Source organism: Nicotiana attenuata, unplaced genomic scaffold (assembly GCF_001879085.1).
Source record: "Nicotiana attenuata strain UT unplaced genomic scaffold, NIATTr2, whole genome shotgun sequence".
In the NCBI taxonomy this organism is placed as follows: Eukaryota; Viridiplantae; Streptophyta; class Magnoliopsida; order Solanales; family Solanaceae; genus Nicotiana; species Nicotiana attenuata.
Window position 1 is genome coordinate 411,508 of NW_017670294.1, and position 144,179 is coordinate 555,686.

General features: G+C 41.1%; 1 long non-coding RNA gene across 1 annotated transcript; it reads right to left on the reverse strand.

Annotated features, from left to right (window-relative positions):
• Window positions 1–64,539: 64,539 nt before the first annotated feature.
• LOC109237380 lies at window positions 64,540–67,668 on the reverse strand. The gene is made up of 5 exons (XR_002069625.1): window positions 67,272–67,668; window positions 67,103–67,152; window positions 65,755–65,862; window positions 65,599–65,673; window positions 64,540–64,704 (listed from the first exon to the last, which is right to left on the reverse strand). It is a non-coding gene; the product is annotated as an uncharacterized LOC109237380 (long non-coding RNA).
• Window positions 67,669–144,179: the final 76,511 nt, after the last annotated feature.

Here is a 144,179-nt window from a genome sequence, read left to right on the forward strand (position 1 = left end):
GAACCTATCGGAGCCATCGAAACACCATTTCAAGGTTGTTTTCACAAAAGTCAAACTTTGATAAATGTTTCTAACTTAGGCTTTCTGAGCCAAGAACCAAAGTGGCCCAATCAACCCGAAACCTTTTCGGAATGAAACAATTCAGCCCCGTAAGTCATAAAGAAAAAATTACACTTGTGTGAAGCATCAAAATGGGAAAAAGGACAAAAATACATAAAACAATTAGTCGGGTCGTTACATTGATATTATTAAGTCGTTTCTGGCTAGAGTTGAGCTGAGCGGAGGTGAAGTTTAGAGGAAAAGCTATTTTTGAGTGTTGACTTGGCCTAATTGAGGTAATTATTTTTTCTAACTTTGTGTGGGAAAACTATCCTTAGGATTTGGGTTGTTTGTAATAATTGAATTACACGGGAGACGTGTACACGAGGTTACGAGTGTGTACATGGGCTCATATGTGGTATTTTGACCGGTTTAGAGTCTTAGGTTTCTTTCATACATTTAATTGGAAGTGTAATATCATGTTATATCTTTCATTGTTTATTTTACTCTAACATGACTTGTTTGGCGTTGTTATTACATGTCCTATCTCTTATTGTCATGTTACTACTTTTATTGTTGAATTATTTGTATTTGAAGTTTTCATTACGTGTTCCCTCTCTCATTTGTTGTTTTATCCCTATTCAAAGTTGTTATTACATGCTATCTCTTTCACTATTAATGTGACGACCCAAAGGGTAATCACCTGTTTTCTTACTCATCCCGTGCTTTCGAGGCCTCGAAAAAACTCATTTAGGGTTGCCGCGATTTGCGTGCGCAGTCCGGGCGCGTAGCCGGAAAGCTTAAATATGAATTCTGTGTGAAAAATGCTAAAATTTGATATTAATATGAATATATTTGACTTCGGTCAACAATTTTGGTAAACGGACCCGGACCCAGGATTTGACGGTCCCGGAGGGTCCGTAGAAAAATATGGGACTCGGGCATATGCCCGGAGTCGAATTCCGAGGTCTAGAGCCCGAGAAATGAATTTTTTCCGTGAAATTGTTTTTCTGAAATTACTAAGGAAATTGAAAATAAAATTTGATTAAAAGACTGTGGTATCGGGCTCGTATTTTGGTTCCGATGCCCGGTACAAGTCTTATATATGGTTAAAGCGCTTTCTGGAAAATTTGGTTGAAAACAAACGTCGTTTGACGTGTTTCGGACTTGAAATGGAAATTTGATGCCTTATGAAAATTTCAAAGAAAAACATGAGTTTTGAGGCTTGATTCGATGTATATGATGTTATTTTGGCGATTTGATCGCGCGGATAAGTCCGTAGGATGTTTTTGAGGTTGTGTGCATAATTGGTTTGGAGCCCCGAGGCCTCGGGTGAGTTTTGAATAGGCGTCAGATTGCATTTTTCATTTTTGGAAAGACCTGGTATCAGTTATATGCAGGATTCGCATTTGCGAAGCCTGGATTCGCAAATGCGAAGGTCCAGCTATCGCAAATGCGAAGGCTGGTTCGCAAATGCGAAACCAGCCCAGGCAGGCGAAGGTTCGCAAATGCGAAGCCAAACCTCGCAAATGCGATGGTCACTGGTTCGCAAATGCGAGACCAATTTCGCAAATGCGAAGGTCCCTTGGTAGACCTGAGTTCGCAAATGCGGACAGAAATGTCGCATTTCCCAAGCCTGCAGCGTTCGCAATTGCGAACCCAACTTCGCATTTCCCATATCCGAAGCCCAGCAAATTTTATACTTAGTCGAAATTTCATCACTTTTCACCATTCTTTCAAAACCCAAACACCATAGGCGATTTTTCAAGAACAATCTTCATCCCAAATCATTTGTAAGTCGATTTTTACTCAATTCTTTCAATCTTTAACATCATTTAACATGTTTTCCACTTAAAATAAAGGATTTTCATGGGTGAAATTGGGGTTTTTGGGTAGAACCTAGGTTTTCTAAAAATTGTGGATTTGTACCTCGGTTTGAGGTCCGATTTAAAAACAAATTACATATTTGAATTCGTGGGGGAATGGGTAACCGGGTTTTGCTTCGAACCTCGGATTTTGACCACGTGGGCCCGGGGGCAATTTTGGATGTTTTGGGAAAAACTTGGGAAATTCATTTTTTATGCATTCAAATTGATTCATATAGTGTTTATTAAAGTAATTGAGCAATTTGTGATTAGATTCGAGCGAATTGGAGGTGGAACCGCGGGGTAAAGCGATAGTTGAGGATTAAGTGGACTTCAAGGCTTTGAGGTAAGTGTTTGGTTTAACCCTAGCTTGAGGGAATAGGAGTTGAGTCTTGTTTGCTAATTGCTAAATGATCGAGTACGATGTATAGGCATGGTGACGAGTATTTATACATTGGTGTCTAGTATGACCGTGAGTCCTCATAATGTGATTATCATGATTTGGTTGTGATTTCCCTGTTTATTGGAGGATTTCTATATGTTGTGAATAACATGTGAACGATGATATGATCATTTGATTCCTAGGAGCATTGGCTCGAATTGTGATACAAATATTGAAAGTGTATGAAATGACTTGATTCTTTGGAGCGTTGGCTCAAAATGGTAAAGTGGATTATAACGTAAGAAATGAAAGAAAGAGAAAGCTTTGTTGGTATTTCCCTTGTCGGGACGTTGTATTGAACTTGTTGGTTTCTTTTCCCTTGCCGAGATTCCTTCCAATATTTGTTTAATTTTATGCCCCTTATTTGTGACTATTGTTTGGGGAGCTAGACTGTCGAATGGTATGGATCGGGTTGCACGCCGCAACAATGATAAATGATATTTGAGGACCGGTTGCGCGCCGCAACAATGTTAAATGAGATATGAGGATCGGGTTGCGCGCCGCAACAATGATAAATGATAAATGATATGGGTCGGGTTGCACGCCGCAACAGTGGTATTTGTGGATCGGGTTGGACGCCGCAACAATGGTAATTGTGGACCGGATTGCACGCCGCAACAGTAATTGATACAAATGTGTTTATATTGAGTATTGTTTCCTTGTTCATCGTAAATTTAGACTGCTTTAGATTGTTACTCTGGATTACTGTTAATATTTCCATCTCCCCATAGCATGTTTCCCATCCCATATTGTTAATTGTTTGGTATTTCGATTCCGTTGTATATTTATAATTGCACAGGTTTATGTGGTGTCCAGTCAAGCCTCGTCACTACTTTGCCAGGGTTAGGCTAGACACTTACCAGCACATGGGGTCGGTTGTGCCGATGCTACACTCTGTTCATTTTTGCACAGGTCCGGGTTTTGAGGAGCAGCAACAACATTAGCACGGGAGCAGGCTTTCATTATCACGAGACCGAGGTAGCCTTGCAGGCGTCCGCAGGCCCGGTGTCTCTCCCTTATTTTCTTATCTATACTGTTGCCTCCTTGTTTTCGAGACAAACAGTTTATATGTTTCTTTCAAACCTTTGTATTTAGTAAACTCTTAGCAGATCGTGAGTAATGTGACACCAGTCTTGGGTAGAGGCTATTGTTGACTGTTCCGCGTTTTGATTTAGATCATGATTCAGACTTCCGCTATTATTATTAAATTTCATGTTCTATATTGATGTTATAAATTGTTAAAAGATTTGTTAGCAATGGAAGAGTAAATGAGTAGGCTTGCCTAGCTACCACGAGTAGGCGCCATCACGACCCCGAGTGCGGAAAATCCGGGTCGTGACAAGTTGGTATCAGAACACCAGGTTACATAGGTCTCACCACTCACGGACAAACTCAGTAGAGTTTGAGGGGTCGGTACGGAGACGTCTGTATTTGTCCCCAGAGGCTATTGAGTTAGAAAAAATCTCTCATTTGTTCTTTCTTGTCGTGCGATTTGGTTTCTCAACATTGATTGAATTTCTACTCTGTTCTTTTTCAGATGGCGAGAACATGCGCTTCCTTATCTACCGATCAGCAGTCCGAGCCCCAGACAGATCCCGCTAGGGGCAGAGGACGTGGCCATGCTAGGGGCCGAGGTAGGGGCAGGACTCATCCCCAAGCAGCAGCACTAGTGGCGGAGCCTCAGGTTGACCTTGAGGAGGAGGTTCCGGCCCCAGCCGCAGCAGTTTCGGTGGGCCCAGCTCAGGTCCCAGAGGGGTTTATTGCTACCCTAGTTCTTCAGGACGCTTTGGTCCGGTTGGTGGGCCTCATGGAGAGTGTCACCCGAGCAGGATTGCTTCCTGTAGCACCAGCCACTTCTCAGGCTGGAGGAGGGGCCCAAACTCCTGCTGCACGTACTCCGAAGCAGGTAGTTCCCCAGGGTCAGATTCTAGCAGCTCAGCCAGCTGCGACAGTTCAGCCGAGGGTAGTTGCACAGGCCGGCGATGGAGCGGCTATCTCCGCAGATGCTTTATGGAGGCTGGACAGGTTTACCAAGCTCTTCACTGCTACATTCAGTGGAGCTTCTTCTGAGGACCCCCAGGATTTCTTATATAGCTGCCATGAGGTTCTTCGGAACATGGGCATTGTGGAGTCCAATGGAGTTGATTTTGCTGCCTTTCGTCTCTAGATCCGCCAAGACTTAGTGGAGGGATTTCTGTTTAGCCAGACCAGTAGGGTCGTCGTCTTTGACTTGGGATCAGTTTTCAGAGTTGTTTCTGGAGAAGTTTCTCCCCGTTACTCTGAGGGATGCTTATCGGAGGCAGTTTGAGCGCCTCCAGCAGGGGTCTATGACTGTCACTCAGTATGAGACCAGGTTTATCGATCTAGCTCGCCATGCCCTTGTCATACTCCCCACTGAGAGGGAGAGGGTGAGGAGATTTATTTATGGTTTGATCCAGCCTATTCGTCTTCAGATGGCCAGAGAGGCGGGGAGTGATATTACTTTTCAGGTGGCGGCCAATGTGGCCCGGAAGATCGAGATGGTTCTACCACTAGGGGGTGGTCATAGAACAGACAAGAGACCCCGTCACACAGGTCGGTTCAGTGGTGCCTTATTTGGGGGCAGGGATTCTTATGATAGGGGTCAGCCTTCCAGGCCTTTCTACTCAGCCCTCCGGGCCTTTCCAGTCAGCCCTCCAAGTTTCTCAGGGTGCCCCAGGTGATCGTGGTTCCCGTGGGCATTATTCTGATCAACAGTCACTCAGTGCACCGCCAGCTCCCATCAGTGCACCGCCACTTCAGGTTTTCATGGAGGTCATTCGGGTCGCCAGGGTCAGCCACAGCGTTCGGAGGGATGTTATGAGTGTGGTGAGTATGGTCATATCAGGAGAGCTTGCCCGAGATTTAGGGGTACTCAGTCTCAGCAGCAGGGTTCCCGTCCTATGATTCAGGCACCAGATGCCCCACAGCCAGCCAGAGGTGGAGGCAGAGGTCATAGAGGTGGAGGTAGAGGCCATAGAGGTGGAGCTCAGACCGCCAGGGGCGGAGGTCAGCTAGCAGCAGATCGACCTAGGGATACAACTCAGGGTGGTGGGGCCCAGCCCCGTTGCTACTCCAGGCTAGACCAGAGGCAGAGGCCTCAGATGCGGTGATCACATGTACGGTTCTTGTTTGTGATCGAGGTGCTTCGGTACTATTTGATCCAGGGTTTACGTATTCATATGTTTCCTCTTATTTCGCACCATGCTTGGTTATGCCTAGTGATGCTTTGGGTATTCCTGTATATGTGTCTACACCGGTGGGTGACTCTATCGTGGTCGATCGAGTCCATTGTTCGTTTGTTGAAGTGATTGAGGGTCTTGAGACCCGTGTAGACTTGTTACTCTTAGATATGGTGGACTTTAATAACATCCTGGGTATGGATTGGCTATCACCCTATCACGCTATCTTGGACTGCCATGCCAAGACTGTGACTTTAGCTTTACCGGGTATGCCTCGCTTAGAGTGGAAAGGGACTCCAAGTCATTCTACGCGTAGTGTCATATCATACGTGAAGGCTCGACGTATGGTCGAGAAGGGGTGCCTGGCCTATCTGGCCTATGTTCGTGATTCCAGTGCTGCAGTCCCTTCCATAGACTCTGTGCCTATTGTCCGGGAGTTTCCCGATGTCTTTCCTTCAGACCTGCCGGGTATGCCACCCGACAGGGATATAGATTTCTGTATTGACTTGGTTCCGGGCACTCAGCCCATTTCTATTCCGCCGTACAGAATGGCCCTGCCGGAGTTGAAGGAGTTAAAAGAACAGTTGCAGGATTTGCTGGAGAAGGGTTTCATTAGACCTAGTGTGTCTCCTTGGGGTGTGCCGGTGTTATTTGTCAAGAAGAAGAATGGGTCAATGAGGATGTGTATTGACTATCGGCAATTGAACAAGGTAACGGTCAAGAATAAGTACCCACTGCCGAGGATTGATGATTTGTTCGACCAGCTTTAGGGTGCCAGGGTATTCTCCAAGATTGACTTGCGATCCGGGTACCATCAGTTGAGGATTAGGGCATCCGATGTCCCTAAGACAGCCTTCCGCACTCGGTATGGGCATTACGAGTTCCTGGTTATGTCATTCGGGTTGACCAATGCCCCAGCAGCATTTATGGAATTGATGAACCGAGTGTTCATGCCATATTTGGACATGTTCGTGATAGTCTTTATTGATGATATTTTGGTGTACTCCTGCAGCCAGGAGGAGCACGAGCAGCACCTTAGAGTGGTTCTTCAGACTCTGAGGGATAGTCAGTTATATGCCAAGTTCTCCAAGTGTGAGTTCTGGCTGAGTTCGGTAGAATTTCTGGGTCACGTTGTATCAGCTGAGGGTATTCAGGTGGACCCGAAGATGATAGAGGCAGTCAAGAACTGGCCTAGACCAGCATCAGCGGCAGAGATTCGGAGTTTCTTGGGGTTAGCAGGCTACTACAGGCGATTCATGGAGGGATTTTCATCTATTGCAGCCCCGATGACTAGATTGACCCAGAAGGGTGCCCAGTTCAGATGGTCAGATAAGTGCGAGGCGAGCTTTCAGAAGCTCAAGACAACTCTGACTACGGCACCGGTGTTGACCTTGCCCACAGGATTAGGGCCCTATACAGTCTACTGTGATGCTTTCCGTGTGGGACTTGGAGCAGTGTTGATGCAGGATGGCAAGGTCATTGCCTATGTTTCGAGACAGTTGAAGATTCATGAGAAGAACTATCCAGTGCATGATCTAGAGTTGGCAGCCATTCTTCACACCTTGAAGATTTGGAGGCACTACTTGTATGGTGTGGCGTGTGAGGTGTTCAGTGATCACAAGAGTCTTCAGTACCTATTTAAGCAAAAGAAGTTGAATTTGAGGCAGAGGAGATGGTTGGAGTTGTTGAAGGATTATGATGTCACCATTCTTTATCATCCGGGAAAGGCCAATGTAGTGGCCGATGCTCTGAGTAGGAAGTCAGCCAGCATGGGTAGTCTTGCCTATATTACGGTCAGTCAGAGGCCGTTTGCCTTGGATGTTCAGGCTTTAGCCAATCAGTTCGTGAGACTGGATGTTTCTGAGCCCAGTCGAATGTTAGCCTGCACGGTCGCTCGTTCTTCATTATTGGAGCATATCCGTGATTGGCAATTTGATGATCCCCATTTATGTGTCCTTAGAGACACGGTGCAGCGAGGAGGTGCCAAGCAGGTTGCTTTAGATGCAGATGGAGTTTTGAGATTGCAGGGGCGAGTTTGTGTGCCCAATGTGGATGGGCTTCGAGAGTTGATTTTAGAAGAGGCCCATAGCTCCAGGTACTCTATTCACCCGGGCACCGCAAAGATGTATCAGGATTTGCGGCAGCACTATTGGTGCCGTAGAATGAAGAAGGACATTGTAGCACATGTGGCTCGTTGTTTGAATTGTCAGCAGGTTAAGTACGAGCATCAGAGACCCGGTGGTTTGCTTCAGAAGATTGAACTCCCCGAGTGGAAGTGGGAGCGAATTACCATGGATTTTGTTACAGGGCTTCCGTTGACTCAGAAGAAGTTCGATGCGGTATTGGTTATTGTGGATAGGCTGACCAAGTCAGCGCATTTCATTCCGGTGGAAGTCTCCTACTCATCCGAGAGATTAGCCGAGATTTATATCCGGGAGATTGTTCGCCTTCATGGTGTGCCGGCATCTATCATTTCGGATCGAGGTACGCAGTTTACCTCGCGCTTCTGGAGAGCAGTTCAGCGAGAGTTGGGCACACAGGTCGAGTTGAGCACAACATTCCATCCCCAGACGGACGATCAGTCCGAGCGGACTATTGAGATTTTGGAGGACATGCTCCGGGCTTGTGTTATTGACTTTGGGGGCTCATGGGATCAGTTATTGCCTTTAGCGGAGTTTGCCTACAATAACAGCTACCAGTCGAGCATCCAGATGGCTCCTTATGGGGCCTTATATGGTAGGCGGTGTCGGTCTCCGATTGGATGGTTCGAGCCGGGAGAGGCTCGGTTGATAGGTATAGATTTAGTTTAGGAGGCCTTGGACAAGGTCAAGATCATTCAGGACAGACTTTGTTCAGCTCAGTCTAGGCAAAAGAGTTATGTAGATCGTAAGGTTCGAGATGTAGCTTTCATGGTTGGTGAGCGGGTATTGCTCCGGGTGTCGCCTATGAAGGGCGTGATGAGATTTTGGAAGAAGGGCAAGCTTAGCCCTAGGTACATTGGTCCGTTTGAGGTTTTTGATCGAGTGGAAGAGGTGGCTTATAGACTTGCATTGCCACCTAGCTTATCAGCCGTGCATCCAGTTTTCCATGTGTCCATGCTTCGGAGGTATCACGGCGATCCTACCCATGTGTTAGACTTCAGCACTGTCCAGTTGGACAAGGACTTGTCCTACGAGGAGGAGCCGGTAGCTATTCTAGACCGGCAGGTCCGTCAGCTGAGATCCAGGAGTTTTCCTTCTGTTCGTGTTCAGTGGAGAGGTCAGCCCCTGAGGCATCGACCTGGGAGTCCGAGTCTGATATGCGGAGCCGTTATCCCCATCTTTTCCCCAACTCAGGTACTTCTTTCTTTTGTCCGTTCGAGGACGAACGGTTGTTTTAGAGGTGGAGAATATGACGACCCAAAGGGTCATCACCTATTTTCTTACTCATCTCGTACTTTCGAGGCCTCGAAAAACCTCATTTAGGGTTGCCTCGATTTGCATGCGCAGTCCGGGCGCGTAGCCGGAAAGCTTAAATACGAATTTTGTGTGAAAAATGCTATATTTTGATATTAATATGAATATATTTGACTTTGGTCAACATTTTTGGTAAACGGATCCGGACCCGTGATTTGACGGTCCCGGAGGGTCCGTAGAAAAATATGGGACTCGGGCATATGCCCGGAGTCGAATTCCGAGGTCTAGAGCCCGAGAAATGAATTTTTTCCGTGAAATTGTTTTTTTGAAATTACTAAGGAAATTGGAAATGAAATTTGATTAAAATACTGTGGTATCAGACTCGTATTTTGGTTCCGACGCCCGGTACAAGTCTTATATATGGTTTAAGCGCTTTCTGTAAAATTTGGTTGAAAACGGACGTCGTTTGACGTGTTTCGGACTTGAAATGGAAATTTGATGCCTTATGAAAATTTCAAAGAAAAACATGAGTTTTGAGGCTTGATTCGATGTATATGATGTTATTTTGGCAATTTGATCACACGGATAAGTCCGTAGGATGCTTTTGAGGTTGTGTGCATAATTGGTTTGGAGCCCCGAGGGCTTGGGTGAGTTTTGGATAAGCGTCGGATTGCATTTTTCATTTTTGGAAAGACCTGGTATCAGTTATCTGCAGGATTCGCATTTGCGAAGCCTGGATTCGCAAATGCAAAGGTCCAGCTACCGCAAATGCGAAGGCTGGTTTGCAAATGCGAAACCAGCCCAGGCAGGCCAAGGTTCACAAATGCGAAGCCAAACCTCGCAAATGCGATGGTCACTGGTTCGCAAATGCGAGACTAGTTTCGCAAATGCGAAGGTCCCTTGGTAGACCTGAGTTCGCAAATGCGAACAGAAATGTCGCATTTCCAAGTGGGTTCGCACGAACCCAACTTCGCATTTCCCATATCCGAGGCCCAGCAAATTTTATACTTAGTCGAAATTTCATCACTTTTCACCATTCTTTCAAAACCCAAACACCATAGGCGATTTTTCAAGAACAATCTTCATCCCAAATCATTTGTAAGTCGATTTTTACTCAATTCTTTCAATCTTTAACATCATTTAACATGTTTTCCACTTAAAATCAAGGATTTTCATGGGTGAAATTGGGGTTTTTGGGTAGAACCTAGGTTTTCTAAAAATTAGAGATTTGGACCTCGGTTTGAGGTCCGATTTAAAAACAAATTACATATTTGAATTCGTGGGGGAATGGGTAACCGGGTTTTGCTTCGAACCTCGGGTTTTGACCATGTGGGCCCGGGGGCGATTTTGGAAGTTTTGGGAAAAACTTGGGAAATTCATTTTTTATGCATTCAAATTGATTCATACAGTGTTTATTAAAGTAATTGAGCAATTTGTGATTAGATTCGAGCGAATTGGTGGTGGAACCGCGGGGTAAAGCGATAGTTGAGGATTAAGTGGTCTTCAAGGCTTTGAGGTAAGTGTTTGGTTTAACCCTAGCTTGAGGGAATAGGAGTTGAGTCTTGTTTGCTAATTGCTAAATGATCGAGTACGATGTATAGGCATGGTGACGAGTATCTATACATTGGTGTCTAGTATGACCGTGAGTCCTCATAATGTGATTATCATGATTTGGTTGTGATTTCCCTGTTTATTGGAGGATTTCTATATGTTGTGAATAACATGTGAATGATGATATGATCATTTGATTCCTAGGAGCATTGGCTCGAATTGTGATACGAATATTGAAAGTGTATGAAATGACTTGATTCTTTGGAGCGTTGGCTCAAAATGGTAAAGTGGATTATAACGTAAGAAATGAAAGAAAGAGAAAGCTTTGTTGGTATTTCCCTTGTCGGGACGTTGTATTGAACTTGTTGGTTTCTTTTCCCTTGCCAAGATTCCTTCCAATATTTGTTTAATTTTATGCCCCTTATTTGTGACTATTGTTTGGGGAGCTAGACTGTCGAATGGTATGGATCGGGTTGCACGCCGCAACAATGATAAATGATATTTGAGGATCGGGTTGCGCGCCGCAACAATGTTTAATGAGATATGAGGATCGGGTTGCGCGCCGCAACAATGATAAATGATAAATGATATGGGTCGGGTTGCACGCCGCAATAGTGGTATTTGTGGATCGGGTTGCACGCCGCAATAGTGGTATTTGTGGATCGGGTTGCACACCGCAACAATGGTAATTGTGGACCGGGTTGCACGCCGCAACAGTTATTGATACAAATGTGTTTATATTGAGTATTGGTTCCTTGTTCATCGTAAATTTAGACTGCTTTAGATTGTTACTCTGGATTACTGTTAATATTGCCATCTCCCCGTAGCATATTTCCCCTCCCATATTGTTAATTGTTTGGTATTTCGATTCCGTTGTATATTTATAATTGCACAGGTTTATGTGGTGTCCAGTCTAGCCTCGTCACTACTTCGCCGGGGTTAGGCTAGACACTTACCAGCACATGGGGTCGGTTGTGCTGATGCTACACTCTATGCATTTTTGCACAGGTCTAGGTTTTGAGGAGCAGCAGCAGCATTAGCACGGGAGCAGGCTTTCATTATCACGAGACCGAGGTAGCCTTGCAGGCACCCGCAGGCCCGGCATCCCTCCCTTATTTTCTTTTCTATACTGTTGCCTCCTTATTTTCGAGACAAACAGTTTATATGTTTCTTTCAGACCTTTGTATTTAGTAAACTCTTAGCAAATCGTGAGTAATGTGACACCAGTCTTGGGTAGAGGCTATTGTTGACTGTTCCGCGTTTTGATTTAGATCATGATTCAGACTTCCACTATTATTATTAAATTTCATGTTCTATATTGATGTTATAAATTGTTAAAAGATTTGTTAGCAATGGAAGAGTAAATGAATAGGCTTGCCTAGCTACCACGAGTAGGCGCCACCACGACCTCGAGTGCGGAAAATCTGGGTCGTGACAGTTAAGTTTATGTTATACACTTGAATTGGAAGTGTCCATTTGATGGGAATATTGTAACGACCTGGCAGGTCGTTTCGAGTGTTAGAGCCTTAATCCCCTATTAACTGCTTCTCCGTATCTATTTCAGCTATTGTGATTTGCCGGGATGATTGGTTTTGAGTTTCGGAGTATTTTGGGACACTTAGTCCCTAAATGAGAGCTTAAGTCTCAGAATTTAGACCGCAGTCAGAATAGTGTGAAGACGACTCTGGAATGGAATTCTGTCGATTCTGTTAGCTCCGTTGGGTGATTTTGGGCTTAGGGGCGTGTTCGAATTGAGTTTTGGAGGTTCGTAGCTCATTTAGGCTTGAAATGGCGAAGGTCGAATATTTGGAGTTTTGGACCGGTAGTGGAATTTTTGATATCGGGGTCGGAATCTAATTTCGGAAGTTGGAGTAGGTCCATAGTGTGAATTATGGCATGTGTGCAAAATATGGGGTCAATCGGACATGGTTTTGTTGGTTTCGGCATAGGTTGTAGAATTCTTAAAGTTTCAAGTTCTTAAAGTTTGGATTGGAGGGTGATTCGTGATTTTAGCATTGTTTGATGTGATTTGAGGGCTCGTTTAAGTTCGTATGGTGCTTAAGGATTGGTTGGTATTTTTGGTTGAGGTCTCGGGGGCCTCGGGTGAGTTTCGAGTGGTTAACGGATCATTTTAGACCATGGAAAGGTAGCAGATTTTTGCTGGTATTTTGTTGCAGAAGTTTTGTTCTTCGCGATCGCGAAGGTGTGGCCAGTGGAAGCATCGGGAACACGAGGAGCATGTCGCGATCGCGTAGGGTTGAGTGGACCAAAGCTGGGCCACGTGCTTGTTCATCGCGAACGCGATGGTCAGTTCGCGATTGCGTAGGTTTGGTAGTCAGAGCATCGTGTTCATGTGGAGTTTTATGCGATCGCGTAGAGTTATTTTTCTGGGCAGCAAAATTGAGTTTGCTATCGCGAGGCTATTTCCGCGATCGCGATTAAGGAATCACTGGGCAGAATTTAAAGTTCAAAAATGAGGGCTTGAGTTCATAACACAAAATTTGATTGAGAGCTCGGTAGAAGGCGAAATTTGGAGGGATTTTTGGAGGAAGTTATTGGGTAATGATTCCTAACTCCTTTATGATTATATCCATTAATCTATGCTTGATTTCTTCATTTAATTCGAATTTGGGGTGAAAAAATTGGGAAATATTGAGGAAAGTTCTTAGGCTAAATTTTGAGGTTTTGATTGAGATTTTCGTTTAGCATTTGAGCGAATTTGGTAAGGTTAGACTCGTGAGTGAATAGATGTTCATAATTTGTGACTTTTACCCAATTCCAAGATGTGGGCCCGGGGAGGCTTTTTTGGCATTTTTCTATTTTTCTTGCCTTAGCTTTGATTTCATTAGCTAAATTAGTTTCTTTTAGCTATATTTACGTTATGTAATTGATTTGGCTATATTTGGGCCATCCGGAGCCGGATATTCACGGAAAGAGCATTGTTTCGGATTGAATTAAGCTTGGTTCGAGGTAAGTGGCTTGCCTAACCTTTTGTGGGGGAACTCCCCTTAGGATTTTGGTACTGTTTGATATATGGGCGCCGTGTACGTGAGGTGACGAGTACGTACACAGGCTATTTGTTGTAAAACTCCATTTTTCACTAGGTCTTAACCTGTTTTTCCTTGTTAAAACTACACTAGCATATGTAATTACCTTTTCTAGATTCAAAAAACAGGCCTACATGTTTTAACTGTTTACTTGAACTCTTTGCAACATGTCTAGCGAAAATTACCTGTTTTCTTTGATGTGAACTTAGTCTAAATTGTAGACTTGTTGAAATTGCTGTTTATATTGATTGAGCTGCATATTTACTTTGGGAATACGGAACGGTATTCCAAGAGATCCCCCCTGTACTGCATATTTACTTTGGGACTACGGAACGGTATTCCGGGAGATCCCCCGGCACTACATATTTACTTACTATGGAACAGTTTTCCAGAAGATCCCCCTGCACATTTACGTTTGGGACTAGGGACGGTATCCCGGGATCCCCCCTGCTGCCATTAGTGTATTCTGAGATGTTATTTCCATTGAGTTCTATTCCTGTTCGATTTCTGTATTTAGTTTACTGTGATATTATTTCTATCTTATTTCGTTATATTTATACCAGTAGGGCCTGACCTGATCTCGTCACTACTTGACCGAGGTTAGCCTTGGCACTTACTGGGTACCGTTTTGGTGTACTCATGCCCTTTCCTGCACATGTTTTCCATGTGCAGATCCAGGTACTAGCTATCAACCTCGAGTCTAGTTGTGTGGTTGCTGCTTCAGGAAACTTCAAGGTATATTTGCCCGCGTCCGCAGAGCTCGGAGTCCCCTTCTATCCTTTATGTTAATTTCCCTCTTGTTTTCTTCAGACGTTGATGTATAGAACAGTTAGAAACTCTTAGAAGCTTGTGACTGGCGACATTCCGGTTTTCGGGAAAGATGATTAATGTATATGCCGAGCGGCAATGTTTCTGCTTATTAACTATATCTGTTAGCTATTATCCTTATGTTTTCATTTCATTTTCCACAATGTTAGGCTTACCTAGTCGTAGTGACTAGGTGCCGTCATGACAGTTCACGGGGGGAGAAACTGGGTCGTGACAAGTTGGTCTCAGAGCTCTAGGTTCATAGGAGTCGTGAGTCACAAGCCGGTTTGTTAGAGTCTCGCGAATTGGTATGGAGACTTCTGTACTTATCTTCGGGAGGCTATGGAACACTTAGGAAAATTCCACTTCAGTTGATTCCTTGTCGTGCGAGATTATTGACTTTGAAATTCTAAACTTCTTTCTTCTATTCTCTCACAGAAGGTGAGGACATGTGCTACCGGAGATGACCAAGCACCCGTGCCCCCTACTGGAGCCGCCCGAGGCCAGGGCCGGGGTAGAGGCCGAGGACGTGCAAGTGGTGCAGCCAGAGCACCCCTGTGAGCTGCTGCAGAGGAGCCACCGGTAGCTCTAATCGGAGAACAGGCACCTGATACGCCTACTACTACTAATCCAACTCTTGAGGAGACCCTTGCCCAGTTCATGAGAATGTACAACACTCTAGCTCAGGCAGGGTTGATTCCCCTTGCTGCAGCCACATCTCAGGCCGGGGGAGGAGCATAGACTCCCGCCGCCCGCGCCCCAGAGCAACGGGTTCAGGTTGATTAGATTCCAGAGGTTATACCAGTACAGCTTGCAGCCCCGATTCAGCCCGAGGGTAGGGCAGCAACTTCAGAGGAGGTGCAGCGGAGGCTTGAGAGGTACAAGAAGTATGACCCTCCTACTTTCAGTGGTCTATTATCAGAGGATGCTCAGGGATTTCTGGAGGAGTGCCACCATATCCTCCACTCTATGGGCATAGCAGAGTCGAGCGGGGTTTCTTTCACTGCCTTTCAGCTTCGAGGAGCAGCCTATCAGTGGTGGCGAACTTACGAGTTGGACAGTCCGGCTGAGGCAGCTTCCCTTACATGGACTCAGTTCTCTGACATGATTTTGAGAGAGTATGTCCCTCAGAGCCTCAGGGACGCATGGCACGCAAAGTTTGAGAAGTTGCGCCAGGGTACTATGACTGTTTCAAAGTATGCCGTTCGTTTCAGCGACTTGGCCAGACATGCACTGGCCTTGGTTTCTACAATTCCGGAGAGGGTTCGCGTTTTATTGAGGGGCTCATTCCCAGCATTAGAACTAGCATGTACCGGGAGTTAGAGATGGATATCGCGTATCAGCATGTGGTAAGTATTCCTAGGAGGTAGTGGGCATACTGGCTCAGGATAGGGAGGAGAGAGAAGCCAAGAGGTCTCGTGAATCGGACCATGATTCTAGTGCTCGTGCCCCAGCTGTAGTTTGTCATGGTAGGGGTTATGTGAGTTGCCCTGTTCATTCGGCTCTCCCAGCAGCCAGTGGTATTCGAGCTCCTCCTAGACCTCAGGAGCCTTATTATGCATCCAGTATCTAGTGTGCCTCCTGCACGGGGTACTATCAGCGATCAATCCAAAAGACCTGGCCTGAGTCATTCACAGCCGCCATGCCCTCCCAGAGCCTATTTTAAGTGTGGCGACACTCGCCATATGGTGAGGGATTGCCCCAGACTTAGGAGGGGTGCACCTCCATAGACTTCTCAGCCACAACGTGCTCCACCAAGTTCTCAGGCTATAATTACAGCACCAGCTGCCACCTCACCTGCTGATCCAACCCGAGGTGCAGGTCGGGGTGGTAGAGGTCGTCCTATAGGGGGAGGCCAGGCTAGATACTATGCCCTTCCTGCTCGTATAGAGGCTGTTGCTTTTGATTCTGTCATTACAGGTATTATTCCGGTCTGTCATATAGATGCATCGGTTCTATTCAATCCCGGCTCCACTTATTCTTATGTGCCATATTATTTTGCCCCGTATTTGGGTGTATCTCGAGATTCTTTGAGTTCCCCTATTTATGTGTCTACTCCTGTGGGAGATTCTCTTGTTGTGGACCATGTGTATTGGTCGTGTTTGATTACTCTTAGTGGTTTTGAGACCAGATCCGATTTGTTATTGCTAAGCATGGTAGATTTTGATATTATCTTGAGCATAGACTGGTTGTCGCCCCATTATGCTATTCTTGATTTTCACGTCAAGACTGTGACGCTGGCTATGCTAGGTTTACCGCGATTAGAGTGGAGGGTACCTTAGATTACACTCCTAGTAGAGTTATTTCATTTCTTATAGCTCAGCAAATGGTTGAGAAGGGGTGTTACGCGTATCTAGACTATGTGAGAGATGTCAGTATTGATGCCCCCCAATAGAGATATTGGTTTTGGCATTGATTTGTTGCCGGGGACTTAGTCCATCTCTATTCCTCCTTATCGTATCGCCCCTCCTAAGTTGAAGGAGTTGAAGGAACAGTTACAAGTATGCTTGATAAGGGCTTTATTCGGCCCAGTGTGTCACCTTGGGGTGCTCCTACCTTGTTTGTGAAGAAAGGACGGTTCTATGCATATGTGCATTGATTATCGCCAGTTAAACAATGTTACAGTGAAGAACCGGTATCTTTTGCCTCGTATTGATGACCTATTTGATCAGTTACAGGGTGCCCGAGTGTTTTCCAAGATTGATTTACATTCAGGTTATCATCAATTAAAGATTCGGGAGCCAGATACCCCGAAGACGGCTTTCAGGACTCGGTATGGTCATTACGAGTTCCTTGTCATGTCACTTAGGCAGACCAACGCCCCAGCATCATTTATGCATTTGATGTACAGTGTATTCCGCCTTATCTTGACTCGTTCGTCATTGTCTTTATTGATGACATTCTGGTATATACTCGAAGTCGGGAAGATCATGAGCAGCACCTGAGGACAGTGCTTCAGACCTTGAGAGAAAAGAAATTATATGCAAAGTTCTCAAAATGTGAGTTCTGGTTAGATTCTGTGGCATTCTTGGGTCATGTGGTATCGAGTGAAGGGATCAAGGTGGATCCAAAGAAAGTGGAAGCAATGCAGAGTTGGCCCAGACCATCCTCAGCCACAGAGATACGGAGTTTCCTTGGTTTGGTGAGGTATTACCGTCGATTTGTTGAGGGATTTTCATCTATTGCAGCACCCATGACCAGGATTACCCAGAAGGGTGCTCCGTTCAGGTGGATAGAAGAGTGTGACGAGAGCTTTCAGAAGCTCAAAACAACTTTGACTACAACCCTAGTATTGGTATTGCCTTCAGGTTCGGGGTCTTATATAGTTTATTGTGATTCCTCGCGAGTTGGCCTAGGCGCGGCGTTGATGCAGGACCGTAGGTTGATTGCCTACGCGTCCAGACAGTTGAAGGTGCATGAAAAGAACTATCCTGTTCACGACCTTGAGTTATCTGCTATTTTTCATGCCTTGAAGATTTGGAGGCACTATTTGTACGGTTTCCCTTATGAGATCTACACTGATCACTGATGTTTGCAGCATCTGTTCAAGTAGAACGATCTTAATTTGCATCAGAGGAGGTGGTTAGAGCTGCTTAAGGATTATGATATCACCATTTTGTACCACCCGGGGAAGGCTAATGTGGTGGCCGATGCTTTGAGTCGCCAGGTAGAGAGTTTTGGGAGTTTAGCTTATCTACCAGCAGCAGAGAGGTCCATGGAGTCGGATGTTTAGGCCTTAGCCAGCCAGTTTGTGAGATTGGATATTTTGAGCCTAGACAAGTGTTGGCTTGTGTGGTCACTCAGTCTTCTTTTTTTGATCGTATTAGGGAGCGTCAGTATGATGACCCCCATCTGCTTGTCCTTAGGGACATGGTCCAGAACGGTGATGCCAAAAAGGTTGCTCTTGTTGATGATGGTGCATTGAGTATGCAGGGCAGGCTTTGTGTGCCTAATGTTGATGGTTTGCGTGAGTTGATTCTTTAGGATGCTCATAGCTCGTGGTACTCTATTCATCCGGGTGCCGCAAATATGTATCAGGACTTGAGGCAGCGTTACTGGTGGAGGAGGATGAAGAAAGATATAGTCGAGTATGTTGCTTGGTGCCTAAATTTCCAGCAGGTGAAATATGAGCACAGCGAGCGGGTGGATTGCTTCATAAGTTAGGGATTTCCTAGTGGAAATGGGAGCGGATCACTATGGATTTCATTGTTGGACTCCCACGGACTCAACGAAAGTTTGATGCAGTTTTGTGATTGTGGACAGGCTGACCAAGTCAGCCCACCTCCTTCCTGTGATGACCACCTATTCTTCCGAGCAGTTGGCTCAAGTTTATATCTGTGAGATCGTCAGACTTCATAGCGTGCCGGCATCTATCATCTCTGACTGGGGCACGCAGTTCACATCACGTTTCTGGAGAGCCGTACAGCATGAGTTGGGTACTCGAGTGGAGTTAAGCACAATATTTCACCCTCAGATGCACGGGCAGTCCGAGTGCACTATTCAGATTCTTGAGGATATGCTCCGTGCTTGTGTGATGGAATTTGGGGGTTCTTGGGATCAGTTCTTGCCCCTTGCGGAGTTCGCCTACAACAACAGTTATCGGTCCAGCATTCAGATGGCACCATATGAGGCTCTATATGGTAGGCGGTGTCGGTCCCCAGTGGGTTGGTTCGAGCCGGGTGAGGCCAGATTATTGGGTACGGACTTGGTTCAGGACGCCTTGAAGAAGTTAAGGTAATTCAGGATAGACTTCGCACAACCCAGTCTAGACAGAAGAGTTATGTGGACCGGAAGGTTCGTGATGTTTCATTTATGGTTGGAGAGCGGGTCTTGCTTCGACTTTCGCCTATGAAGGGCGTTATGCGTTTCAAAAAGAGGGGCAAGTTGAGCCCAAGGTTTATTGGTCCCTTTGAGGTGTTGCGGTGTGTTGGGGAGGTTGCTTATGAGCTTGCCTTACTTCCCATTTTGGAAGGGGTTCATCCGGTATTTCATATTTCGATGCTCTGGAGGTATCACGATGATCCGTCTCACGTGTTGGATTTCAGCTCAGTCCAGTTGGACAAGGATCTATCTTAAGTTAAGGAGCCAGTGGCTATATTGGACAGCAGGTTAGAAAGCTGAGGTCAAAGAGCATTGCATCAGTGAAGGTTCAGTGGAGGGGTCAGTCGGTTGAGAAAGCAACTTGGGAGATCGAGTAGGATATGCGCAGCTGTTATCCTCATCTTTTCACCACTTCAGTTATGTCTCTATGCCCGTTTGAGGACGAACGAATGCTTTAAGACGGGAAAGATGTAATGACCCGGACGGGAAGGATGTGACTAGCCGAGATGATTCATTTTTAGTTTCGAAGTGGTTTTGGGACACTTAGTTCCTAAATGAGAGCTTAAGTCTTAGAATTTGGATCGTAGTTGGAACAGTGTGAAGACGGCTCCCGAATGGAATTACGTCGATTTCGTTAGCTTCGTTGGGTGATTTTGGGCTTAGGGGCATGTCCGGATTGTGTTTTGGAGGTCCGTTGCTCATTTAGGCTTGAAATGGCGAAAGTCAAATTTTTGGAGCTTTGGATCGATAGTGGAATTTTTGATATCAAGGTCGGAATCCGATTCCGGAAGTTGGAGTAGGTCCGTAGTGTGAATTGACCTGTGTGCAAAATTTGGGGTCAATCGGAGGTGGTTTGGTTGGTTTCGGCATAGGTTGTAGAATTTTCGAAGTTTCAAGTTCTTAAAGTTTGATTGGAGGGTGATTCCTGGTTTTAGCGTTGTTTGATGTGATTTGAGGGCTCGGTTAAGTTCGTATGGTGTTTAAGGATTGGTTGGTATGTTTGGTTGATGTCTCGAGGGCCTCGGGTGAGTTTCGAGTGGTTAACGGATCATTTTAGACCATGGAAAGATAGCAGATTTTTGCTGGTATATTGTTGCAGATGTTTTGTTCTTCGTGATCGTGAAGGGGAGCTCGCGATCCCGAAGGTGTGGCCAGTGGAAGCATCGCGAATGCGAGGAGCATGTCGCGATCTCATAGGGTTGAGTAGACCAAAGTTGGGCCACGCGCTTGTTCATCGCGATCGTGATGGTCAGTTCGTGATCACGTAGGTTTGGGAGTCAGAGCATCGCATTCGCGTTGAGTTTTATGCAATCGCGTAGAGCTTTTTTTTGGGCAGAAAAGTTGAGCTTCGCAGTCGCGAGGCTATTTCCACGATCGCGATTAAGGAATCACTAGGTAGAATTTAAAGTTAAAAAATGAGGGTTTGAGTTCATTACACAAAATTTGATTGAGAGCTCCGTAGAAGGCAAAATTTGGAGAGATTTTCGGAGGAAGTTTGTCACGACCCAAACCGATGGGCCACGATGGGTGCCCGAGTCCTACATGTCGAACACCCCTGAGCATGCGTATAAGATATAAACATGAATTACATCTGCTGAATTACGAGAATAACATACATGAGGGAAATCTTCCCAAAAGACATATGAACATATACGTGCAGAATACGTAGGGCGAGCCGACAAAGCTGCTATAGACAACTATATACCCAAAACTGGAAGCCGGAAAGGCCACATACTATCCAAATATACATACTGTCTACAGACCTCTATTAGAATATACAACTCTACAAGGACGGGATTGTGCCACGTCATACCCATATATGTATGCAAGCATATCGTACCAAAATAAAAAGCAACTCCGGATCAAATGGAGCACGCCAACCCTCGGTGATCAAGGATCCTAAGAAGGGGGACCGTCAGCTTGTCTACCTGCACCCGCGGGCATGAAACGCAGACCCCGAGAAATAGGGCATCAGTACGAATAATGTACTGAGAATGTAAGGCATAAAAATCAGTACATAACAGACATAGATGAAACATGGAATTATGAATTCCGACTAAGTCTAAATCACTTTGTAAATCCTGAAAAATTTATAATGTCATGCACGTGCATATAAATGTCATGTACATAACATCATCAAGCCTCTGAGGGTATCTGTGGGCAAAATCATCAACATATACCAGCTGATCAGGTGCTGGTGCGTATATAACGCCGTAACCTTTTCCTGTATCCCATATACATAAAAGTACATAGGTATAAGATCAATATACCTTTCGAATAAACTTTATCAACTACGTATTTTTCTGAGACCCATGAACAGAGGATGTAATAATAAGATACATGGGAATTCAAGAACATAGGCACCTCTTATACTTCTATGAATAGAGTCATTTATGGAAGTTGTGCATTTACTCGTTTCATTTGTATCGTAGGGATCATGCCGAAAAGAAAGAAGGGATAGCCTTAACATACCTGAACCGATTCTCTTAGAATTTGCAATTCACACTTTACAAAATCAATCAACCAACGTTATCAATCAGGGTCCTCCACAGCAACCCATACATCAAAATCTAGTGCAAATGGATCAACCGATGGAGGAAGAGGTGAATCCTGTCAACTTAATACCATAAAACATAATGGAAGATTCAAACCTCGATGAAATAAAGGTGTTTCTATTCAAGGAGATGCAAGAGCAGAGGTAGATTCTTTACTGTGCAGTGGTGCTTTACAAGGGCACCATGGATATAAGGCCTCCAACAGACCCAGCTGTGGGTCAGCATGCTATGATTCTAGTGCCCTTTCAAAGGAGGAATCCGATACTCGCAACATGGGTGAGGGAGAATGGAGACATACACAACCACAACCTCAACATGAATAGAGCCACTACCTTCATTATATGGAATATTCGTGGAGGAAACAATGAAGACTTAGGCTAAATTTTAGAGAGTTGGTTGATACACACCATCCCAGCATGGTCACCCTTCTAGAGACCAAGATGGACAACCATCTTCCTCTTCTTAATCCGTTTGGGTTCTCAGATATGATAGAAATACATGCAGACGAACAGTCAGGTGGTATGGTGATCCTCTAGGACTACACTATTGTTAATGTGCATAGCTTTGTGCATAGAAGCCAGGAGATAAGTTCCATGATTGAGGTAATTTCTACAAAAAAATCTTGGCTATTTACCTCTATTTATGCTAGTATAAAATGTGGCAAAATCTTATAGACCAACATGCATCCTACACAGGCCCTTGGCTTGTGGGAGGAGATTTTAACGACGTCCTAAGTGAAAATGAAAAAATTGGTGGCAGAACTATTAATAAAAAACGTACAAAGCTTCTGTGGGATTGTATTAACAATTGCAACCTCATAGACCTAGGATCTAAATGTTGCAATACCCGGTCAAATCTTAGGAAGAAAAATAATGGTCTAATCATGGAAAGACTTGGCAAAGTCTTTGCCAATGAGGAATGGATTAGTCTATTCCCTAAGGCCACCGTAACGCATCTTCCTAAAACTCACTCCGACCATAATCCTCTCCTAATCAAAATTACTCCAAAAACGCACTGTAGTGGCCAAAAATATTTTAGACTAGAAACATTTTGGTGTAGACAACCCCAGTTCATCAACCTTGTGAAAGATAGCTGGAAAGATACGTGCTACACACAAGCATCTAGCAACTTCCTTATAAATATTAATGATTGGAAAAATAAGCACCTTGGAAATGTCTTTAGAAATAAAAATAAAATTTGGCCAGACTCAAAGGAATCCAAAACTCTTCAAATTATACTTCCGGTCCATTCCTTCAACAACTAGAAAATAGTCTCCAAATTGAATACAACAATATCCTAAAAATTGAAGATGACTATTGGAAACTTAGAGCTAGAATATCCTAGATCCAAGAAGGAGATGCAAACACTAAATTCTTCCACACTATGGCTTCCAATAAACACCGTAGAGATAAAATTACCTTTTTTAAAGATAACCAAGGTTATTGGATAAATGACCCTAACCAATCCTTGTACATACAACTCAATACTTTCAGAACATGTTCACTACCAACCACAGTATGACAAATTGGTCAAGCATAAAAATAGACAATCCTAATTTCAATAAAATAGATCTCTCAATACTTGACAAAAAACTACATCCAATCGAGGTGGTCAATGCCACCTTCTCTCTAAAACCATACAAAGCCCTAGACCCCGATGGCATTCACCCATTTTTTTACCACAAATATTGGGACATAGTAGGTCGCTCTGTCATTGATCTCTGCCTACAAACTTTTAATACCCAAAATCTTCCTCCTGGTATCAACAACACTTTTATCTTCCTAATTCCTAAAGTACCCAATGCTAACAACTTAAAAAAATTTAGACCTGTAGGCCTCTGTAACACAATTTACAAAATAAATACCAAGATAATTGCAAACAGGCTACAACCACACCTTAAAAAAATCATTAGTCCTTTTCAGGCTAGTTTTATTAAAGGAAGACTTGCTTGTGATAATGCGATTATTATCCAAGAAATTTGCAGCTATCTCAAAAAAATGAAGGGCAAGAAAGCCAACATGATTCTAAAATTAGACCTTGACAAAGCATTTGATAGGCTTGAATGGTCCTTCATTTATAGAACCCTCAGCTACTTCAACTTTCCTCCAAAAATGAAAAACTTAATAATGGAATGCATTTCCACTTGTCAGGTTGCTATCCTGGTTAATGGGACAACAACAAAATTCTTTAGCCCTAGTAGGGGCTTAGACAAGGATGCCCTCTCTCCCCCTATATTTCCATCTTATGTATGAAAATTCTATCACAAATAATTCTCAATCGTGTGGATACATATGTGGAATCCAATACATCTAAGTAACAAGGACATGGGCATATCCCATTTATTTTTAGCCGACGACCTTACTCTTACGGTGAGGGCAGATTTAAAAAATTATAAAACAATTGACAACTGCTTAAAATTATTTTTGTTATCTATCGGGAAAAAAGAGCAACCTACGAAAATCCAAAATTATCTTCTCCAAAAACTGTCCTATAACTAAGGCCAAAGACATTGCAAATGGCTTCAACATCAAGATTAGCCAATCTTTTGGCAAATATCATGGTTTTCCAATCTTGGATAAAAATCCCAAAGCAAAGGACTACCAATTTATTATAGACAAAATGCGTAATAAGATGACAGCATGGAAAATAAAGTTTCTAAATATTGCTGGCCGAACAACACTAGCCCAATCAACTTTGAAGAGTATTCCAAACCATGTTATGCAATACACTATTATACCCACCAAAATTCAAAACAAATTGACCAAATTCAAAGCAACTTCATTTGGGGCACTACTAATGAGGGGAAAAAGCTCCACCTTATTAACTGGAAAACTATTACAAGCACTAAAGAACTTAAAGGCCTTGGTCTAAAAAATGCTAACTCCAAAAATACTACCTTGCTGAGTGGATTAACTTGGCATATTCTTTCTAATCCAACCACCCCTTGGGCCAGCATATTAATCAACAAATATAGTTCCAAATCATCAAAGAACCATTTACTCATTTGGAAGGGTATCCTAAAAGGATGGACCATTTGTTCTAAAGGGATTTTATGGCAACCAAGCCGCAATTCCACTCTTAACATATGGGACACCCTTTGGATCCTAAATTTCCCCTCCCCCCTATTAAGAAACTGCACTGAGGGACCCCTCCAAGAATCTGAGAACAATCTTCAAATAAAAAATATCTACCACAATGGAAAATGGTCTTTTTCAAGAATTTCCTTCGAAATGCCTACTAAAGTGGTAAACAATATTAAAGGCATCCCTCAAGCCCTATACTACGGGAATTATGACAAACCACTATGAAGCCTCAATAATAACGGCGACTTCACCAGCAAAAGTTGCTACCAATTAATCGATAACACCAACCCAAGGACCCATGACTTCAACTGGATATAGAAGTTATATTGCCCGAACAAAATCAAATTCTTCCTGTGGCAATTTCTCCATTGTAGATCCCTAGTCGTCAGTATCTTTATCACATTGGTATTAATATTGATCCTCAGTGTACTATATGCCGAAGAAATGAGAAAATATTACACACATCTTCCTAACATGCCCTAATGTTGAGAACATTTGGAAATCTTTAGGCATCAACATCCAAAATATCATAAGATATAACCATTGGCTGATCAATCTAAAAGATCTAAAGATAGTAACCAACTCGCCTACAATGGGATGGGGTAATCTTCTTCTTTTCATCTTATGGAAAATTTGGATTAACAGGAACAAAAATAATCATACCAACACCAACTTCCCTCCAACAGTAACAACATTGATAGGCCAAGCCACTGAATATAATTTCCTAAACACAAGGGGTGGCCTACCTCAAACAAAATTGCCTATTAATATAAGTTGGCATAAACCCCAACAACATTGGTATAAACTAAACACTGATGGTGCATACAAAGTTGGTGCACAAATATCAAGTTTAGGTGGAGTGATTAGAAATCACATGGGTAAGTGGATCATTGGCTTCAAATGCAACACACAACAATTTCTTCACTTCATATGGGGTTATAGGCAATCCACGAAGGTCTACTAATTGCAAACAAATACCAACTCTTTCTGCTTGAAGCAGAGACTGACTCAACTGAAGCAATCAGGTAATACAGCAGGACCATTTAGTCTATTCTAACCTTGTTCTTGCTTGCAGATCATCAATGCACCACCACAAGGACCTCCTGCTGCGACATAATTTTCGTGAAGGCAATCAAGTGGCGCATCTCCTTGCAAAAGACGCCACAAAAGGAAACTACAAATAACTTTCCCCTCAGTATCCAAAATTCCATGCAACACCTCCTCTTTATGTGAAGCAACAACTGACTATGGAAGAAAATGGAGCCTGTCTTATCGTGAAAATAGTAGCATCTGATGCTTGTAATATGCTTAGAACTTTAGGCAATCAAAGTATTGCATGTGACAGCCCACCAATAGGTGGTAATTTTCCTACTATCTTTAACCAACTGAATGTCCTCTAGTTTTTATAATATATGTGTCGCTATAATAAAAAAAAACTCATGTTGTGTAGAAATTACTTACCTCAAAGTGCTAGGTGAAAACCCTCTTTCAAAAGCTCCAAAAATCGCATGTCGCATTAAATAAGCTGTTCACGGGTCTCTAATGTCGCATTAAATAAGCTGGGCACAGGTCACTGATGTCGCATTTGCGACACCATGTTCGCAAATGCGAAGGTCGCAAATGCGACGAATCTCTCGCAAATGCGGACCCTGGGCTTCAGCTGCTAAGGTCGCAAATGCGACGAAAGTGTCGCAAATGCGAACACTGCTGAGGTCCTAATTACGGCTCAGGTATCGCAAATCTGAACACTGCCCCAGGTCGAGCTTCTTCGCAGTTGCAAGGCTCTTCTCTCAAATGCGAGGCACGTAAATGCGAACAATTTCTCGCATTTGCGAGACCAGCAACACCAGCAATAAACACCAGAAAACTTGAGTGTTTTCACATCCTTCCAACTGTTCGAAACTCACCCGAGCCCTCGGGGCTCCACACCAACCACCCACACAGGTCAAACAATATCATACAAACTTGCTCGCGCGATGGGAACACCGAACTAACATCAAAAACCACGAATCGGACAACAAAAGCATGGATTAGCTCATGAACTTAAAAACTTCTAAAAACATTTCCGCATCCGAGTCCTATCAAATCAACTCGGAATGGTGCAAATTTTACGTGCTTGTCTTAATTGACATTACGGACCTCCTCCAACTTCCGAAACTAGAATCTGAATCCGATATCAAAAACTCTACGCCCGGTCAAACTTTCTAAAAACTTCAATTTCTAACTTTCGCCAAATGACCCCGAAACGACCTACGGTCCTCCGAATCCACTTTCGAACGCGCTCCCAAGTCCAGAATCACCATACAGAGCTATTTTCAGGCTCGGAATCCCAAACAAACGTCAAGAATGTAAAAATCCATTTCAACCCAAACTTATGGAATTTTCTCAAAATGCCAACTTTCACTATTAGGCGCCGAAACGCTCCTGGGTCGTCCAATACCCAATCCGAACATATGAACCTATTGGAACCATCAAATCCCAATTCCGAGGTCGTTTACTCAGAATGTTGACCGAAGTCAAACTCAACCTTTTAAGCCAACCTTAAGGAACCAAGTGTTTCGATATCAACCCGAACTCTTCCAAATCCCGAACTAACCATCCCCGCAAGTCATAAAACAACAAAAGAATGTAAGAGAACTCTTATTTAGGGGAACAGGGTTCTAGAAAGAAAAAAGACCGATCGAGTCATTACATTCTCCACCTCTTAAACAAATGTTTGTCCTCGAACGGGTTTAGAATCATACCTGGAGTGCTCAATAAGTGTGGATATCTACTACGCATGTCCTCCTCGGACTCCCTGGTCGCCTCCTAGACTAGTTGGCCCCTCCACTAAACCTTTACCGCAAAAATCCTCTTGGATCTCAACTGGCGATCCTGTCTAGCAACAATGGCGACTGGATCCTCCTTATAACCCAGACTCTCATCCAATTGTATAGTGCTGAAGTCTAACGCATGTGACAGGTCGGCATGATACTTCCGGAGCATAGACACGTGAAAAACCGAATGAACTTCTAAAAGGCTAGGCGGTAAAGCAAGCTCATAAGCAACCTCCCCAACTCGTCTTAACACCTCAAACGGGCCTATAAACCTTGGGCTCAACTTGCCGTTCTTCCCGAATCTCATGACCCCCTTCATCGGCGAGACTTTCAAGAGAACCTTCTCGCCCACCATAATCGATAAATCACGCGCCTTATGATTTGCGTAACTCTTCTGTCTAGATTGTGCTGTGTTATGTCGCTCTTGAATCAACTTTACCTTTTCCAAGGCATCCTTCACCAAATTAGTATCATATAACTTAGCCTCGCCGGGCTCAAACCACTCGATGGGGGAACGACATCGCCGACCCAATAAAGCCTCAAACGGACCCATCTCGATGTTGGACTGATAACTGTTATTGTAAGCAAACTCGGCTAGAGGTAAGAATCAATCCCACTGCCTTCCAAAGTCAATCACACATGCTTTGAGCATGTCTTCCAAGATCTGAACTATTCGCTCTGACTGCTCCTCGGTCTGTGGATGAAATGCTATACTGAGCTCTACACGGGTTCCCAACTCACTTTGTACGGCTCTTCAAAAATGTGAAGTAAACTGAGGGCCTCTATCTGATATGATGGAAATAGGAACACCATGCAATTGAACTATCTCCTGAATATAAATCTGGTCCAACCTCTCTGAAGTATACGTATCACAACCGGAATGAAATATGCCGACTTGGTCAACCCGTCGATAATGACCCACACCGCATCAAAATTTCGCAAGGTCCGCGGCAGCCCAACTATGAAGTCCATAGTAATGCGCTCCCACTTCCACTCCGGTAGAGTCATCTGCTGGAGTAGGCCACCTGGCCTCTGGTGCTCATACTTAACCTGCTAGCAATTTAGGCACCTAGATACATACTCAACTATGTCTTTCTCCCCTCGCCACCACCAATAATGCTGCCTCAGGTCACGATTCATCTTCGTAGCACCTGGATAAATGGAATATCGAGAATTGTGTGCCTCCTCTAGAACCCTCCCTCCCAAGCTATCGACATCAAGAACACATAGCGACCCTGGAGTCGTAGAACACCATCCTCGCCGATAGAAACCTCCTTGGCACCACCCTGTAGTGCCGTCTCTCTGAGGACCATCAAATGCGGATCATCAAATTATCGAGCCTTGAGCAGCAACGCATGCAAGAACTCGGCTGGGCTCTGAAATGTTCAACCTTACAGGTCTGTTAGCCAAGGAATGTCCAAAGATAGTGGCCTCTCCTCTGCAGTAATGAATGCCAAGCTACCCATACTCTTTGCCTTTTTGCTCAAGGCATCCGCGACTACATTCGCCTCGCCCAGATGATAAAAAATGGTGATGTCATAGTTCTTCAGTAACTCAAGTCATCTGCACTACCTCAAATTGAGATCCCACTACTTGGACAAATGGTGTAAGCTGCAATGGTCAGTGTAAACCTCTCATAACACCCCATAAAGATAATGCCTCCAGATCTTAAGAGCATGAACAAGCGCGGCTAACTCTAAATCGTGCACAGGGGTAATTCTTTCTCATGGATCTTCAACCGACGTGAAGCATATGCAATAACTCTCCCCTCCTGCATCAGTACATATCCCAAACTGACACGTGAAGCATCGCAATACACCATATACATCCCCGAACCGGAAGATAACACTAGAACCAATGCTATAGTCAAAGCTGTCTTGAGCTTCTGAAATCACGCCTCACAATCATCGGACCAACGGAACGGAGCACCCTTCTGGGTCAATCTAGTCAAAGGTGCTACAATGGGTGAGAAGCCCTCCATAAACCGGCGATAATAACCTGCTAACCCTAGGAAACTCCTGATCTCGGTCGCCGAAGTGAGACGAGGCCCACTCTGAACTGCCTCATTCTTTATGGGGTCCACCTTAATACCCTCACCTGACACAATATGCCCCAAGAATGCCACAGAATCTAGCCAAAACTCACACTTGGAGAACTTAGCATATAGCTTTATTCTCGCACGGTCTAAAGCACCACTCTCAAATGCTGCTCGTGCTCCTCCATACTACGCGAGCAGATCAAGATGTCATCATTGAAGAAAATGACAAACGAATCAATATAAGGCCTGAACACCCTGTTCATCAAATCTATAAATGCTGTTGGGGCGTTAGTCAAGCCGAAGGACATCACCAGAAACTCATAATGGCCATATCTAGTACGCAAAGCAGTCTTTGGAACATCTGAGTCCCGAATCTCCAACTGATGGTACCCTGATCTCACGTCAATCTTAGAGAACACCCTAGCACCCTGCAACTAGTCAAACAAATCATCAATACACGGCAACTGGTTCTTGTTTTTGATGGTGACCTTGTTCAACTAGCGGTAATCAATGCACATCCACATAGTCCCATCTTTCCTCTTCACAAATAACACTGGTGCACCCCAAGGTGATTAACTTGGTCTGACAAACCCCTTTGCTAAGACCTCCTCAAGATGCTCCTTCAACTCCTTCGGAGACACGGTACGGTAGGATAGATATAGGCTGGGTCAGAAGGAAATACATCGACGAACTACCGAACTACTAGCACTGAATCAATCACCGGAGACGCGGTAGTATCCCGAACATAAGCTAGGTAAGCCAAACAACCCTTGTCGACCATATGTCGAGCCTTCAGAAAGGAGATTACCCGACTAGATGTACTGATAGATGAACCCTTCCACTCCAATCTCGGCAGCTCTGGCATTGTAAAAGTAATAGTCCTGGCATGGCAATGAAGGATGGCGTGATATGGGGATAACTAGTACATGCCCAGGATGACCTCAAAGTCGGTCATATCAAGCAACAGAAAGTCTGCTCTACTCTCATAACCATAGAATGTGACCACACAGGACCGGTAGATCCGATCCACAATAATAGAATCACCCACAAGAGTGAAAACATAAACTGGAGTACCCAAGGACTCACGAGGAATATCCAGGAAATGAGCAAATAGAGATGACAAGTATGAATAGGTAGACCCTAGATCAAATAAAACGGAAGCATCCCTACCACAAATAGAAATAATACCTGTGATCACAGCATCGGAGGCCACTGCATCTGGTCTAGCCGGAAAGGTAGAGAACCTAGCTGGAGCACCGGCTGGCTGGCCTCCGCCTGACTGAACAGTAGCTGGCTGAACTTCCCCTGCCTGGCCTCCACTTCTAGGAAAGCCCCTACCCGCCTGCCCTCCGCCTTTGGGCTGCCGGATAGTTGGTATTGTAATCATGGGCTGCTGGCCCTGCTGCACTGCCTTGCCCCGAATCCTGGGCAGAATCTCCCCACATGACTAAGATCTCCACACTCAAAACAACCTCTCGGTGCGATGATCTGTTGCCTTGAAGTCTGATCGTGATGGCCTGAATACCTACCAGAAGAACTCTGAATAGCTGGTGGGCGGTACGAACTCTCTGGCATGGCACTGTTGTAAGCACTAGAAGAACCCTGATGACTCGAGTACCCACTAAGAGAGTCTTGAATGGCTAGTGGGCGGTATAAACTCTCTGTCATGTCACTAAAATAAGGTCACGCCGGAGCACCCGGAGGAGGTGGTGGTGCTGGATATGTGGGCTTGCTAGGCTGACCCCTCCCAAACTGACCTCGGCCCAGGGCACCTCTAAACTCTCCAGAATAACGGACCCTCTTGTCCCTCTATATCTTCTCTCTAACCCTCAACCGGTAACTCTCAATCCTCCGAGCTATCTCCACTACTAGCTGATAAGAGGTCACCATCTCAACCTGCCGGGCCATAGTCGCATGAATACATGAGTGCAACCCCGCAAGAAACCACTGTACTCTCTCTACGTCAGTAGGAAGTATCATAAGTGCGTGGCGAGACAACTCTGAGAATCTCGCATCATAATCGGTCACAAACATCTGACCCTACTTGAGCTGCTCAAACTGAAACCGGAATTCTTCCCTTTCAGAGGGTAGGATATACCTATCCAAGAATAGGCGTGTGAACTAGTCCCAAGTCATGGGAGGAGAACCTACTGGTCTGCCAAGAAGATAAGACTGCCACCACCTACGGGCCCTGCCCTCCAACTGGAAAGTAGTGAAATCCACCCCATGGGACTCCAATATCCTCATGTTGTGCAGTCTGTCCCTGCACCTATCAAGGAAGTCATGGGGATCATCATGTCTTGCACCTCCGGAGACAGAAGGTGTAGCCTAGTCCATCTATCCAATAGCTTCTAAGGCTCGCTGGTCGCAGCTGGTCTGGGCTCAGGTGCAGCTGCTGTTGATACCCAATTTTTCCCTATGTATTTTCATACTCAAAAATACTTTCAAAATAGCATGTGTATGCATATATAAACATGCTCACGAGTTTTGGTACTTTTCCCAAATTCTAAGATTTTTAAAATTAATTTAGTGTCTATTTTAACGATGCAAAATCCAATAATTGCTCCCAGGATTATCATTTTGGGAATAATTTATTTATATTCTCATATTTACACCAAAGTATAATTAAGGTGATTTTCTTGCATATTTTTTATAAATTTATTTGATAGTTTTTAAGCTAAATGGCATAAAATTGCAATTATAGCCTATTTTACGATTAATAAGCATTTTACGATTATAAAATTATTCCCAGTATTTTTAGATTAATTTTTATATATTATTAATTAGTTCAGTGTTATTAATTTATTTTTTGAAAATCAGTTTAATTATTTTATAAAAAATTAAAAGGGGAGAAATTTGTTATTTAATACATAGCCATTTCCAATTGCAATTGTAGCCTCAATTGACCCCTATTCCACCTAAATTAAACGACCCAATTTCATTTTTTAACCCGACCCCTTGACCCAATTTATAAACCCGTCCGGTTTTCTTTAAATCCTGGCCGTTGATCATTTTGATCAACGGCCATAATTCATTCTTTCCTTTTTTAATCTCCTAACCCCCTAACCCTAATTCATTTACCCAAAGACAGCCGCCCTCGTCTCCCAAATCCTCTCTAGCCCTCTCCGAAACCCTAACCCTATTCCACCGATCCCCGTCTCATTCCCACTAGAATCCACGGCAATACTGGCCATGGATGGTCTGTGCTCGCTCTCCCTCACCACTAACTTAAGCTATTCGAAGATTGGAGGCCTGACTTCCATGGTCTCCTTTAGATCTGCCTCAGATCTACAAGATCCATGGCCTCTCCGGCCATTTTTCGGCATGTTCAAAGCAATATGAGTCTCTCCGAATCAAGATACGACTTTCCTCAAGACCTTCTCATTCTAGGGTCTTCTCTGTCATTTTTAAGCCTTCAAAGGTTCTATACTCGTTCATTTCTTTTAGATTTGTGACATGCTTGGTCCTTACTTGATGTTTTAAGGGTTTTACCCAAATTTTCTTTCTCAAAACCGTTCAAATCCAATTTTTAGGGTTTCTGGAAAAGTTTCTTTAAAATATTTTCTGACTCTTTTGCTCTCTCTTATGTGTGTTTATACTCGCTTGTTTATTTCTTATTATGCTCAAGTTTGTTTTCTTATTTCGATTTTGCAAGATCTTTTTGCTGTTCCTTTTTCACATGTTAACTAGGTTGTTTGTCGTTTACTCTTGGCTATATGTTCGTGCTCTTTGATTTTGTTTCACTTTACTGAGTTTTGTTGGTATTCCTGCTAAGTATTGCTCTTACCTGCTTTGTTTAAACTTCTGAGATCTGTTTTGAATTCCAAGATTTTCTCAAGCATGTCTTTGAATCAATGTGTTTGCTATCGCGTATGTTTGCCTCTCTCAATGATTTCTCACTTCTGATTCTATTTGAAACCCTAAAATTTGGGGGTTTCTCTTTGGGTAGATGGCACTAGGGTTTCACTTTGGAACCCTAGTTTTCCAGACTCACGGTGAGCTTGTAATCGAACTCAAATCCTACTTGCCTGTGGTTTTGAAACTTTCATTGTTAGACTCTTCTTTTGTTTGAACTGTTTGCTTTTTATAGGAGAAAAACTTCCCTTCCAAAAGATTTCACCAAGGACTGATTTTGAAATCCCTTTAATCATGCTAGTGATTCACCACTGATTTCTTTCGATTGAACCCCCTTTTTTTTCTTTACCCTACTGGCTGTTTATTTTTGATCCTTTTGTGTAAAAATCCTAGGCTTGCGATGTTTTCCTTAAAAAACTTGGTCTTGTGTATTTCTTCTGGGATTCTGTACCAACGTTTGAATTATTCTTTCCTTAATTACCTGAGGTTCTTTGTGATTACAATAGGATCCGGGATCCTTTTGACTAATTTTCAAACTGATACCTTATTTTTACTTTATAAAGAACACTACTATTCCATCTTTCCTTAATTACCAACTATGTATTTGACCCTATTCGTGCACTACATGGTTTCCTTACCTTAATCGAGCCTTAGTAAACTGATTTTTTCTCCTTATTTCATCTCAATTAGCCGTTTGACCTAGACCCCCTAATTAAAGGAGTCTAGTTGTCTTAATTGATACTAATTGATTGGTTTCTATGTTTGTGCACTCTTTGCCTGCCTTACTTGTTTTCAAAAAACTATATAAGGACCTAGTCCTCCCTCTTTCTATCATCAGGGAATTCTCTCATAATCAGAAACACATGAAAATACACCACTCACACACTGAATTCACTTTTCGAGCAATACTGTTTTTTTTCTAATCCCGCTTTACTTGAGATCTTTTGGAACTGCTGTTTGCAATTCGGCTTTTTAAGGCTACTATTTCTTACTTATTTTTCTTTGAAACTAGTATGTCATTTGTTTAAATATTCTGCTTCACCCCTTATGTGTTTACTTTACAGCTTCAGGCTTCTTGTTTACTTTATTTCTTACATGTTGTAATTTGTGCTTCATATCTCTTTTCTTTGCTTCTGTTTCTGTCATGGATCCCTATCCCTATTCCCTTCTATGTGCTGAGTTAAGGTCTTGGCCTGACAGTATCCTAATTACTGCCCAGGCCATGACTTGATCCACAATGGATCCCACCTCTCAATGTTTGGCTAGCAGGCTGGTCAGGGGTGTGCAAGCATCCCAATTGTTGGGCATGACCACCAGCCTGTCGTGTCTCTCCCTGATTCCCTTCCCCCTATGCACTTACACTTACTCTTACATTCTAAGTTCTGCCCCTCTCTTATGAGCCTTGCTTTGGGACCCTGAGTTCCCTCTGAACTTGGACATCCGAGAGCTGGCCTTTCCACACCGCACTATGCTCTTGATTCTGAAATGCTTTTGGGGTGTAATCACTGCCCGGAGTCCCTTTGAGATTCTTGGGAACTTTGACACACTCCAAATATGAGAAAGTCTTTTGGAAGTCTGATCCTGGAAGCCGGTTTATCTCAGATTGTTGGACTTTGAGTCTGAATTAGGCTGATTAGATGTAGCTGTAACCGCTGCTGTAATTTTTTTTACTTTCTTTTTGATCCATTCGGTCTGTAATAACTATTGGGGATGGATAGTGGAAAGGGATGGGAATGAATGCATGTAAAGGGTAGAAAACATGCCTATAGGGTCTTTTATAATTCTGCATTTTTGCGCTTAGAAAACATGCCTATAGGGTCTTTTATAATTCTGCATTTTTGCGCTTAGAAAACATGCCTATAGGGTCTTTTATAATTCTGCATTTTAGCGCTTAGAAAGCATGCCTATAGGATCTTTTATAATTCTGCATCTTCTGCGCTTAGAAAGCATGCCTATAGGATCTTCTATAATTTCTGCATTTCTGCATGTAAGAAACTTGCCTATAGGTCATTCACAATTTCTGCACTTCTGCATTTAGAAAACATGCCTATAAGTTTTTCTACGCTTCTGCACTTCTGCATTTCTGTATTTTAGAGATCATGCCAATAGGTTCTGCATATAAAATCATGCCTTAAGTTTTTCTGCATGTACACATCATTAGGCAAACAATCTTAGGCTTAATAATAACCAATTCATTCTAGATATCAGGTCTATAGGACTCTTGCATTTATACAACTGTTTTTTTTAAAACCAATGACGCTTAGAGATCATGCCTATAGGAGCAAATTAACTGAATCAGTTTGCGTTTTGAATCTAGAATCAGTCATAAGTCTGCAGATCTTTGTTGATAAAACAAGCAAACCTCCTCCTTAAAATCAGTATACTCCTACATTGTTAGATATCCTGCCTATAAGTTTCACCTAGGCAAACCAGCAGGTAATTGATTAACTGTATCAGTTCTGATAACTACATCTAGTCAAGGCTAATTCGGACTCCTCATCTGAGAAATATGTGATGAATCAGCCTATCCTACGCCTTAATTTAATTAAATACCTAACCAGTATCTGAAGTCATGCTATGTATTTGCATTTAAGTGAGGAGGCCTATCTGAGCCCTAATTGTTGTTTGTCTCCCCCTATTTGACTATATGTTTTGATTGTCGCTTAGATTTTTATCCTTTCTTGAACTTCTGAAAAGCCCCAATTCCCTTCCCTTTAGGACTAGTAGTTCCAATGCCTCCGGAACTGATAGGATCGGGACAGTTAATAGTATGCAATAAGTAACGATACCATTCCACGTTTCAATACCTTAAAAGGGTGGAAGGGTAGACATGGAGATGATGATCACGCGATAACACCATGCGTACGATTGGCTACCGGTGTTGTATGGATGATCCATGTATTTTACATACCTAGGACCCCCCTTCCTTTATGTAATTATTTTAGATTGACAATTTTCAATTCTTTAAAATTCTGCATTTTGTTTCAGTCATTAAAATTTCCCCTTTCATTTTTGCACTGTCCTCTTCTTCTAAATAAAATTTTCTGCTCACCCACTTTTGTATCTGATTGTTTATATTCATTATTTGGTCCCTTTTTTTGCACTTAGACATTCTTTCAAATAACTAGGAAATCATCTATTCAAAATTTCAGCATGCTTAGTAACCATTATACATATCTACTCGAGGTCCTTATGTGAAATTGTCTTGTATGCTTATTTGCTTTAAAGTCACAATTGTAGCATGGCCCCACTAGTGGATCTTGAGGGGTGCCTAACACCTTCCCCTCGAGATAATTTCTAGCCCTTACCCAAACTCTGGTTTTCCAACTCAAACCCTTCTTAGTGTCCTAATGCACTTAATCATTAGGTGGAGACTCTTCAAACTCCAAAACCCAATTCCCAAAAGGGAAAGGAGTTTTCTGCCCAAATGTCGTAAACCCGATTTCGCCTTTTAAAAGGAAAAGGGGGGCATCGACAGCTGCTGCAACTGGCTGGGCTCCACCCGCAGGTTGTACACCCAGGGTCTGATATACGACAGCTGCATACCCCAGATCCTGGGTAGTAGGGGTTTGTGCTGTCCCTCCCGCCTGAGATATGGCTGGGTCTACTGGAAATAAACCAGCATGGGTCATAGTATCCATGAACCGCAGCATACGGCCCATGACCTCCTGAATGCCCGGGGCTGACATGAAATCCACCAGGGTTGGCTCTGCTACGGGCACCTCGCCCAACTCTTCAATAATGGGATCCTCCACTGGATCCGCTGGGGGTGCAACTAGGGCAACTCTAGGCCATCCTCGTCCCCTACCTTGGGGTGGTGCCCTCCCCCGGCCTCTTCCTCGGCCTCTAGCAATAAGGGGAGCAGCTCTTCCCAGGTCTGGATCGTTTTTCGTGCGCGTTCTCACCATCTGAGAGAGAATGAGAGAAAGAAACTTAGCATACCATCAACTGCACGATAGGAGATGAATAAAGAGTAGTTTCCTAACACCCTATAGCCTCTCGAAGATAAGTACAGACGTCTCCGCACCGATCCGCAAGACCCTATTTGGTCTGTCCATAACTTGTGAGACCTACGTGAACCTAGTGCTCTGATACCATGTTGTTACGATCCAATTCTAGTTTAGGCCGTGATGGCTCCCAGCACCGTTGCTAGGCAAGCCAACAGATAAACAATCTAGTGATTTTATTTTTTTAATAAGTTTTTCAAACAACTAACTTTCAAAAATTTAAAGAATTTAATGAACAACGAATTTTTAAAGTAAACAAAATGAAAGCAGCTAAATGAAATCATAACTGTAGAAATACAACCCCAAATCATAAGTCTACTAGTGTGTGCCAAGAATAGATGTCACAAGTGTATGAGCATTCTAGTATAATATACAAAAGAATACGAGTCTACTATTTGAAATGAATAGACAGAAAACAAAATAGAAGGAAGACTTCGGCTGCTGTAGTACGGCTCGGAAGGGCATCTCACCGTGTAGTCTCGTAGTGGGGATCAAATATGCGTTCCGGACTGGTAACCAGATGTACCTGCCTCAGATCCTACACAATTAAGTGCAAAAGTGTAGCATGAGTACATAAATACTATGTACCCAGTAAGTATCCAGTCTAACCTCGAAGAAGTAGTGACGAGAGATCGACTTTAACACTTACTATGGGCTAACAATGATATATAAAAATTTCATATAAGCATTGATTTCATGAATAATACCGAAAACTCAATAATAGAAAATAGTAAATTCTTCTTTCTCAAATATTAAATCCCAAGTTTAGTTTCATCATTTAACAATTTGTATTTCAAGGCATTTAAGCAATATCAATCATGAATAGTTTTAAAGATTATCATGCATAAATTATGCCGAGGTCGTACGGCCCGATCACACATAATTTAAATTATGCACTGTCGAGGGTCGAACGGCACGAACTATAGATGAATCTATCTATTACCGGAGCGTTCGGCCTGCTCCACAAGTAGAAATCATTCAAATAAAACACAAATACTCATTTATAGTCAAGTGTTCCATTTCACAACTTCAAGTAAGTCAATTTAACCTTTTACAATGCTTTTATCAACTTCCAATATGATTTAAGCAATTAAATCAACAAGTAGGGGTACAAACATTTCAAGTATAGCATGGTATAGGTCCTAAACTACCCGGACAATAGTATAATTAGTAGCTATGTACGGACTCTCATCACCTCGTACGTACGTAGCCCCCACACATAGGAGCACATATTAGTTATAATTCACCTATGGGGTTAATTCCCTCTTACAAGGTTAAAAAAGAGACTTATCTCGCCTTAGAACCTATTTTTCGGTTCAAGGTAGTGCCTAAACCATCAAGTCGGTGCCGAATCAACTTAAAACTAATCAAATAGTATATAAACTAATCAATACATACTGAAAAGTTCGTATTTTACCATTTAACAGGTTACCCAACCCTAAATGCAAGATTCTTAAAATTTATCCCCCGGGCCCACGTGCCCGGATTCCGAAAATTTTCGAAGAAAGTTGTTACCCATAACTCCATGAACTCAAATATATGATTTTTACTAAATTCCATAACCAATTTCGTGGTCAAATCTCATTTTTATCAAAAATCTTGGTTTTCATCTAAGTCCTTTATTTTCACTAATTTTTACATGCTAATCTACCCATAATCTATGTATTTAACTCATGTTGTATAGAAATTATTTATCTCAAATTGCTAGGTAAAAACCCTCTTCCAAAAGCTCTAAAAATCGACCAAGAGATGAAGAAAAATGAGATAAATGGTCTAAGTCCCGCATTAAATGATCAAGGCACATGTCTCTGAAGTCGCATTAGCGACACCAGGTTCGCAAATGCGAAGGTCGCAAATGCACCAAATCTCTCGCAAATGCGGACCTTGTGCTTCAGCTACTAAGGTCGCAAATGCGGCGAAAGTGTCGCAAACACTACTGAGGTTGCAGTTGCAGCTCAGGTGTCGCAAATGCGAAAACTGCCACAGGTCGAGCTTCTTCGCAATTGCGATGCTTTTTTTGCAAATGCGAACAATTTCTCGCATCTGCAACACCAGCAATAAACACTAGAAAACTGGAGTGTTTTCTCATCCTTCCGAATGTCCGAAACTCACCCGATCCCTTGGGCTCCACTCCAACCACCCACACAAGTCTAACAACATCATATAAACTTGTTCACGTGATCGGAACAACAAAATAACATCGAAAACCACGAATTGGACGCCAAAACGCATGGATTATCTCATGAACTCAAAAACTTCTAAAAACACTTCCGCGCGTCTGATTTCTATCAGATCAAATCGGAATGACACTAAATTTTGCGTGCAAGTCTTAAATGACAATATGGACCTACTCCAACTTCTGGAATTAGATTCCGAACCCGATATCAAAAAGTCCACCCTCGGTCAAACTTTCCAAAAACTTCAAATTTCTAACTTTCGCCAAATGACCCCGAAACGACCTACGGACCTCCGAATCCACTTCCGGACGCGCTCTCAAGTCTAGGGTCACCATGCGGAGCTATTCCCAGGCTCGGAATCCCAAACGGACGTTTAGAATGTAAAAGTCCATTTCAACCCAAACTTATGGAATTTTCTCAAAATGCCAACTTTCACTATTAGGCGCCGAAACGCTCTCGGGTCGTCCCAAACCCGATCAGAACATATGCCCAAGTCTGAGATCATCATACGAACCTATTAGAACTGTCAAATCCTGATTCCGAGGTCGTTTACTCAGAATGTTTACCGAAGTCAAACTCAACCTTTTAAGCCAACCTTAAGGAACCAAGTGTTCCGATTTCAACCCGAGCCCTTCCAAATCCTGAACCAACCATCCCCACAAGTCATAAAACGGCAAAAGCATGTACGGGAAGTCTTATTTAGGGGAACGAGGTTCTAGAAAGTAAAACGACCAGTCGGGGTCATTACACAATTATGAGTCGGGGTCAAATCCCACAGAGAACAATATGTAGGCGATTAGGCAATGTAGAGAATTATCGTTTTTATGCTAAGCCAAATACTTAGAAGTGTTTTGAGAAACTATTTATGTCTAAATGCAAAAAATATAAACTAACCTAGAAAGCGAGTAAAGTGATCAGTGGCTACAAGCATGGATACACGGCGAATTACACTCAAGTAAAATTCCAATGTATTTCACGATTTTACAAATATGAGCGAGTTTATGTTAATTAATCTCGGATATTAATTCTATATTAGCTTCTTCATAAGACTAACAAGACTCCCTACTTGGATTATCCCAAAATAATTTAGAGGATTAAGTGCACCCAATGTGGCTACAAGTAGTTCAATCATATCCCTAGGTAGATCTATAAAGTGAGGGTTAACGCCTCAAGTTCTCGTTAATTGGTCTTTCCCAACACCAAATTACTTTTTCCAAAATTAATTCGAATTTAATGGGCGAGTCCAAGAGTTAGCTAATCCCTTTGGAAACATTAAAGAACAAGAATAATTAAAGAAACAATAACTAACTTCAATATTTAATGAAAATCATTTAATACATAAGCACAACAAGATATTTAACCCACATTTTAAATATGAAAATTCCCATAAACCAAATTTAAGTGTTGAAATAAATACTACACACTTAGATATTCATACACAACAAGGAAATGAAAAAATGAGTAAAAATGGGTAAGAAATTCTCAATAAAAACTTCAAATCTTCAAGTCCCAAGTGTGAGTGCAAGAACCCTATCTCCCAAGCTTGTTTCTGTTGGTCCAGAGACTGAAAATAATCCAAAGATATGCAAAAGATGAGATGGCTCGAGTATTAAACTGTATGGGACCAAAAAATGTGAATTTCCGGAACTTGCCCAGTTCTTCCGCCAATTTCTTCTTGTCATTCGCGATAATGCCTTCGTGTTCACGAAGGTTTGACTTCTTTATCTTCACGTTCGCGATCATACCTTCGTGTCCGTGAAGGTTTGACTACTGCAGCTTTCGTGGTCGCATTCCTCCTTCACGTTCGCAAGGGGTAATTCACTAGGCAGAATTTCTGTGTTCATTTTAGCTCCTTTTTGACTTGTTTCACTTCTAAATCACATAAAATATGTAAATACAAGTAAACAACATTAAAGAGACGATTTTTTCAATCAAACATAGCAAAAATCTAAGATTAAAAACGAGACTTATCAAGACTCTTCTAGAATTTATCCCAACAACATAGAATGATGTTTATAATTGGTACATTACTAAGCTTTAGAAAGAGGAAGATACCATGATTTAACCAAAACTCCGGAGTAGATCCACCGACCGACTTGAAGGAACTTCAAGGTGACTTGAATCTGATTTTAGGAATTCATAATTCGTTACAAACCATACTTCGGTCATCACAACACAATCTTGATCGAAAACCAGAACCAAATCAGGGTAACCAGGGATTCGTGCAGAAGAGTGCCACATTACCATAAAGGACTAGAAAAGAATTAAATACATCAAAGCTCAGTTACTATCAGTCGACTACAATTTAAGTGTAAGAATCTAAGAACTAATAGCTGTGCTAATACATGGGCGATAAAGTTAGATATCCTAAAGAGATGAGATCAGACCCTAGCACGTGAAACCAAGAACTTTGGTCCAAATATCATAATGATCACGGGTACCGAAAATCAGATTACCAACTCTGCAAAGTGAGTGGAATATCTCCTAAGACAAGGATATCTATTAGTTGTTCAATAAGAAAGCAATACAGTCTTATACGAATAATCAAAAGAACGAGGAACCACCAAGAGCTCCTTCACCAAAATAGACGGAAAACACCATATTTGGTGGAGAAGAAATTAATAACATTCACGGCAGCGAACATTTGCCAAGATCTCAACGACACATGGGAAGAGGAGCTGGGAAATATTAGAAGGAGAAAATATTATGTTAAACGATGAGGACACAGATAAAGTGATGATACCATATAACGACGCACTGATAATTACATTACATGTTTTGGATATTGACATTAAAAGAGTTTTGATTGATATAGGTAGTTCGGAGAATATTATCCAACTACAAGTAGTCGAAGAGATTCAATTAATGGACCAGATTGACGCCAAAGCTCGACCCTCTCTGAGTTCAATATAATCACACAAGGTGAGATTATACTAACTATTTTTCCAAAAGGAGTTGTAAAGTATACAACATTTAAGGTGGTGGTGGCAGATATGGCCTATAACATCATCTTCAGAAGACCATGGATTCACAATACAGACGCGGTGCCGTCCATACTATAATAAGTCATCAAATTCCCATCAAAATAAGGGATAAGGCATATCAAAGGAGATCAACGAGCAGCACGGGAAATAAAAGCGGTGGCCATCAAAATGGCCTTGCCAAAAATTACAACGTCAAATATCAACTAAAGCATCCTGAGATCCCAACAGAAACCGATGGGAAAACATAACGAAAAGGATGATGACAAATGCAGCAGACATGAATGTCTTGAATACAATTGAACCAAAAAAAGCCGATGCAACTAAGTCAACTGCATATGAGTTAGAGGCTGTCACATTATTTGTCAACTTCCAAGGAAGGAAAGTTTATATATGTTCAGACATCGTCCCCAAACTAAAGCATAAGTTAATTGAATTCTTACGAGCTAACGTTGATTGCTTTGCTTGGTCACGTATTGATATAACATATATTCCACCAGAAGTGATGACACACAAGCTTAATATAAACTTGTGTTGTATTCCGATCAAGTAGAAAAAAATAAAACAAAGAATTTTTAGAAATCAGATCATAGAGGAAGAAGTCAGAAAACTCCTAAAAATCACATTAGTTCGAGTGGTTAAGTATCCCGATTTGTTAGCAAACATTGTAATAGTTCCAAAAAGAACGGTAAATGGAGAGTATCCTAGATTATACTGATTTGAGTAAATCATGCCCCAAAGATTCTTTTCCTCTACCTATTAATCAATTAGTAGATTCAACTACCGTACATGAGCTTTTGAAATTTTCAGATGCTTGCCTCGGGTACAATTAAATTAAGATGGACCCAGAAATCAGGAAAAGACTTCTTTTATTATATACAGGGGAACTTATTGCTACAAAGTGATGTCTTTTCGGACTCAAGAATATGAGAGCCACATACCTATGCCTCATAACAAAAATATTCGAAGAATACTTGGAAAAAACAATGGAAGTTTGCAAAGATAACATGTTGGTAAAAACAACTTGATCGGGAGATCGTTAGAACATTTGAGAGAATCTTTCACTGTCCTCCGTAGATATAACATGAAAATGAACCTGGAAATATGTGCATTCGGAGTTGCATCATTTAAATTTTTAGATTTTTCTTATTTTTAACAGGGGTATCAAAGTTAATCCAGTACAAGTTAAGGCTATTGAAGAGATTCCAAATGTTCTTACAAGAAAAAATGAAGTGCAAAGATTGACAGGAAGTATAGCATCTTTTGAAAGATTTATATCGAGATCTTGGAAAAGAAGTTAAATAGTTTTCTTAGTGCTAAATAAGCAGAAAGAATTTGAGTGGACACCGGAATGTCAACAGGCATCGAGAGACCTAAAAAAGTCCTTGTCGAACCTACTATTAGTTTAAAACCTGGAGAAGGAGAATGACTACCAGTGTATCTCACGTCTCTGAAATTTTTGTAAGCACGATTTTAGTCCGAGAGGAAAAAGGTACGCAATCGCCTATTTATTACGTTAGCAAACTGTTACTAGACACAAAGACTAGATATCCCCATTTAGAAAAACTAGCTTTAACATTGATAGTAGCAGCCTGAAATCTTAGGCCATATTTTCAATGCCATCCCATTTTTGTAGTCACAACCTTTCAGTTACAAAATATTTAACATAAAAAGGAGCTTTTGGTTCGTTTCGGCTCGCCAAATAGGTAGTTAAGCTTAATGTAACGACCCAAAATCCTAACCCATGGGGGATGTGATAGTGCCTAACACCGCTTCCTAGGCAAGCCATTACATAATGATATATGCGAAAGGAGTGAAACTAACAGTTAACAACAAATAATAATATATAGTTTAAAAAATTAACTCAAAAGCATAGATAATCAACACTGACGATCAACCATCCTAAGACGTGGAGTCACAAGTACATGAGCTACTAGAGTTTACTAAATACATTGTCTTCAAAGAAATACAAATTGTTTGTTAAAAGGAAACGATATGGAAGAAATGGAAAGATGAATCTGAGGCTTGTGAACAATATGCAACACTACCTTGAGTCGCCTATTTGGTATCCGCTAAGCACCTCTCGGGACGCTGATGGTACTAATATCTGAATCTGCAGAAGAAGTGCAGAAGTATAGTGGGAGTACAACTGACCCAATATATTCTGTAAGTATCAAGATTAACCCCGATGAGTTAGTGTCGAGGCTAAGACGAGACACCTACATATACACATATGCAGTTAAGTTACAAAGAATAACGAGATGAAAAATAAAATATCAAGATAACATGTGGGAGAGTCAACAAATATATAAGTAGAGATATAGAACAAAAAAATAAAGGAAGGTGCTACTAAGTAAACCAGAACTTATACTTCTACAACAAATCTGAATGAACCTTTCAAAGATAATTAGGAAGCAACATAGCCAAGTTCTCAATCTATATATTAAAACAAGAACAAACAATACCAATAATCGGAACGATATCAACCTTCGTGCTTTTACTCTTAACCTCAACAATAAAGTATAATATCAAGCACGAAAATACCCTACGTGCATATTCTGTCTTTATCTCAAGGACGGTAACACCCTTCGGGCACTGATATCGATATATATACGGAAGGAACGAAAACACCCTTCGTGCACAATCACCCTTTCTCACAACCACGGAAACAACCTTCATACAATTCTCTCTTCCTCACCAAGCATCCCATATAACATAGTACCAAGCAAGGTGGGAAGCATAAAAACCATCAAAAAAAGTAATTGAACATAACTTGTCATATGAGAGTTTACCAACACTTTTGCTCTAATAGCCAAAACAATTATTCAATAATCCTAACACGCAATATCTAGAGAAGTTCAACATAGGTAATAGCATGGATAAGAGAAATCAAAAGAGAGCTTCACAAACTATTTAGAACATTGGAATACATAATACATAAAGTAATATGGTATAAATAAAGCTATCTATCCGGATGCTTATCACATGGCTAATGCATATACACTCATCACCTTGTATATACGTCGCCCCCAACACATAGATCACATAGAAAATAGACACAGTTACATCCTAATTCCATAAAATCAAGGTTAACCAAGACACTTACCTCTTTCTGGAACAAGATCAACAATCCAACACGACTTTCCCTTTAGAACAAGCCTCCAAACGACCTGAATCTAGTCAAATATTACTCAAATAAGTCAAAATAAGATTTAGAAACTATCCCAGTATCAAAAAGGTTAATTCTTAAAAAAGTCTACGAAAAGTCAATCTGGGACCATGTGGTCGAAATCCGAAATTAAGACCAAATCTCAATTACCTATTCACCTTGAGTCCAAAGGTGTGATTTGTTTCGAGATCGGACCTTAATTTGATGTCTAAATCTAAATGCTATAAAATCCTAAATTTCTACCGAGGATCCCTATTTCTATTCAACGAAATCATAGATTTAATAGTGAAAATTCATGAAAACGTAATAAAAATTGAACAAAAAATAAGTTAAAGTTACTAACCTATGAAGTTGGGAAGAAATTGCTCTCCAAAATCGCCTCTATGTGGAGTCTGTATCTCAAAGATAGAGTAAAATGAGCTAAATCCCGATATTCCAACATTTTATCCAGCTGCAGGTATCACAATTTGGAACTTTTGTTTGCAATTGCCATATTCGCAAAAGTGAACAACGGTCGTGAATGCAAAGAGTCCATATGCCCCTACGATGTCGCAAATGCGATAAAGCCTTCGCATGCAAAGAACCAGCTCCTCGCAAAAGCGAACAGAGCTCTACAAAAGCGAGCCTCCCTATCTACTCCCCGGTGTTGCAAATATGACCAATGATCTCGAAATACGAAGGACCACCCTTTGTAAAAGCGGCCATATCTTTGAATTGAAAAGTTTCTTAGCTCCCCCCCCCCACAACATCGCAAATGCGAACTAGTCCTCGCAAATGCGAGGTCTTCAACACCAGCAATCCTAGCCTTGCCAAACCTGTAACGACCCATTCAGTCTTTGAGACTTTAGCATTTTGTCTGGTGGTTTGAGACTTTTAGTAGCTTAATATTATGCATTATGACTTACATGTATAGTTGGCTTTGACCTTCGAGAGGTTCGGAGCTGATTTGGAAGAGTGATTCTTATTTCAGAAGCTTTAAGTTTGAAGAGTTGACCAAGGTATTACTTTTGATTGAACGACCTTGGAATCAGGATTCGATGGTTTCAATAGGTTTTTCTGGTGATTTTGGACTTGGGTATATATTCGAATTTGAATTTGAATATTCCTAGAAGGTTTTGGCTCTATTCGTCGAAAGTTGGCAATTTGAAGAACTACAGAGTTCACAAGTTTGAGCAAGAGTTGACTATGAGGTTATCAGAGTCAGATTGCTATTCCGAGTATTGGAATAGGTCCGTTTTGGTTTTTTATGACTTGTGCAAAACGTTTGGGTTCATTCCGGGTTGGTTAGGTTTGAATTGGATACTTGGTTAGAAGTTGGAAGTTTATGAACTTAAGAGATTGATCTTGATCGACAATTCTTGGTTTTGGTATTAATTATGGTGTTTGGAGCCATTGGATATGTTTGGGAGATGTATAAGGACTTGTTGGTGTGATTGTACGGGGGTCCCAGGAGCCTCAGGTGTGTTTTGGAATATTTTGAAATTTGATGGTAGCTCTGGTCTGGTGTTTTCACACCTGCAAGGTTTGGTCCGCAGGTGTGAGTCCGCAAAAGCGGACGTGAGGTCACAGATGTGGTGGATGGAAGAGGAGTAGCAGTTTCTGTAGGTGCAGAGTGTTGGTTGCAAGTGCGCACGCGAGGTGTGTTGCTTTGTCTGCACAAGCGGGTCCATAAAAGAAAAACATTGGCTGCAGGAGTGGAAGATCAGCTTTTTAGTGAGCTCGCAGAAGCAAGCCTTATGTCGCAAAGCGAGCTCGCAGATGCGAGATGGATTCCACGAAAGCAACAATTGCTGGGCAGAATATTATAATCGAGGGTTTGGCTTTATTTTATCTTATATTAAGATTGCGAGCTCGGATTGGGGCGATGTGTTAGGCGATTTTCACTCATACCGATTGGGTAAGTGCTTATAACTCGTATTTGATTATTACTCATGATTTTGGCTTTTGGTTGATGAAATATAAGGGATAAAGTTGGTGTTTATGAGAAATTTTGGAGAATGATTTAAGTGAGATTTGAACCCCGATCCGGATTCAGATTTGGATGAAACTTGTATATTGGACTCGTATTCGACTGGTTACTTGGATTGGTAATTTTTATCGGGTTCCGAGAAGTGGGCCTGGGTTGGATTTTTGGGTGACTCTTTATAATTTGGTAATGATTGGAGCTTTTTTACTTGAAATTAATTTCTATAGCCGTTTTTTTTGTTATTAATCTATTTTTATCCAGATTCGAGCTGTTTGGAGGTCGAGTTGCGTGCGAAGGGTTTTTTGTATTGATTCACGTGCTTTGAGGTAAGTATCTTGTCTAAGCTTGATTTGAGGGTAATTTTCCTTGTTGGTTGTGATATTTGTTATATGTAGGGTTAACGTATATGCGAGGTGACGAGCGTATATAAGTACATCGTGGTTATTCAAGAACCGAGTAGATCTTAGGCCGTTCTATGCCTTGTTTTGCAATCATGCTTCTTTGATATCTTGTTTTCTCTATTTGTATGACTATGTGAGATATTATTCATGTTAGAAATCAAGTCTAGGCTTTTTCCTTATCTGTTGAGACGTGATATGACTGTTTTTGCTTTGTTGAGCTATCTGCCTTAGCCGTAGTCATATTTTTCAGTTATAATATTAAATTCGCGTGTTATATATCTCTCTCTCTCTATGGAATTTTATATGTTATCTTACATGTTGTTGTTGCCCTATATGTGATACGAGTTTGAGATAAATTATTGTTGGTATATTCTGTTCAATATTTTGATTATTGTTATTGTGAGATGTTGGCATATTGAGACTGGAGTAGATTGATGACAGATCTTGGGATATAGAGCTGATTTAATACTGATAGTGAGGTGATGCGTATGCCAGGCCCCACATTGGGCTAAGTGGTATTGATATGAGGTGATCTGTGCGTCATGCCCCATGTTAGGCTAAATGATATTGATCGTTGACTTAGATCCAATAAGCTCTTAGGCTTGGACCCTCCCCTCCAGAGTCAGGTATTAACTGTGGGCGCATGCAGAGGGTCAAATATGTACTTGGTAAGGGACTTGTGTCAAGCACTCGTACAGTGCTGAGTGTATGTATGTGTGTTTGTGAGGGTACGTGGCTTTGAGCCAGGCACCGGGACCGTGCTTAGAGTATGATTCTGGGGTATTGTGCCAAGCACTATGAATGTGCCAAGATTATGTATACTTGATATTTAAGCTATGATTCTTTGTTGATTTGGCACATATAACTAACATGCAGGTACGAAGTTGCATTATTCCCCGTGCTGGTTAGTATTTGATGTCTCTATTTGATGTTTAGAGCTTGATATTATAGTGTCATCTTGTTAAATCCCTGTGCAAGTGAATTCTATGGAAGTTGATGCCTTGACTATTATATATGAAAATCAAGCCTATTTCTCCACCTATTGTGTTAAGCTGAGATTATTATTATTTAGGTTTTTCTCCTCCATATGTTATTATTTTGTTGTTACTGCTATCGTTGGTTGTGTAAAGTGGCATTGGACTTTGCCAAACTCGTCACTGCTTTTACCTCGAGGTTAGGGTTGATACTTATCAAGCACATGGAGTCAGTTATACTCATACTACACTTGCACTTAGTGTGAAAATCCAGGTGTTGATGATCATGGTAGTTGCCCGTAGGCTGGGTCCAGATTAGTTGCAGATCTCTGGGTAGCACTGTTGTTCTGTTCGTAATCCTTGAAGTCTCTTTCCTTATTTTATGTTAACACTGTTTAGTCTTTCGGACAACATTTTATTTGATTCGACCTTGTATTTACTTATTCTATAAAGCTCATGTACTAGATAACACCAGATCATGAGATGGTTTTAGTTGTATTGTTGCTTTTAACTTCAGTTATTTATGATTATTCCGTTGATAAGACCATTCATTATTGTTATTTAAGTTTGATTCTGCTTATTGATTAATGGCTTGCCTAGCAATCGATGTTAGGCGTCGTCATGATTCCGGTAGGATCTTGGATTGTGACAAGTTGGTATAAGAGCACTAGTTTACATAGGTCTCATGAGTCATGTGCAGGCCTAGTTGAGTCTTCTGGATCAGTATAGAGTATCCAGACCCGATGAATAAAATGGGATCACTGTCTATACTTATCTTCGATGGGTTATAGGGCCTTAGGAAACTTTTCTTTCTTGATTCCTTATCGTGCGACTTTTTCTCTGCTTGAAGCCTATATCTTCAGTTTCTTCTTGCTCATTGTATGCGATTCTGAGTACTCGGTATCAGATGGGCACTGCGAGCTTCGATGATGATACAAACATGATACGGGGTGTTTTTCTGTTGTGTGATAGGTTAGACTATTATTTTCGCTTTGCAGATGAGTTGTCGTCTATTGTAGCCCTAGTGTTGGTGATGCCCATGGGTTCGGGGCCTTATATAGTGTATTGTGATAATTCACGTGTTGGTCTTGATGTGGTGTGTGAGCATACTGGTAGGGTGATTTCTTAATCTTACATCCATAGCAGCCTATTAGAAGGATTACTTCGTTCGCGATTAAGAGTTTGGTGTTTGTTCCATCAGAGGTGAGGCATGTGGGCTATGGATGTTTTTGCTTTAGTCAATAGATTTACGAGATTGGGTATTTATGGGTTGAGTAGAGTTCTCACCTGTATTGTTGAGCGGCCATCTTTGTTTGAGCGCATTAAGGATCTTTAGTATGATTAGTTCCATTTGCTGGTCCTCAGGAACACGATGTTGCGAGATAATGCTAAGGTGGTGGTCCTTAGTGTGGATGGTGTGTTGCAACTTTTGGGTCAGATGTATATTCCCAGTGTTGATGATTCCAGAGAGATGATCCTTAAGGAGGCTCGTTGTTGTGGTATTCTACTTTTTCAGGTGTTACAAAGGGGTATTGTGATATGAGGCAAAATTATTGGGCATGTCTCACGGTGTTTTTGTTTACCGTGAAAATGGTAATTACAATTAGATTTGATTTTGTGGTTCTAAAATTACGTGATTTAATTTTATGCTAGTTTTACGCAATGGATGCTAAATAAAAGATTAGAAATCAAGATTGCAGCTTAGAGACGGTATGATAATCAAACCAAACAGTTGGAGATCGGGGCCTCGAGCTCGCTTATTCGGGGCCTCGAGGTCAAGTCCTATACTCTGCCGTGGGCCATCGATGGAGGGATTGACAATTATGATAGATTCAATGACGGCTCTTTATGGCCAATTATAAGTTATAAATGAAGAACAATAAATAGAACACAATGAATGTAAGCAATAAATGGAAGTAAAGAGCTTAACAGAATATGTTAGAGAGAAGAGAGAATGTTCTTATGTATTTATTCTTGGGCAACATATATCTACAAAATGATAAGGACCCCCTTTATATATATGAGGGGGAACATAGTACAAATGCATTCATTCCAAAGATATGGGGCTGACACAGCCATTTAATGCCCTGATACGGGTCAGAGCTAGCTTACTAGACTTTGTCAGCTGTAGTCGTGCGCCTGGGGAACTTCACATTGGTCCACCGAGACCACTAAGTTGCATTGCGTCGAGGCCGACCATTATTTACGCTACCTCGAAGTCGACCACCGAGAACCCTCGAGATGTCTTGATGATCGCAAAATTAAGCCGTCGATTTCTTCCGTATACAGATAGTCCCCGCGTTCCCTAGAACGAAGTGAGAGGGAACGACTTTGAACTCCTACTCCTTAAGTATTGTCATCATGACATAAGCCCATCAGAGCATTAAATGCCATAACTTAAAAGCCGCACAAGGGTCACCGTCAATACGACTATCGAGAAGCCCACGAACCGCTATTGGTTCGTCCTTTCCGCTGCCCATACGGCTTCTATTAATACACAAATCGTTTGATAATTCAACTTTTTACAACATCTTCAAGCTTTCAAAGTCAAGGCCATCCCCTTTTACATTCCTCCTTCTTATGTTCTTGATTCCTTACTTACTTTCTTAGAAAAGACTTTTCACCACCATGGCTAGAACCTCTAAAACAATGCCTCGAAAAGAGGACGCTGCCTCTTCTTCTCGAACGTCCAAAGGAAAGCCCAAAGTGATATCCACCGTTGAAAGTGCACGCCTACAATGTTTAACACGGCGAAGGATTTTTCCATCGACAAGCCCTCGTCCACACCGGGCCGATGCGAACACGTGTCCCGGTATATCAGTGTCGTGACCGATATAGAGAAAGTGAAGGAAGACTGTCGATGGAGGGAGGCAGTGCTGGTTGAGATCCCCCGTCCTAACGAGAGCATAACGGACCACAAGGATGGCTTCCTTTATGTATACACATACCCATTCTCTTTGGGTCCCGTCGATTCGTCGAACCCTTCTTCCCCGGCGATAGATCCGGTTATTCTCGACTTCTGTGACAAGTATCGAGTGACGCTCGGCCAAATCTATTCGTCTTTCCGGAGGATAGTCTACATGCTCTGTTACTTCTCCAACAGGGTCGTGGGTACGACCTCTACCCTCGACCATTTGATTAGATTGTACAGCCCTCGATTTTATCGAGGTTTAATCAAGCTTCACCCTCGGTCCAAGAAGCCATTTTACTCGAGCATTCATGAGGACAAGGATCGAAGGTGGATGAGCAGGTTTGTCCGAGTGAGGACCTCGGACATCGTTCCGCCCTAAAGAATGCCATTCCCGGAGGAGTGGAACACGCAGCGTAAGTATCTCTCCTTCGAACATGCATTATTGTCTTGGCCGGTTAAACAATTGGATGTTTCGTTCCCGTTTCTCGGGCGGTCTTGGCCCGACCTGACTAAAATGCGGTGGGTGGCCAAGAATCATGGTAAAAAATCTTTCTTTCCATCTATATCATATTTTTATATTTCTTCCCCATATCCTCCATCTTAATAAATTTATATCGCTATGTTTGCGTAGGCCTTGGCGACGGAGTGTTGATAAGACCGCCTCTCGATGGCGAGGTGGAGGCTCCGGTTCCTGATAAGGGAAAGAAGAGGAAGAAAGAGGCGGATGTTGATTCCCCTGCGGCAAAGAAACCTAAATCACAAAGGCCTCAAACTGCTGCTAGGACCTCGGCTTCAGCTTCTGAAGCAAATCCTAGTACTGGGGACGAGGACAATGAGGAGGATGAATGCCGTTTGGTTTGAAGGACGAGGTTGGGCGCGGATATCCCGCAGGCATCCCTACCGAAGGCCACTAAATCGGGAACGGTCGATTCAGATCGATCCCGTGTGGTAGAGACCCTCGAGGAGGGTGCGAACGCGGTCCTTGAGCCCTTGGTCGAACATGATGCAGTTTCTGCTGAGGAGACCGTTGCTGCTAGCTCCAAAGGGTCTGGGCCCGGAGCCTTTCGGGGATAGGATTTGCCCCTTGGTGATATCGAAGCCCTGGGTGGTCTTAACTTGGGTGCTCGGTTCTCGCCCGGGGAATACAGGGACGCTCAGGACCCAAATGTTACCAACGTGGAGGTCCCCTCGGAGGGGGAGGTGAGCTTGACAACTTCTTCGATGGCGTTGATGATGCTAGTGAGGACATTGATCTCGATGCTCCCAATGCTATCGAGGAAGCGGAGAGGCTCCAGCAAAAGGTGATAGCTTTTCATGTACACCTTTCTGTTCTTAAGTACCTTTCCTCGTTTTTCCTGACTCTTCTGTTTTGTTGTAGGCTAAGAAGATGTATGATCATGCCTTCACTAGGCTCAAAGAAGAGCTTTCATGCCATGGGAATAAGCTTGAGAAGATCACCTTAGGACTGCAGGAGTCGGAGGCCTACTCTTCTCGCAAGGAGGAGGAGTTAAATGAACTTTGGGCGAATTTGGAGAGAGCGCTCCGTGAAAAGGCTGGTCTTGCTGAGCAAGTAACTTGTTATTCATAAATTCGTTCACTATTCTCATAATTCGAAGTTTACTGACTTATCTTATCCTTTGTAGATCGGACAGAAGGATGTTCTCGCGGGGGAGCTTCGAGGAGAAGTTGCTGCTCTGAACACGAAGATCCTCGAGCTGAGGAGGCAAAATGAGATTATGACTTCGGAGTTGGAATCGACCCAGGGTCTTCTACGAAACGCTCGGGAGGAGGTCGCTGTGCTATCTGCGGCCAAGTCCAAGGTCGAGGAGAATGCCGCTACATACCTGAGGGACGCCGCTAATCAGCTAGCCCGAAAGATGTCAGAGGAGGCCGAGCAAAAGCTGACTCGGGCCTTCACTTACGCTTGCGCTAAGGCGAGGAGGCAAGCCTTAGAGGAAGCCAATTTTGGAGGTGCCGATCTCTCAGCCAAGATCGAGGAGGCCCAAAATGCGAAGGAAGAGTTGGCGCTCTTGGTCACTTTGGATGAAGATCCCGGAGATGGCTCAGAGGGCAGTGGTGACGAAGAGTAGGCCTGTGTAAACATATTTTTATTTTTTGTGCATGTATTCCCGGGGAAGCGGGTCTTGTAAAGGTGCCCATTGCAAACATATTTTTGGTAATGTAGAAAAGATTTTTGTTTCCAACCTTGCATTCTTTATTTTTCAGCGACCGTGCAAAATTCAGTCTTCGAACTTTGATGCTGACTCTTAGGAGTTTATATTAGGGGGCAATCGGGACTCTCGAGGTTGGGCACCATCTCGAGGTTAGGTTGACGACTTCTTTGGAGTCGACGCTTATAATAGCAGAGGTCCTCGCGGTCTCGATATTTCCCAAGCACCGCGTGACAACGTTATTCATGCGACATGGTAGTGGGGCCCCCCAGGTGGTCCCACCTATACGTTTCCCAAAATAAGTGGTGTTGTCATGGCCAGACTTGATTGGTCTCCTTGACAGGCGAACAGTCGCCGTTTGCCTCTATATATGCGTTCGCTCATTTCTCAACTGGGGATTCTGCTACTCTAGGCAACTATCCCTTTCATAGAACTCTTGCTCCTTGTGCTAGTTCTTTCGTCATTTCAACTTAGAGCCTTCGCCCAAATCTTCGTCCCCCTCTTCCTATTTTACTATAGCCATGGCTGCTACATCGAATTCTGTTCATCAAGGAGAGGGGAGTTCTGCCTCTGTTCCGCGTCCGTTCGGTGGTACACCGCCGGTATCTGGTGAGCGGACCTCGAGGTGCTTCGTCTCGAGGAGAGACTTTACGTCGGAGATACCCCCCGACACTTAAGGGCATCGGGAGCATGCATCGAGGTTCATCTCCTTAATAGGGGAAGAACATCTCGAGATGATTAGGAAAGACTGCGGATGGGAGAAGAAGTGGTACTGCAGGTACCTTCCCCGGAGGAGAGCATCATGACCCATGTCGAGGGGTTTTTGAATGTGTACACGTATCCCTTTACGTTAGGCTCCCCTGATAGGGTCGTGCTTGATTTCTGTAGGAAGTATCAGGTTACCCTGGCGCAGGCTCACCCATCCTTTTGGAAGATAGTGCTGATGATAAGGTATTTTGCGGATAAGGCCGGGCTTGAATTCACCCTTAGCCATCTCGTTAGGCTATATCGGCCTCTGCATTACCAGGGCTTGATTATTTTGCGACGTCGATCCACCCGGCCCCCTGCCGTTAACGACAAGGAGAACGAGGACCGAGGGTGGATGAGCTGGTTTATTCGAGCACGGACAGTCGATATTATCCCTAGAGAGTTTTTGCCATTTCCTGAGAAATGGAATTTCACGCGTAAGTGGTACACTCGCGAATTTATCGCTTTGTCCATAGTGGAGGCGGGATCCGTAAAGACATGTATATATATATTTTTTTTTATTTCATTCTCTTCAGCGATTCTTTGGCTGCTGAACGAGGTTCCTGATCTGGCAGAATGGTCTCGGAAGCTGGCATCTTGCTCGACCTATGATAAGCGCAAATGGCGAGACCTGTCCAAGGGGAGATGGGAGGCAAACTATCATGGTAGGTGCTTAGTGGCTTGTTTCCACAGAAAGGTACTTTCTTTTTAGCGCACTAATTTTGCCGTCGCAGGTGTTGGAGGTTTTTTCTAGATGAGGTCGTGTCCCCTGGGGGAGGAGGAGAGATTGTCGACCTCGGGGTCGAGGGTCGATAATAAACGGAAAGAGTCTTCGAGGTGTGAGGATGCTCATGGCGGGGCGAGTCCTTCTCTGAGGTTCAAAAGAGACGAGTCGGCCGATATTCCGGCTTCAGAGGCTTCTGCATTCGAGAGAACATTTCCCGTCCCCGTCGAAGGTACTTCGAGGGACAAGGATCATCCGGCACCTCCCTCTTCTCCTACCGAAGGCATTTCCGGGGGAACTAAACCATCGGACGTAGGCTCGACCTTTGGTGAGGCTCAGCGGCTTAGCTCCATGGTGAGTTTTGGTAGCTGGTATACGCTCCTTTCAGTTTTGCATCTTTCTTACTGAGCTTTCTTTTGCAGGCCTTTAACAAGCTTAAGTCCGAGCTGTTCCGCCGTGAGGCCAGGCTGCGAAAAGCTTTGGATGGGTAGAAGTCCCTTAGGCTTCTTTTTATGAAAAAAGAAGATGAACTGGTATACCTACGGTACAAGGCGGATCGAAGTCGGAACTACGAAAGCCATCTCGAAAGACAGGTAACCTAAACTTCATGTCGATGTATGCCCTTTTCTGCTTTTGGAGATTAATATTCTGATATTCCAGTTGAAGGGTAAATCGGAGGAGCTGGAACGACTTTGGGGCGAAGTTGGCCGAGCCAAGCGCGAATATGATGAGTTGAAGGCTCGGGCGGACGCCCAAGCTTCAGTGGAAAGGGGTGCTCTGGCTAAGGCTTCCGCCTTTACTGTTCAACTTTGCTTAGCTCATGATAACAGCTTGGTTCAAACATATATGATTAAGAAGCTCGAATCTGAGCTTTTGAAGGTAAAGGCCGAGGTTGTGGATTCCCGGGCTGAAGCCGTGATGAGCCGAACCAAGGCTGACAAGAAAGTTGCGGTCTATTTGAAGGATGCTGCCGATGTTCGAGCTAAGCTGAGAAGGGATCTTGACCGTGAGGGCAGAAGCTTAGAGTATGCACGGTGCAAATCTCGAAGAGAAACTCCCGAGGAGATCCATGCAAGGGGCTTTGATCTCTCGGAAGAGCTAAAGCTGGCAAAGGCGGACGAATATGACACTAAATCCTTTTTGTCTGATGCCAAGGATAACGCGAAAGAGACCGATGGGTAGAAGTCCCTGAGAGGGACGTAGATTAGGCCTTTCCTTTTCTGAATTTGTATATAGCACTTTCGAGGTACGTTGTAAATGGAGCTTGTATTTTTTCGCATATATGTATAAAAGGAAACCTCGCGGTTTTATTTCTCCTGCATTTCTTTTTGCCTTGATTTTAGCCAGATGAGCTGGTCTTCGAGTGAAAAGGAATCCTTAGATTCATAGTATGGCCCTGGGGCTTATTAGGCTGGCCCGTAGGCTCTTACGCGCTTCGGTTGGTACGACCTTTTAGCATAAGCCGGCGTTCAAGCTCTTATGCTTTTGCTCTTAGGTATATTTAGTTAACTGTTTCGGGTTCAGTCTCCGAGTCGGGTTTAGACTCGAGCTCATTCGACCCTCAAGTTTTTGAATTTAAAGCTGGCCCATGGGCTCTTACGCGTTGGGTCGATACGACCTCTAATATGGGCTAGCGACAGTGGCTCTTACGCTTAAGGTCGGTACGACCTTCTATGTGAGCTGGCGATAGTGGCTCTTACGCTTTGGGTCGATACGACCTTTTAAGTGAGCTGGCTACAGTGGCTCTTACGCTTTGGGTCGATGCGACCTCTAATATAGGCTTTATTTTTCCCTCGATAAGGATTTTCTTTGGAATTGTGTTTGCCCGACTCTTCGACGGTTCGATAAAACCTCGATGTCGTTATATGGCGATGATCGAGCACATCGGGAGGTTTGGCTCGGTGGCTGAGTATCTCGAAGCCTGTATTTAGGAGCTGACATGGTCGAAGCTCTTTTGCCTATGTCGAAGGTAGCCTGTTTAACCGGTTCTTTTCGAAGTATATTCGAAGTAATTGAAGGCCTGTGATTTTATAGCGATGGTCGGGCGTCCTCGAGTCGCGTTAGTTTGGCTGGTATAGCCTTATGACCGTAGTCATTGTGTTTGGCCGGAGCCTTTCAGTCCCCGAGGAAGTAGTTTCAGCGTCTATATCGAGGGTATGCCTTTTTAGGGGTCTTACAAGTTCGATATATAGCCTTAACTTTAAGATAGGGTTTATGCCTTTAGTAAGGTCTTACAAGTTTTTTTCACTTGGTACAAGTGTGGTTCATGCCTTGCTTGAGGTCTTACAGACTTTTGTCGCTTGGTACAAGTGTGGTTTATGCCTTGCTTGAGGTCTTACAGATTTTTTATGCCTTGCTTGAGGTCTTACAGATTTTACATGCCTTTGAGTTCTTACAGTTATTGTTGTTGCCTTAAATAGGTCTTACGGGACCGAGGCTGTCCGCATGTGGTCTTACAGCCTCGGGTTTTGATAAGTCGATGGGGGTGGTGATTGGCGGCAGTCCCCGAGTCATCGAGGTTTTCTTGGCTTGGGATCCATTACTTGTAATCTTAGTACTGCCTCATTGAGGGCTTATGATTTCGGGGTTTCCGACCCGTAGGTCACGTGGCCTTGAGTTTTCGACGCCAGTCCCCGAGTGTTCGGGACGTTTTTTGGCTCTGGACTTATTTTGTGATCTTAATGTTGCCTCATTGAGGGCTTATGAGTTTGGAGCTCCGACTCGTGGGTCGCATTATTCCGAGTTGTTGACACCAGTCCCCGAGTGTTCGGGACGTTTTTGACAGATGAGCCGTTTTTGCAAAAATACCGAGCTTCTTTGAACCAAAAATACCGAGCTTATTTGAAACGTAAAATGCTTTTCGAAAGTATTCATTGATTGCTTGGTACAAGTATACATGTCTTTGCTATTGAGGGCTCGGTTATTCTATGCGAGCACGGTTGGTTCGACCGTTTGGCCCGGTACATTGTTTTTCCTATCAGGACCCTGTTCGGCATATCTTAGCTTCTCCGAGGAGGTGATCTTCCGGGGGGATGCCCCCCAGTATTCGAGGTTGATTGCAAGAGAAACCTTGAATACTTGTTGAGTTTTCCTTAGGTAGAATATAGATGTTGCCTCATCAAAAACCTTGCCGGTAAAACCCTTCTTGGGATAAAAACCTGATCGAAGGAAAAGAGTGCAAGGCATGCTTTGGAAACCTAAGGCCTTCGAGTTGGGAAGCACTTCAGCTGTTTCGATCGGATACCTGCACTTAGGTTAGTGTAAGGTGTAATTGAAAAAGGGAGATGGCCATACCTTAGTGCCGACGGCACTTCGGATCTCGACGTGATTCAATCATTTGTTATGGTACGGTCCTTTGTTTTATTTAGTCGGGCGTAACCGAAAATGTAGCTTGTTGTCGCTACTTTACTGTTTGCTTATCCTTTGGTTCCTTTGATGGTGGAGATATTGGCGTTTTGGGTTATGCCGGCCACATTGACTAGTGGGGTGGTTTTGCCTTTCGTTGCTTCGCTTGCCGTGTTGAATCCGTTGAGGACTCGAAAGGCGGGCATAGTTTGGTCAAGCAGTCCGAGTTGCTCTGTCACCCTCGACTTGATAATATTGGTCGAGCTACCTAGATCCACAAGTACACGTTTAATATGAAATGTACTCGCAGGAAAAGGAGTTACCAGTGCATGGCTACGGGGCCGGGATAGAGCCTCGAGTTCGCTTCTCCCTGGTGAGGAATGTTTTTATTTCTCCCGATCGTGGGTTCCTCCAGGGCGTCGAAACCTTAGAAGATCGTATGGATGACATGCTGCGGCTCATCTGCTTCGTTCTTTTTTATCGCCTCTCTTTCCCGGAACTGATTTTTGGCTCGGTCGCTGAGGAATTCCCGGAGGTGACCATTGCTGAGTAGTCGGGCCACTTCTTCCCGAAGTTGTCGACAATCTTTGGTCCTGTGACCGTGCGTATTGTGAAATTCACACACCAAGTTATGATTTCTTTGCGAAGGATCTGATTGCACAGGCCTTGTCCACCTGGTGTCTCTAATTTTACTGATGCGAATACGATGTCCGAAACATCAATATTGAAGTTGTATTCCGACAAGCGGGGTGCCACCGTTGACCCTGAGCGCTTATCGAACCCGGCTCTGCTGACGAGTCCCCGAGGGTTCTGCCCTCGGCCCATTCTTTGATCATTCTGGGGTATGTCACGCCTCGGGGTGTTTCTCCTGTCTTCAGTGTATGGCTGATACCTTTCTTTGTTTGGCTTTGGGTCCTTCGCCAGAAGCCTGCTTGGATATACCGAGCCCGAGGGGGCTCCTAGTTGCTCGTTTTCGACCCTGATCTTTTATTGGTATCGGTTGTAGACGTCCGACCAAGTCATGGCCGGGTATTCAACTAGGTCTGTTTTGGGTACAGAGGGCCATAGGTTCGAATCCTGTCACCTTGATGTGGTAGCCTTCTCCGTTGTCAGACAGTAAGGCTTACTTGAACATAATTTCTCTCCACGAAAAGAAAGGAAATGGTTCATTCCACAAAATAAAAAGTTGTTTCAGCTATTTCGAAGCCACCGAGCTTCGTTCATTCAGACCTTGAGTGAAGGCCTGCACTGCCCAGTCGTCGGAGACCGATGGTAGCTCCATTCATTCCATATGAAAGTGAGATACGAACTCTCGCAACATTTCATTCTCCCTCTACTTGATCTTAAAGACGTCAGATTTCCTTGTCGCTACTTTGATGGCACCAGCATGTACCTTTATGAAAGAATCCGCCAGCATCGCAAATGAATCTATCGAGTTTGGGGCCAGGTTGTGATACCACATCATTGCCCCTTTAGAAAGCGTTTCTCCGAACTTCTTCAGTAGGACGGACTGGATCTCGTCGTCCTTTAGGTCGTTGCCCTTTACTGCACAAGTGTAAGCAGTAACATGCTCATTGAGTCTGAGGTTCCGTTGTACTTCGGAAGGTCTGGCATTCTGAACTTCTTCGGAATGGGTTTCGGAGCCGCTTCCCGTGGGAACGGCTTTTGCACGAACTTCTTTGAATCCATACCTTTCAGGATCGGAGGTGCGCCCGGAATCTGGTCGACCTTGGAATTGTAGGTCTCGACCTTTTTGTCGTTGGTTCTATCTTCTTCTCGCCTGACTCGATCCTCTTTGTGAGGTCCTCGAGCATCTTTACGATGGCTGAGTCGACTGACGACCCGTTGTTGCTTGACCTCTCTGGTGCCTGCTCGGCTAGGGGAGCCGTCCCCAGTGCTACCGTGCTGGGAGTTTTCTGGTGACTTTGCAGCTGAGCGATCGCCAGCTGTTGTGCCTGTAACATTTCAAAAATAATGTGAAGGCTAACCTCTCATTCTTCCCTAGCTAGGGTTTTTTGAGCATCTTGTTGATCTTCTTGGTGTATGCTCCTGTTGGTGTGGGAGCTTACTTCGACGTGTTGAGCGTTGCGCGAGACCACGTCCACGGGAATTGATTCTGGTGCATTCTCAGGGTTTTGTGGTGGCATACCAACACCTGGGACGTCAACACCATTTTCCCCATGGTCTTCAAGATCAATGTTTTCACGTGCGTTTACTGAGTTAGACATTTTAACCTGAAATCAAAGATCTTGGATAAGAAAAAGTGTGAAAGATAACTTGCGTTTCGTAGCTAAACCAGCAAGAAAATAATCACTATTATTTTTAGCCCCACGGTGGGCGCCAAACTGTTTACCGTGAAAATGCTAATTACAATTAAATTTGATTTTGTGGTTCTAAAAATACGTGATCTATTTTTATGCTAGTTTTTAAGCAATGGATGCTAAATAAAAGATTAGAAATCAAGATTGCAGCTAAGAGACGGTATGATAATCGAACCAAACAGTTGGGGATCGGGGCCTCGAGCTCGCTTATTCGGGGCCTCGAGGTCGAGTCCTATACTCTGCCGTGGGCCGTCGATGGAGGGATTGACTATGATGATAGATTCAATGACGGCTCTTTATGGCCACTAATAAGCAATAAATGAAGAACAATAAATAGAACACAATGAATGTAAGCAATAAATGGAAGTAAAGAGCTTAAGAGAATATGTTAGAGAGCAGAGAGAATGTTCTTATGTATTTAGTCTTGGGCAACAGATATCTACAAAATGACAAGGATCCCATTTATATCTGAGGGGAACATAGTACAAGTGCATTCATTACAAAGATATGGGGCTGACACAGCCATTTAATGCCCCGATACGGGTCAGAGATAGCTTACTAGACTTTGTCAGCTCTAGTCGTGCGCCTAGGGAACTTCACATTGGTCCACCGAGACCACTAAGTTGCATTGCCTCGAGACCGGCCATTATTTACGCTACCTCGAAGTCTACCACCGAGAACCCTCGAGATGTCTTGATGATCGCAAAATCGAACCGTCAATTTCTTCCGTATACAGTTTTATTGCCAACAGGTCGAGAATCAGTATTAGAGGCTGAATGGTTGCTTCGGAAGATGGTTCAGAAACAACAGCGTATCATTCCGGATTTTGTGCTAGAATTGCCATGAATTTCGAGGATGTTTGACATTATTTGGTAATTATGGACAACTAAGGGGATTTAATATTGGTGGTGAGTTCTCACATTTTGAGAGTTCGAATTTGACGATAAGGTTTTGCTTGAGCTATTAAGGGATTGTGAATTCTTGATTATCATCTAGGTGTGTATTATTGATACTCAATATTACCCTCATATTTTATAAAGTATTTCATATATTTTTCAAAATATTATTTTTCGTATTTTTATCAAATTTATATTACAAGATTTTATGCAAATAATTGTTATCCCTTTTTCGTAAGTTTTAAAATTGATCTTTGGCATTTTTAATTGATAAATATTAATTGATTACCCCTTCAAAATTATTTTTGGGTGATTAATTGTACAAATAATACCCTAATGAATATTTTATATTATTTTATTGTATTTTATATAATTATATTTGCATTTTTATATCATTTTGCATATCATTTGCAGTAGTAGCCACTATTTTTCAACAATTGTGTTTATTATACTTATTAGATCAAAATATTCTTTTTATATATTTTCTCAAGTGTAGTCTATTATTTTGAAAGTATTAATTCCAAAACAACATTTTTATATTATTTTATTATCATTTTTTAAATTATTTTCATTAATTTTTGTATTTTTAATATACCAGCCCAAAACTAGGCTAGAAACCGGACCAAAATAGGCGCAACCCTAGGCCCAAAACCCCAAATCCAAGCCAAATGACCCCTTTTTCCCTAACCCGATCGGGACCTGAATTTTAAACCGCCCCACCTTATTTTAATATTGCCTGTTGATCTTAAATGATCAACAGTCCACAATAAATCCCCCACTATCCTTATATCCCTCACTCCAAACCCTAGAGACCATTCTCATTCGCCCAGCCGCCCTCACACGCTCTCGTTTCCCTCCTCCCTTACTAAACCCTAGCCGCCTCACCAATCTCTCTTCGATTTCAACCAGGAGATAGAATCACCCCACGATCGCTTACCTTATTAAGAATATCTCGCTATTATGCACGCGTTCATGGGATTACCTGAGTACTTGCCCGATTTTGGCAAGTGTTAACTTCTAAGATTGGACTAGAGCAACTTTGATATGTGCGATTTGGATGATATTGTGACCATATATATGAGAGAAAAGGCGATTCTTAGCCTTTACCTGCTGACTTGCGACCAAGGAACCCTAATAAGGGTTTGAAAACAAATTTCTTTCCTTTGCCGATTACTTTACTGATTGCATGTGATATTTTCTACCCTTGTTCATGCCTGCTTGTCTATCAGACCTTGGATTTAGTTTCCCTAAATAGATTGTCTTACTATTACTTATTGTATGTACTTTTTTTATATTCTTTATTGCTATCTTCAATTTATTTCCTAATATATTGTCTTGCTATGAATTGCTATCAATGCTTCTTCCATATTCTTTAATCGAGGGTCTATAGGAAACAGTCTATCTGCCCTCCCAGGGTAGGGGTAAGGCTGCGTACATCTGTCACGACCCAAAACTACCATGTCGTGATGGTGCCTATCGTGGAACTAGGCAAGCCGACTCTTTACCAAAAACAACACAATTTGCAAGATAATTTTAAAGCTAACTTATAATAAAACTTCTTAAAGAAAATCTGAAAAATGAAAGTGCGGAAAGAAAAGCCCGACATTGGGGTGTAACTAGTCATGAGCATCCACTAAAAATCTGACCGAAGATACTGAGACTAACATAATCTGGAAATGTAACTACAAGAAAAATCGCCTTTAGGGACGAGAATAATGGTCCCTAAAAGTCCGATTCTGGTCCTTAAATATCATTAGAGACCAGAAAAATCTGGTCGTCACTGGTCGTTAAAGGCTTCGCCGCTAAAGGTTAATGACGAAGTGATTTAGTGACCGGTCCTTAAAAATCCTTAAGGACTGGTGTGATTCTGGTCCTTAATATACTTTCAGGGACCACATTTCTGGTCCCTAAAGAATGATAAAAAAGGAACATTGGATGCTGCATCTGGTGCCTATTAATTTGCAACGACAACATTTGACAGGTCCTAATAGAACTTTAAGGATGAAAATTTCTGGTCCTTAAAGATATTATGAAATGTGATCCCTAAGCAAATGTATTTTATGTTATGCTTTTCCGAAAATATTATTCCATCCATAATGTATATAATGAATGCATATAGACAAACTTAATATATATATATATATATATATATATATATATATATATATATATATATATATATATATATATATATATATATATATATACTTTTAATAATTACAAAAGAAAGGATTAACATTCCATTTGTACTATATTATTTACACACCCCTCGGGAAGAAAATAAATTAATATCACTTGCAAATAAAATGAATTGTTGTCTATAGTTCTGGGCAAATGATAATTAGCTTGTCAAGTTGAAGTAAATCTACATCTTCACTTGTAAACTGATATCACCAAGACCTGTGAGAAGTATGAAATGAATTTACTTAAAAAACTATAATAATCAACTAGAAACATTGGGTAACTAATTGCGAGAACTACATTATTTCATAAACTAATTGCAATATAACAATGCTTTGGTCATATAAGAAACTTGCATGAAGAAAGAAAACACAAAATCATGTCTGCAACTAAAACTCTATAAGAGACTCAAAAAATGAATTTGTTTCATCAATAACAAGGAGCACTACATCTTATTATGTACAAATAGGTTCCATAGGCTTAGAGGGAGACAAACAGATAATTACTTACCATATTACACCCCAAGTTGTAAGTGCCACGCAACATAAGAAACAAAGAATAAGTTGAACATTAGCGTTAGCAAGAATAATCCAAAGTCTCTAATGTAGCGTTAATAAGAATTAACACTCATTATTTAATACATATAAATATAGGATGCAAATTATAGGATCTAATAATATTATGTTATATAAACTACTAACAAATAAATTGCACTTTTAAAGCACATTTTCCTCCAGAGAATATCTGGCTCAGAAATATTTAAGAAAAAATTCAAAATCTGTGCCTTGTAACTTTTTCATTATCATAATCATATTTTGGGTTCTTCTATAAATAAGAAACTGTGAGGGGTTCATGTTCCTATCAGTTCAATGTAGCAAATTTCATATCACTCAATATAGATCAGGGTAAATTTACTAATGCAAAAATAAAAAAATAAACTACTGACAATTATCCTACATTTGAACCTAAAACTTGGTGTCCTTGCAATTAGTCATTAACTTGTGAGAAAATAATTAGCAATTCCATAATGATCAATACACATGCACATAGATATGTTTTTGACAAGTAAAAGAAACATAATTTTTATAGGAATCGTGAAAGAAATTTCTGTACCTGCTGTTTAACTCTCTCAAGTTTCAGCTCAAATTGTCCCAAAAATGGCATTGTTTCCAACTATCGAACTTACTCCTAGAAAGAGAAGGGAAAAGAATCAAGAAAAGGAACTTATCTGCCATATACTTGAATTTTAAAAAGCAAAAATTCTTCTACCTTTTTCCTCATACGACTTTCACACAGGGGGCTTCGATTTTGCTGCTAAACACAAAAGTGAGAGATAAAGAGAAAGTGGCTTTGGGTGCACACTCTGTCAGGAATACTCTATTGGTTGATAATCCCAGGTCAGAGGATACATTGTTCATAAAAGTAAAAAAAGTACATAATCAGATGAGAGTATGAGATTTACTACATGAAAAGTTGCAGTGTTACAACAAAAATAAAACCATATTTGAGAACCTAAGAAATGCATCCCAAGTGTTACAAGATTATATCATGAATATTCATGCGAACTTCAGAGTCACATATGACACAGAGATGCAGAGAATAGAAGACTAAAGTTTTAACTAATTGGTTAAGAAATGATATAGAGTGTAAGGTTGAGTTTCAGTCCACAAATAAATTGTATTTGCGTGAGTAGCAAAGACAAATTGAGAACCAGTAACAAAATCAGTAAAAGTGGATAGAGAGAATAAGAAAAAATTAAAAATTGATCCAGATTATAAGAAGGAAGTCTATCATTTCAACAGTGCAACATCCCTCACAAATGAACCACCTCCTTCATCAAAGATAACCTTAACAACCACTGCACCAAGATCAAATATCTTCATAAACTCTTATACAACCACAAGTACAATACTGATGCACTTATTCAGGTAACCTACTTGTGAAGAAACCATAAACACGTCTCATCTCTTTCAAGGTGTTCAACTTTAATACCACATTTCGCTAACGTTTCAATATTTTGTTTAAAACATGTCTTAGAACCATACAACAACATATTTAAAATTACTCATTTCAATCTATCATTGTCACAAAGGCTTTGCGTAGATGAATCTTTACTTTTTTTCTATAACTTCAATCCATCTACTACAGCACTGCTAGCAGCAAATAATTTTTCCACCACTTGAAATAGTCAATATCTAATAAATTCACAAGTTTAATTTCTATTAGCAAAACATAACTATCACTCATATTTAAAAGAAGATACATGAACTTGATAATCACCGTAGACTAGCAAGCTCAGTTAAGCACCTCACCTAATATCAACTGGTAACAAAGTACAATAATCCTATTGATTAAAGCTTCCTTTTAGTACGTAAAGGAGTGATTAGTAGCAATATTTGACATTTGTATAACAATATTAAGAAGCGCACTATAAAATAAATACCCAATTTCAGCAAAAACATGGATAATGTATCCATCAACAAAATAAAGAGCAACAATGAAAATAAATACCAAAAATCACTCACTGCGCCCATAAATGAAATGAAATAAAACCCACAAGAATTAATTGCAAAACCCAGCAAGTCTAAAATAGTGAGTGGAACAAAGGAACACTAACCGATGATTGGAACACTTCATCTCTTAAGAAAGTCGTAAAGATAATCAAATCTTGCATTCAAGAAATAAAATTGTCAGCGCACATATACAAGCATAGCTGAAGCAGATAAAGAGAATAGGATTATGGGAAGCAAAACTTATGAATTTCAAGCTAATACTCCTGGAAGCACCTTGGACCACAGTAAAACAATTCCTTTCCATCTCACTGCGGAGGCTGAAGTGAATAACACATGAGCTCTTCTTCTCAAAATGGCTCAAAGAGACGGCCTCGCCATAAAAACAGCTTATTTAATCACAAAATGCCAACTCAATCGCACTGATCTAACTTCAGTTGGTGGTGGAAAAAATTACCCAAAATAACGCAGAAAAAATTTGAATAAATTGAGGAATAGTCGTGAGCAGATTGATGATGGAAATCGTCACTTTGAATAATGAAATCAAGAATAGATTTTGATGAAACACCAAAACTAGTTGTCAAAGTGATAAGGATTTGGGGATTTTGAGAGAAACGTGAGAGATTGAGAGTAAACCCTAGTTCCTAAATGACGCCTTGGGGAATGTTTTTAAGTGTTTCTATTTTTTTATTTCTTTTTCTAGGTTTCTATCTCTTTATAATTATAAAAATATCAAAAACTTTAGAAGAAATTTTGGGCGGCACCTCAAGTCTCGCACTCCCGCTCTATTCTGCATATTAGGGACGAGAATTTTATAATTATAGGGACGAGATTCAGTTTCGTCGTTATTTAATTTAGAATTAGATACCAGAAATAAAACTAGTCGCTATAAGTAAACTTTTGACCAGATTTCAATCCCGTCGCTAAATGCTGGTCGCTGATGATCCTTTTTCTTACGTAACTACAAAAAAAACTGTAGGAAGATAGGAGGGAGAAGAATAGGTCTGCGATCGCCAGGAGCTACCTTGCCAACTTCGAGAAAAGTCTACAGATGGACTAGTCAACATCCGCTACCGGATCCTGATATGCCTGGATCTGCACACAAGGTGCAGGGAGTAACGTGAGTATGCCAACTCAATAAGTAACCAAAGTAAATAAATCCTGAGAAGTAGTGACGAGCAATAAAGCATAATAAGTTCATATCACGAAAATTATTACTTTAGTTACTCACTGAGTTGCGGGTCCTGATATGCCTGGATCGCACTTGCGGTTCCCACTCCGCAGGTGCTGAAACATCAGAAGCAGCAACTTCAACTACCTTATTCCACTTCCCAACTCTCCGTCAACCATTCGGATTCATCCCGAGGCCCTCGGGACCTCAACCTAAAATACCAACAAGCCACATATCAACATACGAACTTAGTCGAACCTTCGGAACACTCAAAACAACATCAAAACACCAAATTACCCTCGGATTCAAGCATAAGAACTTCAAAACTTCCAAATTCCGCAAACGACGCCGAAACCTACTAAATCACCTCCGAATGACCTGAAATTTTGCACACACGTCACAAATGAGACTACGAACCTATTCCAACTTCCGGAATTCCATTCCTACCCTGATATCAAATTTTCCACTGCCGACCAAAATCGACAAATTTTTCCAATTTCGCTAATTCTAGCCTAATTCTACCACGGACCACCAAATCACATTCCGGACGCGCTCCCAAGTCCAAAATCACCCGACGCAGCTAACCGAACCATAAAAATCCAAGTTCGAGGTTGTTTACTCATAGGTCAACATCCGGTTGACTTTTCCAACTTAAACTTCTAAATAGGAGACTAAGTGTCTTATTCCGCACCGAAACCACTCCGAACCCAAACTTACCAACACCATACGATGAAATACAGCCGAGGAACACATAAGAAGCAGAAATAGGGGAAACAGGGCTATAACTCATGAAACGATCGGCCGAGTCGTTACATCCTTCCCCTCTTAAACAAACGTTCATCCTCGAATGGGTCTTGAAACATACCTGAAGCCTCAAATAGGTGTGGAACTCAGCTTCACATCTCCTGCTCGGTCTCCCAAGTAGTCTCCTTCACAGGCCGACCTCTCCACTGCACTTTTACTGAGCTATATCCTTTGATCTCAACTTTCTGACATGCCGCTCCAAAATAGCCATTGGCTCCACATCATAAGTCAAATCACCATCTAAATGAACCGTGCTGAAATCCAAAACATGAGACGGATCGTTGATATAGTTTTGGAGCATAGAAACATGAATACCGGATGCAAACCCGATAAGCTAGGTGGCAAAGCAAGCTCATAAGCCACCTCCCCAAGCCTCCGACACACCTCAACCCAATGAATCGAGGGCTCAACTTACCCTTCTTCCCAAATCTCATAACACCCTTCATCCTCCTTCCCAAATCTCATAACATCCTTCATGGGTGAAACCTTTAGTAGGACCTTCTCCCCAACCATGTAAGACACATCACGAACCTTTCTGTCAGCATAACTCTTTTGTCTTGATTGTGCTGTACGAAGCCGCTTGTGAATCAATTTCACCTTGTCCAAAGCATCCTATACCAAGTCTGTACCCAAAAGCCTAACCTCGCCAGCTCAAACCAACCTACTGGAGATCTACACCACCTCCCATATAAAGCCTCATATAGAGCCATCTGAATACTCGACTGATAACTGTTGTTATATGCAAACTCCGCGAGTGGCAAAACTTGTCCCATGAACCCCCAAAATCAATTACACAAGCAAGCAACATGCCCCCCAATATCATAATTGTGCGCTCGGACTGTCCATCCATTTGAGGGTGAAAAGCTGGGCTCAACTCAACTTGAGTACCCAACTCTCGCTGCACGGCCCTCCAAAATTGTGATGTAAACTGAGTACCTCTATCTAAAATGATGGAAATTGGGATACCATGCAGACGAACAGTATCTCGGATATAAATCTCAGCTAACCGCTCTGAAGAATAGGTAGTACACACAGGAATGAAATGCGCGGACTTGGTCAGCCGATCCACAATCACCCAAATAGCATCGAACTTTCTCAGAGTTTGTGGGAGTCCAACTATGAAATCCATGGTGGTCCGCTCCCACTTCCACTTTGGAATCTCTATCTGCTGAAGCAAGCCACCCGGTCTCTGATGCTCGTATTTCACCTACTGACAATTGAGACACCGAGCTACAAACTCCACTATATCTTTCTTCATTCTCCTCCACAAATAGTGCTGTCTCAAATCCTGGTACATCTTCGCGGCACTCGGATGGATGGAATATCGTGAGGTCTGGGCCTCCTCCAGAATCAACTCCCGAAGCCCATCTACATGGGCACACATATCCGGCCCTGCATCTTCTACCCCCGTCATCACCAATAGTCACAACTCTAGCATCATTGTGCTGAACTCTGTCCTTGAGGACAAGCAAATGAGGATCATCATACTGGCGCTCTCTGATACGATCAAACAAGGAAGACCGAGAAACCACACAAGCTAAGATCTGACTGGGCTCCGAAATATCCAACCTCACAAATTGATTGGCCAAAGCCTGAATATCAACCGCAAGAGGTCTCTCCCAACCAAGAATAAATGCAAGACTGCCTATACTCACTGCCTTCCTACTCAGGGCATTCGCCTTTCTCTGATGGTAAAAAATAGTAATATCATAGTCCTTTAGCAGCTCCAACCATCTTCGCTGCCTCAAATTGAGATCCTTCTATTTGAACAAGTGTTGGAGGCTACGATGACCAATAAACACCTCACAAGACACGCCATAGAGATAATGCCTCAAAATCTTCAACGCATGAACAATGCCAGCCAACTCCAAATCATGAACAGGGTAGTTCTTCTCATGGGGCTTCAACTGACGAGAAGCATAAACAATCACTCTACCCTCCTACATCAACACACACCCGATACCAATCCGAGAAGAATCACAATATATCGTATAAGAACCTGAAGCTGATGGCAAAACTAACACTGGAGCTGTGGTCAAGACAGTCTTGAGCTTCTGAAAGCTCGTCTCACACTCATTCGACCACCTGAAAGGAGCACCTTTTTGAGTTAATTTGCTCAAGGGTGACGCAATAGATGAAAATCCTTGGACGAACCGATGGTAATAACCCGCTAATCCAAGAAAGCTACGAATCTTTGTGGCTGAGGATGGTCTGGACCTCCTCTATCTTCTTTGGATCAACCTGAATACCCTCACTGAATACCACGTGCCCCAAGAACGCCACTAAACTGAGCCAAAACTCACACTTGGACAACTTTTCATAAGGCTTCTCCTCCCTCAACCGCTGCAATACAACTCTCAAATGCTCAGCGTGCTCCCCCTAGCTACACGAGTACACTAGAATATCATCAATGAATACAATAACAAACGAGTTGAGATAAGGCCAAAACACGTTGTTCATCAAATGCATGAAAGTTGCTGAGGCAATGGTTAGCCCAAAAGACATCACAAGGAACTCATAACGATCATATGGGGTTCTGAAAGATGTCTTAAGAATGTCCGAGTCCCTAATCTTGAAGTGGTGATACCCTGACCTGAGATCAATCTTGGAGAACACTCTCGCTCCCTGAAGCTGGTCAAATAAATCATCGATACGAGGCAAAGGATGCTTGTTCTTGATTGTGACTTTGTTTAACTGCCTTTAATCAATGCACATTCTCATAGTGCCATCCTTCTTCTTCATAAATAGAACAGGCACAGCCCAAGGTGACACACTAGGCCGAATAAACCCCTTATCAAGGATTTCCTGAAGCTGCTCCTTCAACTCCTTTAACTCTGCCGGTGCCATACGGTATGGTGGAATAGAAATGGGATGAATGCCTAGTACCAAATCAATAGCAAAGTCAATATCCCTGTCCTGCGGCATGCCCGGCAGGTCAGCAGGGAATACATCCGGAAAAATCTCTCACCACCAGAACTGAATCAATAGAAAGAGCATCTACACTGACATCCCTAGCGAAATCCAAATAAGAAAGACAACCCTTCCCAAACATACGTTGGGTCTTCAAAAATGAAATCACTCTACTGGGAACATAATCTGACGAACCTCGCCACTCAATCTCTGGCACCCCTATCATAGCCAACGTCACTATCTTAGCCTGACGGTCAAAAATATCATGACACGGAGACAACCAATCCATACCCATTATCACATCAAAATCAATCATACTAAGCAGCAAAAGTTCCACTCGGGCCTCCAAACCCCTAATAGTCACCACACAAGACTGATATATGCGGTCCATAATAATAGTTCGCCTACCGGAGTAGATACACGAACAAATGAAACAAGAGACTCACGGGGTGTATCCAAATAATGAGCAAAATATGATGACACATATGCAAAGTGGAACCAGGATCAAATAATACAGACGCATCCCTGTGGCAAACTGAGACAATGCATGTGATCACAGCATCTGAAGCAATAGCATATGGTCTGGATGGGAGTGCATAGAAACGGGCCTGACCACCACCTGATCGACCTCCCCCTCAAGGGCGACCCCTAGCTGACTGTCCTCCACCCCTAGCTGACTGGGCGAGTGGTGAAGTAACTGGTCCTGAAGTCGATGGTTGACTCCTCTGCTGAGGCGGACCCCCATGACGACGAGGACACTGCCTCCATATATTCCCCAGCTCTCCACACTCATAACAAACCCCTAGTGCTAGTGACGGGGACTGAAGGGAACCCTTAGCACCTTAATGATTGGTAGAAGAACCTGGCATGGTGGAGCCCTGAACTGATAGAGCACGGGACGAACTCTGGGCTGGGAGGGCACTAAGTGATGAATGGACCTAATGAGAACTGTGAGAACTATGGCCCAATGATACCCCACGGGGAACTGGGTGAGCTGACTGAGCATGTCTGAATGGATGGCCTCTACCATGCTGAAACTGACCCCATGAGGAGCATCCCAAAAACTACCGAATCCACGAGGCCTCTTGTCCTCCCTCTCCACTCGCTCCTGATGGCGAATCGACTCTATGTCCCAAGCAATGTCAACAACCCCCTCAAAGGATCACCAGACGCCCTCTGTCTAGTCATAATAATCCGTAGCTGATAAGTGTGGCCATCAACGAACCTCCTGATCCTCTCCCTGTCTGTGGGAACCAACCAGATAGCATGATGGGCTAACTCAGAGAACCTCATCTCATACTGTGTCACAATCAAATCATCCTGACGCAACTGGTCGAACTGCCTGCATAGCTCCTATCTACGAGACTGCGACACATACTTCTCCAATAGGAGAACGGAGAACTGCTGCCAGGTAAGGGGCGCTGCACCAACTGGCCTACGCCTCTCATAAGCCTCCCACCAAGTAAAGGCAGGTCTAGAGAACTGAAAGGTAGTGAATGAGACCCCACTGGTCTCCAGAATACCCGTTGTACGAAGAATCATCTGACACTTGTCCAGGAACCCTGGGCATCCTCGCCCTTTGTACTACTGAAAGTTTGAGTCTAAAGTCTACCAAACCTCTCCAATCTACGTTGATTGTCATCAGGCATGACTGGTACCATATAATCCTGAGCAGGTGCAACCGGCTGGGCTAGTGGTTCCCCCGATGTCTGTAGCCACTGAACAACCTACTCGGGTGTACGGGCGGTGGGAGTCTGAGGGCCTCCACCGGCCTGGGAAGTAGCTGATGTAGTAGAAACAACGATCGCCTGAGCAAGACTGGTGCACACGGTCAAAATCTGAGCTAAGGTCTCCTGAAGACCTGGAATAATAATAGGCACAGCCGGTGCCTGGGCTGGTCCCGCCAGAGCATCGACAACTGGGACCTGATCATGAACTGGGGCAGCTGGTAGATCTATTGGTGCTGCCCTGGCTGTTGTGCAGGCTACACCCCTGCCCCTACCACGGCCTCGACCGCGACCTCGGCCTCTCACGGCCCCAACTAGTGGCCATCCGTCCTGACCGGTATCATGTTTCCTCACCATCTATGAGAGAGTAGAATAACAAAAGTTTAGTTACCAGAATCAACAGATTCGCACGACAAAAATTCAAGAATGTGAAGTTTTTCTAAAGGTTCTACTGCCTCCCGAAGATAAGTACAGATGTCTCCGTACCGATCCGCAAGAATCTACTAAACCCGCTCATGACACGTGAGACTTATGTAACCTTGGCTCTGATACCAACTTGTCTCGACCCAAAACTATCATGTCGTGATGGAGCCTATCGTGGAACTAGGCAAGCCAACTCTTTACCAAAATCAACACAATTTTTTATTAGCAAGATAATTTTCAAGCTAATTAATAATAAAACTTCATAAACAAAATCTGAATCACGAAAATGCGAAAAGAAAAGCCCGATATCGGGGTGTCACTAGTCATGAGCATCCACTAAAAATCTGACCGAAGATACTGAAACTAACATAGTTTGGAAATGTAACTACAAAATAAACTATAGGAAGATAGGACGGAGAAGAACATGGCTGCGATCCCAGCAGCTACCTTGCCAACTCCAAGAAAAGTCTACAGCTGGACTAGTCAACAGCCGCTACCGGGTCCTGATGCGCCTGGATCTGCACACAAGGTGCAGGGAGTAACGGGAGTACACCAACTCAGTAAGTAACCAAAGTAAATAAAGGCTGAGAAGCAGTGACGAGTAATAAAGCACAATATGTTCATACCAGGAAAATCTCAGTAAAGATATAACAGGATTTTAAAAGCAGAGTTTGAATCAAATCATTTCGTTTAAACACAGTTTCAGAAAAATCATTTGAAGATATTTTTCCACAGTTCTCAAACAGAGGCTCAGTGCAACAGTGAGCAAAATAATTATATCATAAACAGCCCCTCGGGCAAAACATCACTCATGAACAGCCCCTTGGGCAAACCTCTCAGTCACTCGTATACAGCCCCTCGTGCATAACATCATTCACACTCAGGATACCCGCGCTCACTGGGGGTGTGCAGACTCCAGAGGGGCTCCTTCAACCCAAGCGCTATAACAAGCCACCTCGTGGCATAAATCAATTAGGCCTTCCGCCTCACTCAATCATGAATCAGTAACAACATGCTGCGGCGTGCAGCGCGATCCCATATATATCCTCACAAATCAAGCCATCGGCCTCACACAGCTAATCTCTCAAGCCACTCGGGCTCTCAGTAAAACAGTGTACTTAGCCCAAAACAACATTTTATATGTATCAAAAAAATAATAAAGACTGAGTTATAAAATCAATAAGTGTAACAAGATTGAGTATAGATTTTCAACCAAAAACAGCGAGAGGATAGTAAGAAAAGTCCCCTAAGGTTCCAAACAGCTCTGGCACAAGGCCCAAATATGGCATTCAGCCCAATTTATAGAAACTCTTTCTAAAACACATAATAAACATATAGTTTCAACCAAATACGCTACTTTATAGTTGCTACGGGACAGACCAAGTCACAATCCCCAATGGTGCACACCCACATGCCCGTCCCCTAGCATGAGCATTACCTCAAAATAGTAAAACGATACCTAATCCGGGGCTTCATACCCTCAGGACTAGATTTACAATCGTTACTTGCCTCAAGCCAGACAAATCTCTACTCCGCGATGCTCCTGCCCCTTGACTTGGCCTCCAATCGCTCCGAATCTATTCACTACCAGAACAATACCATCAAAATGCACTAATGGAATGAATTCGATAAGAAAAACTAGTAAATTAGGCACAAATCTCGAAATCCTCTCAAAGCCAGCCCCCGAGCCCACATCTCGGAATTCGACAAAAGTCACAAAACTAGAAAGCCCTTTCACTCACGAGTCCATACATACAAGACTTATCAAAATCCGACTCCATTTGACCCCTCAAATCCTCAATCAAACTCTCCTAAATCCCCAGCCCTAACCCCTCATTTTCAACCATAATCACCACTAATTACATGCTTAAACAGCGGAAAATTATCATAAACACGAGTATTAGGGCTCAAATTACTTACCTCAATGAAAACCCCCTTGAATCCCTCTTCAAAATTGCTCCCAAAAGCTCCAAAATCGGACAAAAATAGTGATGAATGACCCAAAATTCGCGAAGGATTCAATATATACCTTCTGCCAGACTTCTCACACCTGCGGCCTATTTATCGCGCCTGCGAGACCGCACCTGCGGTCAAGGCGCCGCACCTGCGAACTTCACTTAAATCACCAGCTTCCACACCTACGCTCCGAGCCTCGCACCTGCGGGCTCGTAGGTGCGTCCAATCCTGTGCACCTGTGCCAAATTCCGCATCTGCGGTTCATTCCCGCATCTGCGATCATCGCACCTGTGGTTCCAACTCCGCAAGTGCGGAAACATCAGAAGCAACAACTTCAGTTTCCTTATTCCACTTCCCAACTCTCCGTCAACCATCTGAATTCATCCCGAGGCCCTCGAAACCTCAACCAAAAATACCAACAAGTCACATATCAACATACAAACTTAGTCGAACCTTCAGAATACTCAAAACAACATCAAAACACCAAATTACCCTCGGATTCAAGCTTAAGAACTTCCAAACATCCAAATTCCGCAAACGACGTCGAAGTAAGCACGTGATTTTTGCCTCGCATGAATTACTCCTACAGAATTCTAAGATTTAGGATTTTTCTTTTAATTATTTGATTTTTAGGATTTAATTGCATAATTCTCATGTTTATTTGCATTCCTGTGTGCATTTTTAATTTATAAATTCACAAAAATACAAAAATACGTTGCATGCACATTTAGGATTTAATTTTGCATACTTTAGATTAATTAGTAATTAGGGTTTTACAAAAATACAAAAAAAATCACAAAAATTGATCTATTTTTAGCTTTGAATTTTGATTAGTTTTCCTTTAATTTGTTTTAATTAATTGTGTTAATCATCATATAGGTTTAATTAGTTTAATTAGGTCTTAGATTTAATTCAGATTTTTTATTTTTAATTTTGAAAAGAAAAAGAAAGAAAAAGATAAAAAAAGGGAAATAAAAGAACAGAAAAACAAAGGGAGATCAGCATTGGGCCAATCTCCTTCAATTTAGTCAAGATCAGGTCAAAATTACCTTTAAACCGGACCAAACACATCCCAGGCCCAAATGTTAGACCCCAATACCCGGTCCAGTCACCCTTCACCCAAACGACGCCGTTTCATTGGCATTAGATCATGACCGTCGAGGTTTCTTGATCGGACGGTCCTGAAGCTTGGGACATTTAATATTTAAATGTCCAAACGACACCACCCCTACCCCTTCGTCTCTCCTCCATCAAAACCCTAGAGACCAGCCTCCTCCCCCGTCTCCGCCGTCTGCCGCCGCTGGAAATCGCCTATGGCGGCGGCCGGCGGCCAATCGTCACCAAATTCACACCACAAGATCACCTCGACCCCCTCATCACGAATCCACCAGTATCTCCCCTCAAATCCCACTAGAAACCCCCAAACATCCCAAACCCTAGCTGCCGCCTTTGAACCCTCCGCCGTGGCCGATGGAACCACCCGCCAAATACCCCCAAATTAACACCAAAGAACCCCCAAGCCTCACTTTTCCCTAATCTATAACCTATTCCCTTCAAATCATCCTGGATCTGTTCGAAATCAAGGAACCCTAAAAGCCTCGAAGTCCCAAGTCAAGGATCCCTTGAAGATTCTGGGTCCAAATCGATCTTATTCGCGTACTTTTGATAAAAAAGCACATGATTAATTTCGATTTGGGCCAGAAATCAAAACTGAAGGCTCAAGGATATTCTAAAGATTTTTACCAAATTTAGGTACTGATTCTAGTTTCTTCTTCTCCTTGTATTTTTCTTTTATTGTTTGTTCGTTTTAATCTATTTTTCTTTATTTTTTGTTCTTTGTTCTGTCTCACATGTTTTATTATTATTTGTTCATCTTTCATTCTTCTGTTTTCATGTCACATTAGTTAGGTTAATGACAAAATTAGTCTTAGGTTCCTTATTGAACAAAATCAATTAGTTTTCGGTGTTAGTTGATTTCCCCTTAGTTTAATTTTAGTTCCCTTTTCTCTTTTGTTTAGAATTTTGGTCAGTCCCTCAAATTGTGGACTTGGACTTATTTGAATCAATTCCTGAAATCAGCAGGCCCAGTATTGATTTCATTTAGGTCTATTCGGACCCATTGAATTGGGTCATTTGGCCCGGATCCCTGTTTGGTAGACTTAGGTAATTTTCAGGGGTCTTAAGGGTAAATTATAGCCTTAGAGAATCTTGCTGTAACAGAAATAGGAAGCCCCTAGAAGCTTCTGGTGGGGGGTTTTAATTTGAAATTCAGGCTTTTAGGTAGTTAACTTGAGTAACAAGTCAATAATTCTGGGGAGTCCTAAGCAAAAAGCATAAATTAAAAAGGACCTAAGGGGGTAAACTAAAATCAGCAGGGCTGCCCTAATTGTTTGCCTATAAAGGCATGCCATTCTTGCCTTGCAAGGAAGAGGGGAGAGAGCCTACAGAATTGTAAGAGCTGAAAACACATAGTCTCGATATAGACTTAGAGATCAGATTTTAGAGAGCCTAGAGGTCTAAGAGCTGAAAAATACAGAGTTTCAAAAGTTAAGAGATCCTAAAAATAGCTAAAAACTTTGCAAAAATACTGTTCTACTAAAGTTTTTCCTGAGGTTTTCATCTTCAAAACAGTTCTTGAGTATTCAAGGGTTAAAAATGAGTTGAATCTGGTGCTGAAATCAATTTTAAGGTCAATTCAACTGTTGTTTTTCGACTGGGGTTCATATTGGGGTTTGAACATCATTTCCTGGTTTTAAAAAAATCAATTCCTGCTCTGTTTTCCTGCTGCTAGTTCCTGTTCATTGCTACTGCTGACCTCCTGTCTCTTAACTCTTTCATTTCCAGGTACTTCCCTTAGCTCATAATTGAGGATCAATTGCTGAACATGTATTAGATTTGAAATGTATTAAATGAAGGCTGTATTCAAGTTGATAGCCCTGTTGCTTTACTTTCATTTTACATTTTAGTACTTAGATTTAGAACTATAACTGTTGAATAGACTTCCTTTTTCTGAAACTGTGCATGAAAGAGATTCTTATAAGGGTACTTTGTATGTGTATTAATAAGATGGACTATGGATCTTGATTATGTAGATTCATGCTTAATTTTGTGTTTTTGATCTCAGCTATTGTTAGCATTTTGCTGAAACTCGCTTGATCTTACTTCTGAAAATTTGGCTGTTGGCATGTATGTGTGCAGTCTTACATCAAAGCAACGTTGAAGTGCTAGTTAGCAATGGACACTTGACATGAGTTTTAATTTGAACTTTAATGAAGCATGACAGTATAAGTAGGGTATTTCAGTAATGTTTCAGTTTCTAATATGCGAATGATAATCGTGGGAATATGTTAAATTGTAACTAGTATGAATGATGAGCTGTTTGTTTTCTTCGATTTAGCAATTATCTCCTCATAAATGTTAGCTCAGATTGTAATTTTGATTTGGATTCATTTACGTGATATATGGTTTGAACAGTAAAGTGTTAAAAATAGTATAATTGTAAAATTTTAATCATTAGCTGGTGGGTCTGTTCTTAAAGCCATTTGTTTAATATTTGCAAATATTGACAATGCACTTTATAGACTTGATCTGGGAACCTCATGGTTTACTGAGGATAATCAATTCCTCAATTGGGCCTGTTTTTGAGCCCAACGTGGAAGAGTGCTGAAATCACTCTTTGAAATAATTGTCAAATGCACAGGCTACCAGGCCCAACGCTAGGCCCACTTTAATTCCACACCATTAGTTTTTGTTTCAAAGCTTTAATAGTCCTGGACTAATGTTTCTTTTTTTGTTTAATGATTTAAAGATTAAATATGAGTATTGGGCTTTCCAAGCTAAGCAGTAGATTCGAATTAAGGACCTCTTCAATAATTGAAGTAGTCCTTGTTCGAGTTTGGGCTTGATCTTGGAGGCCCAAACCTGCCATTTTTTTAAAAATATTTTTCTTTCTTATTGGGCTGTGGCGTATCTGTCTTGGGCCTAGCCTCCCCTTTGATTAAAATAATTGAGTTTTTTCATGCAGGTCTTTTAATTAATTAATTGAAACTTTAATTATAGCTAGTGTAAATTATTTAAGTCCTTTAATTAGAATAGGAGTTGAACAATAATAGACAATAATAGCTCATTGGCTCTCCGAATTTTAGTTCGAATATCCTTTAAAAATGGAATCGAGGTGTGCCGCGCCAAATAAAATCACAAATTGCGTGGCCCTCTTTAATTATTTCTTTAAAATACTTAGAATTCGAGGCGTTCCATTTAGCGAATTTTCATGGCCCTCGCAAAGTTAACAACGCGTTAGTTGCTTTAGGCGCGTTATTTAATAATTCTACCTTCCTAAACTCGGGTGTGCATTTCATGTGACCTAACTCTAAATCCTAATTCGTTGAATAAAATGTGTTCCGGATTGCGGGTGCATTTCATGTGACGCGATCCAAAGACACGTTTTAGACAACGTTCAATTTTCCTTAAAATTAATTAAAAGCGGTAAATAATTTAATATTGCACTATAGGTTTGAACATGTATTAAAATCAGCTAATAGGCCAGTTGTAATAGTTTAAGCGACCGTGTTAGAACCACGGAATCCGGGGGTGCCTAACACCTTCCCCCGGGTTAACAGAATTCCTTAGTCAGAATTTCTAGTTCGCAGACTTCACAGGGAAAGTCGACATTCTCCTCGATTTGGGATTCAAAATAAAACGGTGACTTGGGACACCAAATAAACTATCCCAAGTGGCGACTCTGATAAATAAATACCCATTTCGAATAATGTCACTTAAAGTGGAAAAACTCCCTTATACACTATCCTTCAGGGGTGGTGTGTAAAAAAGGAGGTGTGACAGCTCTGGCGACTCTGCTGGGGAACGAACCCAGAACTTCGGTTCAGGGTTCAAGAATTCGAGCTTAGAATAGCTGTTATGATTGGCTTTATCTCATTTTCCTACATATTTCATCCTAATGTGCTAAATACTTTACCACTTTGATATTCAGTGAATTGTATATTTAAATTGCTACGAAACCCTTCCTCTCTCTGAGTCTTCTACATCATGGAGAAGGGTGCACTTCGTGTGACTTATCTTCTGTTTAGAGTCTTATCCCATTTTAGAACGAGGTTCGGACAAGTTGCTAAGCCGGCGAAGCTTCTGTATTCCCGGTACGCTGCCCCCCTCGGCTCGAGTTGTCCGCTCTGGTAAGCCAGGTCTAGAACAATAAACCCAGGTTTTGAACCTAGTATAACAAAGCCTCATGCCGGATCCCTAGTAGGAACGTTTGTTTGCATCACGTGCATTTGACTTAGGGGACCCAACACAGGGGTTGGGTCCCTCTAGGACAGGTATACCCAAAAGACCATCCTGATGCATCTTACGTGCTACTTGTGCATTTATTTGTTTCGGCTTGGATGTTGACCGGCTTCTAGAATAGGGAAAGAAAAATCAAAAAAAAAAGAGGGGGGGAAAGAAAGAAAGAAAAACCAAGAGTGAGAGGTAGGTATTTTAGAAAATTCTAAAACTCTGCCGAATTTTTGAGAAAATAGTTGGTTCTGTCAAATCTTACCGAACTACGCGGGTCTGATTCTCACCGGATATGAGATACGTAGGCAAACCTCATCGGTTCCGACCCGTTTTTTCAAAAAAATCCAAAAAAAATTTCTTTTAGTTCCTTCTTTAGAAATCTTTCCTTAGAAAATTCAAAAACAAAAAAGAAGTTTTAAACTCAAAAAATAGTTTCCTTCTTTCTCATGTCTTTCATATTGAAAAAGAAATAAAAGAAAAATCAAAAAGAATAAAAATCCGAAATACGGGTTTCCTTTATTTTGAAGTATTTTTCCCAAAATTCAAAAAATCAGAAAAAAAAGAATAAAAAATAAATTCTTCTCATTGTTTAAAAGTCTTTCTTTCGTGAATGTAAAAAAAAGTTTTTAAAATCGAAGTCCAAAAATATTTTCGTTTTTCCTTAGAAGTACTTTTGTAAATAAATAAATAAAAACTCAGAAATCCAAAATATTTTCTTAAAAGATCCCTCTTTCGAAAATTAAGAGGCAACAATCCAAAATCCAAAAACATTTTCTTTCTTCTTTAGAAAAAGATAAAACGAATCAAAATTCGAACAAAAATATTTTCTTTTTACTTTTAAAATTCCCAAAGTTCAAATCAAAAGCAAATGAATTTTTAGAAGTCTTTCATTCAAAAACAAAACAAAATCAAAATCAAAAATCCAAAAATAAATTCCCTTTCTTCTTTTAAAGCATTTTTTTAAATTCCAAAGAAAAAAAATCAAAAAAATCAAAAATATTTTTCTTTTGCCTTAAAGCTTTCATGGTCTTGAGTTTCACAAAAAAAAAGAGTTAGTTTACTTACTCCATTCCCAATTTTCCCGAACTACGCAAGATCTGATTCATGCGGGGTCATGATACATAGGCAATCCCATCGGATTCGATCACAGCCATAAAATAAATTGAGTGAAAAATAAACTGAAAAAAAATTGAGTGAAAAAAAGAAGAGAGTGACAAAAATGAAAAAAAAAGAAAAAAAAAAGAAAAAAAGAAAAAAAAGAGTGCCAAAATAAAAGAGCGGCAAAAACAAAGTGAAAGACATCAAGAGTGATTGAAGAAAGGCAGAAATAAAAGAAAAGAGGTACATACTGAAGGAGTTAGTTAAGGCCGGGATGAAATATGCAATTGTGCAAACACATGGTAGAAGCGTTTAACTGTTAGGTGCATTGCATCCCAACATGCGATTTCCTATATGTTAAATGTCTCAAAACTAATAAGTTTGTTGGTGTGAGCAAATTAGGCAGGTTTTGTTCACGTGGTTGGTTTTGTTGGTATGCGGTGATGAATGCGCAACCTTGCTCGCGGCCACAACATTATACACAAAACCGAGCTCCACCTCCCAGAAATGCCCATCCTTACCAAGCTCCATATAATCCCCAATCAAATGTTCCCCAGTACAATCCTCGCCCAAGAGAGCCTTTCAAAATGAATTAGTTCAACCCTATTGGTGAATCATACTCGGGTTTGTTCCAAAAGCTAGTCAAGTGAGTTTTCCTGCAGCCAGTGGCCCCAAACCGGCCAAACCCCGAGTCCCCTTGCCCGAGCTGATGCTTAGACGTGAATACCACTCTGGAGCGGTGAAGTACAATACAGAGGACTGTTGGACCCTCAAAAGGGTACTTGAAGATTTGATTGAAGCTGGAAGAATCATTTTTCGGGACGAAGAGGCTCCTAACATGATGAACAATCCTCTGCCTACTCACACCAATGGACCAGTAGTCGGAATGACTTGTGAAGATAAGAAATTTGATCCGGCACTGAAGGCCATTGCAGCCATGGCCGAAAAGAAGAAAAGCTGAAAAATGGTCGCCAAGCCTGAAAGTTCCCCGTCAGACGGGAGTCTCAGTAGCCAGTCTTGTTATCCTCTCTGCGTCCGGATAATCTCAGGGTGTGATCCAGATGTTTTACTCTATTGTCTTACTTTCCGATGTAAACCCTTCTCTCTTCAAAAATTGAAAAAAAAAACAAAAAAATCAAAAAATCAAATGAAATTAATATCTCATTGTCCAGGAATGTCTCTTTTCTTAATCTTGTCGTTTTTCTTTATTCTCTTTTCAGTTCTGTTAAATGCAGATTTCAATAACATGACATGCTTGCGGACTTCATGCCCAGATCCTAAGACGCTGTCAGACTTCGAAATAATGAATCAAGAGTCGAAATGCAAAAAAGATAAGTTTGAGGAAATAAAACAAAGAGTTTGAACAACTGAGAGAAAATTGGTTCCAGAATTGGAAAGGTCCATACATTACAACAAGAGTACTGCCAAAAGAGTGCGTTGTACTTGGGACACATCGAAGGAAATGTCCCTGAAACAACTGTCAATGCAAATGCAGTGAAAAGGTACTATGTTGGATCCTCCGTATAGTTCTAATATTCTCCGGTTGGGATGACGAAGACTTTCATTCTCGCTACCCAAACACTATCAACCCTTTGCAAACCCTTTGAGCCGGATCCCATTCTTTGATTACCCTCTTTGGAACCTGAAAGTGTTGTTGAAAAATGAAATAAAAAAAAAGAAAAAAAGAAAAAGAAAAGAAAGATACAAAAATAAAAAATAAAAAGAGAAGAAAAAGAAAGATACACAAAAAAGGGGGGGAAGAAACGTCCAAGAAAATGAGATGAAAAATGAAAAAAAAAGAGAGAGGAAAAAAGGAAATGAAATGAAAAACGAAGGAGAAACAAAACAAAAGAAAAAGAAAAAACAAAAACAGAAACAAAATATTTCCCTGAACTACGTTCGACTTGATTCCGAAAGGATACGTAGGCAGCCTCTCTCTGGGGTTCAGTCACACCAAATAAAAAATCCAAAGTCCCCCAAAAGTGAAACTGGGGCAGAAGTTATAACGGTTCGGCAATGATCCCACCCAAAAGGTTCCAAAGTTGTAATTCAATCCAAATTCTTTTTACCCCAAACCTTGTTCAAGTCCTTCTGATCAATCGGCAAAGAGGTTCAAAATGGGAGGATGGAGTTATTTGGATCTAATACAACAAAATTAGAGGAATAAAATGAGAGAGTCTTATTGGTGAAAACCCACACGGGCACCGTAAGGCGACGGTAAGCAGAGAAAATCAAACTGAGAGAGTCTTGTTAGTGAAAACCCACACGGGCACTATAAGGCGATGGTGAGAAGTGAAATGAGAGAGGTCAGCTAGTGAAAACCTGCAAAGGGCCCTACTGATCGAAAAGAAGATCCTCATAGCCATCGGCATCGACAAAATCCTGGCAAGGTTTCTCGAATTTTGAAGTAGAAGTTGTGATGAATTTCTGAGAGTTGAACGGGTTAAACAGATCAGGCATCCAGTCCAAAAGGCATGTCATGTTCATTGAAGTCCGTATGTACTCCAGATAAGTCCTTCTTTCCTCTCACCGAAAGGGATACCTCTCGTTTAAATTCATTGTCTTGTCCATTATTTATTTTTCTTTGAATCCCTTTCGGTCTAACTCTACTCTGGAACTGAGACAAAGAAGGGATGGCAAGACTGATTTACACGGCTTTCGTTTGACACGAGCCAATATGCAGAAAGGCACCCAGCCTCGTCAGGGGCATCAAGTCGACCCCGACTAGCCATGGCGGCCGATGCTTCGAAATCAAAACTCTTGAAAGAGAAAATCAAATGGAGCGCCTATAAAGGCAAATGAAGTTAAAAAGGTTGAGTCCCACGTGGCTAACCGTCTCGGCAAAGAGTTGAAAAAAGCCAAGGTACCCTAAATGCTCTGAATTTGAAGTTTGGAAGAAAGAAGACAGAAAAGAAAGGCCTGGAAAGGTGAAATAAAGTTAGAAGAGGTTAAGTCCCACGCGACTAGCCGTTGCAGCAAACTGTGACGAGCCAAAAGTTCCCCAATGTTTCGAAAAAAAAAATGAAATGAAAAAATGAAACAAAAAGAAAAAGGAAGAAGGAAAGGAAGCCAGAAAGGAAAGGCCTACGAAGGCAAAATAAAACTGAAAGTTGAGTTCCACCGACCAACCATCATGACAAAGTCTGGAAAAATCAGAGGTTCTCCAGGGCCTGAAATGAATCGATCCTCAGGGAGCAAATAGTTGCAGTTGAGATCTTCATCAAAGAAGCTGGGCCCGGATCAAGTGATCAAAACTAATCAAGGCCACAAAATCAACCACCGTTTCAAACTAACAATTGTTCTTTGTTTGAAAAAATTTGAGACAGGTGTAATCCATAGCAACCGTGCAAGATGCAGGTGCAACCAAAAGGGAAAAATGCGCAAGAGCTAGAAACAGCTCTGCAGCAATAATCAATCCAAAAGGGAAGTATCCTTCAAATTCTTTCCTGCATTTTTACTCATCTTCTTAAACTCAAAAAAAAAAGAATGAAAAAAAAAGAGGAAGAAAAAATTCAAAATCATGGTAGCATAGGCCTCCGATCTCTAGTTGCATCCTTTCCAACATAGGGCCTCATTCCCTAGTTATCCCCGGCATAACCCGAGAACCTTTTTCCTTTTTTCCCGGCATATCCGTGGACCTCCCTGGCATAACCCAGGGACCTTTTTTCTTTTCTCCCGGCATAACCCGTGGACCTCCCTGGCATAACCCAAGGACCTTTTTTCTTGTCTCCCGGCATAACCCGTGGATCTCCCTGGCATAACCCAAGGACCTTTTTTCTTTTCTCCCGGCATAACCCGTGGACCTCCCTGGCATAACCCAAGGACCTTTTTTCTTTTCTCCCGGCATAACCAAGGACCTTTTTTCTTTTCTCCCGCCATAACCCGTGGACCTCCCTAGCATAACCCAAGGACCTTTTTTCTCTTTATCCCGGCATAACCCGTGGACCTCCCTGCATAACCCAAGGATCTTTTTTCTTTTATCCCGGCATAACCCGTGGACCTCCCGGCATAACCCGTGGACCTCCCTGGCATAACCCAAGGACCTTTTTTCTTTTCTCCCGGAATAACCCGTGGACCTCCATGGCATAACCCAAGGACCTTTTTTCTTTCCTCTCGGCATAACCCGTGGACCTCCCTGGCATAACCCAAGGACCTTTTTCTTTTCTCCCTGGCATAACCCGTGGATCTCCTTTTTTCTTTTCTCCCGGCATAACCCGTGGATCTCCCTGGCATAACCCAAGGACCTTTTTTCTTTTATCCTGGCATAACTCGTGGACCTCCCTGGCATAACCCAAGGACCTTTTTTCTTTCCTCTCGGCATAACCCGTGGACCTCCCTGGCATAACCCAAGGACCTTTTTCTTTTCTCCCTGGCATAACCCAAGGACCTTTTTTTTTTCTCCCGGCATAACCCGTGGACCTCCCTGGCATAACCCAAGGACCTTTTTTCTTTTCTCCCGGCATAACCCGAGGACCTTTTCCNTCCCTTAGTTTAGATCCTAAGTCTTCAAAAAACCAAACAATACAAAATTCCAAAAAAAAATTCTATTCTATTGTAGTTCCTTAGTTTAATTTCGAGTTCCAGCTATTGATTCAAGTTTTCTAGCTTAGATAAGGATAGAAATGGTTTGAAGATGACTGGTGTTTGATTTCTGAAACTCAGAAGCTGTCCTGGGTTTGATTTCGATTTATTGGTTTGGTCAGTCTGTTTTGGTTTGTTTCCTGGGTTGTTGGTCATCTGTCCTCTATTCCTGGGGTATAGTGGTGCAATTTTGGCTTTGCAATTGATCCAATTGTGGTGTTACTGCTGGTTTATCACGGCTGATTGTTGATTTGCTACTGCTAACTCCTTTTTCTTCCTTTGCCTTAACTCAGGTACATGTTCTGCTCCTGCCTTGCTGTAGAACTCAATTTAAGAGTGAAATAAAGGCCATGCATGACTTCTCATGTTCAACTATGTTCAATTAGTCTACTGTAGTCCCGCTATTTCTCATAGTTAAATGAATCTTCATTTTGTAATTAATTTGGAATTGATATGTGTAATTGTTAGAAATCAGTTTGTTAGCCTTATAACTGTTTAATTGGACTGTATGAATGACTATTTTCAGAGCTATATGGACATTATGAGTATGATGCTAGCTGTAAACAGTCTCAGTTTAAACTATTAGAATAGTTGTAGTTTGCGTCTCAGGTTGACTGCATGATAACATTAGCCTCGCTGTGTTTATCAAACGCTTAAGAGTGCCTATCAAATGTTTACTAGATGTAATATCAACACCATACTGTTTGTTTGAAATTGATTCAGGAACTAGTTATGATTTCCAGCATTAGATTTCCATTACTCATTTGAGCCCAAAACTTGATGATTTCCTGGAAAACAATCAGCCAGTTAGCCAAAAAACTGGGTTTGGTGACTGAGGTCTTATTTTACAAATAAAAATGATTATCTTCTTTCTAGTCGGGCCAGCGTCGGGGCCCTAGCCGCTGAAAGCTTCACGTTATTTATTAACGTTAATGGATCTGACCTTTAAAAAATTTGAATTATAAATTTGGGCTTTCGAGTTAGGTAGCGAATTCAAATTAAGAGGTTCTCCCCTTTTGTTTGAATCCGGACTTGAACTTGAGGTCCGAATTTTGTAATGCAAATTAATCAGGCCCTTTTAGAGACAAATTCAATAAAAAAATAATAGCTTGCTTTAGGGTATCCTTAAAATAAACGAGGTGCGCCGCGCCAAACAAAATGCATAAATCGCATGGCCCTCAAATGTTTTAGATTAAAATACGTAGAATTTGGGACGTGCCATTTAGCGAATTTTCATGGCCTCCCGCAAAGTTAATAACGCGTTAGTCGCTTTAGGCGCGCTTTTTAATAATGTTACCTTCCTAAATACGGGTGTGCATTTGATGCAACCTAAATCCAAATCCCAAAACGTTGAATAAAAATGTGTCGAGGATCCGGGTGCATTTCATGTGACGTGATCCCAAAACACGTTTTTTAAACGACGTTCACTTTTCTTTAAAAATTTTAATTGAAAGCGGTGAATAATTCTAAAAAATTACACTATAGGATAACATGTATAAAAAAATCAGATTTTAGCCATTTATAATAGTTTAAGCGACCGTGCTAGAACCACGGGATCCGGGGGTGCCTAAGACCTTCCCTCGGGTCAACAGAATTCCTTATTCAGAATTTCTGGTTCGTAGACTCCAATTGGGAAGTCGAAAATTTTCCTCGATTTGGGATTCAAATTAAACCGGTGACTTGGGACACCAAAAGCCAAACCTATCCCAAGTGGCGACTCTGAATAAATAATCCCGTTTCGAATAATGTCACTTTAAATGAAAAAACTCCCTTATACATTATCCTTCGGGGTAGGTGTGTAAAAAAGGAGGTGTGACAGCTCTGGCGACTCTGCTGGGGACACGAACCCAGAATTTCGATTCAGGGTTCAAGAATTCGAGCTTAGTATAACTATTATATTTGGCTTTATCTGATTTTACTACATGTTCCATGCTAAATGTGCTAAATGTTTTACCGTTTTGATATTTGTTGAATTGTATATATAAACTGTTACGAATCCCTTCCTCTCTCTGAGCCTTCTACATCATGGAGAAGGGTGCACTTCGTGTAGCTTCTCTTCTGTTTAGAGTCTTTTCCTATTTAGAACGAGGTTTGGATAAGTTGCTAAGCCGGCGGAGCTTCTGTATCCCCGGTACGCTGCCTCCCCCTCGGCTCGAGTTGTCCGTTCGGGTAAGCCAGGTCTAGACCAATAAACCTAGGGTTTAAACCTAGAAGAACAAAACCTCATGCCGGATCCCTAGTAGGAACGTTTGTTTGCATCATGTGCATTTGACTTAGGGGACTCAACATAGGGTTTGGGTCCGTCTAGGACAGGTGACCTGAAATGAAAAAGACCATCCTGATGCATCTTACGTGCTACTTGTGCATTTATTTGCTCGGCTTTTGCATGTTGACCGGCCTATATACAATGAGAGGAAATTGAGAAAAATAGCTGTGTTAGGACTAAGTGAGGGTAACCACCTGTTTTGAAAAACCAATGCCCAAATAGTACCGAAGTGCTGCCAGATTTTTGAAAAAAAAAAAAGGAAACGAAAGAAAATAGAAAAAAAATAGATGTTGTAACAAAACGTTTTGACCGAACTACGCGGGTCTGATTCTCATCGGATGTGAGATACGTAGGCAAACCTCATCGGTTCCGACCTCAATTTTCAAAAAATTCAAAAATATTTTCTTTCAATTCTTTCTTTAGAAATCTTTTCTTAGAAAATTCAAAAAAAAGAGAAGTTTTTAAACTAAAAAAAAACGGTTTGCTTCTTCTAATGTCCTTCATACGAAAAAGAAAAATCAAAATCCAAAATACGGGTTTCCTTCATTTTGAAGTATTTTGTCAAAAAAACAAAAATTCAAAAAAAATCAGAAACAAAAATCCAAAAATACTCTTTTCTTCTTTAGAAGTCTTTCTTTTGTAAATGTCAATAACAATTTTGAAAAATTGAAGTCCAAAAAAAATTTCCTTTCTTCTTTTAAAGCATTTTTTTTTAGAAAATTCCAAAAAAAAATTCAAAAATGTTTTTCTTTTGCCTTAAAACTTCATGGTCTGAGTTTTATAAAAAGAAAAAAAAAAGAGTTAGTTTACTCAATTCCCAATTTTGCCTGAACTAAGCTGGTTTGTTTCTCACCGGATGTGAGATACGTAGGCCACCCTCATTGGGTCCAACCACCCTTTTGCAAAAATAGCCAAAAATACCAAAATTTTAATTTTTGTCACAAATAAGTCAGGTGATGCCATTCTTGCTTAAAATAAGCCGAATGTCCCCAAAAAGGCGCCGAAAGACCGTTTTTGCAAGAACAGCCACCTTGGGTCATTTTCAATGGTTAGCGGGCACAACCTTAAAATCTTCTTTCCCGAAGTGCTGAAAGGCCGTATCTGCAAAACCGAGTCTTTGTTTGCTTAAATAAATTTTGGAAAAATAGCCACTTTTTCCTTTTAGGTCAAAATAAATCATTAAAATACTCCTTAGATTTCTTTCTTTCATAAATAAAAAATATAAAAAAATATAAATTTTGAAAAATTGAGTCCGAAAATATTTTTGCTCGAAAATCCAAAACATTTTCGTAAAAGTCCCTTTTCCGAAATTAAGAGGCAACTTTCAAAATCTAAAATAAAATAAAATATTTCTTTTTACTTCTAAAATATTTCGTAAAAGAGTTAGCTTATTTACCTTATTTGCAAGAACTACGCTTGGTCTGATTCATGCGGGGTCATGATACGTAGGCAATCTCCATAAGATTCGACCGTAACCCTAAAAAAAGAAGAAGAAATACGAGGGAAGGAAATAAAAGGAAAACAAGAGAGAAAAAGAAACGCAAAAGAAGAAAATAAGGAATCGAGAGAAAAACCACGACAAAAGAAAAAGGAAAAGCAGAAAATGAAAAACTGAGGGAAAAGAAGAATGAGAGAAAAACAAAAAGAGAAAGAAAAGCAAGGAAAACAAAAGAAAAGCCGGGATGACGCATGCAACCGTTGCAAACATGTAGACACACATTTAACTGTATAGGTGCATCACAACCCAATGTGCGGTTACCTATCTGTTACTTGTCTCAAACTAACCGTGGTTGCTGTCAAATTTCCAGCCTAGCTTTTAGAAACGGTGGTTGGTTGTGGTAAGCTGGCATCGCATCAATACTTTACCAGATCGAAAGGAAGTGTGGAAATGTCTACAGAAATGACTTTGCCCGCAATTCCCATCTCTGAGGACAACCCCATCTCGGGGATCCCGGCATCTGAGTCTGTCACAGCGGAAGAGAACCGGATACTACGTCTCCGACTCATGGAGATGTGGGACGCCTGGACCAATGGAAGGGAGCCTCCAAGCGCCATCCCTGGATTTCCTAAACTATTCTTAGATCTGGGGGTACCTCCAATATCCCCATCAGCCACCCTCATACTCCGTTGGGACAACCTACCATGACCGCTCACATCGTCGGAACACCTTCTGAGGTCCGCCCCCAGGTGTTCCCAGCAGGAGCAGCTCCTAACATCTTCACTGCTCCACCATGCTCTGCTACAACATAACCTTCACCGCCAAGGCCCGCCTTTGATCCCTCAGCTTTTACCTTCCAAAACCCTGTCTTTCCAGTGGATCCTCCTCAATATCCCACATATAATTACTCTCAGCCACCACCATTTGAGCTTACGCCAGGACAAGATCAAACTCCCAAAGCTCCTGAGCAAGATGAGATGGCGAAAAGAATGAGAAGCCTTGAACAGAGTTTAAAGAATATGCAAGGTTTGAGTGGGCAAAAAAGTGTTTCTTATACAGATTTGTGCATGTTTCCTCATGTGCACTTGCCCTCGAGGTTTAAAACACCAAAGTATGAAAAGTATGACGGGCATGGCGATCCTATTGCCCACCTCAAAAAGTATTGTAACTAGCTGCATGGGGCTGGCGGAAAAGAAGAGTTGTTAATGGCGTACTTCGGGGAAAGCTTAGTAGGCATTGCCTCAGAATGGTATATGGACCAAGATGTCTCATGATGGCACATTTGGGACGATATTGCCAGAGATTTTGTAAGGCAGTTTCAATACAACATCGACATCGCACCGGACCGGAACTCCTTGGCAAATTTAAAGAAGAAACCCTCAGAAAGTTTTCGAGAATATGCAATTAAGTGGCGCGAACAGGCATCGAGGGTGAAACCGCCCATGGATGAAGTAGAAATGGTCACTGTTTTCCTCCAGGCCCAGGAAGCAGATTACTTTCAGAATATGATGTCGGCCATGGGCAAACCTTTTGCAGATGCGATTAAGATTGGGGAAATGGTAGAAAATGGTTTGAAAACGGGCAGGATTTTGAGTCAATCGGCCATCAGAGCAACCTCCCAAGCCATCGAAGGCGGGTCTGGAGGAATGGCCAAAGGTAAAAGAAAGAGGAAACGGTTATGACAACATCAGGGGCAAGAAGATATCGGGCTCCTAGACCTGTGTTTTCCGAAAGAACCCCTCAACACTACTACCCTCATCCTGATATGGCTTATGCTCCTCCACCTTATGCGGTCATGAATGCTCAACCCTTCGGCCGGCCGAAACCACATGCCAATAGAAATCAGCCTCCCCACCAGAACCACTATAATCCTCGACCTCCGCAGAATAACTTCCGTCCCCGGGAACTACCCAGGAGCCCAAACTTTACACCAATCGGTGAACCATACTCCAGTTTGTTCCCGAAGCTTGTTCAAATGAATTTGCTGCAGCCTATACCTCCAAACAGGCAAAACCCAGAATCACCATCCTATCAGCGGGGCCTCCGATGTGCTTATCACTCAGGACTGAGGGGCATGATACAGAAAACTGTTGGACGTTGAAAAGATTTGTGGAAGACTTGATAAAGCAGGGGAAGATAGTGCTGAGAGACGAGGAGGTCCCAAATGTGACCAACAATCCTTTGCCAGCCCACAATAATGGACCTGTGATTGGAATGATCTACGAAGATAAAGAGTTCGATCCGGCATTAAAGGCTATCATTGCTATTGCTGACGCAGAAAGAAAACCAAAGGTTGCTTCAAAGCAAGATAAAGGGGATAAGAAAAACAAAGTCACCAAGGCGGAGCCAGAAAAGAAAGCTGAAGCCAAAACAGAAGCGATACCTCCCAAGGATGGAATTCTCTATATCCCGCGAGGCCGTCAAGAAAAGAAGCTGATTGTGAACCCTCCACAGAAGTTTGAAGTGAAAAAGGGAACACAAATGTATGTATCGAAAGGAGCTTATGTGGTACGGGGGACAATTAAACCGCCTCGGCTGAATGAGCCAGTGGTTATTGGACGCGTGCCACAGAAGCCAATGACAGACCCTTCTGCGGTGCCATGGAACTATCAGCAGACAGTGGTTACATACAAGGGCAAAGAAATCCTTGGAGAACTTCCAGGAAAGACCTCTGTTGAGAAATATTCAAATGTACAGGAGGTAAACAATGCCAGACGAAAGCGCTTTCCATCCAAGAAGCCTGTGAGTACTGAGGAAGCAGAGGCTTTCTTCCAGAAAATGAAGATGCCTGATTATGAGGTAGTAGATCAATTGAGAAAATATCCTGAACAAGTGTCGTTGCTGTCATTGGTGACGAAATCCTCCGAACATCAAAAGATCTTAATGAAAACTCTGAATGAGGCGTATGTGCCAGTTGAAACTTCAGTCGAACAGCTTGAAAGAATGGCAGAAAGATTCTTCGCCGTCAATCAAATCTCCTTTAGTAGAAATGACTTGCCTCCAGAGGGAGCAGCTCACAACAAAGCCTTACATCTGACTGTTAAGTGTGAAGGTTACTATGTCAAGCGAGTCATGGTGGATGGAGGCTCGGGTGTTGACATCTGCCCACTCTTCACACTGCAAAAAATGGAAATCGGGACTGGAAGTATTCGTCCCAATAACGTTTGTGTGAGAGCCTTAGATGGCGTTAAAAGGGATACCATCAGAGAAATTGATCTGATATTAACTATAGGCCCGGTGGATTTCGAGGTGACTTTCCAGGTGTTGGACACGGATACATCTTACAATTTTCTTCTGGGAAGGCCCTGGATCCATGCTGCGGGAGCGGTACCCTCCACCCTCCACCAAATGGTGAAATTCGAGTATGAAGATCAGGAAATTGTGGTCCACGGAGAAGACGAGCAGTCCATTTATCGGGACCCATCTATCCCATGTTTGGAGGAAAGGGAAGGAAGTGAATATATTGTTTACCAAGCCTTTGAAATTGTGGTGGCGGACCAGCATGAAGAAGGAAACCCGTGTCCCCAACCCTTCCTATCTAGTGCCTCGATTATGGTGGCCAAAGAAATGATCAGACATGGTTTCAAGCCAGGGAAGGGACTTGGAAAAGCTCTGCAAGGAATATCCGAACCAGTGACCCTGCCAACAACTGAAAAATTCTTCGGGATAGGTTTTCACCCCACCCCAGATGATGTAGAGTGGGCGGAGGAGAGAAAAAAAGAGGGATGGGTCTTGCCACAGCCACTGCCACATCTGTACGAGACCTTTGTTAAGCCAAAATACAATGAAGAAGAAGAGGATGAGGCCTTTACGGCGAAGAGATTGAAGAGATATGTGGGGCAATGAGAAAGATATTATACGAAACCCACATGGTTCAGCCGGGAGAGGGCTCCAGCACCACTGAGGTGCTGTATATGGGACCAAACGCCAAGCTGCAGAATTGGAAGGCTACGCCATTCCCAATCAGGCGGGAGTCCTAGTAGACCTGTCCTGCCACTTTTTCTGCATCCCGAGTTATTCCAGGGTGTAACTCGGATGTTTCCTGTAGTTTCTTGTCTTTAAATTCCTGAACGTGAACCCCGTTATCTTCAAAATTCCAAGAAATGAAATCAATATTTCATCGTTCATTTTTCTTTATTCTTTCTGATTTTGCTAGTTCTCTCCTTTATTTCTTCTTTTTAGTTATAATAATGCGGCTTTAAAAAACATGACATGCTTGTGGACTTCATGCCTAGATCCCAAAACGCTGTCAGATTTCGAAATAATGAATCAAGAGTTGAAATGCAAAGAAGGTAACTTTGAGGAAATAAAACAAAGAATTATGGAAGGAAAATTGGTTCGCAGGTTGGAAAGGTCCATACATTATAACAAAAGAGTGTGTTGTACTCAGGGCACATCTGGGCAATTGTACCAACAAAGAATGGCCCACGCTTATAACAAGAAAGTACGACCCAGGAATTTTGAAGTGGGACAGCTCGTGTTAAGACGCATTCTCTCTCATCACCAGGAAGCCAAAGGAAAATTTGCTCCTAATTGGAAGGGTTCATACATCATCCGGAAAATATTGCCGAGAGGAGCATTGTATTTGGGAGATATCGAAGGAAATGATCCCGAAACAGCTGTGAATGCGGACGCAGTAAAAAGGTACTATATCTAGGCTCTCTGCGGTAATGGTTTTTATGCAATTGAGATGACGAAGGCTTTCCTTCCCGCTATCCAAATATTATCAACCCTTCGCAAACCCATTTGAGCCGGTTACTCTTTTTTGGCTACCCTCTTTGGAACCCGGAAGTATTATCGAAAAAAAAAGAAAAAAAAAGGAAAAAGGAAGAAAGAAAAAAAATATGAAAAAAAAGAAAATATGAAAAGAAAAAAAGGAAAAAACAAAAGAAAAGAAAATATGATGAAAAGAAAAAGGAAAAGAAAAGGAAAAAAAACAAAAACAAAAACAACCAAAACCAAATGTTTTCCCTAACTACGTTTGACTTGATTCCGTAAGGATACGTAGGCAGCCTCTCGTTGGGTTCAGTCACACCGAAACAAAAATCCCAATTCCCCCAAAAATGAAACTGGGGCAGATGTTATAATGGCTTGGCAATAAGCCCACCAAAACGGTTCCAAAGTTGTAATTCCATCCAAGATTCTTTTTACCCAAAAACCTTGTCCAAGTCCTTCCGATCAATTGGCAAAGGCGTGGGAATTGAAAACATCATTGTTGAAATCTGATGCAATCAAATTGAGAGAAATAAAATGAGAGAGTCTTATCGGTGAAAACCTACGGGCACCATAAGGCGCGATGAGTAGAGACATTGAACATGAGAGAGTCTGCTTAGTGAAAACTCGTAAAGAGCACTATCGGGAGACGGTGAGAAGAGAAATGAGAGAGGTCGATTAGCGAAAACACGCAAAAGGCGCGGTCGGCCCAAAAGAAGACATCTCACTATTAAAAGAGTCCTGGCAAGGTTCCCTGGTTTTGAAATACGGATCAATGGGTTCACGAGAAGCTGGAAAGTCTGTGTGGTCGCGCATCCAGTCCAAGAAGCATGTCATGTCCATCTGAAGCCAGCATGCGCCCCCAGATAAGTCCTTCTTTTCCCCCGAAAGGGACGCTTCTCTTTAAACTCATATGCTTGCCTTTTGTATACTTCTTCTTTGAATCACTTTCGATTTAACTCTAACTCCGGGACTATCACAAAGAAAAGGTGGCAGGACTGGTTTTATAGGGCTCCGCCTGGCAAAAGCCAAAGAAAATACCTAGCCTCAGCAGGTGCGTCAGGCCAATCCCGACTGGCCATGACGGCGGATGCTTTGAAATCAAAGCTATTGAAAGAGAAAAACAAAAAAGGTCAAGGACAAAGGTCTTAAAGGCAGAATAAAGTGAAAGGTCGGAGCCCCACGCGGGCGAGTTGTCATGGAATACTGAAAGATAAGCCATCCGGTTTAAAAGAGAGAAGAATCTTCAAAACCAGCAAGCAGCAGAGGTTCTCAATTAAGGCCACAAAACCAACCACCGTTTCAAACTAACAATTGTTCTTTGTTTGAAAATTGAAACATGTGCAATCCAGGCAACCACGCAAAAGCAGGTGCAGCCAAAAGAAAAGAAACGCGCAAGTGCTGAAACAGCTTTGCAGCAAATAATCAATGCAAAAGGGAAGTTTCCTCCAAGTTCTTTCCCGCATCTTATCAAAAATGAAAAAAAAAAGAGAAAAAAGGAGATAACAAAAGAATCCCAAAAAAGGATAGTTTAGAATTCCTAATATCAATCTGTTACTTGGTTTAGCCAACATTAGGGCTCCAACCCCTGAGTTGAGCGTTTTTCCCTTTAGCCAACATTAGGGCTCCAACCCCTGAGTTGAGCGTTTTTCTCTTTAGCCAACATTAGGGCTCCAACCCCTGAGTTGAGCGTTTTTCCTTTTAGCCAACATTAGGGCTCCAACCCCTGAGTTGAGCGTTTTTTCCCTTTAGCCAACATTAGGGCTCCAACCCCTGAGTTGAGCGTTTTTCCTTTTAGCCAACATTAGGGCTCCAACCCCTGAGTTGAGCATTTTTCCCTTTAGCCAACATTAGGGCTCCAACCCCTGAGTTGAGCGTTTTTCCTTTTAGCCAACATTAGGGCTCCAACCCCTGAGTTGAGCGTTTTTCCCTTTAGCCAACATTAGGGCTCCAACCCCTGAGTTAACATTTTTCCTTTTAGCCAACATTAGGTCTCCAACCCCTGAGTTGAGCGTTTTTCCCTTTAGCCAACATTAGGGCTCCAACCCCTGAGTTGAGCGTTTTTTCCCTCTAGCCAACATTAGGGCTCCAACCCCTGAGTTGAGCGTTTTTCCTTTTAGCCAACAATAGGGCTCCAACCCCTGAGTTGAGCGTTTTTCCTTTTAGCCAACATTAGGGCTCCAACCCCTGAGTTGAGCGTTTTTCCCTTTAGCCAACAATAGGGCTCCAACCCCTGAGTTGAGCGTTTTTCCTTTTAGCCAACATTAGGGCTCCAACCCCTGAGTTGAGCGTTTTTCCCTTTAGCCAACATTAGGGCTCCAACCCCTGAGTTGAGCGTTTTTCCTTTTAGCCAACATTAGGGCTCCAACCCCTGAGTTGAGCATTTTTCCCTTTAGCCAACAATAGGGCTCCAACCCCTGAGTTGAGCATTTTTCCTTTTAGCCAACATTAGGGCTCCAACCCCTGAGTTGAGCGTTTTTTCCCTTTAGCCAACATTAGGGCTCCAACCCCTGAGTTGAGCGTTTTTTCCCTTTAGCCAACATTAGGGCTCCAACCCCTGAGTTGAGCGTTTTTCCTTTTAGCCAACATTAGGGCTCCAATCCCTGAGTTGAGCGTTTTTTCCTTTAGCCAACATTAGGGCTCCAATCCCTGAGTTGAGCGTGTGAGCACGTGATTTTTGCCCTATATGAATTACTCCCATAAGTTCAAAACAAAATAACTTCTTTTCATTGTTTGCAATTTTGTGGATTTTTGTGGCATTTTTTGTTAATTGTTTGCATTTGTTTGTGCACGTTTATTATTGCTTAATTCATGAAAAAATACAAAAATACTTGGCATTTGCATGTACGGTTAATTTCACATTTTAGGATTAATTAGTGATTAATTTTACAAAAAATAAAGAAATAACAAAAAGGGTTCTTTTTGCACTTATATTTTTAATTGTCTTAGTTTTTTGGGAATTAGTTTGTTTGGAGCTCAAGTAGTATAATTTTAGAGTCATTGGGTCTTTTATTTTTAGTGTTGAATTTAACAAAAATCAAAAAAAAGGGGGAAAAAATAAAAGAAATAAAAAGGAAGAAAAGAAAATAAGAAGCCTAAAAGAATTTAAGGGCTGTTTAAGTTGGGCCAATTTTCCAATTAAATAGCTGGCCCAAGGCAAAAGGCATTTCAGTCTGGTCCAAAAACCCTTTCCCTGCCCGATCCATTTTTGCCCGCACCAAACGACGTCGTTTCAACGACAATCAATCCTGACCGTCTAGGTTGTTTGATCTAACGGTCAGGGATTGATAATTTTTGATATAATATTGTCTGAAGGGCACCCCCCACCCCAAAGCCCCGTCTCTCAACCTCACCCCTCACAAACCCTAACTCCTCCGTCTTCCGCCGCCCGCCGCCGGTCGAAAATCGCCTCCGCCGGCGGCGATACTCCGATGGCCCTGAAAATTACACCACAAACTCTCCACGTCTTCCTCTTTCCAAACCCCAAACCCCCATGGCTCGAATCCCACCGAGTCCCCTCGAATCTTCGAGTCCGTTGCTGCCGCCTCCGCCGCCCACGGCGGTGCTGTGCCCAAAACCCGTTCATCTTTTAACAAGACAATCACCACACCTCCATTACCCCATATCCATTATCAACTACCCAAAAACCCGCACCCATATGTTCAAACCTCGAATCTAAGTTCTGAAGGAAAAACCAAAATCTTAAAATCGTCTTCGTTGATTTCTCGGAAGTTGCGGGCTTGATTTGAGTCGAAAGTCACGATAATCGATTGCTCTTGAAAAGAAAAATCGATTACCGTTAGTTTTGGCTTAGTTCGAGATCACCGGACTCCACGCAAGACTGAAGGCCGGCAAAACTCCAAACCCTAGGTATTTGTTCCTACTATTTCTTACTGGTTCTTCATCTTCCTGCCTTTCTTCAATTTCTTCTCCTCTGCTTCTTTTCTTCTTGTCTGTTTCTGTTTTGATTTAAGAATGAAAGGAGCTCAGTTGGCTCTGGTTTTAGGCTATTATTTTTTATTTTCTTGTGTTTAATCATTGATATTAGCTAGTTAAGGCAGGGTTGAATCATTCATCATAATCTTTAGAGGATTAGTTCTTCATTTAGGGTTATTCGACTTAGGAAATTTGTTCATTCGTGGTGTTTGATTCCCTGTAAAAGAGTTATTAGTCGTTTCCAGGGTTGGATTTTGAATTAATTCATTTATTATTTTCCTACTAACTACAGTTCAATTGTTCTAGTGTTGGTTTGTTTCTGATTTTCATTGCACACTTAAGTTTTAGAAGTTAATGCCATTTAGATTTGATTTGTTTGTTGATTTCTATCAAAATTGTTTGGCTTAGTTTGTAAACGTGCAGAGTTTCCAGGGGTTTTAGTTAAGCAAAAGAAACTTAAGGGGGTTTAAAGGTCAAGTAGGGAATGTAATAAGTGATTGGTTGAGGGTCAGTTTGGGGACTTCATATTGGGAGGGAATCAATTCTGTTAGGAAAGAAGGTTCCGGGTGGGTAGAAAACAAACGTGAGTCTGTTTTTCGGACTCTTTTTAAGGGTAAAAGGGTAAAAGACTAGGGGTTCCAGGGGGTAGAAAGGGAATTGGATAATCATGAAGGCTGCCTTCATTTTGCCTATAAAAAAGGCATGACTGGTGCCTTAGGGAACAAGTTTGGAGCCTCTAAAAATTCCCTCTCATTGTCCACAAGTTTCATATCTGAAATTTGAAATCCAAACTCCAAATCTTCAAAAAAATTCAAAAAAAAAAAAGAAGCAGAAATGCAATAAAAATCAAAGCTACTGTTACATTGCATTTTATAGGTTAATTCTGAGGTTTAGGCAATGATCTTCATCTCTTCTAATCGCTGAAGCTTGCCTAAAGTATATTGGTTCTATTACAAGTGATTCTGGGTTCAATTTCACACTGGTTTGAGTTTATCCAAGTCTGTTTGGTTGATTGTTGGTGTTGTTCTTCCATAATTCAATTTTGGACCGGTTGTGATATTGTCTGTTGGGCTGTGAACTTGCTTTTGAGCTGTTGTTTGTCATCTGCTGATGTTGACTCCTATTTCTTCTTTGTGATCTAATACCCAGGTACATGTCCTGAAATTCATTACCATGTATATCTCCAGCTGAAAATGAAATGAAGCATAATTCTGTTGAAGTGTTCATTTGTTTCAACGTTCTTATTGTAGTTTATTGTAGTAACCGGTCATTGGACTGGGATTTGCATTAGCTGTTCATTTTATTTCGTCAAATCAATTCTCGTCTAGATTGATTCCTTGCAATCAATAGATAACCTTGCTAGCTTTTACATTCCGCATCAGGATAACCATAAGCCTGAGTACTGTTGGAAACTTGAACTCAATTGATGAATTCATAGTCCATCAAAACTCAAAACTGAAGAGCTTGGATTCAACTGACGAATTCATAGTTTGTCAAAACTCTAAGGGAGAGTCTCGTGTTTTATCTGTTATTCATGGATTCCAATGTGAATTTCGAATATATGTTCAACAGCTTGTATTTAGATAATTAGTGCATAACAGTTTTGATCAAAGAGATATACTGTACATAATAAATTAACTCAGTTAGTTGGTATAAAACATAGATCGTAGCTGGAAATTGCTAATCAGTCTTCCGCTCAATATAGACTACGTGGTTGCATGTGAATACATCATTGGGCTTGGCTCTAATAGAAGCCCATTTACATTGCCCAGTTGCGTCCAAGGCCGGATTGCACTCAGTCCATGGTTGGACGTTGGATACTGATTTGGGCCCAAACGTGTGGCCCCCAAGTCTGACTATATTTGTTTGTACTTAAGACTTTCAAGTCATTTTGCAGCATCTGACGTTGTAGAAACCTGAAATACAATTGTGGGCTTCCCAAACTAAGTAGAGCAATTGAACTAAAGGGCCCCTTTTGTTGAAGTGCGGATTGGACCCCAAGGCCCGATCTTTCTTGAATACTTTCTGTGGATAATAATTGACAATGCTAATTACTTAGGGCCTTTTCTTTATTTTAGAGATAGTACTTATTGGACAAATCATAGTTATTTTAGGTTGACCTTACAATAAAAACGAGGTGCGCCACGCCAAATACAAATGCATAAATTGCGGGGTCCTCTTAAATGTTTATACAAAAAAAATACTTAGACTTCGGGATGGGCCGTTTAGCGAATTTCACGGCCTTCCCAAAGATAATAATGCGTTAGCCTCTTTAAGCGCGCCTTTTAATAACATTACCTTCCTTAACGCGGGTGCGCATTTATGTGACCCAAATTCAAATCCCGACGAAGTCAAAATGTGTCAAAAATCGCGGGTGCATTTATGTGACGCGGTTCGAGACATGTTTTCACAACGTTGCAATTCTCTTTAATAATAATAATAATAAAAGCGGTTAAAAAGCACATGGGTTAAAACATGTTGTAAAATCAGATAAATAAGCCAAATATGACAGTTAAGCGACCGTGCTAGAACCACGAAACTCGGAAATGCCTAACACCTTCTCCCGGGCTAACAGAATTCCTTACTCGGATTTCTGGATCGCGGACTGTTATACAGAGTCATAATTTCCTCGATTCGGGATTCAAACCGGTGACTTGGGACACCATAAATCTCCCAAGTGGCGACTATGAATTCTTTAAATAAATAAATTCCGTTTCGATTGTCCTTTAATTGGAAAAACTCCTTATTATTATGCCCTTCACGGGGTGTAAAGGAAAAAGGAGGTGTGACAGAGAGTTTTTCCCTTTAGCCTTTTTTCTTTCAACCCCGGCATAACCCGTGGACCTCCCTGGCATAACCCAAGGAGCCTTTTTCTTTTAATCCCGGCATAACCCGTGGACCTCCCTGGCATAACCCAAGGAGCCTTTTTCTTTCAATCCCGGCATAACCCGTGGACCTCCCTGGCATAACCCAAGGAGCCTTTTTCTTTTCAACCCCGGCATAACCCGTGGACCTCCCTGGCATAACCCAAGGAGCCTTTTTCTTTCAATCCCGGCATAACCCGTGGACCTCCCTGGCATAGCCCAAGGAGCCTTTTTGTTTTAACCCCGGCATAACCCGTGGACCTCCCTGGCATAACCCAAGGAGCCTTTTTCTTTTAATCTTGGCATAACCCGTGGACCTCCCAGGCTTTTTTCTTTTATCCCGGCATAACCCGTGGACCTCCCTGGCATAACCCAAGGACCTTTTTCTTTTATCCCGGCATAACCCGTGGATCTCCCCGGCATAACCCGAGGACCTTTTCCTTTCCGGCATAACCCGGTCATTTTTTCTAGCATAACCTGGTAATCCTCCCAATTTAAGGCTTCATTCCCAAGGATACACAATCTTGATTTTTATTGCTTTCAATGAAAAGGTAGTTTAGATTTGTGTTGCAAAGAACTCACGAAATTTTCCTAGTGAAAACTGGGGCAGAAAAATTTCGTTCATTTGTTTGTTTTTGGTGTCCGAACAGGTTTTACCTCAAGGCACAACATTCGAGATGACCGAAAGAATGAGTCTCAATCCAGAATAAAGGAAAAGAAGAAAAGAACAAAAAATAAGTGAACTCAAAGTGTGTGAAATGGAGAAGGACGTGGACTGATCAAAATTTGATCGAAGTCAGAAGCTTCGCATGTCCCGCCTTGATCCAAAAGCTGAAAGAAAGAACCAGCACCTACAGCTTGCGAGCATCAAGATTCAGATCGGGGTCCACAGCAAAATCAGCTAAGACTCAAGATCAAGCTTCAAGAGATTTATAGATAGGAATCTTGTAACTCGTAGTTGATAGGTTTAGCTAGCTTAGCTTTTGATTTTCCTTTTTGGTGTAATAAGGAGGTCAGCAAGCAGTAGCAGCAGCATCAGCAGTGAAATCACAGCTCCCGGTAGTCCCAGCTACCAAAACTTCCAGAACTACACTGACCTGATTCCTTTACAGCCAAGGATATGTAGGCAACCTCTGATGCAAGGTTCGGTCAGACATTTTTCAAAAATGCTTCCCATGGAGTGCCAAGCGGGCAAAAATCCCTCATCATTGCTCATTTATCTTTGCCCGGAAACCCTTCATATCTCCGAGCAAAGAGGGGCAACTGTGAGCACGTGATTTTTGCCTCGCATGAATTACTCCTACAGAATTCTTAGATTTAGGATTTTTCTTTTAGTTATTTGATTTTTAGGATGTAATTGCATAATTTTCATGTTTATTTGCATTCCTGTGTGCATTTTTAATTTATAAATTCACAAAAATACAAAAATACGTTGCATGCACATTTAGGATTTAATTTTGCATATTTTAGATTAATTAGTAATTAGGGTTTTACAAAAATATTTAAAAAAATCACAAAGATTCCAGTAAGTGCTAATCATCATTTAGGTTTAATTAGTTTAATTAGGTCTTAGGATTTAATTCAGATTTTTTATTTTTAATTTTGAAAAGAAAAAGAAAAGAAAAAGATAAAAAAAGGGAAATAAAAGAAAAGAAAAACAAAGGGAGATCAGCATTGGGCCAATCTTCTTCAATTTAGTCAAGCCCAAGTCAAAATTACCTTTAAACCGGACCAAACACATCCCAGGCCCAAATGTTAAACCCCAATACCCGATCCAGTCACCCTTCACCCAAACGACGTCGTTTCATTAGCATTAGATCAGGATCGTCGAGGTTTCTTGATCGGACGGTCCTGAAGCTTGGGTCATTTAATATTTAAATCGATCTGAGTCCCAAGTCAAGGACCCTTGAAGATTTAGTCCTAAGCAAAAAGCATAAATTAAAAAGGACCTAAGGGGGTAAACTAAAAATCAGCAGGGCTGCCCTAATTGCTTGCCTATAAAGGCATGACATTCTTGCCTTGCAAGTAGACTTAGAGATCAGATATTAGAGAGCCTAGAGGTCTAAAAGCTGAAAAATTCAGAGTTTCGAAAGTTAAGAGATCCTGAAAATAGCTGAAAACTTTGCAAAAATACTATTCTACTAAAGTTTTTCCTGGCCAGGCATAACCCAAGGTCCTTTTTTCTTTTATCCCGGCATATACCGTGGACCTCCCTGGCATAACCCAAGGTAGCTNTTTCATCTTCAAAACAGTTCCTGAGTATTCAAGGGTTAAAAATGAGTTGAATCTGGTGCTGAAATCAGTTTTGAGGTCAATTCAACTGTTGTTTTTCGATTGGGGTTGATATTGGGGTTTGAACATCATTTCCTGGTCTTAAAAAATCAATTCCTTCTCTGTTTTTCTGCTGCTAGTTCCTGTTCATTGCTACTACTGACCTCATGTCCCTTAACTCTTTCATTTCCAGGTACTTTCCTTAGCTCATAATTGAGGATCAATTGCTGAACATGTAATAGATTTGAAATGTATTAAATGAAGGCTGCATTCAAGTTGATACCCCTGTTGCTTTTCTTTCATATTACATTTTAGTACTTAGATTTAGAACTATAACTGTTGATTAGACTTCATTTTTCTGAAACTGTGCATGAAAGAGATTCTTATAAGAGTACTTCGTATGTGTATTAATAAGATGGACTATGGACTTTGAATATGTAGATTCATGCTTAATTTTGTGTTTTTGATCTCAGCTATTGTTAGCATTTTGCTGAAACTCGCTTGATCTTACTTCTGAAAATTTGGCTGTTGGCATGTATGTGTGCAGTCTTACATGAAAGCAACGTTGAAGTGCTAGTTAGCAATGGACATTTGACATGAGTTTTAATTTAAACTTTAAAGAAGCATGACATTATAAATAGGGTATTCCAGTAATGTTTCAGTTTCTAATAAGTGAAAGATAATCGTGGGAATATGTTAAATTGTAGCTAGTATGAATGATGAGCTGTTTGTTTTCTTCGATTTAGAAATTATCTCCTCATAAATGTTAGCTCAGATTGTAATTTTGATTTGGATTCATTTAGGTGATATATGGTTTGAACAGTAAAGTGTTAAAATTAGTATAATTGTAAAATTTTAATCATTAGCTGGTGGTTCTGTTCTTAAAGCCATTTGGTTAATATTTACAAATATTTACAATGCACTTTATAGACATGATCTGGGAACCTCATGGTTTACTGAGGATAATCAATTCCTCAATTGGGCCTGTTTTTGAGCCCAACGTGGAAGAGTACTGAAATCACTCTTTGAAATAATTGTCAAATGCACAGGCTACCAGACTCAACGCTAGGCCCACTTTAATTCCACACCATTAGTTTTTTTTTCAAAGCTTTAAAAGTCTTGGACTAATGTTTCTTTTTTTGTTTAATGGTTTAAAGATTAAATATGATTATTGGGCTTTCCAAGCTAAGCAGCAGATTCGAATTAAGGACCTCTTCAATAAATGAAGTAGTCCTTGTTCGAGTTTGGGCTTGATCTTGGAGGCCCAAACCTGCCATTTTTTTAAAAATATTTTTCTTTCTTATTGGGTTGTGGCGTATTTGTCTTGGGCCTAGCCTCCCCTTTGATTAAAATAATTGAGTTTTTCCATGCAGGTCTTTTAATTAATTAATTGGAACTTTAATTATAGCTAGTGTTAATTATTTAAGTCCTTTAATTAGAATAGGAGTTGAACTATAATAGACATAATAGCTCATTGGCTCTCCGAATTTTAGTTTGAATATACTTTATAAAATGGAATCGAGGTGCGCCGTGCCAAATAAAATTACAAATTGCGTGGCCCTCTTTAATTATTTCTTTAAAATACTTAGAATTCGAGGCGTGCCATTTAGCGAATTTTCATGGCCCTCGCAAAGTTAACAACGCGTTAGTTGCTTTAGGCGCGTTATTTAATAATTCTACCTTCCTAAACTCGGGTGTGCATTTCATGTGACCCAACTCTAAATCCTAAGACGTTGAATAAAATGTGTTCCGGATTGCGGGTGCATTTCATGTGATGCGATCCAAAGACAAGTTTTAGATGACGTTCAATTTTCCTTAAAATTAATTAAAAGCGGTAAATAATTTAAAATTGCACTATAGGTTTGAACATATATTAAAATCCGATAATAGGCCCGTTGTAATAGTTTATGCGACCGTGCTAGAACCACAGAATCCGGGGGTGCCTAACACCTTCCCCCGGGTTAACAGAATTCCTTAGTCAGAATTTCTAGTTCGCAGACTTCACAGGGAAAGTCGACATTTTCCTCGATTTGGGATTAAAAATAAACCAGTGACTTGGGACACCAAATAAACTATCCCAAGTGGCGACTCTGATAAATAAATAATTCCATTTCGAATAATGTCACTTAAAGTGAAAAAACTCCCTTATACACTATCATTCGAGGGTGGTGTGTAAAAAAGGAGGTGTGACAGCCGAAACATACTAAATCACCTCCGAATGACCTGAAATTTTGCACACACGTCACAAATGACACTATGAACCTACTCCAGCTTCCGAAATTCCATTCCTGACCCGATATCAATTTTTCCACTGCCAACCAAAATCGCCAAATTTTTTCAATTTCGCCAATTCAAGCCTAATTCTACCACGGACCTCCAAATCACATTCCAGACATGCTCCCAAGTACAAAATCACCTAATAGAGCTAACCGAACCATAAAAATCCAAATCCGAGGTCATTTACTCATAAGTCAACATCCGGTTGACTTTTCCAATTTAAACTTCTAAATAGGAGACTAAGTGTCTCATTCCGCACCAAAACTACTCCGGACCCGAACCAACCGACATGATACGATGAAATATAGCTGAGGAATACATAAGGAAGCAGAAATGGGGGAAACGGGGCTACAACTCACGAAACGACCGGCCGGGTCATAACAACATCCTACCCTTCCCATACCCCACTTGTGGGATTTCACTAGGTTGTTGTTGTTGTTGTTGTTGTTGTTGTTCATGCCTGCTTGATTTCTTTCCTTGTTTACTCGCTTTATTGATCAATATATAACCCCTCCCCGATTTTCCCTTTAGGCGACCTTAATGACTGTTCTCTATTTCACTTACTCAATTTGTTACACTTGATTATTTTCTAAAATTGTTGGATTCTTGGCCGGCTGAAAGCCAAGGCCACTGTGGTTGACTCATTGACTTCCTCTGGTGCAAGCACTGCTCGAATCTCATTCGAAGCTCTTGTGAACTTTGAAGCTCTGGATTTGGGAGTTCTCATTTTCCTATCTTGACTAATGCTAATTAAGCTGGTGCTGAAACCGACTTTCTTCATTATTTTGTTTGTTAATTTGCAACTAGTTAGTGCCCCTGACTCTTACAATTCTATTCCTTTTTCTGCCTGTGTCCATATTCTGTATCATAATCTATTTGAACTTTTGTGAGCATGATTTTGATACCGTGCTACCTTTCTAGGCAATCTTGTTCGTTTTAATATTGATCTACAATTCTAATGCTCTCTAGCATCAACCATCTTAAGTCCTAAACTTTAGAACTTGTTCATTATGTTTAGCTAACCAAGTTGATTTCTAACCTTCTTAGGTTTGCCTAGCTATTATGTCTATGCTTGAGTTCTACATTTGTTGCTTGTTCATTTTTTGTGTCGTGTTTTGAATTTTGCATCAAGACCTCTATATGATAACCTATGGTTGCTCATAATCTCAAATGCGCTAAGTCTTTTATGTCAAATTAAGTGAATGCCTATAAACTATTGAATCATGCCCATCAGTTTGCTTGTGACCATGTTTTCTTTGGACCTCCGTGTTGAGACACTTGTATAAAAACTGCTACCTCCCTTTGTTCATGGTCATGACTTTTCTTGATTCTTATGTTAAGGCTCTTATGTCTAAAGTTTCACCAAAATTAATTTTGGATCATGTTTGCTTTTAACTTCTGTTTAGTGAACCTTTGCTATCCTATCATGTTTAAACCATTCGTCGGAAACCTGTTTCTATGTGAGCCATATGTGCAGATTTTGGGTATCACTATTTGTGTGTCTTTGTTTGGAAATCCCTGCCCTTTGTTAGCAATAGTGTTAAGGGCTAAATGCCTAAGTCTTAAAGTTGTTTGGTTGGCCTAGTGCCTAGCTTATCACTTGTATTGTTACGACTAGTTTGGTATTCAGATGGGTAAGCTAGGTAGTTGTTTTTATTGTTTGGGCATGACTGTTGGGCCAGTTTGGTATTGAGAACTTAAGCATATCGACAGCCATCTGGAGTGTGGGCTTGCTCATACACATAAAGCTCAAAGCTTCGTTGAAAGCCCATAAGCATCCCTGGTTTATTTTGTATTTGTGTTGTGCCTGTGGTTGTCCTAGTTGGCCCTGTGATCATTTTATTCGAGCTGGTATTATTCTATTTGGGTCTATAATAATTTGTAAAAACAAATGATGGGGAAATTAGTAAAAAGGGGGCTGGGGCAATTTAATTCTCGCATGAATGGGTAGAAAACATGCCTATATGGTCTATGACTTTGTTATGCCTTGAGAATAGTGAGTGTTTTAGCTGTAACACTTAGGCTCAGTTTTTGACTCTTGTATAAGTACCATAAATTGTTTAATCTTAACTTTGCTTAATTGCTTTGACTAGAGTATCTTGATATGTGTGTGTGAGGTTTTGTGTTATTATGTGCATTGCATTTGATGTCTAGAACTTGCCGTATATGTTTGTAAAGTGAAAATAGTAGTTTCATTCAGTCTTAGAAGTGATATAGACATTTCTTTGTTGAGCCAATGATATGCTTTTACCCACCTAATTGTTATGTATCGTAGTTAACCCCTTTGAGCTTGTAATCCCATTTCTTTGGCAACCACATTACAAGCCATACCCATTTGTTCGAATCGACCATATATTTGAACCTTTTCACCTCTCATGAGCACTTGAATTGTATGAACTTTGTAATAGTTGAAGTGTGGGGTGGTTGGTTTGGCTTTTGAGTGGAATTATTGAAACAAAGAGAAAGGTGCATTGTTTTGAAAAAAAAAAGCAAGAGCCACTTGAATTGAATATATATGTATTGTTGTGCAAATATTTCTTGATAAGTGGTAACTCTTGATGTAATTGTGCTTAAATAAGTGTGAGTAATGTATATTTATGTGAAGGGGGGGGGGGGGGGTTATTGTTTGACATAAGTGTGGGGTTTTGAATGTTAAAGTGTATTTATTAAAGTGCTTAGGAAGGTGTAGTCACTCTTATATCCAAATATATCCTACTTGTCCCGCAACCTGCATTACAACCAAATAAAGTCCTACTTGATCTTTGACTGAATGAGCTCAATTAGTAGAGTAGTACACTACGGGCAAGCCTATGGTACATTTTTTGTGGCATATGAATGTTGTTTCTGAGAGTAAGTGAATTCTTTCTATTTTGAGTTCTTAATTGTTCTTAAATTTTATTGTGTGTGGAGCTACTCTCTGTTTTTGTGTGAGGGCACTTGATTCATGAAGGAAAGGTAATGTCATTGACTTCTATGTTAGAGTAAGTGAGTGGGTTGTTAATAATGCTTGGTAATTGTGAGTAAGTCTTGAGGTGAAGATGTTACACTATTGTGCTTAATCTATTTTAAATATTCTTGGTATGATGAGTTAGGAGAATTGTTTAAAAAGGTCGTGTTTATATAAAGTATAGTTTGATTGCTCGAGGACGAGCAATGGTTTAAGTGTGGGGTGTTGATGGTAGGCTATAATCTCGTGTTTTAGTCGCTTATTGCATTCTAATTTACTACACTTTAATTGTGTTTGTGCTTTAATCGCTAGTTTTTTGTAATTATTTCGTGTTTTATGCCTTGTAGGAGTTATTCTAAGTTATGTAGATGTTATGGAGCTAATTCAGGCTATTTGGAGCTTTGAAGTCAGAGTAAAAGCCCAAGGGATTAAGCCGGGATCGCGTTCGGAGGTTGAGAGGCGTCTGGACTTCAAAAATCAAGCAAAAAGGCAGACTCAGAAGAAATTACACAGCCACGGTGCATGGGGCCGCGCGTGGTGCATCGTGGCTGTACAAAATTGTTGTATGTTGAATTGTTGAGCTCCCTTATAAACCCCACAAGCACCTCGCATGGCGCGTTGCATCATGCGGTGCGCCGGTGTATTTTTCCCTGAGCTATTTTGCTATTTCAACTAGGAGAAGGTGTTTTTGTCTGGTCCCAACCCTACTTGGTATAAATACATGTAAAAACAATATTTTTGGGAATTTTGACATATCTAAGACCTAAGGAGGCCAAGGAGGAGTTGGAGAAGCAAAAGCACAAGGAATTCATCATTCAATCCTCTCTCAAGACACGAGTTTGCATCGTTTTATGTTTTTCTTTACTTTAAACATATTTTTGATGAATTGCTCCATATATATGGAGTAGTTCTGTTTAGGTTTGATGAATTGGTGTATTGATATTTTTTGTTGGATTATAACTCTAGTTTATGTATTGAATCATTTTGGATGTTTTAATTGCTGCATTTATACTCACTTGTTCATGTAATCAAGAGAGGCATAACTTGTGATATCTTTGCTTTCTAATTTGTTGGTTGAATTCATTAATTTTTCTTAGTAATCGAAAAAAGCTAGTTGAATTGTTGATTAAACTTAGTTAGGAGGATAATCGAGAGAGGTTCTCCTAAAGACCAATCCACTACGAATTCTTGCATATCTTCACCGAGCTTAATTTAGTGCATCTTGTGAGGCTGAGACTTAATCGAGAGAGGAGTTTCTCCTAAAAGTTTGAACTAATAATTGAGTGAATTCGAGAGACTCACTTGAACATTAGAAGTGAATTAACTAGAGTTAAATCCCAGACAATTATCTTACACCTATCTTATCAAACCCGTATTTTCTCCCGCTGATAACCTTCTTTGCTTGCTTCTTGTTAGATTATCATTGGTCAATAACCGTAGATTCTTAGTTAATTGTAGTTTTTAATCACATAATTCTCTACTGTTGATCATCTTGGATAGAAACCAAGCTATAAACTACGAAAATATTTCTTAACTCCAATCCATGTGGATACAATATTATATTATACTATCTTTGACTAATAAGCATATTTAAGTGTGTGTTTTGCGTTCGTCAGTTATTGATGTAAGTTATCTATTATATTTTTAGTTATTCTTATTTAATATCGTGGTTATACATTATCTTTTTCATTGTTGAGTTGTTGGTGGTGACGTTGTAAAAGTCGTGTCATATTAAGGCGAAGTGTTAATTGTTGAGACATCTTTCTTGTTGAGAATTTTTACATTCATTGTTGTTGGTCGATATTCTTGTACACATTGTGGTGGAGCCATGGGCTATTGTTGTGGAAATATTGATATTGTTGATTATTGGCAAGTTGTGATATATGGGCACTTGTGGTGCGAGTTGTTATTATGATGTGATATTGACGCGCATGCGGCAATATAAGGATAGGGGTTGATGTGCATGCGGCGGAATAAGATGGGACTTATGTGCGTGTTGCTTGTAAGGGAAATTACGTGAAGCCATGAGGCATCATAGGGTGGGCTAAAGTGTGTGTAGCTACTTCGGGAAAAATGTTTTCAAAACTATTTAAATGTAAGGCTCACACGACGGTATAAGGAAAGATTATGATTGAGATTGTGAATTGTGAATATGAGGCGGTACCTTAGTTGTGATTCTTGATATATACGAGGCAGTACCTCAGTTGTGATTCTTAGTGTACACGAGGCGTCACCTTATTGTGATTCTTGTAGTTTACCTCGTGTTGTAAAGAGTTATTTTGTGGGAACACTTTTTGTTGTTTTGTTCTTCCTTGTTCTATCAGTTGTTGTCCGTATATGAACATTGTGGTTCTTTTCAATTGTTTCCCTTATGTAATCTTTATGCTTACAATCCTTTCGTTAGTCTATCTTATTAACTTGCTTCATATTACTTATTGTTCCGATTCCCGATACTTCTTGTTAATACATTTTCATTCTGTTTATTATATCTTAGTAGGTGTCTTGACCTGGTCTCGTCACTACTCTCCCGAGGTTAGCCTTGATACTTACTGGGTGCCGTTGTGGTGTACTCATACTATGCTTATGAACATCTTTTTGTGCAGATCCAGGTACGTCTACTCGTGCCGGATGTTAGTGATCAACTGTTAGCTACTTTCCGAAGACTTCAAGGTATACCTGCTCGGCGTCCACAGGCCTCGGAGTCACCTTCCCTTATCTTTATGTCCTGTTGTATTTTCATTCAGACAGTGATGTGGTAGACATTCTAGTATTACTTTTTAGAGCTGATAAGTGGGAATTTTTACTACTCATTAGCACCTTTTAGCTTTTACTTCAGTCCGAAAGTATTGATTTACGTTCACGAAACTAATAAAATTGTGCAAATTGCAGGAATGTTGGAATTTTGATCTCCCATGATTAAATCCGACTCAAAAAGGAGTGTTCCGAAGCACAAGGCTTAAAAGGGCGTAGAGGCAAAGAAGTGTGGTCCCCAGAAGGATTTCTGCGGACACAAAAGAAATTGCGGACCGAAGAATTCCATCTGCGGCTGCAAACTAAGCAACAGAACCCAATAGGATTTTGACCAATGTGCGGCCGCAGAACAGGGCTTTCACTGACAAAAATTCAAAGTTCAGAGAATATACAAAAAGACCAAGTCCTGACGCCTTGCTGAAGTGCGGATCGCACAAGAATTGTGCGGCCGCAGAAGTTGCTTCACAACCGCAATCCAGAAATGTGCGGCTACAAAATCCACTCCCCTGCCAGCTGAATAAATCTGCGGACCGCACATGGAATTGTGCGACCGCAGAGAAATTGTTGTTAGTGAATTTTGGCCCACTATAAGTAGACGAGTTTCACAATTTTAGGTTATGTTTGGAAGTTTAAAGCTGCTGTAGCCGATAGCTTTTGCCATTTTAGGAAGTTTGTGATTATTTTAGTGTTTAAACATTATATTTCATCATTTTAATCTTTAATTATGAGTTTAATTAGCATTTCTTCTTTATTTTCTTCAATTTCCATTATGAATAGCTAGATTCTTACTAGGGTTGTGACCCAACCCTAGTGTGTAAACCTTATGGGTATTTAATTTAATGCTTGTTTATGATTGGGCATTGATTATTTAGCTTAGTTCATGCTTCAATTTTAGATTTAATGGTTGCAAACATTGATTCATGCCGTTTTGACTTAGTCTCTACTTGAGAAAGAAGGACCTAGTCTAGGATAACTCTGCTAACAAGGAATTGGGCTAATTGAGAGATTGATTAGCCTAACTAAAGAGTTCAAACTAGAGATAGTAAGAACCCGACTTGAGCTCATATCAACTATTTTATTTGATACCCATTGGAACTTGAGAAAGACAAATTGGGCAAAATTACTCTCTCATCAAGAGGTATTGAGTGGGTAATGTAGAGTTGAAAGCTATAATACACCCCAATCAACAAAATAAGTACTAACGTCTTTATCCCATTAAGCAAACACCTAGGTTATGGTCACATCCCTAGGCTTTTAAAATATTTGAAAAAATACCAAAAATATTCATTTCTAGTTTATTTTTCTTAGCTCATAATTGTTAGAGTAATAGTAGAAGTAGAAATCAAAACTCTTAGTGGAAGTGCAAATTTAGTTAATCCATTCGTTTTCTTCAAATATATACTCCTAAAAGTCCTTATAACTCTCTGTGGATTCGACCCCGACTCATAGTTGGGTATATTGCATACGACTCTCTTATATAGGTATCTTGTGGACGTCATCAAGAGCTTATGACTCAATTCCACCAGTTTTGGGAAATGTATTATTGAGATTCTATTTTGGAAGGTTATATGAGTTTATTAGTTTTATTTTATTATTCGTGTTGATTATTCTTGTTAATTATTGTTAAATGTTAGGCTTACCTAATCATAAAGATTAGGTGTCATCACGATATCCTATGGAGAAAAATTGGGGTCGTGACAAGGGAAGAGGTAATCTCTTAGCTATCCTTGTTAAGAGGGAATTCACCTAAAAGGGACTTGATTGCTATGTGTTACTTGAGTTGGGGGTAATGTATATGCGAGATGGTAAGCGTATATACATGACCAAGGATTATACCATGTTTGGGAATGTTTTAGGCTTCTTTATGTCTTGTTTGTTTATGTATTCTTCTTGATACATGCTTTATTTTATTGTATGACTACGTGGACTTTCTAATTCATGCTAGAGATCATGTCTAGGCTTATAATTCTTATTTGGACAGATGACTCATTCTCGATATGTTGAGCTATTTGATTTACCCGTGGTCATACCGTACTCTCATGAGCACATACATTCGTATATTTATTTCTTATGTCCTTGTGCGCCATACATAGGTTATCTCGCATGTATATGCATACATCTCCGAATATGAATACAATTATATGAGTTGTCTTATGGTGCGATGATACATTCTACACGAATTGATGATATTATAGTACTATTAGATATTTTAGCACATTGAAACATATGAGCATATTAGTATCTGATTTCTTAGTTGTAGAGTATTATGGTTGGATCGGGTTGTACACTAATAGTATTATATTGGATCGGATTTCACACTGGAGCGGCAATACTTGTATGTGGATCCGTCCCTTCTAAGTCAGATGATCACCCATGTTACCTTGGGTTGTATGAGCGCAGTCACATAGAGTTGTGCTTAGTGAGGGGCATTTATGCCAGGCACTCATACAGTACTGAGTATGTATAATTATAAGGGGTACTTCTGCTAGGCACATGAGGTATGTTGAGTGTGTGAATTGGTATTGACTCTGTGAAAAGATTGAGTTTTTAGCATGCATATACTTTATGCACTCATGTAGAAATATTTCTTTAAATGCTTTTTCATGCATGTCATTTATCTTATGTGGACTCAGTGAGGAAATTATACCTTGGTCATTATATTTGAGAAACATGTTTACTATCATCCTTAACTGTGATTCATATTACGGATATTCACTATTTCAGAGCTATTCCTTCTCTTTATTTAGACTTGTTGATTATCTGATTATGGAAGTGAGTATCCTATTGGTCAAGGCATCATCACTACTTCTTTGATGTTAGACTTGATACTTACTGAGTACATTAGGTTGGTTATACTCATATTATACTTCTTCACTTCTTGTGTAGATTCATATATTAGCCCTAGTTCAGGGAGGTGTTTAGCTGTTGATTTTGGAGACTCGAGGTAGTACTACATATCCGTTCGCAGGTCGTTGGAGTTGCCTTCCTCTCTTTGTTATTATTTCTTAGTTTATTCAGACAGTATTGTGAATTTATTACAGACCTTTTTATTTTACTACTCTTAGAAGCTCATGTACTCAGTGTCACCGAATCCGGGAATTGCCACAACCCAAAATCCAACTAGTCGTGATGGCACCTAACTCAACCTGCTAGGTAAGCCAATTAACAACTATCCAATTCCAATGGTATTTAATAAGACAATTAAGTAAAGAAATTATCTGAATCTTATATATTTCCTAAGGACTGGTAGTACAAATCATGAGCTTCTAAGATTAGAATTTACAACGCTGGTGTGAAATAAAAATACATCATCTGTCTGAATAATATATAAACAGATTTTTCATAAGTCTAGAGCTACCATGAACAAGAGGCATCTATAACCGGAACGTAGGTACATCTTCAAATCCAGCTCCCGTCGATCACAGCAACGTCAACATTCAACATCTTCACGCAAGGAGCAGAAGTGTAGTATGAGTACAACCGACCTCATGAACTCAATAAGTAACAAACATAACCTTAGGTTGAAAGTAGTGACGAGCTGGAACATAGGTCAGAGTCCAACACCATTAGCCAACAAAGTTTATAACAACATAACGAAAGTAATAAAAGAACTAACTCAGAGATAAAATGCTCAGCTCGTGTACAGTTCCAGAAAAATAGGCCTGCTTTCCAAGTATATTAGTGAAACCCATATCCTTTACTGAAATCGCCATATGAGTAAGTTTGAAAACTGTAATTTTCCCAAAAAGCTTTCAACATGTAAATGTTTCATAAAATGGCATGAGAAAAATGCATCTCTATGCCTACGTGTCAATATGCAGGTGAAATTGTGAATGTCACCAAAATTGGAGTAGCAAAAAGAAATGCATCTCTATGCATGTATCTCGAGTACGCATGTCAAATGCAATGTATCTCAGTGATGAACTCATGTACTCACACATTCAGAGTGCTCAATCTAACTGTCTCACACTTTCCACTCGTCATGCTCAATCACTCGACACACTCAGTCACTCAAGACTGAACAGGGCAAATCCAGCCCAAACATAACAAGTGCTAGCAATTGTGCTCACTAGGGGTGTACAGACTCCGGAGAGGCTCCTTCAGCCCAAGCGCTATAATCCGCACGAATAACTCACGTGCCGCTCGGACAAATCACGTGCAATAGTATCAATATCTGGATCTGCACGAACAACTCACGTGCTATAGTATCAATATCTGGATCTGCACGGACAACTCATGTGCTGCACGGACAACTCACATGTTATAGTATTAATATCTGGATCTGCACGGACAACTCACGTGCTGCCCGGACAATATCCTCACAATCAGGCCCTCGGCCTCACTCAGTCATCAAACTCTCCAGCCTCTCGGCTCACAACACTCATGCTGAGCAGCCCAAATCAATGATATGAGATGTGACAATAAATAATAACAAAGACCGAGATGTGATATGTAATGATGAATGCGACTGAGTACATAACTGAAATTAAGCAAATAACTTAACAGCAAAGAACGACCACTATGGGTTCCACTGGTACCAGCATATAGCCTAAACATGATCTCTAGCATCAATTACAGCTCGGGTGTTATAACACAAAGAATAATAGAAATGTTCAGATAAGATGGTTACACAGTTCCATGAAATTGACTAAATCACAATTTATACGGTGCGTTCCCACACTCCCGTCACCTAGCATGCGTCACCTCAAGATTAATCACATAACACGTAATTCGGGGTTTCATACCCTCAGCACCAAGTTTAGAAGTGTTACTTACCTCGAACAAGCCAAATAATATTCCCAGCGAGCCAAACGATGCTCCAAAAATGCCATCCCGCACGTACCGACCTCCAAACGGCTTGAAACTAGCCAAAAGCAACTCAAATACATCAAATAATGCCAAAGGAAACAAACCCAATCTATAAAGGTCGAATCTTTAGTCAAATCCCAAAATCGACCAAAAAGTCAAATTCGGGTCCTAGCCTCAAAATCCGACAAAACACATAAAATCCAACAAACCATTCAATCACGAGTCCAACCATACTAGTTTCACTCAAATCCGACTCCGAATCGATGTTCAAAACTCAAAAATTCACTTTATGAAATTTGACAAAACCCCCCGAATTTCACTTTGAAATCATCAATCAAATGCCAAAAACGAAGATGGACTCATGAAATATAACCAAAAACGAGTATAGAACACTTACCCAAATACATACGGTGAAAATTGCCTCCAAAATTGTCCAAATCCGAGTTCCCCAACTCAAAATATGACCAAATGAACAAACCTTCGATATCAAGTATTTTTGCCCAGTTGTTCTGCCTCGTATTGTGTACTAAATGATCTCGAAACTCGCTTTTGATGCATCAAATGCATTCCTTGTGAAATATCTGTCAAGTTAGGCTTTTGAATCACTCCATTTGACCTTATAACGAAGGAGATATGTTGGTTTCGACATTTTAAGATTTAAATACGCTGTCAGTGGCAATTTCGTAATTAATCTGAAAAATCTTGCAACCCAATTCATAGTAAAATAACCATAAAATCCTCATACAATATCCAAATTCAACGATTATTTTTGCTATGGCTCCGTAATTACGATGTGGATCTAATGCTTCAATCAAAATAGAAATCGAAGCTCGTTTTTTAATGCGGTACCATTTATTCTTGAAGAAGCGACGTCCAAACATAAGAAAAACGAGCTCAACGCAACCCAAACCTATCTGAAACTCACCCAAGCCCCTCGGGAACCTGTATGAACATACCAACAAGTCCCATAACATAAAGTGCACCTGCTCGAGGCCTCAAATCACGCATAACAACATCGAAACGACGAAACCACCTCAAATCAAACTAATAAATTTTAGAACTTTCGACTTCCAAAAACTTGCGTTGAAACATATCAAATTAACCCAGAATGAACTCAAATTTTGCACAAAGTTCTAATACATCATACTGAGCTACTTGTTCCCCCAAACTACCGAGTAAAGGGCAAATTCTCAAAACGACTGGTCGGGTCGTTACATTCTCCCCCACTTAAACATACATTTGTCCTCGAACGTGCCAAGTGTTGTTCCTAAGCCGTCAAATCGCCATGTAACCTTACCATGCACATACTCGGGGGTGATCCCGTCACCCTATTCCATATAGGCCCGACAACGCAACATAAATGAAGATCATTACTTCCACCTTAGCCCATAAACCACAGAATCCAATTTCCAAGATACAGAATTTCCTACAAGACTCGAACCTCGCATCTACACATTGTATTAGTCTGAAAAAGTTGTATCAAACCATAACCAGAACCCAAGAGGTGATCACATGACATACCACACTACTCGCGTACTCGTAGCAAAACCTTCGATCATAGTAGCTGTTCAAAACAACCCAATACCGGTAATAAACTTCATATCAAACAAAACCTTGTTCTGAAAGCTTCGTACATTGTCAATGATGAAAGAAACACACATAAACTCACAACCATTCATCAGATCAACGAGTCATGGAACTCCCTCTCCTTCGACAAGAACTATAGCCTAAGCTAATCAGTAACATTATTCTTTCAAATATATCGCAATTTGATATCACCCATTCTAGTTCCGACGACCTCATCTTATCAAATACAAGCTACTCTACTGACATGCCTCACCAATACTACCCAGAGCTACAAACCGTACAATTTGTGCACCAACACGCAACAATTCAAATGTATTCAAACATGGAAAATAACTCAAATGAGAGAACCGTCCCGCAAGCTCAACAAGTACCACCACAACACAATGCTAAAAACCCATCACACACCGTAGAACCATAACACACGAATCTAACACAAAGGATCATATCTCAACATTACTATGCCGCAATGCGCGACCCCATCCAAACACATGCCCATATGAGATACCTCGAGCCAACATGCTCAAAATCAATAACCACGGGAAACTCGACATCAAGTACCCAATGTGCATGACCATAACCACGGAGAAGCAAATGACACAATGCCACAAAAACCTGAAAGAACATAACCAATGCGCAATCAATCATACATCACCCAAATACCCATCTCACTCAATTTTTGCTATAAGGCCCCAATAGAACCGCACCATGTGTACATATAACCAACGAATCACAACCCCTCGTAGCATAGAAGGGTAATTCATGGAACATATCAGAACACGAATAAGCTCAACCATAACCGAATGGCACATCCTTCATAGTGGCAGTACTGACTCAACCAATCCGACTCGGTGTAGAATACACATACTTATTGGGCCTATCAATGAACCCCAAATCAACTCTGGCCACCCACAATAGATAAGTAACCCTTCGAAGGTCCACAACGACAAAATCATAACACTTATTATCATCTGGCTAGCTCTGGCCACAACTTCGCAGTCCACAAACACGAAACAATCTGTTTCTGAGAACTCCCAGCCTCCAAATCCATAAACACAAGAATCACCTTATCTAATCCCAACTCCACTACTCGAATGACTAACACTTCTCCCTTACATAATAATCCCACGATGAATACTTCTATAATTCTTCCGTGCCATATAGAAAAATCTGAATATCAATAGTCAATCAACCAGGCGAGTACCGGAATACCAATGAAGCATCTGCAAGTCAAAACACACTGCACCTTCTGAAATGCGCACACTTCTAAAGCAATACCAAGTAGTAATAGCATTCATCTAAACATCGGATACCATCCATGCTGCATAAGAATTTATGTCCTTCCCTTCCAAACTGACCCGTGACCTTGCACATGAAAATCTCAATCCCACACAACACACCGCATCTATCATACCATCCTGTGAAGAGTACAAGAATCCCATAATCAACTTAGTGTCACAAGAAGAATACATACCTGATCAGTCAGAAACCTTCCATTTGATCACATCCCGTAAAAAATCCCAATATGCAACATGTTCCTTAAGCCGGTAGGAAATATTGGTAGAAATCATCGAGAACTCTTTGGAATCCATTTGCACATAACCAAAATATCATAAATGAATCTCTCTAACTCAACCAAGCGCAGGTCACCAAAACCCAAGAGCATTACCATGGACCACCTGTAGAGACTCGCCACCTCATAAGTGCCCAAAGAACTGATCATACCCATTACTACGCTGATCCAACCTATTATCAAGCAATCTTATTTCTTCGAGCTCCTCTCGAATTACCCTTAAGTTGACACTTCTCCTTGCCAGAATGCCATGATCCTTAACCAAAACTTGCCCCTTGAACTCTAGTATAGAACCACACCTGTAATGACCTGACCGGTCGTTTCAAGAGTTATAGCCTCGTTCCCCCATTTCCTGCTTCTTTTGTGTTCTACAAATATATTACGATAAACCGAGTTAGTTGTTTCAGGTCCGAAGTGATCTCGGAGTGAATTGAGTACATAGTCTTTTATTTGGAAACTTAAGTTAGAAAAGTTGATCGGATGTTGACTTATGTGTAAACAATCTTGGATTTGAATTTTGATGGTTTCGCCAGCTCTAGGTGACTTTGGACTTAGTAGCGCGTCCAGAATGTAATTTGGAGGTCCGTGGTAGAATTAGGCTTGAACTGGCGAAAGTTAGAATTTTGGTGATTTTGGCCGACAGTGGAAATTTTGATATCAGGGTTGGATTGGATTTTCGAAAGTTGGAGTAGGTTCGTGGTTTCATTTCTGACTTGTGTGCAAAACTTGAGGTCATTTGGACGTGGTTAGGTAGGTTTCAGCATCGCATTTAGAACTTTAGAAGTTCTTAGGCTTGAATCCGGGGGTAATGTGGTGTTTTGATGTTGTTTTGAGTGATTCGAAGGTTCGACTAAGTTCGTATGATGTTATGGGACGTGTTGGTATGTTTTGTTGAGGTCCCAAGGGACTTGGGTTTATTTCTGGTGATTAACGGAACAAGATTGATGTTTGAAGGATTGCTGAAGTTGGCCTGGTTCTGGTGTTTTCGCACCTGCGGTGGGAAGCTCGCATGTGCGGCCCCGTAGAAGCAAAGAGGTGCTCGCAGATGCGGGCAAGGGTGGTTTGGATTGGAAGCACAGATTCGGAAGGAGAAGCGCAGATGCGAAAAGGCATAAGAAGGTAAGGACCGCAGAAGCGGGCAGGGCCCGCAGGTGCGTGTGTGACCGCAGATGCGGACTCTGAGAGCTTAACTGGGATCCGCACCTACAATGGAACTTCCGTAGGTGCGGCATCGCGGAAGCGACAAAGAGACCGCAGGTACGGTTTTGCTGGACAGAAGGTATAAATAGAATACTTTGGAATTTTTCACCATTTTCATCATTTTGAACTCGGATTTTGGGGATTTCGAGAGTGATTTTTGAAGAAATCACTGAGGTAAGGTCCCTGTGCTTATTTATCTTCAACAATGGTGTTTCCCCACTGCTTTTACACCTAGTTGATGAGTTTTTGAGGTGAAATTTGGAAGATTAGGGCTTGAGAATCGGAGAGTGAGTTTTGGGGATTTGGAGGGGCAAATAATGACGGATTTTGATGAATTTAGTATGGTTAGACTCGTGAGTGAATGGGCTTTTGGGTTTTATGACTTTTATTGGATTTCAAGACGTGGTCCCGGGGGCCGAGTTTGAGTCGATTTCGGATTTTGGCTCTAATTTAGTAGTTTTCTTGTGGAATTGATCCCTTTAGCCTTTATTGGTTGTGTCGTATTACTTACATCTAGATTCAGGATGTTTGGAAGGCGATTCGAGAGGCAAAGGCATTGCGGAGTAGGAATTTGCTCGGATTGAGGTAAGTAACAGTTGTAAATCTGGTTCTGAGGGTATGAAACCCCGAATTTTGTGTCGTATGACTATTTTGGAGGTGACACACATGCTAGGTGATGGGCGTGTGGGCGTACATCGAAGGGATTGTGAATACCCTCGAGATTCGAGATTTCATACCCTCGGCACCAAGTTTAGAAGTGTTACTTACCTCGACAAGCCAAATCATATTCCCTGCAAGCCAAACGATGCTCCAAAAATGTCATCCCGCACGTACCGACCTCTAAATGGCTCGAAACTAGCCAAAAGCAACTTAAATACATCAAATAATGCCAAAGGAAACAAACTCAATCGATAAAGGTCGAATCTTTTATCAAAATCCCAAAATCCACCAAAAAGTCAAATCCGAGCCCACACCCCGGAACCCGACAAAAGACATAAAATATGACAACCCATTCAATTACGAGTCCAACCATAGTAGTTTCACTCAAATTCGACTCCGAATCGATGTTCAAAACTCAAAAATGCACTTTATGAAATTTGACAAAACCCCCAAATTTTACTTTGAGATCATCAATCAAATGCCAAAAACGAAGATGGATTCATGAAATATAACCAAAATCGAGTATAGAACACTTACCCCAATCCATATAGTGACAATCACCTCCACAATTGTCCAAATCTGAGTTCCCCAACTAAAAATATGACCAAACGAACAAACCTTCGATATTAAGTATTTTTGCCCAGTTGCTCTGCGTCGTTTTGTGTACTAAACGATCTCTAAATGTTGGTTTTAATATTTAAAAATAGTGCAGGTTTTTAAATACACAGTCAGTGGCAATTTCGTAATTAACCTGAAAAATTCGGCAACCCAATTCTTAGTAAAATAACCATAAAAACCTCATACGATGTCCAAATTCGACGATTCTTTTTGCTATGGCTCCGTAATTAAGATACAGATCTAATTTTTCAATCAAAACAGAAATCGGAGCTCGTTTGTTTAATGCGGTACCATTTATGCTTGAAGAAACGACGTCGAAACATAAGAAATACGAGCGCAACACAACCCAAAGCCATTCGAAACTCACCCAAGCCCCTTGGGACCCTGTACGAATATACCAACAAGTCCCATAACATAAAATGGACCTGCTCGAGGCCTCAAAACATGCATAACAACATCGAAACGACGAAACACACCTCAAATCAAACTTAATGAACTTTCGACTTCAAAAAACTTCCGTCGAACATATCAAATTAACTCAGAATGAACTCAAATTTTGCACACAAGTTCTAATACATCATACGGAGCTACTCGAGCCCCTAAACTACCGAACGAAGTGCAAATTCTCAAAACGACTGGTCGGATCATTACTGGCATATTGTGATGTTTTGTACTTTGGTTATCAGATTTAATCTTATCTATGATATTATCGAATCTGTTTAGACTTATTACGTCTATATTAGTGTCTTTATTTAATGTTTGAGACCGTTGGTTCTCCTAGCCGACATGCTAGGTGCCATCACGATCTTTGGTAGGTTTTGTATCGTAACACCATTTTTCAGGGAATGGGCGATCACTGGGTTGAATCAACTCTTAAGTAGGCAGGACCACAAATCTTTCATACCACCCATAATCATGGTCATCCTCGGGATCGACAAAAACTCGTTTTCTATGGTTGTTAAATACACTAGTAGGAAAAAGTTTGAGAGAATAAAGATAAAGAAGGTGACAGAGGGTGAAATTCACCGAATCCAAGCTCGATAAAAAATGAAGGCATGCCACGGCCCTCCAATCAAGCGGACCTATCTGAGCCAAGCAAACGTTGAAATGGTGGTAGAGAGCTTCTATCGTGAGATCATTTGCGGGTTTGAACCCGAGATTGAAAGAATGCACGTAGACGAATGAAAAATCCTCTCTATAATTGGTGACTCGCTCATCAGCATGAGTAGGTTCAATAGGGAAGTCATCCCTCCAATGACACTCTATCCTAACAATGAAAATATGCTCTGATTGGATAATTGAAGGGTAATTATCTGCAGAAATATTTCAGCTAATCTTTCGTCCCATAGTTGTACTCCACTAGACACAGTCCGCTGCAAAATTGAATTATTTGAGAAGAATTTCTAAGAACATGGGCTCAGCAGCATATTCTTGTTTGTCATTGTTCTTACTTTTTACTGGCGGCTTGACGGTGGCGTGACCTTTGCTGACTACCACAGTACTTAATTTCTGAAGCCTCCCCATTCATGTTCTCAACTTTAATAGAGTTTCGATACCTGGTAGGTCATCAACGATGATAGTATGACGGGCAGAGTTCTCAGTAGTTGGCAAAACAGGGAGATTCCCAAATATTTATTCGAAAAATAGAGAGACAATATGTATTAGTAAAAAGTGGGCCTGCTACGTGGACAAACTAAATATTGACACTTGGAAAATGATGCCAAATTACATATATGGAAATAATCAATTGATTGGAAATCCTTACTATTTAAACCCCCACTTCTCCCACTTTGTATCCCATATGAAGCAAGCAGAATATCTTCTAGCAGAAGCAGAATCAATAAGAATTCTTCTTAATTTTTATTTAATCTCAATATTTGTTCTTTATTTAATTCTATTGCTTATATTCGAGATAGTGAATCAAAAAGATTGCTTGAGGCCTCGAAATAAAATTTCAATTGATTTGGCCTATAAATCGAAATTTAGTTTAAACAATGTTGGGGTGTACCTGGGATAATTAACTATTAACGTAATCAAAACTAGGAAATCAACCATTCATGTTTTCTCTTTGGAATATCCTATTGTCGCGCCAGTTATAATTGTCTTTTCAACTTGGGTGATTTATATACGTCTAACTAATTGCATTCTTTTGTCCTATGTAATGACAGGAAAAAGTGAAATTGTGATTTAACTCTTTCTCCTGAGCCCACCAACTAATCTACTGGTTGGATGTTCATTTATCAATGACATTTTGAAATTGTTTTTTTAAAAATGGGATAATGCACTATTACCCCCCTAGCTGTACCCAAAGTTACTACGAGACATCTTACTTTTACGGGGGTTGATAAGTGAGGATTTTGACTACTTATTAGCGCCTTTTAGTTTTTGTTTCAGTCTAAAAGCGTTTAATTGTGTTACCGAAACTGACGAAATGTGCAAAATTACAGAAATGTTGAAAGTTGGACTCCCGCGATGAAATCCGACTCAAAAAGAAGTAATTAAAACAAAAGGTAACAAAAGGCACAAGAACTTTCAAAGTGCGGACCGCAGAATTCCATCTGCGGCCGCAAACAATGAAGAAAAATCCAACAAGCTTCCTAGCAAAATATGGTCCGCAAAGGAATTATGCAGCCGCAATTGAAGAATTGGAAATCAACTTCATAGGGTGTGCAATTTTCCAAAGTCCAATTCCCTCAAGATTGTGGACCGCACAAAACAAAAATTGTGCAGCCACAGAAAGAGGGATGCGGACTGCAGAGAAATAGATTGCGGACCGTAAAAACATTGCCTCGAGGCCGTAGTGGAGAATTGTGCGGCCGTAGTGGAGAATTGTGCGGCCGCAGAATCCCAGCTCCTGCAAGATGAACACTTCTGCGGACCGCACATGGAATTGTACGGCCGCAGAACCTCCCAAAGGGCATTTTTATCCGAAATTTCCAGCCCTATATAAATAGACAAGTTTGACAAAATTAGGTAAACTTTTGACTTCAGCAACTACAATAACCGTTTCTCTTTGCTTCTTTTAGTAGTCTTTCATATTTTGGGATATTTTAACATAGATTTTATCATTTTGATTTTACAATATGAGTTTAATTAGCATATGTTCTTCTATTTCTTCAATTTCAAGCATGAGTAGCTAGATTTTTACTATGGTTGTAACCCAACCCTAGTGTGTAAATCATATGGGTGTTTAATTTAATGCATGTTTATGGTTGGGTGTTTATTATTTATCCTTGTTCATGCTTTAATTTGTGGAATTAATGGTTGCAAACATTAGTTAATGCCTATTCGACTTAATCTACTTGAGAAAGAGAGACTTAGTCTAGGAAAACTTGGCTAACAAGAAATTGGATCAATCGAGAGATTGATAATCCTAATTACAGGGTTCAACCTAGAGATAGCAATAACCCGACTTGAGATTTTATCAACATTTTGAGCAATACCCATTTGGACTTGAGAAAGCCAAATTGGGCAAATCACTCTCTGACCGAGAGATATTGAGTGAGTAATTGAGGGCTGATAGCTATAATACATCCTGATCAACAAAACAAGCATTAAGGTTTATATCCCTTTAGGCAAACACTTAGGTGATGGTCATAGCCCTAGGCTTTTTAAAAATCTCGTAAAACAACAAAAATAATTTCTTAGTTTCATTTCTTAACTTTGCAATCTTAGTTTAAAATAGACATAGCAACAACCCTAATTTGTGGAAGTGTAAATTGAGGTAGTTCAAACTCACATACTACAATATATACTCCTAACTCCTTTATATAGCTCCTTGTGAAAATCGACCCCGACTCTTGTTGGGTACTACTATTGCAGTCAACCTTTTCATATCCTTGATTTGAGGTGTGAATTGGACATGATCAATTTTTGGCACCGCTGGCGGGGAGCTAAAAATGATTTTAGCTATATATTTGGTTTTGTGTGTAGATTGTCATTCTTTTCCTTCCATGTTACTAATTTTTGTGAATTAATTGTAGGTACAACAATGGCAAACAACAATGATCAACTCGGAAACATGCCTTTGGGGTATGTGGACGTTGAGGATGACCAAGTTGAAGAGGTTTCTTTTGAACGTCAACTAAATAGAAGAGGTCGGGCGCCTCAAGACAACGTCCCAATTCCACCCCCACCTCTACCAAGAGCGGCTCCACAAAGGGTGTTTCCGAATGAAGGGTATACAAGTGTCATAGTCCTGCTCCGTATTAGGGCGGGCAACATTCAAATTACAAATGTGATGCTCACATTGCTAGAGCAACGAGGTTTCTTCGCCGGGGCTCTAAGTCAAAATGCATACAAACACTTCAAGGGGTTTGTAGACACTTGTTGGGGGAGTAAACAAACAAATATCTCTGAGGATGCTTTAAGGTTAAGGCTTTTTCCCTTCTCTCTACGGGGGAAAGCCTTAGATTGGTTGGAAAGATAGCCAAACCATTCCATCCGTACTTGGGATGAGTTAGCGGAGAAATTTAGTGCTATGATCTTCTCTCCCGCGCATATGGCTACTCTTAGAGATGAGATTCTAGCATTCAAACAAGAGCCCAATGAGCCATTACATGAGATATGGGAGCGGTATAGAACAATGGTCAAAGAGTGCCCCAAATAATGACATGATGGAGAATATGATTCAACAAATCTATCGGGGGATCAATACTACTTATAAATGTGTGGTAAATCAACTTGCCGGTGGAAATTTCATGACAACGACGTACGTGGAAGCTTGTGAGATTTTAGATGAAATGGCAGATACCTCATCGGCATGGCAATCTAGGGCTAATGTTCCTCAAGGTGATCCGAACGTATTCACCTCCATAAAGAGTTGCATGACCATGGGAAAGCCATTGCCAAGTTGACCACCACAAGGAATCAATTAGCAAAGGCTCAACTTCAACAAGTGCAAAGTCCTAAGCAAGTAAATGGCATGGAGGGAGTAAGCATGATGGTGAACAAAAGAAGGACCAAGGGTCCACAAGTGCAAAACCGAGTGGAGTATTATGTGCAAGAAGATAGTGGGATTGATCCAGATGAATCTTACAATGAACAAGACGAGGATATGCAATATGTGAACACCTTTCAAGGGCAAAGAAACAACTTCCAAGGCCCAAATAAAGAACAATGGCGACCTCAAAACAATAAAGGTAATTGGAATTCAAGCAATCAAGGTAATTGGAGTGGTAGTAACAATCAAGGGAATTGGCACAACAACAACAATCAAGGAAATTGGAGTGGTAGTATTAACCAAGGTAATTGGAGTGGGAAAAATCAAGGAAATTGGGGAGGTAACAATCAAGGGGGATGGAACAATAATCAAGGAAACCGGGGGTCGGGTTTTCAAAGGTCCCCGACGTATCAACAACCAAGTAAACCACCTCATTATCCTTCTCATGGTCCAAGTTCTTCCAACAATGAAATGGGGCGTATTGAGAATATGTTCAACCAAATGACGGAGAAGAATGCCGATTCCGATGCCCAACTTGCCTCCCACAATACTTCTGTAACTTGGAAGTACAAATAGGGAAAATCTCTCAAGCTCTATATACTCGTCCTAAGGGGGCACTACCAAGTGACACGGTGGTGAACCCAAAGAGTGGGAACAACACAGGGCATGCCATGGCCATTACTACAAGGAGTGGAAAAGGTGGAAATGCACCCACCTCAAGTCAAAGGCAACCTGTGGATGAAGAGCAAGTAGTGCAAGAAGAGGAGATCCCGAACATTGTTGAGCAATCCAATGATGAGGTTTGGATTGATATTGATGATAGTGTGGAAGAGACTCAAGAGGAGGTGAACGCATATAGGGATCACATTATTGACATGCCGGAACTGGTAGTGCAAAAGGCTAAGGCACCATTGCTAAGCCTCCACCTCCCTACCCTAAAAGACTTGCAAAGAAAAATGGTGAAAACCAATTCAAGTAGTTTATCCAAATAATGAAGAGTCTCTCAATCAATGTACCATTAGTTGAAGCCTTGGAGCAAATGCCCGGTTATGCAAAGTTCATGAAGGATCTTGTGACAAAGAAGCGGTCGATGAATTTTGAAATATAAAAATGACTCGTCAAGTAAGTGGAATTGTGCATTCAATGGCTCCCAAGTTGGAGGATACCGGTACTTTCACGATTCCTTGTACAATTGGAAGTGTCGAGTTTGAAAAAGCTCTTTGTGATCTTGGGGCAAGTTTAAATTTGATTCCCTATTCGGTTTTCAAGACATTGGGAATTGGGCAACCAAGGCTCACCTCTATGAGATTGCAAATGGACGATCGAACTATGGAGAAACCGTTGGGAGTGATTGAGGATGTTTTGATTCGTGTTGATAAATTCATTCTCCCGGCGGATTTTGTCAATTCTTGATTGTGAGGTTGATTATGAGGTTCCGATTATTCTTGGTAGACCTTTCCTTTCTACGGGGAAGGCTCTTTGTGATGTTGAAGCTGGAGAACTTACTTTCCGGGTTGGTGATGAAAAAGTGGTTTTCCATGTGTGTAAGTCCATGAGGCAACCCAATAGCAATGAGGAGTGCTCTTTCATGGACTTGGTGACCGATGTGATTGTGGATGAAACACGCGTTGTGATAAATGTTAGTGATATGTTGGAGGCCGTCTTGCTCAACTTTGATGATGACGAGATGGATGGCTTCCTGGAATGTGTGAACTCTTTGCAAGGAATGGGGTCGTACACATATGAACCCCGCAAATTACCCGTGGATCTTCAAAATAGGACAACTCCTCCTACAAAGCTTTCAATTGAAGAGCCTCATATCTTGGAGTTGAAGCCATTGACTCCTAATCTTCAGTATGAATTTCTTGGCCCTTCTTCTACTTTACCAGTTATTCTTTCCTCTTGTTTGACTAACGTGCAGGTAGACTCTACATTGGAGGTGCTACAAAAGAGGAAGAAAACTATTGGATGGACATTAGCGGATATTCGGGTGATAATCCCCGCATTTAGCATGCAAAAGATTAACTTGGAGGAAGGTGCCAAACCATCTATTGAACATCAATGGAGACTCAATGAAGCCATGCAAGAAGTTGTCAAAAAGGAGATCGGCAAGTGGTTGCATGCCGGGGTTGTCTACCCTATTTCTGATAGTTCGTGGACATCTCCGGTTTGTGTCCCAAGGAAAAGATTGAGGTGATTTCTAAACTTCCACCTCCAACTTCGGTGAAGGGCGTGCGGAGTTTCTTAGGCCACTTGGGGTTTTACCGGCATTTCATCAAGGATTTCTCTAAAGTGGTGAACCCGTGGTGCAATATTTTGGAGAAAGATTCTAAGTTCCACTTCAATGACGATTGCATGAGAGCCTTTGAATTGTTAAAGTTCAAGTTGACTACTACTCCCATTATCACCGCTCCAAATTTGAGTGTTCCTTTTGAGCTCATGTGCGATGCAAGTGATGTAGTGGTGGGGGTTGTTTTGGGGAAACACATCAACAAGATTTTTCATCTGGTCTACTATGCTAGTAAGACCATGAATAGTGCCCAAGTCAACTATACAATTACGAGAAAGAGCTCCTTGCCATTGTGTTTGCTATAGAAATTCCGCTCGTACTTGATGGGTGCTAAAGTAATTGTCCATACGGATCATGCGGCACTTCATTATCTTATGAGAAAGAAAGATTCCAAAGCCCGGTTGATGAGATGGATGCTTTTGTTGCAAGAGTTTGATATTGACATCCAAGATAAAAAAGGAAGTGAAAAACAAGTGGCGGACCACTTGTCTCATTTGGAGGAGGAGGGGAGGCTGCATGATGGCCTTGAAATCAATGACTCCCTCTCCAATGAGAAACTTTTGGCTAATTAAATGAAAGAGGTGCCATGGTTCGCGGATCTATCAAATTTTCTTGTGAGTGGTGTCATCCCAGATGAGTTCTCTTCAAACAAAAGGAAGAGGCTCAAACAGGATTGTCAAGACTATTATTGGGATGAACCGTACCTTTTGCGGAGTTGTGCGGATGGGGTGATTAGAAGATGTGTACCGGAGGAGGAGCAATGTGAAATTCTTGGGGCTTGTCATTCTTCGCCATATGGTTGTCACCATGGTGGAGCGAGAACGGCGGCCAAAGGCGATGTTGCGGTTTCTATTGGCCCACTCTTTACAAGGATGCAAGTGATCTAGTGAAACAATGTGATGAATGCCAAAGGGCCGGTGGAATCTCAAAGAAAAATGAAATATCCCTCATCACCATTTTGGAAATTGATATTTTCGATGTGTGGGGTATTGACTTCATGGGTCCCTTTGTGAGTTCTTGTGAAAAAACCTACATCTTGATCGTGGTTGATTATGTGTCCAAATGGGTTGAGGTTGTTTCTCTACTCAACAATGAGGCGATAAGTGTGGTGGCGTTCTTGAAGAAGAATACTTTCACAAGGTTTGGTACTCCGCGGGCTAACGTAAGCGATAGGGTCACATTTTTGCAACAAAGCCTTCGACACCTTCCTCACCAAGTTGGTGTCACTCACAAAGTTATGACTCCCTATCATCCACAAGCAAGTGGTCAAGTGGAAGTCTCAAACCGGGAGATAAAGATATTTTGATGTCACGCCCCAAACCGAGGGACATGACCGGCGCCCGATCGGGTAGCCCCAGTCAAGCGGACCTGGGTGCCTTTCCTATCCCACGCATTACCCCGTATTTTCATTGCTCAATAACCAAGGAATTAGCCATTTATACTTAAAACGCCTTTTCACAAATCATACATAACATACATGGTTACTTAATGAGGTTTACAACTTACATCGCCCAACATACAAAATACATATTTACATAAGTTCGTAACCCACATTTACTGTCTACGGAGCCTCTAAGGATACAAAAGGATAATACAATACATGATTTGCGACCGCATTCTGGACCGCAAAATAGCACATTTCTGGAAAACTTGATTCTTTGATTTTTAAATACTTAGATCAGTACAATGGGTCCGAACCGCGGCGAGCTTATTCCCAACACATATTCAGAACCTGACCCTACGAGCTACTAGGTTTTGAGCACAAATTTCTACGGGGCCTTACATTTGTCCAAAACTGTGAATGCTTACCGGACGGATTGGCAAAGAAACTTGATGATGCTTTATGGTCTTATAGGAAGACTTAAAAAACACCTATCGGAATGTCTCCATATCGGTTGGTGTTCGAAAAATCTTGTCATCTTTCAGTGGAACTTGAGCGCAAAGCCATGTGGGCTCTTAAGAAGTTGAATCTTGAGTGGGATGTCGCCGCTAACTTGAGGGTGGCACATTTGAATGAGTTGGACGAGCTTCGGTACCATGCATACACAAGTTCGTCCTTATACAAAGAGAAGATGAAATATCTTCATGACAAGTACATTTGGAACAAAGAGTTCAAAGAGGGTGATCTTGCATTGTTGTTCAACTCATGATTGAGGATGTTTCCCGAGAAGTTAAAGTCTAAATGGAGTGGCTCATTTGAAGTTAAAGGTGTGACACCCTTTGGTGCATTGGACCTGAAGAATAAAAATGATGAGGTATTCCGAGTCAATGGTCACCGGGTGAAGCACTATTTGGGAAAAGTTGGTGATGGCCACATTTTGGCAGTGATTTATTTCAAGTGATGGTAATCTGCTTCGTGCCGCGACGTTAAGTCAAGCACTTCTTAGGAGGCAACTCATGTTTCTTTTTCTTTTCTTTCTTCTTTTGTAGTTAGGTGTTATTTTTGTGCTCACTGGATTTGAAGTGTGTTGCAGGAATGAGTGTACTTTATAGGAATTGTGCCTAGAAAATTGGCTAAGTGTGGAAAGAATTGCGAACCGCAATTGTATTGTGCGGACCGCAAGATTTTAGTTGCTACAGAAAAAGGTGCTTCTGAGGCCGCACAATTGAATTGCAGACCGCACAAGTTGAAGGTAAAAAATGCCAACTCTCTGAACTTGGTCTGTCAGAGAAATGGCCGATCTGCGTCCGCAACAAAACTTGCGGACACACAACTAATTGTGCGGCCCGCAAAACACTAGGGCATCCGAGGCCCCATGATAATGGAGTGCGGACCGCAATATAAATTTTGCGGCCGCACTCACCTCCCCTTCACCTGCTAGAACCCCTTTCACTATAAATAGGAGATAATGGGCATTGTTCCCCTTTTTTCCCTCTCTGAGCTCACAAAGTGCAAAAAAAAATTGAAATTTTGTGTTAAATTAGCTGCTCACAAGCCTAAAGACTGTTGATCACTCATCTCTTGCACAAATTCATCTCTGGTATGCATCATCATCTTGATTAACTTCTTTAAATTTTTAGATATTTAGTAAATTTTGTAACCATGTCTATGAATCTATTTGAACAATCTTTTGGAGTGAATATGTTGTGGGTAGACTAATAAATGTTCTAACGGGAATGTGTGAATTGATTATCATGCTTAAATGTTAATTGCAGGTGAAACGTGTGCAACAATGTCAAGCCCTAAATGCATAACTGACCGCCTATTCGTACAATTTAGAATCTGCGGCCGCACAAAAAATTATGTGGTCCGCAGAAGTTAAAGATTATGGCACTATAGTAAAGCATGGTTCTTCAGCCGTAATGTAAAATGTGCAGACCGCAGAAATCTTATTGCGCCCTCAGAACAACCTAGTCTCCGTGATCAGAGAGTTGTCACTTTGATGACTCTCAAGTCCGGACCGCAAAAAATTTATTGCGGCTGCAAAACAGCCAATTCTCTGTCATCAGAGAGTTGGCATTTTCGTGTGCAGCATCTATGCCTCCACCTCCATCCTTAGTGCCTCCAATAACCCCTATTACAGGTTCCACCTCGGCTTTAAAGCCGGTGCCGATGCCCACTGCTCCACTATCAGCATTGTGACTCTCCCAGACACTAGCAAGCCTCAAAAATTGGATGCAGACAGCCATTACAAAGATGTCTGACATATCCACTATTGTTGCAGCGCAGTCATCCATTCCGGTACCCCAGAATCCTCCAACAGTGGAGGAGACCATTGAAGAATCTCTTGGAGAACCAGACCACCATAATGAACACTCTGGTACAGCATGGGGCAGTGATTGAGGATCTAGGAAAGGAAGTAAAGAAAATGAGAATGTCCCAAGCTTTCAAGAAGTCAGTTGACAAGCTCTGGAGAAAGGTGACCAAGATTGCAGCAGCTGGAGATCTTCCCTTTGACATGCTAATAGATCCAGCTCTTACAGCACCAGCAGCACCATCATCTCCAGTGGTACCAGGTGGCCAGTTTGAGGAGCCAGACCTAGCCGCCGACACTGCTGAGACAGTGAGTCAGATGTTCACCAACCCAACCACTCTCAGAGTCGAGGATGATGAGATCCAGTTAGAGGAGACTGAGGGCGGTGACGCTGCTGTGGACACAGAGATGTCCAAGGCGACATAGGGAGTCTTCTTCACCCTTTCCCTTCCTTTATTCTAACTTTGAAAGCATTGAGAATAATGCTTATTTTTATTTGGGGATGGAGTTTATTTGATCTATTTTGATGATTTTGAGCGATTTGCTTGTATTAACTGACAATATTTTCTTCTTTCTCCTTATTTTGTATCTATTCTCTCTTTTCCTCTCTCATTATGTATATTTGTTACACTTTCAGTTGTTTTGCTTTGTAGCTTCTTTATTTTGTTTTCTTATTAGTTAGTGTTTAATTTAGTAACTTCTTTTTATGTTTTAGTAGATAATAAGCCTTTGGTTTCCTTAATGTCGCGGTTCTTTCCAAAGGTAGTTTTTGTGTGAACCAGGTGACTCGTCCCAATGATGGATGGCGTGACAACCTTCTTAACGGGATTGATGTTCTACACGTCAATTCCACACAAGAGGGGGGGTGATTTGTGTGGTACCTAATTTTCGCGTTAGAAGAACCTGGTTCTTCTAAGTGTTCTAACTACAGCAGTTTGCGGAATAATAAATACTTAAAGTAAAGTGCACAGTGATTTTTACGTGGAAAACACCTAGCTCAAAAGGTGAAAAAACCACGACCTACTACTCAGTAGGATTTTCCCAAACTCCACTAAAATCACTGAGCCAAAAACTGCATTTACAAAACTCTTTGTAAACCTAAGGATTAACTCTAATCCCAGTGTAGCACACAGCCTCAACTGTTCGACACTTTCAAGTTAACTCTAACTTGAATACTCAGAGTACCTAATACAATTGCTTCTAAGAAAGCTGAAAGGTACAATATGAAAACCTACTACAATTTGAACTAGACTTAGAATAAACACAATGATGAAACTGGTTCTTCTATCTTAGTTCATGTAGCTTCAGACGTGCACACTTGTATCTCGCATATGTTGCTTGCAAATCAGACTTGATCTTTTTGCTCTCAGATATGCTTAACTTCTGCTTATGTGCATACACATGTAAAAGAGAACAATCGTTATATTTATAGAGTTAGTAATCAGAGTTTGATAAGAACTCGAATTGTGGATCCTTTGACAATTCGAGTCCAAGAACAACTCTAACTCCTAATCCATATTCTTGATCCGGATGTAATTCTCTTTTCATAAGGAGACTTCAACTCCTTATCCTATATGCAATCTTTTCGATCAGTTCAGAAGATATTCATCAAGATATTGCTGCTTGATCTCAAGGACTTATCTTCTTCACGTGCATCTCATGTGTATGGACCATAACAACCGTGTCTCCTTAGATGAACCTGGTCCTTCACTGAGTTCATTTGTCATTCTTCAAAACTTCAACTGATCTTGGGCCAACAGGGATGATTCCGTTTTGTGTTAGGGTGATAATAGTAGTAATAATGAATAAAAAGACCTGATTAAGTCAAACTCGAGGAGTCAAACATGTTTCATTTGGCACCAACACATTTAACTACCTGCTTATGGTTAGAGACAAGGATTTTTAAAAGGAAATAGCTCTAGTTAGTGACTCTGTGACTCTTGTGTTGACTTTGATACCATCGAGTGGTCTAATTGGACCATAGTGATCTTCAATCTTGAATGCGGTCGTTGTGAGCCCCCGACTCTATCCTCTTTAACAATCTAGTTGCGTGATGGATAAGATGCTTTGTTGCTAGTCCGAGTACTTGTGTGGAAGGTCTAGAACTTCCCCCGAATGTATTTTAAGGCAAAATCGTAAGTTTTGAGAAGTGATTGTAGGCTTTCCTTGACCAGTTTCAGTTTTATATTATCTACCAATGATGTCATCCCTAGCAACCCCTTCGAGGTTTTAGCCTTTCTCATTTGAAAACCATGTTACAAGCCTTTACCTGTTCTATAGTGACCCTCTCTTGGCACCTAAGCTTCTCTTAACACTCAGGTGAAACAATTTGCTAAAAACGTAAGCTTGGGGGAGAGACGAGGAAATTAAAAAAAGGTATCAAGGTACAAAAAGAGAAAAGAAATGACGAGAAGAAAAGGCAAAGAAAAGAGAACAAAAAAATGCAAAAAGTGAATAAATGAAAAAGTTGAAGGGATTCAAAGAAAGGCAATGATCCCAAGCATGGACTAATATGAATGTAATGATCAAAAAAGAGTGATTTTAAGTCTCTCTAGTCCCCCAAGGAAAAGAAAGTGCCTAACGGAATCGGTAAAGTGTGAGCCGAGAGTTGAAAGATAGAATGCTTAAGGAAAGTGTAACCACTTATCCATATTGTATCAATCTCTAATCGAAAAGCCTACATTACATCTCGAAAGAAGTCCTACTTGATTTTAAGCCGAGTGAGCTACATTAATGGTGATTTACATGAGGGACAAGCTTATGGTACCGGAAGTCGTACTTGTGACATTCTCTTGAGAGAGATGAGTGAACCTTTCGTAAGTTTTTGAATTGAGTGCTAAGTTCTTAAGTGAACTTGGTAAATGGAGAGTAGAAGAGGAGGAGTTTGGGATCCACCATGACCTACAAGACAGAGCGGAAGTCCTTGATGAGCAAAGTCAACCCTTGATGCTCGAATGTCACATTAGAGCTATATGTGCATAAATGTTTAACTTGTTATCTTGTCAATAATGCATGAGTGGTGTGGGTAATTGTTGGTCCCAACTGAGGTGTGAATGGTTCACCCGTGGCTAGCTTTAATACCCCTTTTCTTTTGGAGGAGGGAACTATTTTATTTGCTTATGGACAAGCAAAGACTTAAGTTTGGGGGAGTTGATAAGTGGGGATTTTGATTACTTATTAGCGCCTTATAGCTTTTGTTTTAGTCTAAAAGCGTTTAATTATGTTCCCGAAACTGATGAAATGTGAAAAGTTGCAGGAATGTTGGAAGTTGGACTCCCGAGATGAAATACGACTCAAAAAGGAGTAATCAAAACACAAGTCAATAAAAGGCACAAGAACTCACAAAGTGCGGACCGCAGAATTCCATCTGCGGCTGCAAACAATAAAGAAAAACCCAACAGGCTTCCTAGCAAAATGCGGTTCGCAAAAGAATTGTACGACCGCAATTGAAGGATTGGAAATCAACTCCAGAGGGTGTGCAATTTTCCAAAGTCCAAGTCCCTCAAGATTGCGGACCGCACAAAAATAGATTGCAGTCGCAGTGATAAATCTGCGAACCGCGGAAACATTGCCTCGCGGCCGCAAAATCCCATCTCCTGCAAGATAAACACTTCTGTGGACCGCACATGGAATTGTGCGGCCGCAGAACCTTCCGGAGAGCATTTTTATCCGAAATTTTGAGCCGTGTCTAAATAGATGAGTTTCACAAAATTAGGTCAGCTTTTGACATCAACTACAGTAGTTGTTTCTCTTTGCTTCTTTTAGTAGTCTTTTATATTTTGGGATATTTTAACATAGATTTTATCATTTTGATTTTATAATATGAGTTTTATTAGCATATCTTCTTCTATTTCTTCTATTTCGCATGAGTAGATAGACTTTTACTTGAGTTGTGACCCAACCCTAGTGTACAAACTTTATAGGTGTTTAATTTAATGCTTGTTTATAGTAGGGTGTTTATTATTTATCAAATGTTCTTGCTTTAATTTGTGGAATTAATGGTTGTAAACACTAGTTCATGCCTATTTGACTTAGTCTCTACTTGAGAAAGAGAGACTTATAGCATGTTTGGCCAAGCTTGTTATTGGGCCAAAACTAATTTTTTTGGCCAAAAATTGAGGTGTTTGGCCAAGCTTTTGAAAGGAAAAAAAGTGCTTTTGAGGAGAAGCAGAAGCAGTTTTGAGAAGTAGAAAAAAGTAGCTACTCTCCAAAAGCACTTTTCAGAGAAGCACTTTTGAGAAATATACACTTAGAAGCAGTTTTCAAAAGCTTGGCCAAACACTAATTACTGCTCAAAAGTGATTTTCAAATTAATTAGCCAAACACAAATTGTTTTTCACCAAAAGCACTTTTTTAAAAAGTACTTTTGAGAAAAGCACTTCTCAAAATAAGCTGATTTTAGAAGCTTGGCCAAACAGGCTATTAGTCTAGGAAAACTTGGCTAACAAGAAATTGAGTCAATCGAGATATTGATAATCCCAATTAAAGGGTTCAACCTAGAGATAGTAATAACCCGACTTGAGCTTTTATCAACCGTTTTGAGGAATACCCATTTGGACTTGAGAAAGCCAAATTGGGCAAAATCACTCTCTGACCGAGAGATATTGAGTGAGTAATTGAGGGTTGATAGCTATAATACACCCCGATCAACAAAACAAGCATTAAGGTTTATATCACATTAGGCAAACACCTAGGTGATGGTCATATCCCTAGGCTTTTTACAAAACTTGAAAAACAACAAAAATAATCTCTTAGTTTCGTTTCTTAACTTTGCAATCTTAATTTAAAATAGACATAGAAACAACCCCAATTTATGGAAGTGTAAATTGAGGTAGCTCTAACTCACATATTACAATATATACTCTTAACTCCCATATATAGCTCCTTGTGAAAATCGACCCAACTCTTATTGGGTACTATTATTGCAATCGACCGTTTCATATCCTTGATTTGAGGTGTAAATTGGACGAGATCAGGGGTCCTATTACCCCCAAAATGTTTTTGAAGTGGAATATAAATGTCACCCTAAGTGCTGACGTGGCATAGAGAACCAAACATTTGGCAAGTGGTGAAATACACGCGCTGTCACATGTAATTTCGTATTTTATTTTCATTTTCTTCCTTTTTCTTTTCTTTTTAATTCGAAATGTAATGGATATATTATTTTGTATTTAGAAAAATGAAAAGGACAATTATTTTTGTATGAAATTGAAGAATTATTAGATGTGTTGAGTATATTCGGACATTGTTGAAATTTTAAAGTTGAGATTCAAGTGCTAAATTCATTCTAAATCCTTAGTTGTAGATGAGATTCGAAAATGACAAAAGAATTTCGAATTCACCATTATTGAACTTTGAAAAAGCTTGAAGAACAAAATGGGTTTGTCAAAATTCTTGGTTGTTAGCTAAATTGATCACCGGGGTATGATAACGATGTTGTTGTAAAGTTTTAGTTGAAATTTGAGCTTGATAGGTGCAGATTTAGTCTGAGTTTTTTGTTGAATTTGGACACCAAAAATTAGATTTGGAGCTATTGAAAATGGGTGATAAAATGGGGACGAAGATTTCTTGAAAATCAGCTTTAGAAATAACACATGGCCATTTCGTATAGGTTAAAGCCATTTTCTTAAGTTCTCACGCGCTTGAAGGAGTTGTTCCCACGCAGTGCTCCACGTCAGCAATAAAGGTACAAAGAATTACGAAAAAAAAAGTATAGGGAGGTAATAGGAATTCGCAAAAGTAAGATGTGTCGTAGCAACTTTGAATATAGTTCAGGGGTAATAATGCATTATCCCAAATAAACTAGGAATGCACATTGGTTTACTACTACATCACGTTCAAAGAAAGACCCAATTTCGTTCGCAGAATGACTTTTCAAATTTTGTAAAAGATTTACCGAAAAGTTTTGTTTTGCGTAAAGATAGAAATATATTTAAAATAATACTTTGAAGAGATTAAAATCTAAGTTTTAGGAAAATGCATAAGAACCTCCCTGACCTATAGCCGGATTTCAACTACACGCTTATTTTTGCGTGGGTCCTATTACCCCCTGAACTATTTTTAAATGGAATTAGTATCACCCTGAAATGCCACTACCACATATGTGTTTGAAGGTGAGATACACGCACCTGACATATGTATTTCCCACTAATATCGTTTTTTTTTCTTAATATTTTCCAATCTACTTATTTTTCCAACTTTTTTTTGTATTTTTAAAAAAAAAATCCCTTTTCACGCTTCCCACCTTCTCCCATCCCCCAACCCAAAACAAGTGAAGTAGCAAAAAATTTTCGGTTGACGAAGCAGATCGAAAGATGGTGAGCTCCTAAAAAACTATATGGGCAATCAACAATCAACTACCAAATTCTTCTTCCATGTTCTCTCTTTTACGTAAATTGTTTAATTAAAAGAATAGGACTCCTCTCCCCCAACTCACTACCTGAAGGAGTGAAAGGCCGAAGGCCCCAATTGGGAAATGGCGACCATGGCAAGAATATTTTTGCAACTAATAATCAACACCCTTCTTCTTATTCAGTCTTTTGTGGGCTTCTTTTGGGTTTAATAGGAAATTGATCCTGGGACGATATTTTTTCATCCTTTCTGTGAGAAGCAATTGCAATTGAAAGTTTAAATGTAGTGAGTAAAGAGATTAGAAATAGCAGTAATTCTCTATAATGTGTAATGAAATATGGAGAGGAAAGAATAAAATCTTCAACTCGATCTCACCGAAAAATATGGAGAGTGCCGGAGCTACTTTTCGGACAATCGATAAGTAACAAAACTGAAGAAAAGAAAAGGAAACGAAAAATAAAAATAAGAGAAAAGAAAAAATAGAAAATAGTATATTTTATAAAAATTAAATTTTAGCATTCTCTCTGTTTCTCACTCTCCCAAGGAGGGTAGCATACACTCTCTTTTGCACATCACCACAATTCCGTTTCAGGGGTTATAATAGGATCCCCGCAAAAATAAAGTGCTTAGTTGAAAATCCGACTATAGATCGGAGTACTTATGCATTTTCCTATTTTTCTTCTATTTCAATTTGTATGGCAACATTATTATTGGAGAAGTCTTCTTCTTGACCAGACTTTTCTTTTAAATATTTTGACTTATTATCTATTATGACTTATAATATTTTTTTTTAACTAGTTCACAAATATATAACTTTATTTCCAAAAACTCAAAGAATCAAAATATAATATTTCATGCGAGGTGCCACATAAAAACGAAGTAATATTGTTGGTACATGTGAAACTACATGATATGAGCTACCCTAATGGAGAAATCCAAGGAAATGAATGATCGAAGATCGAGTATTGAGGAACGACAATGTTTGATGACAAGCATCAGCGGCAAGCTTCCAAGAATGAGTGCTCGAGCATAATCCTAAAACACTAGACATTCACCCAGTGAACTATATATATATATATATATATATATATATATATATATATATATATATATGACTACTCATTTTATCAATAGAAGAGGACCACAGAATGATTAGTCAAGAAGGAAAAAAAGCGAGCTCCTACGCATAAACTGTTATGAATCAAAATGACCAAAAGACTAAGGTTGAGGGCACACTTGGGAACTTAGCAAATTACATTTGGGACCCGGGTTAGATGGAGCAGATACTTATATATACAATAGGATACATTCTATTAGGCTTATGCTATGAACTTGGTTTATTTTATTTTCCTTAGTTTCTTAGAGGATAGATCTGGAACCTCCCTCCCTTCTCCTTTTTTTTTATTTCTTCTTCCTATGGAAGATTTGGTTACTTGTTTTAAGTATTTGTAATTATTTGTAGATGGACTCGTATATTTGTGTATGTGATTCCTGTTATCCATTTCAATATAATATGAGTTCACTACATTGGTGATCTCGTTGTTCTTACTCCATGCCTCTCTACCATTCTACCATGCCTAACGCTCAATTCAACAACCTCTTCGAATTAGTGAAGGCGCTGCAAGAACTGGTGACAGTTATGCAAGAAAGTAATTCTTGTATGATCTCTTCCATTTGCCGTATACAATCACTGGTTCAGGAGGAGCTGCAATTGGACTCCATGGCTTTGGACGATGCAAAATCAGAGGAGGTCACTGTAGAAGATACAACGGGCTGTGCTGGGATAGTCTGTGTCGGCAACAATGATTCTGATTTGATCGCGAAATTTCAGGCTTGCTGGACAATTCCAAGGTACCTCCTGATATGTTGGAAAATCCCATAGCAGACTCGTCTCCTGGGTATTGTGCAAGTCTTGGACACCAGGTGCTCGACATAATGTCCAATGGAAGCTACTGCCCCAAGTTCTGGGAAGTTGTTTATAATGAGCATGGCATTGATTCCACCATCCAATTGAATGGTGATTCTGCTCTCCAGCTTGAGAGAATCACTGTCCATTACGATAACAGTAAGGGTGTTGCTGAGTTACACGATGATCTGACGGAAATTGTTCACTACCTACGTGACCCCAAGCGTTGCACTCGTCTTCGTAATCCATTTGTAAATACAGTATTATTTACTGGTTTCTTTGAAACTGGTAACGCTATGTTGGCTAGAACAATAGCTGTCGGTGTGATTATCCATATGTTGCTTCATTTTCCATTTTATCCCGATTCAGATGATGGACACTCACGCGATGTTGCCAAAATGTTCGATAATAGTTTTCAATCGGATCTCCCATTTATTGGATGCCCCGCGAGTGAAAGTAAATTGTTTAATTGGTTCTACCTTGTAAAGAGGTTGGCAGCTGGTGACTGGTTCACAGTTAGAGTTCCTGCTTGTGGACTTTCTCATATTGCTTACTCAAGTGCCCCAGATATGTTGACGGCAGAACTTTGATCTACTTACGGTCAAATGTGTTAAGAGGACATGCCGATGGTGCGAATGTTAGTTGCAACACACTTACGGAAGTTCGCTGCTATTGTTGCACATGCTTCCCTCAAGATTGACATCATGTCAATGTTTGATCATCGTACACATGATGCTGAGATTCATGTACGATTATTAGCCCTCAACATTCAATTTTCTAGGCCGCTAGTAAGCCTTGGAGCGAAACCTTATTCTGGAATTTGTGAGATGACCTTGGGCTCATTGAAAGACCAATTGGACGTTATCACACCAGCGCTGGAAGAAGTTTCATCTGCTCTTGTTTCTATTAAGAATCACGAGTTCTTGGAGTATTTAGAGAAGTTCATGGACTGGAGGGTGCAACGTGAAGCTGTTAGCAATAATGCTAGCTTGATTGGTTGTAGGGTAAATGACCTCGTATTAGCTTTATCAACACATCAAATCAAGTTGGCAATGGCAAGCAACCAAAGAGGGGTGAACCTTCTGTGGAGGTTAGTGATGAAGTCTACGGGGATGAGGTTACTGTGATTCTTGAGAATGGACAGCAATATATAGGTGATCTTTTGGTTGGTGCTGATGGCATATGGCTTGAGGTGTTGAAAATACATGCATGGATATGCCACAAAGATGGAAATTCTTTCCCAATTGATTTACGCAGTAAACTAGGTACCTGGATTACAGATAATGGAAGTTTGAATGACACTGAATTCATTGACACTAGATGGAAACTCGAGTACTGGTGTCACATTGAGATCTTGTCCTTTGCGGAAATAGACCATTTCGAACCTCGTGCTACTTGGATACATACAAAGGTTTTATCTGTTGTTGGGCTTCGACAAGATGAAGTCGATGCCGTGATGTCTGTCATGAAGGTTGAAAGACCTCCTTCAGAGTTATATGCTGATTTTGGTGGATTAGATGTGCAGAGTCAGGAGATTAAAGAAGTCGTTGAGTGTCATTTGACTCACCCCAAGCCGTCTGAAGACATTGGTATCCAGCCTCTTACATGGATCGTTCTCTATAGAGAGCCTGAATTTGGCAAAATAATATTTGCAAAGACAGTTGATAACTTTGTGTATAAGCCAAATCGCCATGAAAATATAACTAGGGTTCATGAGAACAAAATTGAGAGAGAAAGAGAGCTTCAGATGTTTCTTTGTATTCAAAATGGCAAAACCGTCCAAATGTGTACAAAACTATACTATATATACATTGGGCCAAATGTCTTAAACCCGAAAATTAAAACCCAAAACTTAACAAAATAAAAGCCTATACAATTAACTTATACACAAGTGGGCATATTTCTATTTCTGCCGAGGCCCAGATGCCAAATAACCTTCAAGTCCAACACCCCCCCCCCCCTCAAGTTGGAGAGGGAAACCACCTGCAATTTGGAGAGAAACTGATGATGAAGCTGCCCAGTTAATGGTTTGGTGAGGATATCAGCCAACTGGTTAAGAGTAGAGACATGAGATAAACAAATCAGTCCGTCACCCAACTTAGCTCGAATAAAGTGACAATCCACCTCTATG